General features: G+C 43.2%; 4 protein-coding genes and 1 long non-coding RNA gene across 16 annotated transcripts in view; 2 read left to right on the forward strand and 3 right to left on the reverse strand.

The window, feature by feature from the left end:
* The window catches only part of ZNF131 (zinc finger protein 131), a 30,848-nt gene extending 25,968 nt beyond the window's left edge, over positions 1 to 4,880 (forward strand). For all 5 annotated transcript variants that reach the window (XM_059417073.1, XM_059417072.1, XM_059417075.1 and 2 more), the window contains 2 exons: positions 2,224 to 2,354; positions 3,004 to 4,880. In XM_059417073.1, coding sequence (XP_059273056.1) covers positions 2,224 to 2,354; positions 3,004 to 3,690 — 818 coding nt within the window. In that variant the 3' untranslated portion in view covers positions 3,691 to 4,880. The remainder of the gene's footprint in view (positions 1 to 2,223; positions 2,355 to 3,003) is intronic.
* A 10,264-nt stretch (positions 4,881 to 15,144) lies between these two features.
* NIM1K (NIM1 serine/threonine protein kinase) lies at positions 15,145 to 81,084 on the forward strand. Of its 4 annotated transcripts, none has more exons than XR_009407391.1 (6): positions 15,145 to 15,238; positions 36,078 to 36,235; positions 60,804 to 61,843; positions 75,501 to 75,769; positions 77,845 to 79,754; positions 79,889 to 81,084. XR_009407391.1 is itself a non-coding variant. In XM_059417081.1 (4 exons), the coding sequence occupies exons 2-4, from the start codon at positions 61,552 to 61,554 to the stop codon at positions 78,592 to 78,594; spliced, it is 1,311 nt and encodes a 436-aa protein (XP_059273064.1). In that variant the 5' UTR covers positions 15,167 to 15,238; positions 60,804 to 61,551; the 3' UTR covers positions 78,595 to 79,800. The 4 variants fall into 4 exon arrangements, 2 of the variants coding, with proteins under 2 accessions (XP_059273064.1, XP_059273065.1); XR_009407392.1 differs by lacking the exon at positions 79,889 to 81,084 and having other exon boundaries at positions 77,845 to 78,929; positions 79,592 to 79,799; XM_059417081.1 differs by lacking the exons at positions 36,078 to 36,235; positions 79,889 to 81,084 and having other exon boundaries at positions 15,167 to 15,238; positions 77,845 to 79,800.
* Positions 66,137 to 73,251, reverse strand: LOC132027760 (uncharacterized). 3 transcript variants are annotated; one of them, XR_009407192.1, is made up of 4 exons: positions 73,108 to 73,251; positions 70,363 to 70,469; positions 69,214 to 69,493; positions 66,137 to 66,299 (listed from the first exon to the last, which is right to left on the reverse strand). It is a non-coding gene; the product is annotated as an uncharacterized LOC132027760 (long non-coding RNA). The 3 variants fall into 3 exon arrangements; XR_009407191.1 differs by having other exon boundaries at positions 69,214 to 69,625; XR_009407190.1 differs by having other exon boundaries at positions 69,214 to 69,652.
* A 1,648-nt stretch (positions 81,085 to 82,732) lies between the features above and the next one.
* Positions 82,733 to 102,409, reverse strand: HMGCS1 (3-hydroxy-3-methylglutaryl-CoA synthase 1). Of its 2 annotated transcripts, XM_059417080.1 has the most exons (11): positions 102,261 to 102,409; positions 96,793 to 96,853; positions 91,617 to 92,074; positions 91,180 to 91,305; positions 90,479 to 90,643; positions 88,762 to 88,927; positions 87,792 to 87,962; positions 87,011 to 87,117; positions 85,458 to 85,583; positions 85,072 to 85,235; positions 82,733 to 84,495 (listed from the first exon to the last, which is right to left on the reverse strand). In XM_059417080.1, the coding sequence occupies exons 3-11, from the start codon at positions 92,062 to 92,064 to the stop codon at positions 84,406 to 84,408; spliced, it is 1,563 nt and encodes a 520-aa protein (XP_059273063.1). In that variant the 5' UTR covers positions 92,065 to 92,074; positions 96,793 to 96,853; positions 102,261 to 102,409; the 3' UTR covers positions 82,733 to 84,405. The 2 variants fall into 2 exon arrangements, with proteins under 2 accessions (XP_059273063.1, XP_059273062.1); XM_059417079.1 differs by lacking the exon at positions 96,793 to 96,853 and having other exon boundaries at positions 102,261 to 102,345.
* A 26,139-nt stretch (positions 102,410 to 128,548) lies between these two features.
* CCL28 (C-C motif chemokine ligand 28) overlaps positions 128,549 to 143,224 on the reverse strand; it is a 27,728-nt gene continuing 13,052 nt past the window's right edge. For both annotated transcript variants that reach the window (XM_059417083.1, XM_059417084.1), the window contains 2 exons: positions 132,271 to 132,397; positions 128,549 to 129,270 (listed from right to left, as the gene is read on the reverse strand). In XM_059417083.1, coding sequence (XP_059273066.1) covers positions 129,078 to 129,270; positions 132,271 to 132,397 — 320 coding nt within the window. In that variant the 3' untranslated portion in view covers positions 128,549 to 129,077. The remainder of the gene's footprint in view (positions 129,271 to 132,270; positions 132,398 to 143,224) is intronic.

The raw sequence follows: 143,224 nt of genomic DNA on the forward strand, positions 1-143,224 counted from the left end.
TACACATTTCGATTGTTGCTAGTCTTTTGCTATTATAGACTATGCTGTAATAGGCATACTTGTGCTTATATCTTTCTGTATGTGTCCAGTAGCAGAATTGCCAAGTCAAAGAATATATACATTTTAAATTTTGGTATATGTCATGAAATTATCCTTTAAAGAAGCTATACCAACTTATATTTATAGCGAAAAATTATACACTATTAAAATCACAAAACTTAACTTTTTTATTGAGCAGTATCTCCCAATATTTGACAAGTTGAAAAGGAGTTTGTGGACCAACACTAATTCTAGACTCTAAGGTCTAATTTTTTTTCATCTCATGAACATTATACAAAGAATAAACTATAATTTTTTTTGGTCAGGGAAAAAGCACAGGGATGCCTGGGTGGCTCAGTCAGTTGAATGGCTGCCTTCAGCTCAGGTTGTAATCCCAGTGCCCTGGGATCATGTCCCGCATCAGGCTTCTTGCTTGTTGGGGAGCCTGCTTCTCCCTCTTTCTGTCGTTCCCCCTACTTGTGTGTGCACTCTCTCTCTGGCAAATAAAATCTTAAAGAAAAAACACAACTCAAAATTACTTAACTAGTGTGGAGGTCACAACTAGGACCTCATCACTGGGGCCTGTTCTCTGCAAGCATCATGCTCTCCCTTGAAACCTTCTTCACTTACTTGGAGTCTACTTCAGTTAGCCTGCTAGTCCTTCCACATCCCTCTCCACCTAGCTTATTGCCCCAATTTCTGCCTATCTTACCTTGTCCTCCTTGTATACAGCTTGAATCACTTTTTCTTGCATGCTAAGCATAATTCCCTTGGTTTTTCAACCCACTTGCTCTAAAAAACCCTTAAAAAAATCCTGGAATTATTGCAGTCATTTGACAATCTCACCTCCTCACTGAGGACTTCTGGAAAAAAATCATATCAGACCTTAAATTAGGCCTTTTGGTTCCTGATGTGTATTTTTCTGCCTCAGCAGATGACGTATATGTGTCATCTATCAAAACTGTCCATTCTCTTTACTTCCAAGCCTTTTTGGGAAGAACTTCTGTACTATTTTCATTGACTTGCTTCTCATTCCATGGTAATCTGGCTTCTAACCCCACCATCGTATCACTCAACACTGTTCTCACTTGAGTTAGTACAGTCCCTTGTTGTTGTCCTATCTGACATCTCTGTTCAGTTTGACACTGTTTACTGGCCTCATCTTCCTGAAGTTTCTTAATTTCCCTCAGTGTTCTTTCTTCTGCTTCTGGCTCTTCTGATTCTGTTACCTGCTGCTCATTTACCTGTGTTTTAACTTGGTATTTCATTGAGTTCTGTCCTTGATTCTTTTATCACACAACACATCCGAGGTTTTTATTACCACCTAAAGTAACTCCTAATCTGTGTATCAGTCCACCCTCTATTTGGATTCAGATTAGTCCATATATAGCTGTTACCAGACTATTCCACTTTGAGTACCTTCAAATCAACAGCGAAACGATAATCTTTCCTAACACGCTGCACTCCAAACCTACTTGGATTTCTGTGTTTTTTATTGTGGTTGGTATTCTAAGCCAGAGATCTGGGAGTCGTTACTGATATGTTTCCTCCTTACTCTTCACCCACCATCTTATTTTATAATTCTATGCTTCTGCCTAGAATAAACTTCCTCCTTCTCTTCTTCATTTCAGGCACAATACTCCTTCTTTTGTGCTGCTGCAGTACATTTTCCATTGCCCTTTTTTCTGAAACAGGCCTTCTCTGATACATCTCAGGTGCTCATTTCTATGTATTTACCTTCATAAAACACTATGGCCTGTGATACAGAGTTTTTAAAAAGGAGAATTTATTTATCTTCATCACCTAGCACAGGGTCTGGCACATAGTAAGTGCTCAAAAAACACTTGTGGGTGCATTTCCCAAAAAGAGAGATTGATCTTGGTTTTAACCTAAGGAAAGATATACAGCTTTTTAAAAACAGCAAAAACATGAAACAACTCAGATCCAAATTTTATTTCTTCCTCAAAGCACAAATACAATTATAACACAAATACAACAGTTATAAGCACAAATACAACTATTTTCACCTCTTGAAGAGTCTTTTGGATGTGGTGGAAACATCTGAATTACAAATTCAGATCTTCTTTCAAGAAGGTTCTATTAGAATTAACCAAAAAGAAAAAAAATTATTTGTTTTTTCTTTTTTTCTTCATTTGTCAATATAATTTTTTTCTATTGTAATAGGTGAAAAACCTTTTGAATGTCCAAATTGTCATGAACGATTTGCTAGAAATAGCACCCTCAAATGTCATCTGACTGCATGCCAGACTGGAGTAGGGGCAAAAAAGGGAAGAAAGAAGCTTTATGAATGTCAGGTATGTGTGGGTGTATTCTCTCCTTAGCAAAGGAATGGTCTTTGTTCTAAATCATTAAAAGTAAAGGGTATCAGAGTGTAGAGTAAAAGTATAGGACTGATAGTTTGGAAAGAATGAGAGTAAAGAGCATCACTGTCTTCACTTTAGAATGAAGATTGGGGTGTTGTTTTTTTTTACTCAACCCAAGATGACACCAATGTCAATAAAATTATGTCCTAAATAATAGATAATCTGAAACTGTGGTTATTCTTAACCATTGAGCAATTATTAGAATTTGGGAATGAGGCAGTGGGGGCTGACAAGCTGTGATCAGCTCTTCCATGATTAGTGTGTATATAACCCAAATAATGTAATTGTTCTTATTGTAATGATATTGTGGGAGAAATTATAGTATTGGTACTTTATAGTCATTGGATTTATATGACATTTAAGCAATGAAGGCAGTGTTAAAATGTTTCCCAAAGTGTATTTCAGTTGTTAGCTACATCAGCTAAAAGATCCAATAAAGAAAACAGTTATGAAATCTTAGACCACATTGTATCATATTTTTCAGAAAAATTCAAATTTTTCCTTAAAGAGAATAAATACATTCAGGTTTTCTTCAGCTTGAATATTAGTATTGTTAAAACCATATGTTTGGTTATTTCAGGTCTGTAACAGTGTGTTTAACAGCTGGGACCAGTTCAAAGATCATTTGGTAATACACACTGGAGATAAACCCAACCATTGTACTTTATGTGACCTGTGGTTTATGCAAGGAAATGAATTAAGGAGGCATCTCAGTGATACTCACAATATCTCAGAGCGTCTAGTAACTGAAGAAGTTCTTTCAGTAGAAACACGTGTGCAGACTGAACCTGTGACATCAATGACTATTATAGAACAAGTTGGGAAGGTGCATGTGTTACCATTGCTTCAGGTTCAGGTGGATTCAGCACAAGTGACTGTGGAACAGGTCCATCCTGATCTGCTCCAGGACAGCCAAGTGCATGATTCACATATGAGCGATCTTCCAGAGCAGGTCCAGGTGAGTTATCTAGAAGTGGGTCGAATTCAGACTGAAGAAGGTACTGAAGTACACGTGGAGGAGCTGCACGTCGAGCGGGTAAATCAGATGCCAGTAGAAGTACAGACTGAACTTCTAGAAGCCGACTTGGATCAAGTGACCCCTGAAATCATGAACCAGGAGGAGAGAGAGTCCACCCAAGCAGATTGTGCTGAGGCTGCCAGGGAAGATCACGAAGATGCTGATGGTTTAGAGACCAAATCAACAGTGGATTCCCAAGCTGAAAGGGCAGGGAATGAGAACAGAACACCTATGCCTGTTTTAGAATGAAATAACAAATGAATATATTTTTAAATTTATGTTTTGGGTTTTTGAACTGATGTTGGGCAGTGTGACTGTCCTTGGGCTAACAGACAAGTGGACCAAAGTTAAAGTCTTTCCTGTTGTGAACTGTTTCTGTTGAAGCAGATTTCCCCCCACTTAATGCCACAGAGGAGATATCTTTCCCATAAGTGAATGGGAAGCTTTGAGAAGTGTTATTTCTGGAAACTTAAATGGATTATATTCTTACTATATAGTTGGGTACGAATGTATCTATTTTCATTGTGATGAGGGTTCTCCCTTCTCTCTTTCCCAGGTCACGTCCTTTCTCAGATTTTTTCCATGTTGTAAAATCAAACGTAAAATCATTAGAATACAAATTTATGTATTCTAATGCATGTTAGAAAATTGAATATATAGGAAACACAAGGCTGCATGAAGAAAAGTACATTGTTACTGTGCAGTTAAATTTTTGGCTTCTGGCTTGCTTTAGTTTGAACAACCTTCTTGTCTTTACTGATAGTCACGGATGTCATCTGCAACAGGAACAGAGTCGTGGTGGCAAAATTTCTAGAATGTAAAAAACAAAAAAACCACACCCATGTGCCTTTTCAAAACCAACAAAACTTCTATAAAGTGTCTCTGGTTCTTTCAAAGTTTGTGTTGTAAGGAGCAATGTAGGTGATGCTGTAGTAGTTTTATGTTTTTGCTTATAATGGCAACTACCAATTCTTTTTCTTGGTAACTTAAGTTAGGTTGGGAAGTTTCATTTAATGGCAACTGAAGGGCCATTTCCAATTGGGAAAATTCATTTATATCTGTGGTAAACTTTTTTTTTTTTTTTTGATGAAAAGTTGCACTAATATTTTACCACCAGATGAAAAAAAGATGAGCATCATTTAAAAATTAATGTATTTAAAATAAAGTACAGAGAAAAACATGTATATAATATATCAGGCTTTGTTTTGAATGAATCTTTTCCCCCCGATCCTTAATGTAAAGATCTTGTGCTATAACTTTTAAAGCCATACAAATAAGAGTGCTAAACTGTGGACTTAAAAGTAGGTGTGTAAATATTTTTAATCAGTATTACTTGGAAAATAAAATATAACAACCACATAAAATAAACCAATATGCTATTTTCTTTACCTGTTTAATATTGGGAGATACTTACATTTTTAAAGTAAAGCTTAAAATTATGTGTTCATGACTCTTTTTTTTTTCCCCCTTTTGGTTACAAGTGTAGAGGTTGATTTGTGGTCAGAGATCTTACTTGTATTAACATTACTGATACTTGAACTAATATAATTCTCAATATGTACCTCTAATCCCTAAAAATCAATTCAAAAGAATGGAAGAAGGCAGAGGTTGGCATTTGCAGTTCTAACATAAAAGGACACAACAGCCAATGGAATTTTCTAAATATAGCCTATTTTTAATATACTTTTCGCACTTACTACTAGTATGGTAATTTACTACTAGTATGGTAATTTATTTTATTTTTTAGATTTTTATTTATTTATTTGACAGGCAGAGATCACAGACAGGCAGAGAGACAGACAGAGAGAGAAGGAGGAGAAGCAGGCTCCCTGCTGAGCAGAGAGCCAGATGTGGGGCTCGATCCCAGGACCCTGGGATCATGACCCAAGCCAAAGGCAGAGGCTTTAACCCACTGAGCCACCCACGCACCCCCTAGTATGGTAATTTAAAAGATCAACTCAGCTTATCCTCATTTGGTAATCCTAATATTAAATGGCATCACATTTATGAACTATCTGAAAGAGAATGGCTTCCCACAACTGGAGAGGTCACAGATTTAGAAATAAACAGGAATAGAAAGTTGAGTTTTTAAGATCAAAAAATTATATGCACATTTCTAGGTCTGTTCTGCTTGGCCGTTGGGTGTTTATATATATATTTTTTTCTTTGAAGTCAGAAAATACTGATGGTCGAGTTAAATTATATTACATGGAATTTTCAGTTTCCCATAAGATGTCCACGTCCCTGAGTTAATTGTAGTTTGAAAAGAAAAAAAATCCCTGACAGATAGTGGCTTTAAGTATGTAAATCGCTAGTTAGTATCTAGTGAATTTTGAATGCTGAAAATAGCTCATGATGTACCCTTTAAGCCAAGGTATGAAGTGAGGTTTATTTTTAAACATCATCTTTCAAGAGATCTGACCACAAGGTAGAGATCAGGGACAGAGGCACAACAAGGTGTTAACACTTGAGTTTTCAGATTTGGCAAGGCCTTTCAAAAGAGGTTTGAGGGACAGGTATGGTTTATTTTACTTTCCCGAAAAGGTACAAAGGCTGTACCTGAATGCCAGTAAATTTAATTGCAAGAGAGGAAAGCTACCTACTGGTGATAAACCTTATGTTGATTAGCACTTTGCAGTTTGCAAAAGACATTTTACATATAATAAAACAACTATGAGAAACCATGATGTATATTTAAGTACTGAACTGAATGTTTTATTCCTCCCATTTTATTCCTAGTGGGGTTTTTAGGTCCACCTACAGTGACAGCTGGGCCTCTTAAGAATGCCAGATACTGGTCATCACAGGAATCCCACATGCACTGCAGAATGGAGAGCCTCTTCGGTCTACCCTACTCCACTGTTCCTACAGACAGTAGTACTTTTATTCTCTAACACCACCTGGGTGTCCCATCAAGTTTCTTCTGACACCAGCCAGCATTAGCATAGACTCCATAAGTTAAGTGATCGGTACTGCAAGATAAGCCAAAAATGAGGTATCCAGGATGCCTGCACTTCTGCCCTGCCAACTACAGATGAGGGGTTCCCACCCTTGTCAGGTTCAATACACTAGAACACCTCCAAGATGAGGAAAGCACTACATTTATGAGTATAGTTTTATTACAAAGAATACAACCAGGGGCTCCTGGCTGGCTTAGTTGGTAGAGCATGCAACTCTTGATTTCTGGGTTTTAAATTCTAGCCCCATGTTGGGTGTAGGGATTACTTAAAAATCTCTGAAAAAAAACTCACCCAGGGGCGCCTGGGTGGCTCAGTGGGTTAAAGCTGCTGCCTTCGGCTCAGGTCATGGTCTCAGGGTCCTGGGATCAAGTCCCACATCGGGCTCTCTGCTCAGCAGGGAACCTGCTTCCCTCTCTTTCTCTCTCTCTCTCTCTCTGCCTGCCTCTCCATCTACTTGTGATCTCTCTCTGTCAAATAAATAAATAAAATCTTAAAAAAAAAAAAAAAAAACCCACCCAGGAAGAGTGAAATAGAAGAGCTGTCTTGGGGGAAAGGGGAGCTGTATGGGGAGGTGGGCAGAGCTTCCATGACCTCCTAATGCTCTATCTTCCTGCACATGGATGTGTTCACCAACCTGGAAGCTCTCTTAACCCCTTAACCTTGTTTACTAAAGTTTCATTACCTAGATGTGCTTGATTACATCATTGGTCATTGATTATCGAACTCCCTCTCCAGTATCTCCACACCTCTGGGGTGTGGCTGATCGTTCTAGCCCTTTGATCATGTGGTTGGTTCTGGTGACCAGTGTCAAGATCACCTCATGAGCAGAAACTCGGGTATGGGCAAAAAGCTTATGACAAGTGTCCTCAGGAAATTCTGAGGATTTTAAGAGCTCTGTGCCAAGAATAAGACTGAATACATATGCATATACATGTACATGTACATATATTTTTTAAGATTTTTATTTATTTGACAGGTAGAGATCACAAGTAGGGAGAGAGGCAGACAGAGAGGAAGGGAAGTAGGCCTCCCGCTGAGCAGAGAGCCAGATGGGGGGCTCGATCCCAGAACCCTGGGGTCGTGACCTGAGCTGAAGGCAGAGGCTTTAACCCACTGAGACACCCAGGTGCCCCTATATATGTATTTTTTATTATACCACACCTACAATCAGTTTCAAAAGAGAACTAAACTGAACCCTAATAGGAATACACTTAAAGCCCAGAAATCTTTTGAATATGTACAAAGAGAGTAGGTTCTTACAGTCTGACGAGTTTAAAAAGGCTGCCATCAGGGACTCTGGGTGGGTCAGTATGTTAGGCATCTGCATTTGGCTCAGGTCATGATCCCAGGGCCCTGGGATTGAGCCCTACATCGGGCTCCCCACATGGAGGAAAGCCTGCTTCTTCCTCTCCCTCTGCCACTCTGCCTGCTTGTGCATGCTCGAGCTTTCTCTGGCAATCAAAATATTTAAAAAAACACAAAGACTGCCATCCTCATACACTATTAAAATGGGAATATTTTAGTGGAAATAAAATTTTTCTTGTTTCTGTTACATTTAACTTGAAATTAAAGATTTCAATACTGCAAGAGTCTTTGAAGGTCTAGACTATTTACCCACTTTATAACTGGAATAAGCCAACAGTACTGACAGTCCTAAAAGTATATAAAGTCTACCAGGAAATCAAGTCCGTTTTAATTTAAGTCCATCTTAAATTAACATGGGTTTTTTAAAACCCATAATCAGATGGTCATTAACATGTTCACCTGGAAATAATGTTTTATAACAATGCCATGCAAAATTTTAAGGAAATGCCTGACCTTAAAAGTTGAGCTTGATTCTGTTGGACAAAACTTTTAATAGCTTCTCATTCATGAGGTTCGCACTGCACTGCTAGTTACATTAGGAGAGGGGGAAACAAGCTCAGTTGTTTTTCAGATACAATGTGCTGAGCTGTGCTATAGCTCTTACACAGTTTGTTATAAAAGAGTTAAATGAGAAGCAGCAGGAATTAAAACTTAAACCCTCACCACCACCTCCAATTAATAGGATCCCTTATAGTTGGAGGCCTAGAAGTGTAGTGCTTCAAAATGGTAAACAGAGGCTGTCATTACAAATGTACCCTGAGCTTATGGGGATATCTTAAAATTACTCTGCGTTGTATAAACGTTACTTCATTAATGCTGTCGACATGGTAAATAGGAAGGCAGGCTGTGAATTCAATATTTTTTTCTTCTTACCTTTCCTAAAACCTAATATCACATAATTATTCACCTGAAGCAATGGCCACCTTGATGGGCATTGTACCAAAATATGGCCTAGGATAGAAAAATGTCATGACATAATAGCATCATTTATGAACTGCTTATCATATGCTGAACATTTAACATTTTAATCATCTCAATGACCTCCTGAGGTAAATATAAATGGGGAAAGTAAGGGATGGCGGAGATGAGAAACTGCTGGTAAAGAATGGAGCCAGTATTTGAAACCAGGGAACTTGACTCCACAGACGACAATCTTGATCTCTGAAACAGTTAACTTTTGTATGAGATCTCTTTGTGGCTGATGACATTGGATTGCACAGAGCAAAAGCTGAGACATCTATTTTCTTTTTGGAATATGGGGTTGGGGGTTCAGGGAACAGGAGATCAGAAAAGCTGGCAAGATACATGCCGCAAATTGTCTTTTGATGTCTGCTTGCTATCGCCTTGCCCTGAGGCACGTGGGCTTGACAAAGGTTCTCCAACTTGGTGTGCATCAGGACTTTGTTAAAACGCACACTGCTAGACCCCCACACTCTGAGTTGCTGATTCAACTGGTCTGGATTAGGGTCCCCAAAATTGCCTGTCTAACGGTTCCCAGCTAATACTAACACCCTTAGTCCTGGAACCAGGGTCAATTAGGGAGCAACAGGCATGGATCACTTCAGGGAAGCACAGGCGAGCTGCGGGTGGAGTGGACCTTTCTGATGGTCTCTTTTTTATAGTGTAGCCAGGTGCTACTCTAAAAATATCTTGTTACTTATTGTTCATGTTGATCATTCAAGTAAAGGACCGGGCACCGGGCTAAGGCAGCTGTCTTAGGTTTTTTAATTTCAAGCAAGAACATTCTGTTTATTCTCAGTAAACAATTGTTCCTGTTTCTAAAATGAAAATGCTACAAAGACAAATGTTAGAGAATAGTAAGAAATTAAACACCAAAAAATCAGGGTTGCCTGGGTGGCTCAGGTTGTGATCCTGGAATCCTGGGAATGAGCCCCACATTGGGCTCCCTGCTCAACAGGGTGCCTGCTTCTCCCCCTCCCTCTGCTGCTGCTCCTGCTGCTTGTGCTCGCTCTCTCTCTCAAATAAATAAAATCTTTAAAAAAAAGCCAAATCAGAATGATTGACTAGGAATAGTTATGCTTCTTCTGAGTAACCCAAACATACTTTAGACACAAAATGTTAGTATCTGCTGAAAAGTAAATCCCAATATATGAATTCACTTAAGAGACTAACTGTGGTTTTGTGGTCTGGTAGACCGCCTATATTAGGACAGAAACTGTCCTGTGAAACGATAGTTATCTATTAGATACAGCTGTGAAATTTTGTGGAAGGAATATTATGGGTTCAGAACACTAGTCCCATTAAAATGGCGCCCATTAAAAACTAAAGATTCAAACAAAGGTAATGTGTCACGTTTTATTTTTATAAATTTTCATAAGAGATAATTTTTGCTTAAGTATCAGTGGGCCCACGGTTCTTAAGCTGTTCTGCATCGCCCAATTGTAAATGATACCCAAGTGCCAATTATGAGAACATATTACACTAATTGCTATACATGGCTGGCTACACAGTCAAGAAGAGTTTGGAGTACAGTTGTTACTATAGTGAGGATCTCAGGGACTCAGATTTTATAATGAAAATTTCTCAAGATCACAATTTGTTTTTTTCTCTCTTCACTGTTGTATTTTATCTTCAGGAAGAAAGTTCAATATTGAACATTAGAGTAAATGATGAGACGGGAAGATCTGAAGTGAATTGAAAGTATGAAGAATAGCAATAGAATTTAAGCTGACTGGCAGACAGAGAGCTAGTGGCCCCTTGGCTACTGAAATTTGCAACCTCTTTTTTTTTTTTTTAAGATGTTATTTATTTATTTGACACACAGAGAGAGAGAGATCACAAGTAGGCAGAGGTAGGCAGAGAGAGGGGGGAAGGAGGTTCCCCGCTGAGCAGAGAGCCCGATGCAGGACTAGATCCCAGGACCCTGAGATCATGAGCTGAGCCGAAGGCAGAGGGTTAACCCACTGAGCCACCCAGGTGCCCCTGCAACCTCTTTCTTCTTCATTTTGGTTATTGATGTTAAATCACACCTACTCAAGTAAAAGGTTCACATATTTTAGGAAATAAGAAAGTTAAAAAAAATCTAAGATCGATTAACCAGAAATAACTATTGTCAACATTACATAAATATATAAATATCTAGCTCGACACACACACACACACACACACACACACACACACACGAAAGAAGGAAGAGAATGGCGAGAAGAAGAAGGCGGCAGAAGAGGAGGAGGGCGAGAGATGTGGGGGGTACTTTTAAAAACAGCATTGCCATGATAGTTTTAATTCTTTCAGTTTAATTTTGCTTGAATTTAACAAATAAGCAGAATAAAATAGTAAGGCACAGACAAATCTCTCTTTACTGCAAGAAATATTAGTTCTCAAAAGATTCTTATAAAGCGAAGGACAAATATGTTAACAAATACTAATTGTGATACAGTTTTAAATTTGTCAGTTGACCCTTTGCTGTGAAAGGATGAACTTGGCATTCTCATATTTCCTCCTCCTGAATTCGTTATATTTGCACTGTCAAGGTTTATAAAGATCAGTGTTCAGTTTAAATAGTTCATTAATTACAGCTCAAGAGAATTAGTTAAATATAAGGTCGATTTGGACAAATTACCAGAATACAAAAGAAGTTAAAACAAAGGTAAAAATCTGGAAAACATGAGAAAAGACATGAGCTAGAATGAGACATACATAACCCATAAAAAATATCCAATTGGAATTTCTAAAAGAAAGGTAAAACACGAGATAGGGGTCATAGAGAATTTTTCTGAATTGTTGAAAGACATGAGTGATCAGACTTAGGAAGCACAGAGAAACCTAGCAGGATAAAGAAGATAGGTTCTTGGGATGCCTGGGTGGCTCAGTTGGTTAAGCCTCTGCCTTCGGCTCAGGTCATGATCCCGGGGTCCTGGGATCGAGCCCCACATCGGGCTCCTTGCTTGGCAGGTAGCCTGCTTCTCTGCCTGCCTCCCTGCCTGCTTGTGTGTACTCTCTCTCTCTGGCAAATAATAAGTTATTTTAAAAAAAGAATAAGACAAATTCTTTTGGAAAAAGATATGCCTTTTGAGTTGTAGATCCAACCTTACACCACTATGCAGCTTAGAAAACTTTTGCCCCACCTCCTCTTCCAAGATTTGCCAGATATCCCTATGGTAGGAAAAGAGGAAGGAAAAGTAGGGGTCGGAAAACCCTAGTCCAGGTTCACATCCCATAGGGACACAGTGTACCAGTAACAATGTCCAGAAGAAAAGTAAAATGCCCCTATATGCCCTAGAGTAGAACCTAACGTGGAACAATCTTTCAGAACATGAGATAGTAATAGTAACTATTATTATTAAGCACTTACTAGAAGAAGTACTGACCTGTTTGCAGTCCCAACTACTTAGATTGCAGAGAAAGTGTTCTTTAACAAATTTTCACTCCTACTAATGACCCCAACCCCATGGACTCTAGTTTAAGGCAGCCTAATTTAACCGTTTGCCAGAAACTTTATCTCATTAATTCTCACAATTCCCAGGGCACAAATGAAGAACCCGAGGTTAGACAATGATTGAAACCAAAAGAATTCATACAGCTAATCAGTGGCAGAGTTAGGAGGCGAGGTGTAACTTTATGTCTCAAGAGTTTAAACTCTCAGCCATTGCCAGTGTTTCTCCAAGCATAGAACCACTACCTCCTGTGTTAGAACCATGCAGGACTGTTCCTAAGACTGTATTTGACTTATTTTCTGCCAACACAATGGAGCAGGGGTTAGAAAACTGAGACGACCTACATTGACTAGGTCGGACTGTTTACTCAATTCTTCCGAAAATAGAATTCTGGCACATATGTCCATTGTAGAAAAAAGAAAAAAAGTGCTGGAAACTATTAAGAAGATCATTTAAATTACCTGTGATCCCACCAGATAACAAAAAACATTACTAATATCTAGTCTATTTCCTTCTATTCAAACATATCACGAATTTGTATCATTCTGCTTTGTAAATTTGCTTTCACTTAATATGTTGAAAATACTCTATACTATTCCAAACAAGAATTTTAACTTCTATATACTTCTATCTACTGCTACATTGTAATCAACTTATTGAATGGCCATTCTAGAAGAAAAATGACACTTTTTTCAAGAGGAAGAAATTGAATGAGAAGTCAGTCCTAAACATATATATATATTTATATATAATATAATGTTTATATTTATTTATATTATTTATATATAATTATTTATATATTATATATAAATATATATTCTATAATATATAAATATACTTCACTTAACATATTAAGTGAAAGCGTGTGTGTGTGTGTGTGTGTGTGTGTGTGTATGGATCCGAGGACTTCCAAGGGAAGGGAAAGCATGAAGGAAAAGTCCTGATTTGCAAGGGAATTGGCCCTAGCAGAATGGCTGCCAGAGAAATAGGGATACAGGAGGCTCCTGGAATGGAATCTGGCCAATGGACTTTGAAAGTGGTCTCTGATGATGAAGTTTTCCTTTTCTGGGATAGCCGGAAGTCTTCAGTCACCTTACAAGCCATTAGAATCTAGCATCTATAGTGCTCTATGGGGGCATGATGAGAGGGTCTACAGGAGAGGGTCTATGTTACGTTGTGAGTTTGAGGCTCTTGGCTTCTAGGCAGTTTCCTTATGAACTCCTATCCTATGTACAGCCATGTTATAGGGTTCAAGGAGCATTTTATATTTTTTAAACATGTAAAGTCTTACCCTGTATTTTATTGCTTTAGAAGGAAAACAAGGGGCACCTGGCTGGCTCAGTATGCTTGATCTCAGTGTTGTGGGTTCGAGCCCCACTTTGGGTGTAGAGATTACCTAAAAACAAAATCTTAAAAAAAACAAAAAACAAAAAACAAAACAAAACCAACTGATGGCACGTACTATTTTAAAGATTGCTCTTAAAAGAAAAAAAAAAAACAACAACCTTCTGTCTTTTTTGGAAAGGGCCTCCCTTTAAAGACAAACCTTTCTCTCAGAGAACTTCTATCCTACACAAGGAGATAACCACTCTCATCAACCAAGGAAGCAATCATTCCAAGTTGTTTTGGTTCCTTGGCAATCTCAATAACCAGTCCCTGGAGCTGTCCAAGGTTTTGTTTCTTGCTGTTCCTGTTCCTGGCCCCCTTCATCAAGAGGCAGCAGAGTCAGGAAGAGCAGCATCAGCCCTGGACGGCTGTGTGATCTCCAGCAGTCAAGTAACAATTCTGGGTCTCACTTTCCTCGTGGGTCAAAACAGGGGCGGCAACAAGAATACCTAACTTACAAGGTTGTTCTGCGGATTTAATCAGTTACTCTTGTGAAAGTATTTGTAATAGGGCCTGGCAAATTAAAAAAAGGAATCTTTGGCTCCCCTAATTTCTACCATACGTAGATTTTTAAACTAAAGTTATTTGTCTCCTTAGCACTTTTGCTTTTGTAAATATTACCCTGGCAATCAGGAATACAGAATATGGGAGCGCAAGGAGGTGGGAAGAGTGCTCACTGAGCTGTGACTTGGGGTGCTGCTCTTGGCTTTGCATTAATGGAGCTCTGTGACCCTTGTTAACTGGCTTCTCTGACCTCACTTTCCTCCTCTGTAAAATGAAGTACTTTAACTTCAGTAAATAATCTCTATGCCTTTACTATTCTGTGAATCGCATTCCCTGCTCAACACTCAGTTCAGTGACTTGGCTTCCCTGTTTGTAAACCCTGCCAAAAATATCTGCCACCTATCATCAGCCGGAATGTTACAGTCGGGGAGTAGGCGGGAGATTAGGGACTCACTGCCTAAGTGGTACCAATGGGACCGGACCTAGTGTCTGCGAGGGACCCAGGTAGAGGGTGGCATTAGCACTTCTTCCTGCAGAGACTAAACCCTGCCAGACTCACCCGAAAGAGCTGTCGCGGTGGTTTGCTGAAAACCCCCGTTCTGTTGGGGAGATTACTGGGTCGCGGTCTCCCAAGGACGCGGAAACCTTTGATCTAGAGGCTCGAGCGACTCGGTAGGAAGCGAGTTGACGAGGACTGTGTCAACCCTATTTTGGCTGTGTCGCCGCTTCCCATCCGTGCAGTAGGAGGGACTCTCTCTGCGAGAGGGCCAAACCCCTCTCCTCCAGTGTCGGCGGTGGGTGTCCCCGCGCCGCGCACCCCCTCCCTCCAGCCCCTCCTTCCCGGCTGCCATAGAAACCGGCCTACGAGGTCCCGGCCCGCGTCCCGGCGCCTGACCGGCCCCCCGGCCCCCTCCCCCGGGCCAGCCCTCGACTCCCGATTGGTCCTCCGGGAAACGCTGCGGGGCGCCTCTGTCCCCCGCCGCAGAGCCCGGGCCGGGGCCCGCGAGCGGGGTTTGCTGGGGCCGCTGTCGGTCAGGGCGGCCGCCCCTGACAGCTCCGGGAGCCTCCCGCGCGGCCGCGGCGCCCGCCACCCACGCACCCACCGCGCGGCGCGCGCTCCAGCGCCAACCGCCCGCAGCTCCTGGCCCCGCGCCGCCGGGCCCGTCAGCCGGGCTCGCCACGAAGGTAAGCGAGGGCCGCGGGGCTCGCAGGCGGCACCCCCGCCCCGCCCGCCTCTCCTCCGCCAGGTTGCCGACCCGCGGCGGGGGCTGGGGGCTGCGAACGGCGCCCGTGCCCCCCGCGAGCCGAGAGGGGAACGGAGACACGACTGCCGGCGGGGCGGGGGGCGAGCTGGGGTCAGGGGAAGGGTGGGCGCTCCGGGGGACGGCCCCTCTCGGGCAGTCGGCGCGCGCGAGCAGAGGGCGTTGCAGCGGGAGGCGCGGGTGCTCCGGCGCGTGCGGGCGGGTGCCTGCGCGGCGGGGGGCGCCCCGGGTGTGGGCGCGCGTGTGTCCCCCAGTCCCGGCGCCGTGCGGGCCCCCGTCGGTGTGCGCGCCCGCACCTGAGCCGGGGAGAAAGGCTTCGCGCCTTGCCCGGCGCACACCTGGCGCGGGAGCCCGAGCCCTAGGGCGCGAGCCCAGGTGTGGACAGCTCGTACCGAGCGCTGGGGGCTCGCAGTGAGGGCAGTGACAGCGAAGGGCTGTGGCCCGCCCCGCAGCACGATGCTCCCTAAAGAATCGTGCTTCTTTTGAAGACGGCACAAGTAAGGAAGAACCTCGTCGCCTCTTCCCGGATGTCCCTTCAGGAGTATTAGGAACTCCGGGATGACCAGGAACGGATGGCAACGGGGTCTTTAAAATGTCACTTCTGGCCAGCTTTTGTGTGCCGGACACAACATCTGGGCAGGTGGAGATAAAGGTGCTCTTCGGGCAGCAAAGATTCAGCGGTCCGCACTTTCTTCTTCCCTTCCCTCCCTCCCTCTTCCTTCCCCTCCTTGCCTCTCCTCCTCCCCCCCCCCCCCCCCCCCCCCCCCGTGTTCGTCCTCCGCAGTTAGGTAGACAAGAAGACTCTCTGTTAGACCCACCCTCCCCCACCCCATTCCTCATCCCGTTTCAAAACGGGAGCAAATGAGCCACATTCTGAGCTCTTACCCGTGCAATTCAGACAAGTTTGGAAATTAAACAAATTGCGTTTGCACTTGAGACCGCGGGAATCCAAAAGGGAAACAAAAACAGACCGAAAAATCTATTCCAAGTTAAGTCAAGATTTCAAGGGGGAATCTAAAAAGAATATTTGTTTATGCCAATATGGTGTGTGTGTGTGTGTGTGTGTGTGTGTGCGCGCGCGCGCGCGCGTGTTAATGTTTGAAAAATATGTATCACTCAAACTTGCATCATCAGTATTCAATGTGATTCACAGAAGCACTTAAAAAGATGGTTTCTGTTAGTGTTGCAAAAGCACTTCTAATTTTGGTTGCCATGGTAACCGAAGAAGTCGCCCGGCACCGTTGAGACGCTGCCTGGCTGGAACCAGGAACTGTTCTTGAGATCTCCTCACGTACCCCCCCCCCCCACCATGTCACCATGGTAATAATAATTGAGCTTATAAGATACTTGTTTCTTTTCATTAAAGTACTAAAAGCCTAGGCATGTTGTTTTTAAGTTTTATCTTTTCAGACTTTGCCATTTGAGAGACAGATCTTCCCTCTCAAGACAACTAAGTGTAAACACTGCCCTCCAGCCAATCAGCCTGCTGGGCCAGCTCCCTTGCCACAGCTCGCAGGGCTGAGGGGAGAAGGGTGAAGGAGGAGAGTGTTTGATGTTAAAGGAATCCTGGCCTGGCACCAGATCTCCTTCCCCATTTAGCATTTAAATCTGGAGTCCTAATTAGCTGTCTAATTAGGAGATGGGGGAATGTGGGTGGGGATCCCAGAAGGAGGTGAATGGAGGAAAAGCTAAGTCCTGTTCTCCATGGACTCCTGTTCTGTGTGCTGTTGAATTTGCCTCCTGGGTTTATTTTTGGCTTGACCACTGTTCAGTGGTAAGCCTGGAACACCCTTCAGAGAGGCCTCCTTCTGTGTTAGGAAAAAAATGTGGATTGGATATTTAGTTTAGTGGATTGATATTTGTGTGTTTTATTCTAGTAACTAAACTGCATTTAAAATAAAGGCAAGTTTGTATGAAATCTAAATTTCCTGGTCATAACTACAATAGGCCATAGAGATCTCTATGCTCTTGGTTTAAGCCTTAGGTTTAGTTAAGATGGTTCATCTGGGGACAGCAGTGGCATCATTCAGATAGTTTCATTAGCAAATGCTCGTGTCTTTTAAGAACTATAATTCTTTATACATCCACAATTCCTGAGCAATGTATCCTATAAAATCAATTTTGTACATTGATGGAACATGACTGGAAAATTTGAAAGCCTCCAGATTTAGAATTTTAAAAGAAAAAAATATTTCTTCCTAGTAGGTTAATGTTTTCAGTCAAATATATAGTTTCATTTTGAGAAATTTAAAAATTAAAATATAATGTGAAATCCAATTTCATTTTTTGAATCTTATTACAGTATTTCACTAAGGACTAAAAAGCCTTAATTCATTGGCTGATTTCTTTCAGTTGTTGAGAGGACCAGTTGTTTATAAAATTAGTCTCATTCTATTGTTGTCATTTCCTATTGTCATTCTAGAAAAAGTTTTCTAGAACTGAAGTTATATGTTTCAAGAGAAGAAAATATTCAAATTACTTATGAAGGTAATAGCCTACAATTTGATTAAATAGATTGCAGCTTCTAAAATTACTTTCTCCCAAGAACTTCAAAGATGAATAACTCAGCCAGTATTATACAGGATACTCAGGAATATTAACCAGTGTTACAGATGAGCAAGTTGCATTCAAAAGATTCAAGTCGTTTTAGCTAACCACATGGAAAACCGAGAGACAAAAATACAAGTCAGAGAAGACAGAGAAAAATTAGGATGGGAAGAGAGACAGAGTAGGAATGGTGAGAAGAATTCAAGAGTAGAGAGAAAAATAAAACTGTAGGGGAAAGGGAGTCCTCAGTGAGCAGAAAACACACAGATTAAGGGAAAGGGAGTCAAGGAGAAAAAGTCAGGTGCAAAGAGATTTGCACAGAAACAGACACAGGAAACCACGAGAGCAGGAAACTAAAAAGAATTCTTCATCTTCCAAGGAGAACAGAGAGCTTGATGCTTTTCCAGAAAACCCAGGTATCCCAGTTAGCAAACTTCTCTGACTTATGTCAAAGAACCCAAGGCAGGCCTGAGCCGTAGATCTGGCTGCCCGCTGGCCCATGGCCTCCTGTCGCACGCAGGCCAGGAGATGAAGCAGTTTTACTGTCTCCATACTGTCACCATACTGTCTTCCCAGTCCTTAAGTCACCAAGAAAACCTACATCTCCATTTGTTGGGGTCACTTAGTTGGGTTAGTTTGTAGACACAACTTGATTATGTAATTGTAATTTTTTACTGTAAATTACAAGTTTTGACTTTCAAAGATTGCATTAATATTTATCAAATAATGCATTCATCTAATTTTATGAATTAGAGCATTTTAAGATTCTATTTAAGATTCATTTAAGATTCTAACCAAATCATCGTTCCCCCTCTTTGGATACCGGGGTCATCTGTTGGGCTGCTCTGGCTCTTGGCTGTTTAATCACTTATCTCCCTATTTCTAAATAATTTGCATATGTAGCTGGTCTTGATTGATCAGTTTTAGACAGAATCTACATGCTTTATCTTATTATGGGGTGGATATAGCTCTCTCACTCCACCTTTTCCAACTTCCCTTTCTATGTTATTTTTGCAACATAGTTGGTGGAAAGAAATCAACCAGGTCACCATTGGCATCACCTTTTATTTGAAAATGGCAGGAATGAGAAAGCCCTTAGGAGCGTCTGGCTCAGGACAGCAGGGCTAAGTATTTCGTAGGACTTTAGCCAGATCAGCCAAAGTTGAGCTAGTGTCAGAAATAGTTGATCAAGGATGGCTCTTAGAGGAGGGAGGAATTGCTCTCACACATTAGCATCCACTGGTTGAGGAATTTAGATTTAACACAAGGGACTGGGTAGGAAAAGTCAGGGGGTAAGTCTAGTGGGAGGGTAAAAAGCTGAGCTGCCGGGGACAAGGCCTTTTTTGAATGACTTGGTTGCTGCTCTTTGGAATCACGCAAGCTGCCAGGCCATTTTGCATTTCATTTCCTACCATTTCCATTTGTTTTCTTACCACTTTCTGTCTTTTAAAAATGATCAGTGCTCTCATTCATACAGAGTCATTCCCTTAGCCTTACCAATAGTTTTTATATCCTGTGCATTTGCTTTATGGGACATGCGGGTTTTGAAATGTAAATTAAAACACAAAGACAACAAATTTGCTGTAGACTAATCAATGATGCGATGGCCACGTCTAAAATGATGAGCATCTTCCGGGACAGTTTTTGGTAATGCGCAAGGTAATTATTTCTCTAGAATGTAGTCTTGTTCAGCCCCTTGTTTTGCAGGTGAGGTAACAAATCCAGAGATACTAAGTGTAGGGTCATTTCTCCTGACTCCATGCTGCACATGGAGCTTAACGTGGGGCTTGAACTCCCACCAGGAGATCAAGGCCTGAGCTGAGATCGAGTCAGACACTGAACCAACCAGGCCACCCAGGAGCCCCTCTCTTGACTCCCTTTTAAACACTCATTCTTTCACCCTCTCTCTCCTTGACTATCTTGTCTTATATTCCTTTTCTTTTTTAAAACCTTTTTTCTTTATTATAAAGAAAGAATAGGTGCACCTGGGTGGCTCAGTTGGTTGAGCATCTGCCTTCGGCTTGGGTTGAGGTCCTGAGGTCCTGGGGTCCTGGGGTGGAGCCCTGCCTGCATAGAGCGCTGCTCAGTGGGAAGACTGCTTACCCCTCTCCCTCTGCTGCTCCCCCTAATTGTGCTCGCTCTCTCTGTCAAAGAAGTAAAGAAAGTCTTTAAAAAAAGGGAAGATTATACTTCTTTATTATGAACTATGTATTATAAAACAGTACATATTTTAGAGATAGCAGAAATAGTGGTTAAGTCTTATTTACTTTTTTAAAAGAATGTTTTAAAAAAATTGTGTTTATTTATTTATTTATTTGAGACACACACACACACACACACACACACACACAGACACACACACAGGAGAGCCCGCCTGAGCTGGGGGACGGGCGTGTTGGGGGGCAGGGAAGGAGCAGAGGGAGAGGGATGAGGAGACTCCCTTTTAAGCTCCCCCACCCCGAGTCTCACAGGGGGCTGGATCCCATGACCCTGAGATCATGACCTGAGCCAAAACCAAGAGTCAGACACTTTAAATGACTGAGCCACCCAGGGACCCCAAGTCTTATTTACTTTTTAAAAAGTGTTTTATAGTTAGCATACAGTGTTATATCGGTTTCAGGTGTACAATATAGTGATTCAACACTTCATACAACACCCGGTGCTCATTACTGTAAGTGCCCTCCTTAATCCCCATCACCTGTTTCACCCATCCCCCCACCCACTCCCTTCTGGTAACCAATCATTTGTTCTCTATAGTTAAGAGTCTGTTTCTTGGTTTGACTCTCTCTCTCTTCTTTCCCTTTGTTTGTTTTGTTTCTTAAATTCCACATATGAGTGAAATCACATGATATTTGTCTTTCTCTGACTTCTTTCACTTAGCATTATCCTGTCTAGCTCCATCCACTTTTTGCAAAGAGCAATATTTCAGTCTTTTTTATGGATGAGGAATATTCCATTGTGTATGATATAGTATTTCTTCTCTATCTGTTCATCTATTTAGGGACACTTGGGCTGCTTCTGGAATTTGGCTATTGTACATAATGCTGCCATAAACATAGAGGTGCATGTATCCCTCTGAATTAGTGCTTGTGTGTGTGTGTTTGGGGGGTTAATATCCAATAGTGTGATTCCTGATCATAGGGGTAGCTCTATTTTTAACTTTCTGAGGAACCTCTATACTGTTTTCCAGAGTGGCTGCACCAGTTTGCATTCCCACCAACAGTGCATTTTTCTCCACACCCTCTCCAACACTTGTTGTTTCTTGTGTTGTTGATTTTAGCCATTCTGACAGGTATGAGGTGATACCTCATTGTAGTTTTGACTTGCATTTCCCTGATGATGAGTGATGATGAGCATCTCTTCCTGTGTCTGTTAGCCATCTGGATATCTTCTTTGGAGAAATGTCTGTTCATGTCTCCTGCCCATTTATAAATTGGATTATTCGTTACCTGGGTGTTGAGTTGTGTAAGTTCTTTATATATTTTGAATACTAACCCTTTCTTGGGCCCCTCATTTGTAAATATCTTTTCCCATTCAGTACGTTACCTTTTAGTTTTTATTCTGATGTAGTCCCAATAGTTTATTTTTGCAGGTGGTTAAATCTTCATTCTGGAAATAGCTTGCCGCATTTGAATTCTGGCTTTGTGACTCACTTACTTATGTATGTAACCTTGGGCACGTAATTTGATCTCTGTGTCTCACTTTTCTTTGGCATAATAATAGCATCTACTTTCTAGGATTATTGTAAGAATTAAATGAGTTGGTTCAGGTAAAGCTCTTAGAATGGTGTCTGGCACACAGTAAATGTCATTGTTGCTAGCATTATTATACAAAATACAAAAACAAATGTTAAAATGAAAGAAATAATTATCTATAATTCTATTTCTAATCCTATCTTTAATCCCAGAGAGATTACCATTGTTAACATTTCAGAGTTTGGGGTTTGTTTTTGGTAGTTAAAAACAAACCAAAAAAAAAATGAGATATTGTACATACAATTTTATCTGTTGTTCTTTCCAGTTTATGTTTTGAGCTTTTGGATGTTGGATAGTCAATATTCTTCTATATGGCATATTTGTTTTCTGTATTGATCCTGAGACGGAGAATTACAAATTATGTTCTCAGTAAGTACTAATTGTCTGGGAAGCCAACCTTCTTCTGGACTTTCGGGGCTTGGGACAGATAGATGTAAAGAGAGGTCCTGACATCCTGAATTTGAGAAGCCCCCCTGCAACTAAGATAGATTCCTTTTTAAAGAATTTTATTTATTTATTTGACAGACAGAGATTACAAGTAGGCAGAGAGGCAGGCAGAGGGAGGGGGAAGCAGGCTCCCCGCTGAGCAGAGAGCCACAGATGCAAGATGGGAGATGCTGTGAGATGGGGTGGGGGGATGTCCATCCCAGGACCCTGGGATCATGACCTGAGCCGAAGGCAGAGGCTCAACCCACTGAGCACCCAGGTGCCCAGATATTACCTTTTCCAATGCATAAAAACATTCTGGAAAAGTCACCTGAAGTGTGGACACAGCAGAATGAAGGAATACTCATGTGGGAAGATGACAGAGGACTGTGGAGGTGACAGGGCCAAGAACCAGAACAGAAGTAGTGAGGGATGACTCAGTGGGGATCCTAGATGGGAGGTGTGAGTCTCTGTACTGCACAGCAAAGGCCAAAAGAAATGTAGGTCTGATGTTTTGGTCTACCCTTGCCACCTCAGAGATTAGGTGAGGCTGCTAAGCCAGTGAGAAAGCTTCTGTGTGTGGACCCCTTCCGAAGGCTGGCCTGCATTGATGTCCTCCTGGGAGACCTGCCAGTTTGGCTCTTCCACGGTCCATGAGAGTCACCTGCCTGCTTTACTCACACAGGACACTTTCAGGGTTTGGGAATTAAGCCTTGAGCTGCCCCAGTGAAGATTCATGCCTCCTAAGAGCATTTAGTGGCGCACTGCGGCAATTCATGTTAAGCTGGTTTGTGTTCCATCAAGTTGCACATGCCAGAGAATTGCTATCTCCCCAGGAAGCAGAGACGACCTTCAGAAGAAAGTGGGCTGGGTGGCCAGCTTTGGCTAGAGACATTTGTAGGTAATTTAGAAGGTACAGAGGAGTACTTCTGTCTAGCCTAAACTCAGGCTCCCTTAAGAATCACTCCATGTAGACTCATTCACATGAAGCCGCTCTGTGTGGTCTGGTGATCACTATCCACCAAGGACAGTAACAAAGATTTGCCCAAGCTCTAACACTGTTACATTGGTTAATATTTATAGAAAACAGGACATCGCTCTTTCAGAGGTTACCGCATAGCAATGGTAAGGAGACTCTCTGCTCTGCCATTCTTCCTCCTGCTCTCACATTTATCCCTTCACTGTCTTTAGGTGACCTCTACACCTTGACACAATGTCCACACAGGAGGAAAGAGAAAGGAGCTGTGTTAGTTACCTGGTGTAAGCCAGGAGTCTCCTTACTTAGCACTGTTGTATAATAACCTTTAAAAGTGTCATGCCTTGTTTTATCAGGAAACACAAGTTATCAGAAATCCCTTACCAAAGTCTCATTCTCCAGAACTGTGGCTCCTGGCCAGCGCTAGCTGTGGGAGAGAAAGAGAAAGTAGGTTTTCCAGCTTCTATAGCAGAAGGAGGCAAGGAAGGGAAGAAAGACTTAGTAAAGATGTTGAGTGAGTCAGCCTGTAATGTTTGCCACATTGTCACTTACTGGTAGGTTGCCCGTATGTCCCCATATGTGAGGGCCAGCCCTGGTTTACACCTTTTGTCCCAGTGTGATTATTTATTTTTTTTTAAAGATTTTATTTGTTGATTTGACAGACAGAGATCACAAGCAGACAGAGAGGCAGGCAGAGAGAGAGAGGGAAGCAGGCTCCCCGCTGAGCAGAGAGCCCGATGCGGGACTCGATTCCAGGACCCTGAGGTCATGACCTGAGCCAAAGGCAGTGGCTTAACCCACTGAGCCACCCAGGCGCCCCCAGTGTGATTATTAATAGCAGCCCCTTCTATTCTCAAAAGCATCCTGGTTTGAATGACAAATTCTATGTTCACTCTACTTATTGAGCACGTGTGATTTACTGTAGGCTCTTGTTAAATAGTAGTTATTAATAAAAGTGATAAACTGTAACCGTAAGATAAATAAGAAGCCAGGATTACATGTGGTGAGTGCCTGTGTGGTACAGGCAGCCAATGTGTAGGTTTTCCGGGAAAGAGAAATGAGTGAATCAGCAAATGAGGTGAGCTGCTTGGGTGGAGAGGAAGGACAGGGGGAGATGTGACACCATGGCATGAAAAATAAATGGATTGGGTGCAGTTGGAAAGATGGAAAAGTTTCTGTGCTAGGGTTTGCTTTGAAAAGACTACCAGGGGCTCTTGGGTGGCTCAGTTGGTTGAGCGCCCAGCTCTTGATTTCGGCTCAGGTTGTTGTCTCAGGGCTGTGAGATTGAACCCCGTGTTGGGCTCCATGCTCAGGGTGGATTCTGCTTGTCCCTCTCCCTCTGCTCCTCCCCCCACTTATGCTCACTGGCTCTCTCTATCTGTAAAATAAATAACATCTTAAAGAGAAAAAAGACTAACAACAAGTAGGTTTTAATGCTGCCTTTGTTGGAGTGAACACTTTGTAATATGGGATATAATACTGAGATATTGATTTGGTCTAAAGTATTTTGAAGACTTATGACACAAAATAAAAAGCCATTTATATATTAAGTCAAATATACTTTTCTTCCATCACAAAATTTATCAGAAATTTTGCATGTGTGAAGAAACATTAGTTTCTAGATTATTATCTTACGGAGCATGTAGTTGAGTATGACCTTGAGCTGTTTAGTAACAAAGTCCTTAATCAAGAGACTGTATTTGTAGCTTCCAATTTTTCTTTCTTTTTTTAAAAATTTTTTATTTTTTATAAACATTTATTTTTATCCCCAGGGATACAGGTCTGTGAATTGCCAGGTTCACACCCTTCACAGCACTCACCAAAGCACATACCCTCCCCAATGTCCATAACCCCACCCCCCTTCTCCCAATCCCCCTCCCCCCAGCAACCCTCAGTTTGTTTTGTGAGATTAAGAGTCACTTATGGGGGCACCTGGGTGGCTCAGTGGGTTAATCCTCTGCCTTCAGCTCAGGTCATGATCTCAGGGTCCTGGGATCGAGCCCCACATTGGGCTCTCTGCTCGGCAGGCGGCCTGCTTCCTCCTCTCTGCCTCCTCTCTGCCTGTGTCTCTGCTTACTTGTGATCTCTGTCTGTCAAATAAATAAATAAATAAATAAATAAATAAAAGAGTCACTTATGGTTTGTCTCCCTCCCAATCCCATCTTGTTTCATTTATTTTTCTCCAACCCACTTAAGCCCCCATGTTGCATCACCACTTCCTCATATCAGGGAGATCATATGATAGTTGTCTTTCTCCGCTTGACTTATTTCGCTAAGCATGATACGCTCTAGTTCCATCCATGTTGTCGCAAATGGCAAGATTTCATTTCTTTTGATGGCTGCATAGTATTCCATTGTGTATATATACCACCTCTTCTTGATCCATTCATCTGTTGATGGACATCTAGGTTCTTTCCATAGTTTGGCTATTGTGGACATTGCTGCTATAAACATTTGGGTGCACGTGCCCCTTCGGATCACTACGTTTGTATCTTTAGGGTAAATATCCAGTAGTGCAATTGCTGGGTCATAGGGCAATTCTATTTTCAACATTTTGAGGAACCTCCATGCTGTTTTCCAGAGTGGTTGCATCAGCTTGCATTTCCACCAACAGTGTAGGAGGGTTCCCCTTTCTCCGCATCCTCGCCAGCATCTGTCATTTCCCGACTTGTTGATTTTAGCCATTCTGACTGGTGTGAGGTGATATCTCATTGTGGTTTTGATTTGTATTTCCCTGATGCCGAGTGGTATGGAGCACTTTTTCATGTGTCTGTTGGCCATCTGGATGTCTTCTTTGCAGAAATGTCTGTTCATGTCTTCTGCCCGTTTCTTGATTGGATTATTTGTTCTTTGGGTGTTGAGTTTGCTAAGTTCTTTATAGATTTTGGACACTAGTCCTTTATCTGATATGTCGTTTGCAAGTACCTTCTCCCATTCTGTCAGTTGTCTTTTGATTTTCTTAACTGTTTCCTTTGCTGTGCAAAAGCTTTTGATCTTGATGAAATCCCAATAGTTCATTTTTGCCCTTGCTTCCCTTGCCTTTGGCGATGTTCCTAGGAAGATGTTGCTGCGGCTGATGTCGAAGAGGTTGCTGCCTGTGTTCTCCTCAAGGATTTTGATGGGTTCCCTTCTCACATTGAGGTCCTTCATCCATTTTGAGTCTATTTTTGTGTGTGCTGTGAGGAAATGGTCCAATTTCATTTTTCTGCATGTGGCTGTCCAATTTTCCCAACACCATTTATTGAAGAGGCTGTCTTTTTTCCATTGGATATTCTTTCCTGCTTTGTCGAAGATTAGTTGACCATAGAGTTGAGAGTCTATTTCTGGGCTCTCTATTCTGTTCCATTGATCTATGTGTCTGTTTTTGTGCCAGTACCATGCTGTCTTGATGATGACAGCTTTGTAATAGAGCTTGAAGTCCGGAATTGTGATGCCACCCACTTTGGCTTTCTTTTTCAATATTCCTTTGGCTTTCTTTTCTGGGTCCATATACATTTTAGAATTATTTGTTCCATTTCTTTGAAAAAGATGGATGGTACTTTGATAGGAATTGCATTAAATGTGTAGATTGCTTTAGGTAGCATAGACATTTTCACAATATTTATTCTTCCAATCCAGGAGCATGGAACATTTTTCCATTTCTTTGTGTCTTCCTCAATTTCTTTCATGAGTACTTTATAGTTTTCTGAGTATAGATTCTGTGCCTCTTTGGTTAGGTTTATTCCTAGGTATCATATGGTTTGGGGTGCAATTGTAAATGGGATTGACTCCTTAATTTCTCTTTCTTCTGTCTTGTTGGTGTAGAGAAATGCAACTGATTTCTGTGCATTGATTTTATATCCTGACACTTTACTGAATTCCTGTACAAGTTCTAGCAGTTTTGGAGTGGAGTCTTTTGGGTTTTCCACACGTAGTATCATATCATCTGCGAAGAGTGATAATTTGACTTCTTCTTTGCCGATTTGGATGCCTTTAATTTCCTTTTGTTGTCTGATTGCTGAGGCTAGGACTTCTAGTACTATGTTGAATAGCAGTGGTGATAATGGACATCCCTGCCGTGTTCCTGACCTTAGTGGAAAAGCTTTCAGTTTTTCTCCATTGAGAATGATATTTGTGGTGGGTTTTTCATAGATGGCTTTGATGATATTTGGGTATGTGCCCTCTATCCCTACACTTTGAAGAGTTTTGATCAGAAAGGGATGCTGTACTTTGTCAAATGCTTTTTCAGCATCTATTGAGAGTATCATATGGTTCTGGTTCTTTCTTTTATTGATGTGTTGTATCACATTGACTGATTTGCGGATGTTGAACCAACCTTGCAGCCCTGGAATAAATCCCACTTGGTCGTGGTGAATAATCCTTTTAATGTACTGTTGAATCCTATTGGCTAGTATTTTGGTGAGAATTTTTGCATCTGTGTTCATCAAGGATATTGGTCTATAGCTCTCTTGGTCTATAGCTCTCTCCTTGTCTGGTTTTGGGATCAAGGTGATGCTGGCCTCATACAATGGGTTTGGAAGTTTTCCTTCCATTTCTATTTTTTGGAACAGTTTCAGGAGAATAGGAATTAGTTCTTCTTTAAATGTTTGGTAGAATTCCCCCGGGAAGCCGTCTGGCCCTGGGCTTTTGTTTGTTTGGAGATTTTTAATGACTTTTTCAATCTCCTTACTGGTTATGGGTCTGTTCAGGCTTTCTATTTCTTCCTGGTTCAGTTGTGGTAGTTTATATGTTTCTAGGAATGCATCCATTTCTTCCAGATTGTCAAATTTGTTGGCGTAGAGTTGCTCATAGTATGTTCTTATAATAGTTTGTATTTCTTTGGTGTTAGTTGTGATCTCTCCTCTTTCATTCATGGTTTTATTTATTTGGGTCCTTTCTCTTTTCTTTTTGATAAGTTGGCCAGGGCTTTATCAATTTTATTAATTCTTTCAAAGAACCAACTCCTAGTTTCATTGATTTTTCTATTGTTTTTTTGGTTTCTCTTTCATTGATTTCTGCTCTGATCTTTATGATTTCTCTTCTCCTGCTGGGCTTAGGGTTTCTTTCTTGTTCTTTCTCCAGCTCCTTTAGGTGTAGGGTTAGGTAGTGTACCTGAGACCTTTCTTGTTTCTTGAGAAAGGCTTGTACCGCTATATATTTTCCTCTCAGGACTGCCTTTGTCGTGTCCCACAGATTTTGAACCGTTGTATTTTCATTATCATTTGTTTCCATGATTTTTTTCAATTCTTCTTTAATTTCCCGGTTGACCCATTCATTCTTTAGAAGGATGCTGTTTAGTCTCCATGTATTTGGGTTCTTTCCAAACTTCCTCTTGTGGTTGAGTTCTAGCTTCAGGGCATTGTGGTCTGAAAATATGCAGGGAATGATCCCAATCTTTTGATACCAGTTGAGTCCTGATTGAGGACCGAGGATGTGATCTATTCTGGAGAATGTTCCATGTGCACTAGAGAAGAATGTGTATTCTGTTGCTTTGGATGAAATGTTCTGAGTATATCTGTGATGTCCATCTGGTCCAGTGTGTCATTTAAGGCCTTTATTTCCTTGTTGATCTTTTGCTTGGATGATCTGTCCATTTCAGTGAGGGGAGTGTTAAAGTCGCCTACTATTATTATATTATTGTTGATGTGTTTCTTTGATTTTGTTATTAATTGGTTTATATAGTAGGCTGCTCCCACGTTGGGGGCATAGATATTTAAAATTGTTAGATCTTGTTGGGACAGACCCTTTGAGTATGATATAGTGTCCTTTCTCATCTCTTATTATAGTCTTTGGCTTAAAATCTAATTGATCTAAGGATTGCCACTCCTGCTTTCTTCTGATGTCCATTAGCATTGTAAATTCTTTTCCACCCCCTCACTTTAAATCGGGAGGTGTCTTCGGGCTTAAAATGAGTTTCTTGTAGGCAACATATAGATGGGTTTTGTTTTTTTTATCCATTCTGATACCCTGTGTCTTTTGATTGGGGCATTTAGCGCATTAACATTCAGGATAACTATTGAGAGATATGAATTTAGTGCCATTGTATTGCCTGTAAGGTGACTGTTACTGTATATTGTCTGTTCCTTTCTGATCAACCACTTGTAGGCTCTCTCTTTGCTTAGAGGACCTCTTTCAATATTTCCTGTAGAGCTGGTTTGGTGTTTGCAAATTCTTTCAGTTGTTGTTTGTCCTGGAAGCTTTTAATCTCTCCTTCTATTTTCAGTGATAACCTAGCTGGATATAGTATTCTTGGCTGCATGTTTTTCTCATTTAGTGCTCTGAAAATATCATGCCAGCTCTTTCTGGCCTGCCAGGTCTCTGTGGAAAAGTCAGCTGCCAATCTAATATTTTTACCATTGTATGTTACAGACTTCTTTTCCCGGGCTGCTTTCAGGATTTTCTCTTTGTCACTAAGACTTGTAAATTTTACTATTAGGTGACGGGGTGTGGGCCTATTCTTATTGATTTTGAGGGGCGTTCTCTGAACCTCCTGAATTTTGATGCTCGTTTCCTTTGCCATATTGGGGAAATTCTCCCCAATAATTCTCTCCAGTATATCTTCTGCTCCCCTCTCTCTCTTTTTTTTTTTTTTAAAGATTTTATTTATTTATTTGTCATAGAGAGAGAAGCGAGAGCAAGCACAGGCAGACAGAGTGGCAGGCAGAGGCAGAGGGAGAAGCAGGCTCCCCGCCAAGCAAGGAGCCCAATGTGGGACTCAATCCCAGGACACTGGGATCATGACCTGAGCCGAAGGCAGCCGCTTAACCAACTGAGCCACCCAGGCATCCCTCCCCTCTCTCTTTCTTCTTCTTCTGGAATCCCAATTATTCTAATGTTGTTTCATCTTATGGTGTCACTCATCTCTCGAATTCTCCCCTCGTGGTCCAGTAGCTGTTTGTCCCTCTTTTGCTCAGCTTCTTTATTCTCTGTCATTTGGTCTTCTATATCACTAATTCTTTCTTCTGCCTCATTTATCCTAGCAGTGAGAGCCTCCACTTTTGATTGCACCTCATTAATAGCTTTTTTGATTTCAACTTTGTTAGATTTTAGTTCTTTTATTTCTCCAGAAAGGGCTTTTATATCTCCCGAGAGGGTTTCTCTAATATCTTCCATGCCTTTTTCGAGCCCGGCTAGAACCTTGACAATTGTCATTCTGAACTCTAGATCTGACATATTACCAATGTCTGCATTGATTAGGTCCCTAGCCTTCGGTACTGCCTCTTGTTCTTTTTTTTTTTTTTTGTGGTGAATTTTTCCACCTTGTCATTTTGTCCAGATAAGAGTATATGAAGGAGCAAGTAAAATACTAAAAGGGTGGCAACAACCCCAGGAAAATATGCTTTAACCAAATCAGAAGAGATCCCAAATCGTGAGGGGGGTGAAAGGCGATAAAAAGAGGTTCAAAAAGAAAGATAGAAAAAAAAAGAATTAAAAAAAGAAAATGAATAAAGAAAAGTATAAAAAATAAAAAATATATATATTAGATAAACTTTCAGAAAGTGGTTGTTTTTCTGTTTCTAGAATTGCTGTTCTTCTTCTCTTCGATCTGCCGATGGATTTGCAGGTGTTTGCGATCTTTAGATAAGCTATCTAGCTGATCTCCTGCTAGCTGAAGTAGTCTCACCCTGCTACTTCTCCGCCATCTTGACTCCTCCCCCCTCGCTTCCAAATTTTCTGTTGAATTGATTTGAAATGAAAATATTTATTTAGCTGTTTATTTATTTTTTCCTTAGCTTGGTTTTAAAATCCTAACAATTTGTTTTACATAGTTGTTCATTCTGTTGGGCTGTGTTGTAGGCCGACTTAGTAGTGGGCTGACTTTATTTCCACTACGTGATATGGTGCCCATATGTCCCTATATGTGAGGGCCAGACCTGGTTTACACCTTTTGTCCCAGTGTGATTATTAATAGCAGCCTATTCTATTCTATTCTATTCTATTCTTCTACTATGTGGAAATAAACAAAGGGAAGAAATTTGGTTCTTGTCTTGTCCCTGGGCACTAATTAGCAAGTCTCCTTCCTCTCTGGATCTGTTTTTCGAATACAAAACGAGAGATGAAATAATCCTGTGGCTCCTCTACTTTGCGTCCCCCTAAGAGTCCATGAGTATGTTTGGGTATCAAGGGAAACCACGAAACAGCCACTCTGCTTGCAGCTTCAGATCCCCTTGATTTAAGGAGGTGGTGAGAAGTAAGACTGCAGAAGTGCCTGAATGCCCATCTACACAATCTGCCATTCACCTCTGGCAGAAGGAAGGCATTTCCTAAGCATCATGGAAGGTCAGTGGCACTTAGTGGTTTGGAGGGAAGAAAGACAAGGAAAGAGAAGACTTGTTTTATTCCAAGTCCTGAACTATCTTACAGCATTCAGTGACCTAACATGGTCCAAAGAGCGGTGAGGTTTAGCTCACCTGTTTCTGGGTTTGTGTCCTGAGAGGTTCTAATGGAACATCACGAGTCTAATCTAATTCTGTCACGGTCCACTGGTGGTGGTCCAACACCAGCCCTCCCACTCCCAGTCTGCTGCTACAGGTATCCCCTGCTTTTCAGAGTCCATAGGACACCATCCCGCTTTTACAAAAGATCTACATTGGTATCTGTTTTCACCAACCAAGTGAACACCCAAGAGGATTTTGGCTTTTATGAAAAGAGGCAAAAAGTGGACATGCATTCAGCATTGGTTTTGCAGTGAGCCATTCTAGAGGCCGTGCCCCCTGAGCAGAGGCCCCTCCTGGCTCCTTCCCTGGGAACTACACTCAGCATCTTATCTTCCCCATTCCTAAAAGGTGGTTTCTTTTTATGAAATTTTCCTTAGGTAGATTTCGATTTTCGCAACTTTTCCCTTGTCAGATTTAGAATCAACTGCTTAGCACCTCCTACTTTAGCTAACTGATGGAAATGTTGAAAAGGATTCCTCCCTGTGCCATTGCCCGGACAACTCATTGCCTTGTCCAAGACTGCTCAAAGCACTGGGCTTCTGTGGCTATTCTCATCCTCTCATAGGTAGCAGTTCAGTTGTGCTCATACCTCTTTTAGAAGGCACAGAGATGTTTGCTGTACCAGTGTATGTTGTGAAATTGCAACAGGTCTGCTTGTATGTGGGTGGCATGGAAATACAAGACTAAGTATACCACTTGAAGCATTTCCACACACTGAAACAAAGATTGGTTGAGATTCCAGCTGAAATCCTTAAATTTATAGATTCTCTTGGGAGAGAGTTTATGTCTTTATGATAGTGAGTATTCCCTTAGTAAACATGATAAGTTTTTCCATTTATTAGATCTTCTTTTATGTTTTCCAATAAGCTTTCACAACTTTCATAATTTATGTCTCAACTCCTTTGTTGGATTTATGCTTAGGTATCTCATGAATATTTTTGCTACTCATGTCAATGAAATATTTCTTATTATTTCCTTATTATTACCAGATTATTATTGGTGAATGCAATGTTATTGAATTGCACTAATCTTGTTTCCAGCACACTGTTAAACCTACTTAGTTCTAACGGTTTATGAGGCTCTGGCATTTTCTATGCTTAAAATCTGTGTCCTCAGGGGTGCCTGAGTGGCTCAGTCAGTTAAGCATCTGCCTTTGGCTCAGGTCACAATCTCGGGGTTTTGGGATTAAGTACTTTATTGGGCTCCCTGCTCAGTGGGGAGTCTGCTTCTGCCTCTCTCTCTGTTCCCTGCTCATGATCTCTCTCTCTCTCTCTCACACACACACTCTCTCTCTCTCTCAAATAAAAAGAAAAAAAGGAATATTCCTTTCTGATTCTCCTGCCTGCTTTGGCTACTGTCATGCCCAAGCTTGGACATTGTGGTGGCTACCAGTGCCTTAGAGATTTTGTTCCACTGCAGAATCCACCAAACGCAGCAGCGAGTGGAATCAGGCAGGCTTGGCAGCCACGCCAGCCTTACAACTTTGAGTTTGGACAAATTCCTTAACCTCTGTTAAATTTTAATTATTCCATCAGTGCAATGGCTATTTTAATATCTGTCTTATAGAGTTTGTTATAATGATTAAATCAGTAAGAGAGCACAGTGTCTGGTATATTTCAAATGCTTAATGAAAGTAGCTTTTAGTATTTTTGTCACTGTTCGAATGAATAAAATGCTAACAATAATATCCTAACACCAACTAAAAATATGGCTTCTTTCAAATGTCCTACAAAAGGTGTTATTAGTTTGTAGATTTTAAGTTTATGTTATAGTGACTTTCATATATTCTTTCTTAATTCCTTTTAATGAATATTTATTTATTTATAAGATTTTATTTATTTATTTATTTATTTGGGGGGGAGAGAGAGAGATCACAAGTAGGCAGAGAGAGAGGGGGAAGCAGGCTCCCTGCTGAGCAGAGAGCCCGATGCAGGGCTCGATCCCAGGACCCTGAGATCATGACCTGAGCTGAAGGCAGAGGCTTAACCCACTGAGCCACCCAGGCACCCCTTAACAAGTATTTGTTTGGTGCCTCCCATATCCTAGGACTAGAGGCTGGGGAGTACTGAAGGTATGTGAGAAATAAGTAATAGAGATCAATCTAGAGAGACCAAACACAATTACAATATGAACTGATAGAACATATGATGTGAAATATCAAGATGGCATATAAGATAAGATATGAGAATATGAGAATATCTTATTAAGACAAGATATGAGAATATCTTATCTTATATGAGAACTCAAGATATGAGTTCAGGGGAACTACTGAGGAAGAAGCAACTAACTGTCTAGCTAAGTAGAAGAAAATAAGAAGGTAATATTTCGGTAGGGTCTTAAAGGCTGAAAAAGGTAAGGAGCAAATGTGTTCCAGGCCAAACAAGCTGCGTATATAAAACTACCCAGGCATGAAAAGATAGGTTATGACAGGAAAGGTAAAACTTTAGGAATAAATTGCATAATTAATTCAGAATTAAGTCAGAACTTCCCTTCAGGGCTGGATATGTAGCTCTGAGCCTTTGAGCTTGGGGAAGGGACACTCAAGTATCCAGTAAGCACTGACCGTCTAGTGTCCTAGAGGGAGGGTTTAATTCACTGTTAATTAGTGTTGGTTTTGGCTCCCCTGGAGAAGTGTAAACATAAAGAAGGGAAGGAGTCAGGAGAAAGGCAAAGGCAAGCGCCTGGATGTGTAGATTTGCAGAACCGTTTCAGAGGAATTGAGAAGTGCAGGGAAGGTCTTGAAAATAGCGCGGGGATTATTCTGCATGCTTTAAAATAAAGCAAATTCTGCTGGAGGCTGCTAACATCTCACAGCCTAAAAACAAAAACAAAGGGATATGGAGCCTTTTTTAGTCTTACTGTGAACATTTTAACCTCACTAACCTTCCAAAGGGAAGTTATAATTGAGTTGTTTTTATTGTCTGTGGGCTGGAGCAGATGCTGCTGTGTAAACATTCTGATGCTTCCAATTCAAACAGCCTTCTTAGGAATGTCTACCCACATTTGAGGTGTGCTTCACTGGGAACCTTAGAGTGTTGTAGAAAAGCAACAGGGCATCTCACCAAACCCCACGACGTTTCAAAAATTTTCCAGCCAGAGGTGTTCTGGTTAGGGACGCTTGTAACAAACAAACCAGTCCTTGTTTCAGGAGAGAACACTTGAGCTTTGGGGGTTTGTTTTTAAAATTTGCCTTTATTTTTTTCTTTATCATAGAACAGTTGTTAGTAATGGTGGGGGTGTTTTTCCACCAGAAAAGGATATGAAAGAAATATCTATTCCTGTATCTCCTGGGATCCATACTACCTTTTAAAATATCTGTACATGGGGCGCCTGGGTGGCTCAGTGGGTTAAGCCGCTGCCTTCAGCTCGGGTCATGATCTCGGGGTCCTGGGATCGAGTCCCGTATCGGGCTCTCTGCTCAGCAGGGAGCCTGCTTCCTTCTCTCCCTCTCTGCCTGCCTCTCCGACTACTTGTGATTTCTCTCTGTCAAATAAATAAATAAAATCTTTAAAAAAAAAAAAAATATCTGTACAACTCAGATCAATTTAGGCAGCATTTACGAACTCTTCCTGGATACTTGAGTGTCCAGAATAATGAAGTTAGTAAGACTGAGAGGACCTGCCCCATAGAAACCCGCATTCCAGTGGGGAGGATAAATGTGTACACAAGTAACACAAACAGTAGGCAGAATTTGAAGATGTTCAAGGAAAACACAGAGTTCATGCGGGAAACACCAGAGGAGGAGCTGACCTCTGCTTGAAGTACCAGGAAGAGAAAAGAAGAGAATTTCAGCTAAATTTGAACAAGTAGAATCTTAACCATTAGATGATTGAAGTAAGAAAAACAATGAAATGAATCTTTGTAAAATAGGAATTTAAAATAACCATTATGCTTAAAAACAAGATAAATCTGTTTTAATTTGTTTATTCATTCATCTGTGCCATAAACAAGTACTGACTACCTACGATGTGCCAGGCATCATTTAGAGAGAGAGGTGAATAGAACATCCTTCGTTCCTGCCCTCAGTACCCTCACTGTCGACACAGATCGACAGATGTGCACACAAGAGACAGATGTCCACAGAGAGATGCATGAACTACTCTAGGGTTCCTTGGACTTAAAGGAGGCAAGGAAGACTTCACAGTGGATAGAGTTTGGGAGGGCCAATGGGGAATGGGTTGACGAGAACAGTCCTTGTAGGAGAAGTGCCAAGTACAAAGGCATACAGGCATGAAGCAGCATGGGATGCTCATGGGACCTGAAGTCGGGTGCTATGGCTCAGATTCAGGGCTCCATGGAGGGGAGGAAAAGTGCTCCTTGACCTTCTTAGAGTCCTTGGCTGGGTCTGAAAATTAAACTGACAAAGATTAACAGGAGAAAAACATATACATGTATTCAATAGTTTTTGTGACGTGGGAGCCTGTATAAGCAATCTTGTAACACACAAACCAGCCCGTGTTTCAGGAGAGAACACTTGAGTTTTGGGGCTTTGTTTTTAAAATTTGCCTTTATTTTTATAAGCAGTCAGACTTGAATACTTTATGCTATTTGATGAGGCATGGATTGTCACAGAGTAATATGATCAACTAAGGAGTACCCTCGCCCCCCACCTTATCTCGAGTTTGTTCTCCACGGTTTCAGTTATCTGAGGTCACAAGGGGGCCCAGAAGTCGAGGATTCTTCTTCTGACTTATTGTTAGAAGGCCATCAGCAGCCCAGCACCCCACCACCACGCCTGCCTCCTTCGCCTCGCCTCATCTCACATCGGCATTTTATCATCTCACAGCGTCACGAGAAGGGTGAGTGCGATCCAATAAGACGTTTTGATAGACCACATTCGCATAACTTTTATTACAGTGTATTATTATAATTGTTCTATTTTGTTGTGAGTTATTGCTAGTAATCTCTTACTGTGCTTAATTTATAAACTAAACTTCGCCATACTTATGCATGTATAGAAGAAAACATAGTGCATACAGGGCTCAGCACCATCTGCGGTTTCAGACATCCACTGGGGGTCTTGGGACATATCCCCCAAGGATAAGGGGGGACGACCATAGGAGGTAAATTTGGTAAATTGGGGGAAGCTTAGCAAGGCCCATTTGTTAGGATTCTAAACTTTTTTTTTTTTTTTTTTAAAGATTTTATTTATTTATTTGACAGAGAGAAATCACAAGTAGATGGAGAGGCAGGCAGAGAGAGAGAGAGGGAAGCAGGCTCCCTACTGAGCAGAGAGCCCGATGCGGGACTCGATCCCAGGACCGTGAGATCATGACCTGAGCCGAAGGCAGCGGCTTAACCCACTGAGCCACCCAGGTGCCCATTTGTTAGGATTCTAATTGGTGCCCCTTGTCTTCAGAAATAAGGATGCCCCTTTCCTCCATGTATAGGGAGGGGACCTCTCTCCTGAGGGTTTTATAACATGTTTCAGGGAAGAAGGGCAAGGGGAGAAGGAAGTCAGACTGACTCTCTTGCTTAAAATATTCAATTTATCAAGGTGTCACGGGGCGACACGCCCCGAACCCTATCAGGGCACATGGGGGAAGGCGAGTGGGAGCAGGGGAGGATGAGAAATGAGGGGAGGCGTGAAATCAAGAGCAAGAGGTTGGAGAGCTTTCTAGACCATGCAACGGAGACCGAGTTCTGTCCAGTATCCAATGTAACGAAGTTAGTTTACGCGGAGCAGTAACACCTGCATTTTGGAAAGGTCTTGCCGCGGGTTTCCTGGAGGACAGAGCTGAGCGGGTAAAGACAGGAAGCTAGGCGGCTGTTTAGCCAAGTAGGTCCAGCACGGGATTAAGCCCGCTAGAGACTCCTGCCCCCGTCGGTCCAAGAGGCAATTTAGAATTTAAGCAAAGAGAACCATAAGGTAGCTAATAAAACACAGATTCTGATTTCTCCTAGATGCCTTGAAAAACATATATCGAATATGAAAAATATTTTAAGACTTTTATTGCCTCCTCCCTGTTGGTGCTTAAAGCATGTGCATGTCTGCCTATCGTGGGACCCGGCCCCGCTCGGTGGAGGCAGCAGCAGGGTGAGGGTGATGGGTGAAGGGCGAGGTGAAGGCACGAGAGAAACTTGGGATGGCGCTTAGGTTTCGGACGTGGCTGACAGGAGACTGGCCGCGTCCTGCCTTTGGATTGCTAGACGCTTCATTCCCATCATTCCTGACGTCTGGCAGAGGCCTCCTCCGAGGCAGGCACGCCTCCCGCATCTCTTCTCCTTGCATAGCCCCTCCGTGTTTTGCACTTGCAATGCCCTCCTCTGGCGGCCCCAAGCAAACCCCTCAGGAACTTTCAAATCCTCAGGACCAGATTCAGCCTCTGCCATAAGCACCATTTGAGTGCAGGTCTGGCATGAGGCTCCGGACACAGCTTGGCTCAGGACACAAGGGCTCCGCAGGGGCTCCCAGTCCCCTCCCCCATCTCTTGGGGTCCCCTGGCTAGTGCTCCTCCGTGCTAAGTCACCTGGTCCCCTTACTCACTGAGACTGCAGCTCAGTGACAAAAAAGAGAAGATACAGCGTCTTTATCCCAGGGTCAAGCATAATTAGCCCACTCCCACCCAGCCCCCAAGTCTGTCTGGAAGAAAGCCCCAGGCAACAGCCAAATGTATCTCTGAGCTTGTTCCTGAGAATGCTGAAGTGTCAAGGACTGCAAAGACCATTTTCCTTATGACTCTGGGCCTAGTGTTCACTACACCATTTTCTTCAGGATTCCCGAAGCCCCAGCCCCCAAAGAAAGACAGGAAAGACAAAACAATATTTACAGACACAGTCTCAAATGGAGGTTTAGCTCCTTCTCCGTGTTCTTCCAGGCCCAGGGCAAGAGTCAGGCCCTAGTAGTGCCGTTGATTTTCATGACCAGTGATTGAGCGTCTACTTCTGCTTGGCAGTACATTCTGTAGTCAGTTGGTAACTGTGTCACCATTTCAGCTGCTTGATTTAATGTGGTGCCAGCTTTCGTTTCTAAGTCATCTTATTTCTGGATTCAAAACTTCAGAAAATCTCAGCTTTGAGGCCCTGGACTAGACCATCTCAGTCAGGGGAGCCAGTGTATCATATGGGTACGAGTCACTCTTACATACGTGGTCATCAGAAACCGGCCCCGATCCCCAGGAACTGGTAGCGATAAATGTGTATTTCTAGCCATTAAGCCAAGAAAACCTGTTGTAATCATAGTCAAAATAGCCTCAACAACAAAGGCACATACAGGAGGAGAGGAAAACACGGTAGAGCTCTCTGAATTGCCCCCTTTCACCCCAGGTTCATTTCCCTCCTGCCTGTCAACAGTTAGGAACTCATGCGTCCAGAACTTCTCCTGCACTTTGCTGCTGTCTTTCCTTACACACGCATAGATCCCTGCTTAAGTGAATAGGGCCTATTTTCAGGAAGCTCTCGGAAATGTACACATTTTGTGGACCCTGAGGCTGTTCCCCTACAATCCCTTATCCTTACAAAGACAAGCAATTCATAAAATGCAAGCTTAAGTAGTACAGGGTAGGGAGAGGGGAATGCAGCCTGAGAATCACAGTGGAAACCTTGATGCGTCCTTCTGAACCTTTTTGTAAAAAAACATCTTATTTATTTATTTGACAGACAGAGATCACAAGTAGGCAGAGAGGCAGGCAGAGAGAGAAGAGGAAGCAGGCTCCCTACAGAGCAGAGAGCCCGACATGGGACTCGATCCCAGGACGCTGGGATCATGACCTGAGCTGAAGACAGAGGCTTTTAACCACTGAGCCACCCAGGTGCCCCCACCCTTCTGAATCTTTTCATGTTTAATCCTCGACCTTTTTGCAATTTTATGCACTGAAACATTATCTAGTCTCCAGAGCTCAAGCTTTGTTTCCGAGCTGCCCAGTGGGATGGGAGGTCCTCGTTATCTACTTTGGCCTCCTTGGGGAAATGGTTTCAGCCAGAAATGCTGGGTCAGTTAGCCAGAGCTGTGGAACAGTATGTAATTCTCAGAACTGGCTCTGAAAGCCTCTAGGCTCCCTGGTGGGCAACACTTAAATTTCCTCCTCAGCACTGTGTAATCACATCTTCAGGCCCAGGATGGTGCCTGCTCTGGGGAACAAAGTGTCACTAATTTACATGTGCCTTTGTCTTCCTCAGTCACGAAGGTCCTGTGAGTGGACACCTGTGCCAGGCAGTTCTTGGAGCAATAAAGGCACAGCCAGACAAGGCCCTGCTTCTCCTTTTAGAGAGCCGTTTCTTTTGCTTTTCCAAGCCAGGTAGGCCTGCGTGAGCTTTGACGTCACCATTCACATTCTGCAATGGATTTACGTCATTATTTACCAGGCTTTCCTACAGGTGAAAGGCCAGTTTGGTTTTGAGGATTTTTCTTTTCACGTGAAGTCCAGAGTGACTGCCTGATTTATGAATTTCCTGCCTCTGCCATAAGCACCATTTGAGTGCAGGTCTGGCATGAGGCTCCGGTTTTTCTGTTTCCCATCCAGATGAATATTTTTTTGTTTTTTAAGAAATCAACTTAGGGGTGCCTGGGTGGCTCAGTGGGTTATGCCTCTGCCTTCGGCTCAGGTCATGATCTCAGGGTCCTGGGATCGAGCCCCACATCGGACTCTCTGCTCAGCAGGGAGCCTGCTTCCTCCTCTCTCTCTCTGCCTGCCTCTCTGCCTACTTGTGATCTCTCTCTGTCTGTTAAATAAATAAATAAAATCTTAAAAAAAAAAAAAGAAAGAAATCAACTTAATCTTTGATCCTAGAATACTTACAGTTATAAACCTCTAAAGACATGTGAATGCCCTCCGTAATCATTTTCTTTCCTGAGAGCATTTAAAAATGTAGAGAGGCTGTATTTTCTGTGGACTAAACTGCTCTTTTCTGAAGACCTTAGGAGTGGTTTTCTGTGAGGTGAGGCGAGGGGGTGTCCTTTATGGAAACCAGGCAGGGCGTTTGTTCCTGTATCTGCTCCCCGCTGGTGCTAAGCCAACCTCCTACGAATTTTGTGTTGTTCTTCACGACAACAGAGGAGAAGCTGCAGCAGCTGAGATCAGATGTAGTGGCCACGGAGATGAAAGGGCTGCTTTTTCCCTCTGGAATGCAAGACTGGAGTTTAAATGTGAGCGATGTCTTGAGATCAATGCGTTTGGTATCTTTTAGTAATCAGTAAAGAAATGTTTCCGAGATTGGGTAGAAAGATAAGGAAACATTTGCTTATGAATGAAGGCTTTTTGGAGGAGGTGAGCAAGGACAAAGTATTTTGGGGAACCATGGACAAGTCATGTAATCTCTCTGCACCTTTGTCCCCTCATCCCTAAAAACGAGGAGGTGGGTGAAGAGGAGCACCAAGGGATCTTCCATTTCTGACCTTTCAGGATTGCACAATTCCTTGTTGGAGCCATTTTGGACGGTCTGGGCAAAGACCATGAGGGAAGGAAGGGGAGAAGGCTGTAGGAATGTAAGCAGGAGCAGAAGTGGCAGTCAGAGATGTGACTAGCTGAAAAGAGAACGTGAATGGTCTAGAAGCTGAAGGTTTTTTAATGCAAAAGCATGGTCAAGGCTATTACAGAAAAGATTTGGAAGCAGCTGGCTGGGTAGTTTGCACGAAGTGGGTATTTTCTAGTGTAAAATCTTAATTTCTTTATTATAAATGTATTTAAAAGTAGACATTTAAAATATACAATTTAATGGCTTTTCATATATTCACGGAGCTGTGCATACCTCACTGCAATCTTAGAATATTTTCATTGCCCTAAAAAGAAACCCTACTCAGCTTAGCAGCACTCCCAGCCCCTCCCCAAACCTCAGCCAGCCACAGATCAATCCACTTTCTGTTTTTATTAGATTTGCATAGTCTGAACGGTAAATCAGATCATACAATATATGGTCCTTTGTGACAGGTTTCTTTCACTTAGCATATGTTTTCAAGGTTTGTCCTTGTGCAGTATGTATCAGTACTTCATTTCTTTTTATCGATGAATGATATTGTATTGTCCGTGTATACCATTATTTCTCCCCCATCAGTTGATGGATACTTAGGTTGTTTTTACTTTTTAGCTATTATGAATTATGTTGCTGTGAACACTTGTATAAAAGTTTTTGCATAGACATAGGTTTTCATTCTTGTAGGTATAGATCTAGGAGTGAAATTGCTGAGTTATATGATAACTATATTCAGCCTTTATCTATCTATCTATCATTTTTAAATTTATGGTACCAAAAGCAGATTTTATTAAAGCATGGGGACAGGACCCGTAGGCAGAAAGAGCTGCTGCTATTCAGCTGTTTTAAAGACTGACCAATTTTTTTTTTCAAAGTGCTGAACCATTTTACACCCATCAGCAGTGTACCAGGGTTCCTGTTACTCTCTGTCTTTTTAATTCTAGTCATCCTACTGGGTGTGAAGTGGTGTCTTGTGGTTTTGTGCTCCCTGATGCCTAATGATGGTGAGCATCTTTTTGCGTGTTTATTGGCCATTTATATATCTTCCTTGGATAAATGTCTATTCAGAGCCTTTGCCCATTTTCAATTGGACTATTTATCTTTTTATCATTGAGCTTTATTTACAGATTCTAGATATAAGTCCTTACCAGATACATGATTTGCAAAACTTTTTCCCATTCTGTATGTTGTCTTTTCACTTTCTTGATGGTGTCCTTTGAAGCATAAAAGTTTGAGATTAATGATGCCAGATTGTCTGTTTTTGTTGTTGCTTATACTTTTGGTATCACAGCTAATGAATCCTTGCTTAACCCAATGTTGTGAAGATTTATTATGGCCATGTTTTCTTCTAAGAGCTTTATAGATTTAGCTCTTACAATTGGGTCTTTGATGCATTTTGAGTCAATTTTTGTTTATGGTGTGAAGTAGGAGGCTAACTTCCTTCTTCTGCATGTAGAGAGACTTTTATTTTTAATTATATATTTCTAGTTATTTTCTGAGTGGTTGCTCTAGGACTTAAAATATATTTTTTAACTTATCAGAACCAGTTTAAATTTATACTAACATAATTGCAGTGTGATTTAGAAATTTTACTCCTTTATAGGTCCATTCCCAACTCCCCTTTGTTTTGCTATTATTGTTATATATATTACATCTATATGTGTTAAAAATACAACATATGGTTATAATTATTACTTTTTATAATTTTTAATGTCCTTTAAAGAAACAGAGAAGGACAGACAGCAAGTATAGATAGACCTGGGTATTATTAGGAGACCTTTAGGTACAGAATTGATCTCTGTTTTGCTCATTGTCATATCCCCTACACGGGAATAGTGTTTATCACATAGTAGGTGCTCACCTAATATATAAATCAATAAATAATGCTCTCCATACAGAGAGAGAGCATCCCCAAAAGATGGGGAAGTAAATAATGAAGAGATTAAGAGAATAATATTGCATGATTTTGCTGGTAGTGTGGGAGAGGTAATAATCACAATAAAAAAGTAAGAAGACAATGTCTTTCTCATTCAGTGTCATGTATCTGATGCCTAGCCCAGTGTTGACATTTGGTAGATACTCAGGAAAGGTGGAATGAATAAATGAAGCATCCCATGGATAGTGCAGATCTTGGGGGAGGAGGCAAGAGAGTTTTAGTCTTAGACGTTCCTGTGCTCTCCAAATGGACACATTCTCTGCCTCTTCTCAGTGACCATGGCTCTGCACTGGTGATTCTCCTGGGGTTCTCACCTTGTGTCCCACATCCCCACTAGACTGTCAATTCCCTTTGTGTGTTCTCATCAGGGTGTCCAGTCACTGAACAAAAAGAAGTACAAACCCATTGGTTAGGACTTAGCAAAAGGAAGACAGGATCAATTTATCATTAACCAAGTTGGAAGGGTGGAACGTGGCCCCTAAGAAGAGGAAGAAGAAAACTATTGGTAATAGACTGAGACAACTGAGAGAAGCCCGTGATAGTCTAGACTTATTTCTTTCTTTCATTCCCCCACAACACCTAAAGAAAACCTGCTTTCTACTAGTCTAGAGATATGTATAACAAAGTGTTAGACTTTCCTTATACCAAATATTAAATTGGAGGCATAAAGAAATTTGCTTCATTGTAGTAAGAACATTCTGGAAATAATTATATAGTCCTTTACAGTGGCTAAGATGTCCGAGATTGGCATGTCCCTGCCTGGGCTTGAATCCCAGCTGGGTGGAGTCACCTGATGACCTCCCTATGCTTTCCTATATAATTGAGGTATTAGTACTTGCCTTCCAGACTGCTGGATTCGATTGTTAGTACACATAAAGCACCTAGGACCACGTCTACCACATAACATATAATATATAAGAGCTAACTACTATTATCGACATAACAATTATTATTAAAGACCACAATAGTTAATTGAGGTCATCTAGTAAACTTCAATACAATTTTAGAGTTCCCATTGTCCATAGTACCTAGCTACCTAGAAATCTTCTTAGTAGCAGCCATTTATGTACATAAGATTTACTTATTTAAAGGCTGGAGCTGTTAAAAAGGAACAGCCCTCTTCTTATCTATGTTTGTTTCATTTTGTTAAATGATTACTATAGCAAAGAGCTGTTTTCTACCTTTGAAAGCCAGCTCCATTCCAGAAGTTGCCAGAAGAGAAGGGAGCCTTCTGAATGGATAATTCAGAGGGCTGGGAAGAAGTTGCTCCCCCCTCCCCCAAATTAGGTCAATATGAATGAATTCCCATCTGAGATTTCAAAGTGGTGGCAGATCAATGGGCTCAGGAATCAAAGGCATCCAAAGGTGATATTTCTCTGTTTTCTGAAGGGTTATTTCCGTCCTTGCCAGCGTCAGCTTTTTCTGTTTGGGTACCTTCTCTCCCTTTTTGCAGGGGTCTTTTAGGCTTGGGCTCTGGCTTTGGAGGAGTAGGCTTAGCAGATAACCTTACAGATCTTCTCTGTGGCTCATCCTTCATCAATGAGGTAAATGTACCGCCATTCAGAATACTAATTAAAGACTGTTCCTAGTTGGCTTTATCAGGTAAAAGAGCAGCATCATGAAAGACTCTTTTTGGTTTAAAAAAAAAAAAAAACTTCAGAAAGGTTGAATGATTATTTCCATCACTGTATGCAGAACCTCCCTTCTCTCCCCATCTAGGCATTCCATAACTCACTATTGCTTGGACCCCAAAGGACAATTCAGGAGTACAATTAAGATTTGTCTGACTGTAGAACAGCAGGTTCCCTTCAGTCAACTGCTTTCTTAGTAGAAGCACAGAACTTACTTCAAACATTGAACGTGAGTACCTGATGTTCTTTTCTCAGCAGCAGATTGCCTCTGCTAAGTCATGCATGTGCAGTGATGTTCAGAACTTTGGGTTCCTGAATAACACATCACGTGGAGAAGAAGGTGATGGCACATTATAGGTGCATAATAAGTGTTTGTTAAATGGATGAGTGATGGTGGTGAAGGTAAGCTGGAAATAAATTGGTCATAATCGGAGTCTCATCTAGATAATTTTATCCTGAATGATCACAGACAAGTCATTTAATTGGATCATTCCATGCCTCGGTTTCCAGGACTTTGAAAGAGTATTGATTAATATATGTAGCTTAAAATAAAATTGTAGATTAAAATATTAATTAAAAAGTTGGTGCTCTTAGGAGAAAAGAGAACTATGTTAATTCAACTTGTGACATTGAAGATTCCCACTGTCCAGCTCACCTGGTTACAGGAGGCAGCGGGGAACTGGTCTGAACACCAGGTTGTGCAGTTGCTCAGCCCAGCTATACACTATTGTCAGGAGAAGGAAAACTCACACTTTTTGGCCTGAGATTCCTTCCAGGGAGTGATGCTAACAAGTAAAACAACACGATGGATATGCAACTACACAATTATTTTTATCCTCAGGGACTATGCAGAGAAAGAGGAAGAAAAAATAAAGTTAAAAGGAAAAAATAACATGTAGAAGTAGGGTGATCAAACAAAAACACTCCGAGAGTGAAAAAACAGCTAATAGTGATTACATTGGGAAATGTTTGGACAATTTTTGGCAAACCAGAATTTCTGGTTGGCCTGGGTCTATGGCATGCCCAGAAGCATACTCCAGCAAGTAGGATCAGTTTAACCCCTTTTACCTAATTTTTTCCCTTCCTGACCCCATCTTTTGTGATAAAACTCCTCCCAGCTCCTCTAGGCAAAACACTGTTTGTTCCACCTCCATTTGCTAGTTTTAGCCTGTACAGTTCTCCTTATAAAATCGTTAGCATCACTCTGAGGCAATGAGGAATGAGGTATATGCCTTCTGTTCCATTTGGTGAAATTCCACCTGTACTTTTAGCTAATTTACTTTTGTGAATGTTCTATAATTATCTACTCCCTATCTTGTCTGATTCACTATAAATCCTCATAACCTGTAGACAATCTATTGAGTTTGCTGACTTGACATATTTTATTTCTACTAACAAACCTTGATACTTTTCTTTCCTCCAGTATAATAGTGTTTCCCTCTGGCTAGCAGTGTCCCTTCAACAGCCGCAGGAGGTTGACTTCTCAGCTGGCTGTGCCTGTTGGAATAGCTGTGTGTTGTGATAGGAAGGAGGCAGGTCTTTTATACATTTGTTCAACAAATATTTTATTGAGCATTTTGTGTCAGATACTGTTTAGACCCCTAGATTTGTAGTGTATTCTGGGATTTGTCTATTGGTTTTCTTTCTTTCTTTCTTTCTTTTAAGATTTTATATATTTATTTGGCAGACAGAGATCACAAATAGGCAGAGAGGCAGGCAGAGAGAGAGAGGGAAGCAGGCTCCCCGCTAAGCAGAGATACCCATGTGGGGCTCGATCCCAGGACCCTGGGATCATGACCTGAGCCGAAGGCAGAGGCTTTAACCCATTGAGCCACCCAGGAGCCCTGTCTATTGGTTTTCTTAATGGTATCTTTCTATACCCAGAAGTTTTTAGTTCTGAAGAAGTCAAATTCAAATTTTTTCTCTTTTATGGTTTGTGCTTTTTGTATCTAGTCCAAACACTTGCCCTACTTCAGGGTCCTGGATTTATTGTCTTATGTATACTTCCAAAAACTTTATGGTCCTAGTTTTTTTTTTGTTGTTTGTTTGTTTAGTTCAGTGATCCATCTCAAACTCATTTCTGGGGATGGTGTAGGATACAGGTCATGGATGCATTGGCACAGATATCCAGTGGACTCAGCACCTCTTGTTAAAAAGAGAAGTGTTCCCTCCCTCTATTGAATTGACTCAGAGCCTTGGTGGAAAAACAATTTACCATATATATATATAGATCAATTTCTAGACTCTATTTTGATGTACTGGTCTATCCTTACTCACCATCTTGATTATTGTAGCTCTCATAAATATAGTCTAAAAAAGTCAAACACAATCACTACCCTTATGGGTTTACAATCTGAGAAGATAAACAGTCTGATGTAGAAGTCATAATTGTACAAAAAGGTGGAGAAAATTACAGTGCTAGCCACAGATGCTGAAGTACAAAAGAGAACTCCCTTGGGTTTACAGTGTGGTGGGTAGGGAAGCTTCCTCAAAGAGATGACGCTTACAGTGGAGGTTAAGGATCCGTAGGAGTTTGCAGAAGGTGGGGGGAGGGCATGCTGGCCTCTAGGAGGAGTGAGGGGGTCGGTGTGGCTGAAGTGCAGTGAGTGGAAGGCAGAGACTGAAGGAGATGATGCCACAGGGGAGACCACCTTGGGCAGAGCCTGCACGGCCATTTTAAGGGTCTTAGCTTTTATTCTGATGGAGAAGAGAAGCCATCAAAAGGTTTTGAGTAGGAGCACCTGCTGGCTCAGTGGGTTAAGCCTCTGCCTTCAGCTTGGGTCATGATCTCAGGGTGCTGGGATCGAGCCCCACATCAGGCGCTCTGCTTGGCAGGAACATCTTAACATGGTCTGACATCTTTTAGGAGAACCTTCCTAGATGTTCTGTTTGAGACAGACCATATTGGGGGATGGCACGGACAAGTAAAGACAGAAGCGCTGAGACCAGTTATAAAGACGGTTACCACAATCTCGTTAAACCTGACTGTGGTTTGGACTTAGTGGTAATAATGGGATGGTTGTGATGTGGGTAAAATGGGATAAAATGATTGTGTTGTGGACATATTTTGAAGGTAGAGCCAATAGTATTTACTGACAGATTGAACACAAGATATAAGGTAGTAAGAAGAATCGGGGTTTGGACTTTAAATGGAAGGATGTGTTGTCATCTACCAAGGTGCAAGAGAAGTACATTTAGAGAAGAAAATCAGAAGTTTGTTTTTTCTACTTTAGAGTAAATATGAGAGATTTCTCCTTCAAATACAAGCAATTTCCTCTGCAGAGGAAGTAATTAGAGGGCACGGTAGAGATAGTCCTATTGTGTTGTCAAGCCCAATGTGAGCAGAACTGTTCTGGGCGATGGAGAAATGGTAGGAGGAAGACACAGTGCCCTGCACTTGGACTCTGTTCCCAAGGGAAGTTTGTGAGAAATCTTGACTCATATGAAGTGGAAAAATCATGAAGTCGAGGACCAGATAAGGAGATGGAGGTCTTAAGTGCCTCCAGGATAGTAGCAGCGCAGTGAGTATTAGTCAAAGACTACTTCTAGCAGGAAATGGGAAGGGAGACATCCTCACAGGATGGGAAAACTTAGAGGAAAAAGGGCAAAATTATGGGAATAACCGGGACCCACTCAGGACACAGATATTCTTGGCCTGGCTTGAAGAGTGGTTGGAAGGATTTTTTTAATTGGTTAAAAAATTAGTTCTTTGTACATAGTAGACATCTGATAAAGGCCAACCAATAACATTTATCATTTTGGGGGAGGAGACGGAGATACTACTGTACGTAAAACTCCCCTGAGTTCAGTCCTATCCTATGTCAACACCTACTCCCCTGATGCTTTTTGCTCTTTCTCCTTTCCTGGGTAATCTTGTCATAATTCTACTGGAAAACATTCAAGTTGGCCATTCTAAGTTGTTTGTGAGGGGAAAGGAGTTGAGCTACAGTATTTTAGCATGTCCATGTCGGCTTATGGATTTTTAATAATCTAATTTGTGTGAATATTATAAAAGTCCAGAAGGGGGCAATATGACACTTGGACTTCAAGAGGGGTTTTTTTTCACAGATGCTTTGGAATTCATCCTATATTGTTAAAATCAAGAATCTTTGGTCAGGGCATGATTCCGCAGACCTCATGGGGTCCATCACTTTCACTTGCCAGTAAAGAAACTGAAACCGAGAGGGGAAGGGACTTGCTTAATGTCACACAGACATTTAGTGGGAAGGTCTAGACCCTAAACTTGTTTTTTTTTTTTTAAAGATTTTATTTTTGTTGTTTTGTATTTGATGGGTGGGGGAAGAGAGAGAAAGAGAGCACAAACAAAAGCAGGGGAACAACAGGACGGAGAGGGAGAAGCAGGTTCCCTGCTGGGCAAGGAACCTGATGTGGGGCTCAATCCCAGGACCCCGAGACAGACATTAAACCGACTGAGCCACCCAGGTGCCCTGACCCTAACCTCTTTTTAACCCTAAGTCTTTTCCCTTATAGCTTGTATACAGCTATAAAGCAAAACAAATTTTATCCTGTTAAATACAAACAAAACTTCTACCAGTGAAATTTAGATTAACAATATCACTTGAAAAGTGTGGATGGTATTGTTCTGTTGAGATTAATTTGTTCCTCATAAGTACTGTAAGTAATTATAGTGCATTTAAAAATGGTGACATAGTCATTCGTATCACACCTTAGTTTCTTTCATACAACCAAGCTTCAATAAATATTTGTGAATTTTCTTTGTAAGAAGGTATAAACATTTTGGAATATCAGAAAACCATTGTCTGCACCACCCACTCCCTGTTTCTACCCCTGCCGGGTTGTCGTCCACTAGTTCAATCTGTATTCTTCCAGACCTTTTCCAGTGGATACACAAATGGACACATGTATACATATGCACGTGTCCAAACACCCAAGAGTGACTCTCAAATTTCTATATGTATGGGTCTTGGAATAGTGATCTTAACAGAAAAGGGGTCAGCCTGTGTGTTCTTTTGCATGGAAGCTTATATTAATTTAATCTGGTAGAAGGATTTGGGGTGCTGGGAGAGCAAAAGCCTACGTGAACCACGTGTCGGTTCAGTCTCCACAAGCATCACGTATGGAATCATTTGTCTTTGGCCAGTGGTTTGGAATGCTGTGTCTATTACATGGGAAATTTCCATAATCCATGAGATCTTTTTTTAAAATTCTCCATTCTGTTATTTCAGATTGTTCTTGTACACTGACACAGGCGCACTTTTCCATATTTGATAACTTCTGTTCCTTCGTCACCACCCTTACTTACTTCTACCACTGGGTAAATACTTAAGGATTCTCAGTGTGAAGGGATCACTGAGGTATGGGAGGCTCCTAATAAAGGTTTCAAATCCCCCTGAACTGTCGGAGCTGTTGTTCTGGAACACTGTTCTCCCTCTCCCTGACCCTCACCCTGCCGTGTCCTGTCATGCTAGCTTTCTTGAGCTCTGCTCAGATAGCAAAGGACAGTGTTTCCTCTCTTCTCCTGGGGCCATTGCTCAAACATTATTCCCTGCTTCCTAGTGAATATACTATACCAGAGTTGAAGAAAGTTCTGAGGCAGCAAAAGAGCAGTTTCTGCTTTGACGTGCAAATATTTTTAGACCCATAAAAATAAGCTATGAGCTGCAAATAGGCATGAATGTTCCCACACTGTGTTTCCTAAATTCATTATTTCTGAGGAGATAAAGACTACATTTTGTTTTCTCAGGGCCACCTGCTTGTGAGTCAATCCAGGATTCTATCCTGTATTTTAATGCTATTCCTTAGCTATCCTGGACCTTATGTCCCTTCTTGTTTGTTTAGAGGCCGGCAAAGTCCCTCAGAGGAAATGGGAAGATTTGTGTTTTGGAAATGAATTATGTGAGAGATCAAAATCTTTACAGGGAAGGACACTTGGGCTGCTTCCATAATTTGGCTGTTATAAATAAGGTTGCAGTAAACAACCCTAGTGGGTTTTTGTTGTTGTTGTTTGTTTGTTTTGTATTTTTGGATAAATACCCACTAGTGCAATTTCTGGATTATGGGGTAGTTCTATTTTTAGCTTTTTTGAGGAACCTCCATACTGTTTCCCACAGTGGCGGCCCCAGTTTGCATTCCCACCAGCAGTGCACAAGGGTTCCTTTTCTCCACATCTTCCACTTAACTGTTTCTTGTGCTGTTGATGTGTCGTGTTGTGTTGTGATGTCTCATTGTGGTTTTGATTTACATTTCCCTGATGAGTGATGTCAAGCATCTTTTCATGGGTCTGTTGGCAAAAGCAATTTTCTTAACTTTTGTCAGGCTTAGTTTTGTGTTTTGTTTTTATTTTGATCTATGACAAGGGGATGACAACACCCCCCCCCCCCCACAGGACTGTCATGTCACATCATTCATCCGTCTCTTTGTCACTGTTGTGAAATACCTAACATTTTAAAATTACAAATATATTTTTGATCTAGTAATTTTTGACAATCTTTTAAAAAAAATAGTTCTAGAAAACTTTAAGCAGATACAAAAGTGGTACAAAGAATGTTATGAACTTCCATATTCTCATCACCCAGCTTTGTATGTGATCAATTCGTGGCCAATCTTGTTTCATTTAAGTTTCCATCATTTCCCCCAGTCCTGGTCATTTTGAAACACACCCCAAATATATCATTTCATCTAACAATCTTTTTTTCTGAAACTTTGTTTTTTTTTAATTGATACACAGAGTTACATTAGTTTCAGCTATACAACATAGTGATTCAAAAGTCTATACCTTATGTTATGCTCAACATGAGTGTAGCTACCATCTGTCATATCTTTACAATACCATTGACTATATTCCCTATGCTGTACCTTTTGTCCCTGTGACTCAATCATTCTGCAACTGTAAGCCTGTATCTCCTGCTCCCTTTCACCAATTTTAGCCATTCCCCTACCTATCTTCCTTCTGGCAACCATCAATTTGTTCTTCATATTTGTGGGTCTGTTTCTGCTTTTTGTTTGTTTATTTGTTTTGAGTTTTTTTTGGATTTCACATATAAGTGAAATTGTAAGTTTTTTGTCTTTCTCTGTCAGACTTATTTCACTTTGCATTATGCCCTCTAGGTCCATTGGTGGTGTTACAAATGGCAAGATCTCATTCTTTTTTTATGGTTTAGTGATTTTTATGGCTTAATAATTATATAAATACACCACATCTTTATCTATTCATTCATCAACGGTCACTTGGGTTGCTTCCATATCTTGGCTACTGTAAATAACACCACAATAGACATTGGAGATGCATATATCTTTTTGAATTAGTGTTTTTGTTTCCTTTGAGTAAAATCCTAGTAGTGAATTACTGGATCATATGGTATTTCTGTTTTTAGAGGAAACTCCATATTGTTTTCCACACTGGCTGCATCAATTTACACTCCTACCAACAGTGCACGAGAGTTCCTTTTTCTTTACCTCCTTGCCAATATTTTTGTCCTTTTGATTTTAGCCATTGTGACAGGTGTAAAGTGATATCTCATTGTGGTTTTCATTGGCATTTCCCTGATGATTAATGATGCTGGGCATCTTTTCATTGTGTCTGTCTGCCATCTGTATGTCTTCTTTGGAAAAGTGTCTATTCAGGTTTCCTGCATATTTTAAATCAGATTGTTTGTCTGTTTTTGTGTTCGATTGTATAAGTTCTTTATATATTTTGGATATTAACCCCTTACCATTTATATTATTTGTAAATATCTTCTCCCATTCAGTAGGTTGACTTTTTGTTTTGTTGATGGGTTTCTTTCACTGTACAAAAACTTTTTGTTTTGGTGTAGTTTCAACAGTTTATTTTTGCTTTTGTTTCCCTTGCGTCAGGAGACATAGAAGAATGTTGCTAAGGCCGATGTCAAAGAAAGTACTTCCTACCTTTTCTTCTAGGAGTTTCATGGTTTCAGGTCTCTCATTTAGGTCTTTAATACATTTTGATTTTATTTTTGTATATGGTGTAGGAAAGTAGTCCAGTTTCTCATCTAAAGATCATTTTTAAAATTTAGTGTTAGATCCCATTTAAAACTTCAAAACTTTTTAAACATTTTATACTGTATAGTTGATTTCATTTCCTTTTAAATGTTTTATATGATTAACAAAATGCTTCTAAAATACTAATAATTCTTATAAATATGATTTAAACATATAAACAGGGTGAACCTTATATTTTCTTAAATACATTCCTATGCTATTTATGAACAATAAATTTTCAACTCAAAACCACAAATCTAAATCAATTATTCAATTCTTCATTTAAAATTAGAATCACCAGGATGCCTGGGTGGCTCAGTTGGTTGGAGGACTGCCTTCGGCTCAGGTCATGATCCCAGAGTCTCAGGTTCGAGTCCCACATTGGGCTCCCAGCTCCACAGGGAGTCTGCTTCTCCCTCTGACCTTCTCCTCGCTCATGCTCTCTCTCATGGTCTCTCTCTCAAATAAATAAAATCTTTAAAAAAAAATAAAAATAAAATTAGAATCACCAAACTTTTTGTTATTTATTCTGCTAAATTTTCTTTACATTATAAGTACCTAAAATACCATCCCATACATCATCAAAACAAAAGTATTAATACTATGGGATTTGAGTCGCTTAAACATTTCTGGTTTGGACGATAAATCTTCCCAAGGTTAAAAGATACTTGATTGCTAAGTACTGTGTCATTCTAGATGTCACAGAAATAGGCATCTCCCAGCTAGACTGTCACCTCTGTGGATTAAACTCAACTAAATCCATTTTCTGTTTCATTCTATACTGAATAGTTTTACTAATTTTTTTTCTTGGAACCCAAATTCCTACAGATAGTCAATGGACAGTTGAATATTTCATAGTTTTGTCTAACTTTGTGGGCAGAGTTGTAAGAAAAATGCCAATGACATGGAGAGTCTGAGTGGCTCAGCTTGTTAAGCATCTGCCTTCAGCTCAGGTCATGATTCCAAGATCCTAGGATCCAGCCCCACATTGTGGTCTCTGCTCAGCAGGAGCCTGCTTCTCCCTCTCCCTGCCATCCCCTTGCTTGTACACACTCTCTTCTGTGTCAAATAAATAAATCAAATCTAAAAAGAAAAATACCAATGACAAAAAGATAGTCTGTGAGGATGAATTAGATAGTTAAATAAGCTTTATGAACACTGAATTAAACAAGCAAATGAGCAAAACACTGTGTGTGTGTGTGTGTGTGTGTGTGTGTGTGTGTGTGTGATCTACCACAATACTGTAAGGTACTAAATGCAGATCCCTGAGTGGTATCACATGTGCCACTCTCAGTTGACCTTGACTGTGGACCTTTGGATGACCCTCCCCTTTTCTTCTGGTGATGTTCCTAGAAAAGCTAGAGCAGACTGCACACTGGCAACCTGAATGCCAAATCTGGCCTGATATTTCAGTTTTCCTTGGCCACAGGGTATTTTTTAAAAATATTTAATCCACCATTTAAAATTTGAGAGAGTTCATCAAAACTTTCTTGATTTCCAGCTGCTTTTAAATAAAAGGCAAGGTGAAAATAAGCCTGCATTCTAGCAGGGCTGCTCTGGCTGAAACTGAGTGTGGCCTTTTTCATCATGCTTGGGATGGGCATTGAGCAAGGTTCGGGCATTTCTCCAAGGCCCATAGAACACCTGCATGGCCCTCTAGGTATTTGAATCTGTCACCTTGATGGTTGAGGCTGACCTTGATGGCTAAGGGGACCTCAAGTGTGGTAGAACTCCGTGTGGGATGAGCTGGTGTGTAAGTTCATCAGACTGGGTGGACTGGGCATGGATGGTGGATGTTAAGTGGAATGGGGGACACCTGCGCTGAGTAGCCAGTGAAGGAGCCTGTAAGGTCAGGCAAGGCGAGATGTAGTGTTAAGAACAACACTGCTCTTCTTCACTAGGGCACACTCAGTTTATGCTGATTTTCCGTTTGCTTCAAAATTTCCCAGTGGTCCCCTCCCCATGAAGATCTGGACATGTGTTTTGAGAAATAAAGAGCTAAGCCCAAAAGCTAAGGCAGTGCAAATTATTTTTAAGTGGTAAAAAATACTTTTAAATGAAGCCTATTTCCTAAAGATCCTCTCTAAGGGTGCACCATGCCTGAGAAAGGATTCAGTGGGATTGTCTATCACTGCGTCCTGTTGCCACACAGAGAAAACCCAGCTTTTCCTCTAAGCAAACCAGTGCCTGCCCTTGCCAACCAATGAAAAGGTTGTCTGAAAGCCTGGCTCAGAAGTTCTGTAATTTAAACTCAGACAAAGAGAACATAAGCCAGTTGGTTTTCTTTGATATACTCTTCCCAGTGGGTTGCAAGTCAAGAGAAGGAATTACTAAGTAAGCTCTGTTTTCTTTAATCTTATTTAATGCATTGCTATTCAGCAACAGTAAGCTAATAATTAAGGACCAATCCACCTCCTCCAGAAGCTTTGATCTATAGTGATGTGACTCCATGTTTTTGGCTGGTTGGGTTCCTAAGCGCTCATTTATGTCTATAAAAATTGGTCAAAATCAAAAGGGTAAAGGTAAAGCCCCCAACAAATGCATCTGAGAAAAGGGTGATGTCATATCCATCATTTGCATATTTTTAGCATGATGTAACTTGATGTTTTGGAACCCTCCTAGAAGGTAATCTAAATATAAGCTATTTATAGCAACCCCACAACACAACCTATAATCAGGATTCCTATTTCCAAACATCTAAGAATAGTCTTTAGGGGAAAAAATTACATAAAATAAAAACAGTACTAATTATACACATACCTAAATGGGGTTTATCTTTCCAATAGATTTTTTTTTCTTCTCCTTTTTTATTCTACTGGAATATTTGAGAATCTGGAGTTTTCCCTTACTCATTACTGTTTTTGAAATTGCTGAAATTTGTTGGCAATTCAAGTACAAGAGGAACCATATGTCTTTACTGGGGACACAATAATGTAACTCTAGAAATTCTAATAATTAGATGTTAGACTTCCTGAGTTGATTACCTAATTTTCTTCTTTTTTCTCTATTGCTCATGTCTTCTAGTTTTGTTTTTGTTTTACAAATCTTAAATCGAATTATTTAATTTCACTTTTGAAAAGAACTCTTTTTGGTTCTCGGAGGGCTTATGTTTGTTTCTTTTAGCATTTTGTCCTGTTTTTTTATAGATGCAATATCTTTTTTTTGGTCTTCTGCTTCCTGCATCACTCTCTGTTTCTTTCAAGTTCCTTTGGGTTGTTGTTGTTTTGGTTAAGGATGGTTTCTTTCTTTGATTTTGGAGCCTTTCCTCAGGTGTCCGGTGCTTCTCGACTTGACATTCATTCAAAGCAGAAGGCACTAAAATCTGATGGGAAGCCCACTGCAGAAAGAGCCAGACATCTGGAGGACTGCACAGTAGGTGGTCGGATGGCTTTGGTGTTGAAGAATCTGCAAATACTGGTTTCAGGAGATCTTTCCTCTTGAGGGATCTGGTTTATCCAAAAGAGGAATCCAGGGCACCTGACTGGCTTAGTCAGTAGAACATGTGACTTCTGATTCCAGAGTCATGAGTTTGAGCCCCATGCTGGAGATAGAGTTTACTTAATACAAAGAGAGAGAGAGAGAAAATGAGAGAGGAATTCCCTGCCTGGAAGATTATACAGGTGTTTCCCTCCATTCTAGAAACTCAGAGTGCGAGGGTAAGAAGAGAAGGGAATGGGGGATCCCACAACCCAGAGTCTGATTGAACCTTTTGTCCTAGGCCTTGCACTCTGGGCTGGGCTGTGGATGGGCGGAGAAAATAACAAGCTGTCTTTGAGAGATGACCGGGGGTCTTACTGCTCCACATTTCAAACAGTTCCTGTTGTGTTTTGGTCTGCTTCATTCCTCCAAACATAGAGGCACTTGGTCTCTCAGAGTTGGAAGTCTTTCGAGCATTCCGAAAGGTGAATCTTGGCAGCATGCCAATGAAGTAGACGTCATACTTTTTGTGACTGTCTTTGCCAAGTCACTCACTGCTCCTCACTTTGCTTTTGGACCCCAGAGAACCATGTGGACATCTCACGTTGGCTGCTCTCCTGTCTCTTATTTTCTCTGTGAGTTTATGCCCCTTTTCTTCCTATTCCTGCTGTGGGTTTTTGGAAGGAAGTAGAAATAAATGAAAGTACAAAAATATTCCGTATTTAATCAGAATTCCCAATTGTGTTTTGACTTTAAAAACAATCCATTGGATATTAGAGAATTAGGCTTGTAATTTCTCTGCATAACCAAAATAAAACAAACTTATTGGGTATGATGACAACACATTACATATTTTTAATTGTTTTCCTTTTTAAGTCTAGGTACATGCATATGGGGAAAATGTAAATAAGAGAAAAGAGTAAATAGTGAAAAGTACACCTTTCTCTCACTTCGGCCCCCAGTCCAGTCCTTTTCCCCAGGCGCAGTAATTATTGCCAGGTCCTTAGGGGTGCCCTCCTCTCTCTTATGCTCCTGACATCACATTTATATACACTCTTCTGATCTCTTAACAGTTCCTGTTGGATATTGTAACTCATTCTTTTCCGTAAGTGCATAGTAATCCGGACTGTCATTTATTTAACCAGTTCCCTATTGATGGCCACAAAAACAGTGTCTAGTTTTTGCTGCAAAAACAATGCAGTCGTGAATCTCAGTCTAGCAATCCTTATACTAGAAATAGGTATATTTCTGTGCAGCGTGCATAAGTTAACTCTAGAAGTAGAATCATTGAGGCAAAGGGCACGTACACTCGCACTTCCCTAGTTAATGCCAGGTTGCCCTCCAAGCACTTGTACCCGTTTATACTCTCCATAGCAATGAATGAGGATCCCTGTTTCCCAAACCTTCTTTTGCCAAAAAACGTTTCTGTAGGGATACCCTGGGGCTCAGTTGATTAAGTGTCTGCCCTCGGTTCAGGTCACGATCCCGGGATCCTGGGATTGAGCTATGAGTTGGGCTCCCTGCTCAGGGAAAGCATGCTCTTCCCTCTCTCCCTCTGCCACTGCCACTCCCCCTGCTTGTGCTCTCTCTCTCTGTCAGATAAATAAAACCTTTTAAAAAATGTTTTCATAGTTTCCAAATTTATTGGTTTTTTTTTTTTTAATCTAATTTTCGTGTAGTTTTAGGAGCATTTCTTTGGTTGTAAGTGAAGCTGAGCATCTTTATCCATGTTACAGACCCATTTGGATTTTCTGTGAAATGTCTGCTCATGTTCTTTACCAATTTTTTGGAGATATTGGTATTTTCCTAATCAATTTGTAAAAATTATTTATCTGAAAATCAGACCTTTGTCCATCATATATATTGGCAAGCTTTTCCAGTTTATCGTTTAATTTGTTTTATTTGCAGTGCCTGGGTGGCTTAGTCAGTTAAATGTCCTACTCTTGATCTCAGCCCAGGTCTTGATCTCAGGGCCATGAGTTCAAGTCCCTCACTGGGCTCCACACTGGGTGTGGAGCCTACTTAAAAAAGTAATAATAATTTGCTTTATTTCTTTATGACACCTTTCGGTAAACAAAGTTATCAATGTATGTAGTCAAATTTAATGTTTTCTTTTCTGGCCTTCTCTGAGATCATAAAAAAATTTGGGGGGGTGGGGCGCCTGAATGGCTCAGTCAGTTAAGCATCGCCTTCAGCTCAGGTCATGATCCCAGGAGCCTGGGATCGAGCTCCGTCTGCATCAGGGTTCCTGCTCAGTGTGGAGCCTGCTTATCCCCTCCCTCTGCCATTCCCCCTGCTTATGCTCTCTGGCTCTCTCTCTGTCCAATAAATAAAATCTCTAAAAAAATTGTTTTTAATTTTTTCTAGGATTTTCTGGTTTAATTTGTTTTACATTTATGCAGTGACCTATTTGTAATTTATCTGGGAGTAGGATGAGTTAAGGGCTCAACTTTTTTCAAGTTGGCTTGCTGCCTGTTTCAACAAGTCGCCATTCATCCTCAATACAAACCCATCGCAACATTTTCAAAATTGTAAAAACTTCTTTATCTGATCTAAACAGAAGGTTAACTATCTTCCTAGCTATAAAGGCAAGACAATTGGTTTCAAGGCCATCATGCAAGAAATTTAAGTTGTAGGTAAAAAGTATGTAATGCGAGATAAAGCCTGACGCCTGACAATTGTGCTTGACTCTCTATGTCGAATTAGGAGGAGAGAAGAGGAATTCCTGGGGGCGCCTGAAGTTAATCAGGGTATCCAGTCTAAAGCCCAACTGTAAATCCCAGGCCTGAACAGAGTTGAAGAAACAGAGCCCAAATCAGGAGCACAGGGCAGGGCGGTGCGGTTGGGGGCAGGTTCCAGGAAAGCAGAGAAGACCTGACCAAGAGTGGGGAGTCAAAGAACAGGTTCCAGGAGGCATGAGTGAGGCGTGGGTGACTGGGGAGAGCTGATCCTTTGGAAGGAGCAAGAATGGGGGAGTTTTGCTTTTCTAAGCAGCCCCCTAACAATTCCCTGTGGGATGGTGGAATTCTGACTAAGCTTTCACCTACCCAAGAAGGTGAGGCCAGGAATCCCAACAGCCAGCAGAAGGGACCTCTGGCCTTGGAAATATGGACTGAAATAAGATTTCTGAGATACTCCAGTAAGTGTTGGGACAGCGGAATTCACTTATAACTAAAAATATTTACCTCTACTAAATCATACCCAAACGTAATGGTCAATAAATTACCAATAAATTGGTAAGTTAATTTGTCTTTCTTCAACGGACATTTATCAGATAAGTGTCAGGGAATGGGCTGAGCTTTGGGAGCTAGAATAAGGCACAGGTCCTTGCCATGCAGGTACTCATAGGCTGGGGCTCAGGTAGGCGAGCGGCAGAGACAGCATGGCCGTGAGGTGCTCTCAGAGATGCCCAGGAAGGACTCAGACCCAAGAAGTTCTTCACAGAGCCTGCTGGAGCACGAGGATGTTAAAGTACTGGTTCCTGTCTAAAATCCTTGCTCTCTCTATTCAGGTAAAGCCGCAGACTTATAATGTCAGAATTATAATGAGTGTCACTCCGCTTCTCATCTGTGTGGAAACTGTCCACCGGGGATCTGAGGAGATCTAGGGCCACTTGATCTTCCTAGAGATTCTTAATCCAAGGATGGGTTTCAGAGGGTCTGGTAACCCCTTAAAATTGGATGCAAATTATATGCTCATGCTTTTAACTTCTAAGGGACAGGGTCATAGATTCTGTGAGAATTTCAAAGGAGCATGTGACCCCAGAAAGCTTAAGAACCAATGAGTAGATTTTCCTCAAGTTAATTAAGGATCTTTTATCTTGAGAACATCTTTTAAGACATCCTAATCAAACTCTAACCTAGAGATGTGTGTGTGGTTGCTAATACCTGGTCCCTTTTAAAATTTTCTTCCTTACCCTTCTTCTAGCTTTCCCAAACCCTGTCCCAAAAAAGGAATGGAGCTGGGTGGCAGTTTACTCTTTCCTGTCTTTATCTTTATTTGGCAACCCCCTATTAAACCACAATAATAATATAAGAAACTCTGTACTTAATTGTAATAATGTGATATCATCAAACAGAATTCAAAATTTACATTTCCATGGCAATCTCATGTTTTCTTGGGTTTTTAGTTCCATGCTCCAGTCCAAAAATCCAGTTCAACCCACTTTCTTTATGTAGGACATGCTGAGGGAGACAGGGGGGAAGCAAGACATACAGATGAGTTACACCCTGTGCCCACTTCATGGAGATAAGACATTTTGGAAAATGCACAGAGTGTGGTGGGAAAGAGATGATTTCTTCCTGGAAGATGCAGGAGAGTCATGACGATGTTCCTGCTGGACAGGATTTCTTCACTGAGGATGCCATAAGCTTCTATCTTCCAGCAACACTACCCCCCGTTTCTGCACCTTCAGAATGAGTTCTCAGGCCTGGAGGCTAAAACCTGGTCAGAAATCCCCAGAAAATAAGGCTGGGAGAAAAATCAGCCTTTGTCATAAAATGGCAAGTAAAGAGAGTGGGAGCAACCAATCTAGGAAAATCTATACAAAAACATACAGGGTAACAGGAAATATAACACACACATTGTTATTTAAATCAGTGTAAGAATTTTTGAAAACTGTATTAATAGGAAATGTTTATCATCATTAGTGCTATATCATTATTTTAAAAGTCTGGCTTTAAAGCAATTCAAGGCAACATGCATATTTTCCTAAATGTCAAGAAACAGAAAAATAGTTTTGCTAAAAATATTTACAGGCTGTGAAGTCTTTTCTAAAATGTAGCTTGAGGGAGTGTGTGTATATGTGTGTGTGTGTACATTTTCTTCTTAGTAAATCATACATAATCAAACATTTACTACCGAGAGTCATAACTGAAATTTGTGTAGTGGTTTTTTTTTTTTAGATCAATGTTTATAAGGCAGTTTCATGTTCATTATAAATCCTGTACAGTACATTAGCATAGGCAAGTAAATTTTCTTATTCTCTGTTTTCAGGATGAATCAGCACCTGCCAAATTTTTGAGACAGCTCGCGGCTTAGAGGAAGGCTCATCTAAATAAAGGCCGGCTAAAGTGACGTCGCAGGGACTTAATCCTTCTCAGGCAGCCCGGCAGCCCGGCAGCCCGTGTGACCAGAAGGCAGATTTGCAAGTTTCTTCTTTCCTGGGGTTCAGATCATTGGGCCCCGGGGGGGGGGGGGGGCCCTGCAACTCTCCAGCAGGAGAAGTGCAAAATGAAGGGGGTCGGAGCTGAAGGCCAGCAGCAGGGACCTGGGGGCCTCCGAGGGGCCCTTACACACCAGAGTGGAAGATTCTCAGGCCGTCCAAGGAAATAGCAAACTGGAGCCTTTGTCTCGGGTGCGGGCACCTACCACAGAGCATCAGACCGCATGGGCCGCTGGACGGTTCCTGGAGCCCAGACAGGAAAGCGGTGATGGTGCACGGGTGTGTGCCCGCCGGACCGCGAGCGCTGGGCCGTGCACCGTGAAGGAAGCGGTGGGATGTCCGCAGTGAGGGGGGCAGCTCTCGGCTTGGCGGGGCAGGCTCTGCCGGCCTGTCCGCCTCTGCCCTCGTCTCCCTGAAGCCTCAAAGGGGACTGCGTGCTCTGCAGGCCGGCGGTCACCGACGCGAGGCTCTGACCGGCCCCAACTCCCCTCGCCCACCGCCTTGGCCCTGGCGCCGCTCCTCACCTGCCTTCCACCGGAGCCTCTCGGCCGAGACGGAGATGCGAGCCTGTGGTGGACGATGGCCGCGGTGTACGCGCATGGAGGCGGCCTGGTGACCCCCCACTACGCCCGGTGGGATCGGCGGGAGAGCGTGGAAAGCGGCTGCCCGACGGAGTGCGGCAAGGGCGAGGAGCACGGGCAGCCCCGCCGGCTGACGCCCTTTGAGAAGCTGACGCAGGACCTGTCCCAAGATGAGAAGGTGCTGAGGGAGATCACGCTGGGGAAACGGATTGGCTTCTACCGGATCCGAGGGGAGATCGGCAGCGGGAACTTTTCCCAAGTCAAGCTCGGGATTCACTCCCTAACCAAAGGTAGGATCTGCCCTTCCAGGATCCTCTCCCCTGGCACCGGGAGCTCGTCTGGGGCAGGGGGCTCGGAGGCCAGGGCCAGGGCAGCGGGTGAAGTGACATCCCCGAGGCCCTGAGCGTCGCAAGCCTTGTCCCCTCACACCTTCCTTTATTACCTTCTGTTGATTTTCACAGGAACACTGTGAGGTCAGTATTTTTATTTCCATTTACAGATAGGGAAACTGAGATCAAAAGAAGTTAAATATTGTTTTGGCAGTTCAATCTTGAAAGATTTTGACTCTAAAAACTCTTTCACCATACCGCATGGATGAACTCATTTCATGTGAGGGGACTCTGTCCTCTCCAGGCAGGCCTTGGAGCACTGGGGTGGGTGTGGCTTGGTGCCCGGAAAGTTCATCTTCCAAATCCTTATTTATAACCTGTGTGTGTGTGTGTGTGTGTGTGTGTGTGTGTGTGTGACAGGATGACACAGGAGACCTCCCAGGTCACCACTGTCCGTGAGCAGGACGGTTCAGGCGCCCCTCCTTCCCCAAGGCTGCTTCTATTATATCTGGAGGAAAGGCTCTGGATCTCAGGACCCTCTCTGCTCCCATCTACTGCATACCCCTCACTGTTGTTTGGCTCCTTGCTCTCTACCAAAGCCTCCTGATGGCCTGGCTCTGGACACTCTGGACCCCAGACCAGCAGCGCCTGCCACTCTGGCCTCAGGGAGGAACTATGCAGAGAGCCCAGCAGCCCTTTGCTGGCCGAGCCCAGTGCCCAGTGGGCACTTCTCCGTGTCACCTGAAACTTAGCTGAAGCCTGGAGATGCTCATAAGGGAGTTGGAAGGCAGGAAAAGTACACTTGCAACTTGGTATGATTTACCAACTTCCTAAAGCCCACGGACTCCACACTGTCCCCGCGAGTTCTGTACCGACATTTTCTCACCTTGGCCCCAGCCTACTACCGTATCTCCAGGCGCCTCTTCTCTTATATTAGAGTTGTCTTTGGTTTTTTTTTTTTCTCTGACCCCCAATCCCATCCCTATATTTGGCCCCTACGTAAAAACACCCGCATATACATACACATGCGTGTGCACATGTGTTCCCACGTCATGGGGGCTCCAAGTCTCCTTCCATCTTGCTCGGAGACCAAGTGTCTGGGTCCCCACGTCCTCACGTCTCGGCTACTCTCCCGACTTGCCCTGGTAAATGCCAGTACTTCTGGGAGCCTGTGCTTCCTCAGGTACAGAATGCAGCCGGGGACCGTCCGACTTGACCCGCAGAAGCAGATCTAGTGCTGTAACGAGAATCTGACTGGGACCCGTGGTCTAGAGCAAGAATGAGAGACGAGGCTAAGGCATGGGGAGAGAGAGGCCAGAAATTGAGGCAGAAGACATGATCAGGAAGGGGAGAGGAGAAGGTGGGTGAAGGCAAACCGGGAGAGGAGCGTGTCCAGTGCAGCAGACAGGCCGTGAGGCAGGAGTCTGAGCGAAGGCCGCCGGCTGTGGCCAGCTTGGAGCCATTTCCCGAGTGTGGGTTCAGGTGTTGGATTCCAGTGGCGAGGAGACATTGTGGGGGCAGTGGAGGGACTAGGCACCTCAGAACCGGGCAAATTTGTTTTAGATCCCGCTTCAGTCCCTTACTAGGCACTTCCTCTTTGGTCCCTAGTTGCCTCAGCCATAAAATAGAGAGAATGATTCTTAGAATTGCTGGGAAAATCAGAAACAACATCTATAAAGTACATGGCACATAGTAGCTATCATGGGTACAACTCAATATTTTTATTCAAATAAACTTATTTCAAAAAGAAATGTAATATTATTTATATAATGAAAAACCAATGTCACTTGTTCTGAGTAGAAGGTAATGGTAAAAATAGGTACTATGCAAACAAATGTAAAAGTTCTATTATTTATGTATTTTCCCGGTTTTATTGAGACATAATTGACATATAACACTGGGCAGGCTAAGATATACATAGTAGTGATTTTATATCTGTATATGTTGCAAAATGATTCTTGCAATGAAGTTGCTTCAAACATCTGTCACCTCACAGAGTTAGGATTTTTTTGTGTATGGTGAGAACTTTGACCATTGACTCTCACTCATCAGCAACTTTCAAGAAGTTTTCAGGGAAAATCGCCAAGTAGTAGAAAGTAAACCACGCCAATAGCCAATCTGAGACTTTCTATTTGTGTTACTCAGGAGAATTATAGACTAACTCTAACAGGAATGGTGTTTTTAGGCAGTGATTCGGGGCTGGCTAAGGCGGGTCCCCTGCACGAAAATCATTCCGCGCCCCACAAGTGTTACAGGCTCCCCTCCGGGAAGCACTGACCTCCTCTGGTCCCCCTGTTTTGCGGAAGTAGCCCGAGTCTGTCTTGCAGCCTCCTTCCTGCCAGTCCGTCTCCCTGCTCAGTGCCTCAGTGCAGCTGCGTCTGTAAGTAGCAGAAGGGCACGCACGAAATACTGTGGGAAGTTACTAGCTTGCAATCTGTGAGACTTGGGTGGGATTCCCATTCTTTTTTTTTTTTTAATAAAGATTTTTATTTATTTATTTGACAGACAGAGATCACAAGTAGACAGAGAGGCAGGCAGAGAGAGAGGAAGGGAAGCAGCTTCCCCACTGAGCAGAGAGCCCGATGCGGGGACTCGATCCCAGGACGCTGGGATCCTGATCTGAGCCGAAGGCAGAGGCTTTAACCCACTGAGCCACCCAGGGCGCCCCTCCCATTTTTTTTTTATCTCTCACTGCATAACATTGAACAAGTGACTGTATCATTCTGTGCCTCAGTGTCTTCATGAGTAAAACTTAAACATGTGCCATATTGAATACCTACCCTGTGCCTTAGACAGAGCACCCGGTAAGTATTCATTAAATGCTAATATTAGTCTGATTTCAGAAAAGTCTAGGTTCTTTGGGCCTGCTGAGTCACTCATCCCTGGGTTCATGGAACAGAAGCGCACTCACATTCGCGCACGTGGAAAGCGGGGCATCGTGAACCGGGGAGCCCCGTGCGCCCACAGCGGAGAAGCAGAGCAAGTTGCAAGCTCTTACTCCCTCCACCCCTCCTTTCTCCGGGGCCTCACGGTTTTTCATTTCTACTTCCCTTGATGAAAATGTTCCATCTTCAGACTTCGTTCCAGAGCGGCTTTCTCCGTGTAGCACTCAGAAGACTCCTGGCCAGGAATGGCTGTTGCTGACCGCCCCCCCCCCCCCCACCCGTCTGCACGGTCTCCCGGCGTTACTACCCATCTCCGTACTGCTCGCCTCGTCCTGGGCCAGCTCACAGCTGACCCGGAATGCCCTTGCTCCCCAGCCAACGGACACCAGGCCGCTGCTGAGTGCAAGGTCACGCCCTCATCAAGTCAGCTGCAGCCTCTAGGTGGCGAGTCCCATGACCCCATGACCATGTCAGCAGAGTCTGAGGTCCTGACTGGTGTGGGGGGGGGGAGTAGCAGAGAGCGCAGCAAATCGAGGGACACATCCACCATGGGGGGCAATAAGCGGCGGAGGCGAGAAATCAGCACGAGCCAGGAGCCAGAAAGTGTGAGCCTGGAGACAGGCTGCTGGGTGAGGAAGGCCGAAGAGACAAGCAGCAGAAATGGGATTTAGGTAACCATTGCCTGCTCGGATGCCACAGGCTTCTCCGTGGCTGCCTTGCGAAACTGAGTTGTGGCTCCTTGAGTTCCAGAGAACATGGCCTTTTCCTGCTGTGCAAGCTGGGCGCGTCAGTGGCCTCCCCCACATGTGCTCCGCACTGCCGAGCTGCCCCAGCGAGCCCGCGGGTCAGAGGTTCGCCGTCACCCTCCGGCTGTGGGGCATATGTGCGAAAGAGGGGAGGAAGGCCCAAAGCCCAGGCAGTGGGAAAATTGACTTAACGAGACAGTTTAAGCAACAGATAATGTAAAGTCCGGTCACTGAGCAACTGAAAAATGACTCCTGGGCCTCCCCTGTAGGCCCATCTTGTAAAGGCCTGGTCCTAGAGCTGCACCCACCTCTCTTCTGCGGTTCTGTCTTCGGTGAGGCCCCTAGTTAGGAAGCAGCTGGAAGGTGACAATGAAAGCAGCTGAGAAGGGAGTTGGGATGGGGAGCCCATATGTCAAGGGGTGTGAGGGCTCAGGCAAGAGAAAGGGGGCTCAGGTACTGGGAGATGGCCTGAGAGAAGGAGGGGGACATTTGGCCACCTTGGGCTGCCTGGAATGGAAAGACAGGTGCCCCATGCCTCCAAAATCTTCATTTCTTTTTTTTTTTTTTTTTAAGATTTTATTTATTTTATTTATTTTTCAGAGAAAGAGAGAATGAGAGTGAGCACAGGAAGACAGGGTGGCAGGCAGGGTCAGAGGGAGAAGCAGGCTCCCCGCCGAGCAAGGAGCCCGATGTGGGACTCCATCCCAGGACGCTGGGATCATGACCTGAGCCGAAGGCAGCTGCTTAACCAACTGAGCCACCGAGGCATCCCCAAAATCTTCATTTCTGAAAGAGGAGAGATGGAAGTGGCTTAGTGAGCAGCTTAGAAAGCCACGCTGGGAATTTCAAACAGCTGTCCCACTGCCCGGCCCCATCAGACCATGTCACATGGACAGTGATTGTATGAATGTGGTCCTCATACAAAGCCAGCTGGCCCAGAATTGTCATCAGGTTTTCTAGGAAGTGTGGGCAACCTAGATGAGACAGGGGAGGGGGTCTCAGGAAAGCAGAGGGTTTGGGTGCTGGGAGCAGCTCCTAGGATGGAGGTTTTTATTGTTGTTGTTGTTGTTTTAAAGATTTTATTTATTTATTTGACAGAGAGATTGAGAGAGAGAGAGAGAGATCACAAGTAGGCAGAGAGGCAGGCAGAGAGAGAGGGGGAAGCAATCTCCCCACCGAACAGAGAGCCCAATGCAGGACTCGATCTCAGGACCTTGAGATCATGACCTCAGCCGAAGGCAGAGGCTTAACCCACTGAGCCACCCAGGTGCCCCCCTAGGATGGTAGTTTTTAAGGGTCCCAGCTGTTCTGGATGGATCTCTAGGAAGAAAGCTCCAGGAGAGGCCCCTGTTGGCTGGAGTTTATTTTTATAGCTAACACTCAGATTTCCCTGGGCCTGGCAAGCCGATAGGGCAGCTAGGAGTCCCCTTTTAAGCTGATTAGAAATTTCTCAAAAGAGATGATGCACTCGGCTTCTGAATATTTTATGTTCCATCTGTTGTCACAAACAAAAGTACATGAGGCCACGGGTGCCCGTCCCTTTCTCTGTCGCTGCCCTTCCTGACCTCCTCTTCCCTGGTCTTTCTGTTCAGTCTGGTCTCCCATTTCTAGAACCCTTCCTTCCTCTCAATTGACTTATTCATCTGTTCATTCATACCCCCCCAACCCTTCCTTTTTAAAAATATAATAAACTCTCCTGGGCCCACAATTTGTTTTGGGCCTTAGGGAGATGAGTAAGATAGAGTTCTAGCCTGTTGGGAACTCGAGGTAGGTCATGGAGACTGGCTGTAATTGTAGGAGCTGCCACAGGGTAAAGCCAAAGGGTGTGCTCCGTGCACCCGAGGGCAGCCGGAGAGGGTCCTGAGCAGGACGGGCTCGCAGTAGGCCTTGAGGTTTATGAAGGGTAAGGACCTATGCGCCAGGGAGGGGAGCCATTGGAGGTTTAAAAGGAATAAAGAGCAAGACCCACAGGGTGAGGCCGGCAGGGACTAGACCCTGGAGAGTCTTGCACATTTGGGGTTTGTCATTTAGGTATGGGGAAGCCACTGAGGAACTGTAAGCAAGAAATTCATACAGGTGGTTAATAGGATTAGTTTTCAGTGAGGAAAGCAAATTGGAGTGTGACAAAAGTCAGAAGTCAGAAAAAATATTAGTCTGATGGTTCAGATGAATGACGATGTCCATCTCAACTAAAGAAGTGACAGAGGAGCACCACGGTGACTCAGCTGGTGGAACGTCTGACTCTTGCTTTCAGTTCAGGTTATGATCTTGGGGTCGTGGGATTGAGCCCTGTGTTGGGCTCAGCACATGGTCAGCAGGGAGTCTGCCTGAGAGTCTCTCCCCCTCTGGCCCTCCCCCGATCTCTCTCACTCTCTCTCTAAAATAAGTAAATATTTAAAAAAAAAAAAAAAAGGATTTGTCCACATCACAAAAAATTTTAAAAACAAAGCAAAGAAGTGACAGAAAGGATGGAGGGAAAAGGAAGCACTTGAGAAATATTTCAGGATACCGGAACACCCTGTGGTGAGTCGCATGGGTGAGAGCAGGAAAAGAGAAAAGGTTCTGAAGGTGACCCCCAGGTTTCCAGCTTTAATGACTCAGCAGTGAGGAGTGACTATAGGAGAAGAAACGGGATTTGAGAGTAAAAATTTGGAGGCACTGACATGGAGTCCAACAGCCAGCTTCTAGCTCCAAAGAAAGTATGAATAGGAAATAAAGATTTGGGGCTTAACAAATTCAGGGAATAGTGAAAATCTTGGGTCTTCCACTTATAGGCTCCTTGGTGTCATTGAAGCATTTTGAGTTTCTCCCCAGTAGTTATAAATAATAACTATTCAACAAGTATTTGGTGAATTAAATTAGTGTAGAACGTCTCATAAAAACCCAGCAGAGAAGAGATTTTCGAGGAAGCAATGCATAGCAGTGTCCTCTGGTAGGTCCTCTCTGTGGTCCCTTCTTGGCAGACAGGACTAGAGATTAACGCAGTCTTGAGTCAAGCTTCATAGAGAAGGCCCACAGCCTTAAAAGATGTAATATCGCCTCTTGAACAACCTTCATTAAAACAGCAAGTAAAGCTTGTTTTCTCATTTTAAAAATGGTTACTTAGTGGCTTTGGTGAACCCATCCTAAAAATAAGTCTAATAATAGAAATACTGGAACCCAAAAATGCTCCTTATAGTGTTATCTCTAGTGCAAAGGACTGGAAATCACTGATGTGATCCAACAATATAAGAATGGTCAGGTAAATGAAGGCATATACACTGGATGGAAGGTGATATGGCCATTAAAAATCAGGACTATGAAGAGTCCATGAGAACATGGAAGGTGCCTGGAACAAAGAAAATGGTAAATGATAAAGCTCAGTGCCAAACTGCGTTTACTCTGTGATAATATTCCTCACCTGGTTCTTGTGGGGCTGGTGAGAGCATTCATTCAACAAATAGTTGTTGAGCTCCTACTCTGTAACAGGTCCTCTTCTAGGGACTGGGGGTACAATGATGAACAAATCAGACAACAACCTCTGTCCTAAGGAGCTTATATTCCAATGGGGAGAGACAGACAAAGGTAAGCCAGGAAAGTACTCACTCTGTTCCATAGTGACAAGTGATAAGAGGGAAATCGAGGGGGAGGATAGGGAACAGTGAGGCCACATTTTAGGTAAGTTGGCCAGGACAGCCTTACTGAGGGGGCAATCACTGACCTGAAAGAAATACGGTCTCTGGCCATTGATGTGGGGGAGGGCGTTGTCAGCCGGAGGGGACAGCACGCCTGAGGAGGCAGGACGCCTGTGGTACTCTGGGAATGGCCAGGGGAATGAGGCCAGGCGGCAGCAGTGACCAGGTCGTGTGGGGTCATCATGTCGTAGGAAGGACTCTGGCTTTTCCTCTGAGTGAAACCAGAGCCCTCTGAGGGAGCAGAGACCTGATGCGATCTGGCTTATGCTTTAATAGGATCACCCTGGCTGCTCGGTTGAAAATAGACTGCAAGGGGTCAAAGTAGAAAGAGAGGGATCAGTGAGGAGCGTAGGGCCGTCATCCAGACAAGAGGGAACGGTGGCTCGGAGCAGGAAGGTAGCAGTGGGGTGCGGAGAAGCGGCTGGATTCCGGCTGTGTCTAGAAGGTGGAGACAGACAACAGGATCTGCTGACGAATTCAAAGCGGAATGTTAAAGAGGACTCAGATACTCAAAGACTTGTGGTTTGGGCAAGTGTAAGACTAGAGTGTCCACTTGCTGACACTGGGAGGGCCAGGTTTGGGGCAGGGGGAGATGGGGAGCACAGTACTGAACATGTTCTGTTGTGCATGCTTGTTGCACATCTATTACATACATACGGCAGAGGGTGCCTCCTCCCTCCCCCATGTCTCCTAACACCTTACCACATCAGTGTGTGCAAGCCTGCCCCCGCCCCTCCACGAGCCAATCTCTCCATCTCCTAGCCTCTGGGCTCTCTCCTGCTGGAACCTGCTCTTCCCACATGCACGGGAGGCCAGAAATAAACAGGAATTTATATCCCCCTGAGCAGCTGACAACCAATCACTGGCAGTAGTTGATTTATAAATACCCCAGCTCTTCTCGTGGTATTTAGGCATGTAGCTCTTAGTAGGGTGACTACTAACTTGCCTAGTAACACACCATTTACTGGCCATCTTTCCTTTCCATCTCCGTTCCTCGTTCTTCTACCTGTATTTCCCAGGTTACCTCCTTTGTCCACCTGAATCCCTGCCTCAGGCTCTGCTTCAGGCAGAACCCAAACTAAGATGACTAAGTGGAGAGATCATATAGGCAGATGTGCTTATACATCTGGAATCACTAAGGAGATGATTGCAGGGAAGGAGTCCAAGGACGGCACCTTCGGGTAGCCGACATTCAGAGGCTTCGGAGATGAAAGGACACCGCAGTGAGACTTGGAAGCAGGAGAAGCAGGAGATACCATGTGATGTCACTGATAGGTGGAATCTAAAAACAAAACAAACAGATTCTTAACTACAGAGACCACGGGATGCCTGGGTAGCTCAGTCGGTTGAGCATCAGACTCTGGATTTGGCTCAGGGTAATGATCTCAGGGCTGTGAGGTCGAGTCCCGCGTTGGGGTCCACGGCCAGCAGGGAGTCTATTTGAGATTCTCTCCCTCTCCCCCCTCCCCCACTTGCACACAAGCTCTCTCTCTCTCTCTCCAAAATAAATAAATCAGTCTTTACAAATTAATTAATTAATGAAATAATGCAGAGAACAAACTGGTGGTTGTCAGAGCAAGGGGGTGGGGGAATGGGCAAAAGAGGCAAAGAGGATTAAGAGGTACAGACTTCCGGTTATACAATAAGCCACGGAGAGGAAAAGCACAGCACGGGCATGTGGGGAGTGAGGTTGTAATCACGTCGTACGGTGACTCCTTATGGCAGTGAGCGCTAGGTCATGTGTGGGACTCGAACCACTACGGATCCACCTAATTAATAAAACATCATACTCATATTTATAACGTAAACCAATATAACATCATATTCAACTACACGTCAGTAATAAAAAGACAAAAGAGAGCTAGGAGAAATGTCAGAAGTGTGTGTTGCCCTAGAAACCAAGTGATAAAAAAGTGTTTCAAGGGGGAGGTATAAAGCCTAAAAACTGACCATCTGTTTTAGCAACTTGGGGGTCACTGGTGACCCTGAGTGGTCTCCAGAGTAGGGTCTGCATTCCCCAGGGGATGCCCAACATGAGTCACTGGATGACGAAAGACAATATTAGAATTGCCATTTATGTTTGTCGTTCTATCTTTTTAATATCTATGCTTATATGTATTTAAAATGTGTGTATTAGTACATGCATATAATTTCTAAATATATATACTAGAGTAGTGCTCAAAAGTGTTTTACTGATAAAGCCAATCAGAAGCTATATAGACCAATACCCTAAGGTATCAGGTTCTTCCTGGTTCGAGATCTCTCCTACACGTCCCTACCATTAGAACCTCCTCTTACCACTTCTCCTCTACTTTCCTCTAGCTAACAGATTCCAGAGAAAGGCCTACGAGTCCTCACTGACCCCAGACTAGGGCCACAGCCGGCTGCTTTATGCTCACATCACCTCTCACACCGGTCCCCTGTTACCCTGCTGTGCGGGCCACCTTCCACCTCCTCCCCAGACCCACTGTCCACCCTCATTCTGCTCTCTGCCCCAGGCTGCGTCAAGTCTCCTTCGTTCTCTGGGTGCCCGTTGGCTTTGGTCTCTTGCAGGGGACCAAAGGAAGGAGAGGGAGGTTTGATCTCTGTTCACCCAGACTCTCACGGTAAGGTTGGCTCAGCTTGGCTGAGTGTCTGGAAGGAAGTTCTCAGCTCTTCTCATGGCAAACTTTTCTACACAGCACTCTGTGTTCTGATATCTATTTTCTCCCCTTTTCCCTTTGGTCCCACAGACAGATTTTGCTGGTCCACTCTAGGTCTAAAAATGGGAATTTGTTGCTGATACTTAGCAATTGGAACATTTGCATAAAATGATGTCTGGCTTCTCTTGAAAAAATTCAGATTTGACAACACTGAGTCTCCATTCTAAATAGGGACAACTGTCTGGAGTGGCGTTTGCACTGGGGCATGTACTCCTCAGCACTCCATAGTCCCCACTAATCCCTATTGCCTTCCAATAAGTGTACCACCCTATCTCCACCCTGGCCCCCTCGAGATACTGGAGTTTGCGAGTCCTAGTTTAAGGAATGTGTTGCCCACTACATGGGACCTGTGTCAGACTCTCTACTAGATTTGGAAAAAGAGAGGGTTACTTTCTTCTCTCTCTCTCTTTCTCTCTCTCTCTCTCTCTCCCTCCAGTGCCTGCACCAAGAGGGTCCTCTCTGTGGGACTGCTATAATCACCACCTAAACCACCAGGCTGCTCTTAGGTCTTCTATCCATTTCCCACAGTGCAGCCAGAGTGTTCATTCTGACCTGGAAATCAGATGATCATACTCTCTCTCCCTGAAACCTGCAGACTGTCTGCCACTGTCCACCAGATAGTCTGCCTTTCTTGAAAAAGCCTCCAAGGTCCTGGGTTTTCCACTGCTGCTGACCACACAAGACTGGTTTGGGCCCACTCCCCTCATTCTCTGTGTCCAGGATAGCGGGCTCCCCTCACGTCCTCAAACACACACGTCATCCCCCGCCCAGGCCTGGCCCACCTCTTGGCCACAGCTCAAAGGTCCTTTCCCGGAAAGGCGTACTCCTCCCTCACTTGGGCTGCACTTGTCATAGGGGCTTTTTTCAGTCTTTGTCCCTCACTGGACTAGGAACAGTGTCTTCTTCATTGCCTGGTGCACGCGGGTGCTCCGCTGTGCTCACTGACCGCCCGTCGGGGGAGTGGACGTGGAGACCTCACTCTTCCTGGAAGGGCAGTTTCTGCCATTTGATGACCATTCCCAGGACCCAGGCCTCTACAGTGGGTTCTACGATCATCCCTTCATGGTATGAAGCATGGCAAGCATCTGATTTAACACACAGTGGAGGAAGCGGGTGGGGAGGAGCATGAGGCCCCGGGGTGCCCAGGGCATGGAGTGTAAAGAAGCTCCACTTTCCACCCCCCGCCCCCTGGCCCCCACAGTCCCTCTCCTGCCTTACTCCAGTCCAGACGCTGGGACGCCAGCCTTGCCAACAGCCACTCAAACGTTGAACAGAAATAAGACTAGGCTTGTGCTCCAGGGAGGCTTGTGCTCCAGAGAGGTTTGTGACAGCAGCCTGACCGCTCCATGACCTGGTCATGGGTGCCCGCAGTGTGGGAGGCCGGCTGTGGCCGCCGGCCAAGCTACAGAGGGGACGCGCGCTCGCTCTCGCAGACGTCGGGGTCAGGATCAAGGGAGAGTGGGGCGGGCTCTTCTGCAGGCCGTCTGCCAGATTCAAGGATGGTGCTCTTTATTCCAGCCCCTACAACAGCAGCTCAGCTATCCGCTACCCAAACCTAAAGCTCCTGTTTCTGGGCAGCAGCTCGAGTGAATCTTACTCCTAAAAACTGAAGGGTAGAAAAGCCGCGAGCCAGGCTCCAGTGGCATGCCCCTCCAGGCTCGCTGGTGGGAGTCCGTCCCTGGGACTCGCTGCCTGCGGAGGTTATGCAAACCACGAGGGTTTCTTCTCCCTTACGGCTCTTCACCTTCTTCCCCAGTATCGCCTCCACCAGAGTGAGTGGGGTCGCATCAGACGCCAGTGGACCCTGCCCCCTTCCATTCCAGAAGCCCTAGTGAACCTACTTTCAGCACCAGCAGGGCTCCGATTTCAAGCCAGCTGCATCGGTTTTCATGCCCACAACCACTGTGCCAAAGTTCTTCAAAACACTTGTTTTGCAAGTGGGTCAAAGGGAGCCCTGCAATCCTGTTTTCTCTCTTACTTTCCTGGAACCTTCTTTCCTTACCTAATACAAAGTCCGGTCCAATTCGAACCAAAAAATGAATTGTTTTACTTTGGGGTACTTTCATCATTTTCAAACATTGACCACTTCTATTACATGATTTATGTTAATCGTATAAATTAATTGTAGGAAAATTAGAGAATATAGATACATAAAATTTCTTTTTTAAAAAACCACCCATGATCCCATTATTAATAACTGTTCTAAACATTTTGGTGCATTACTTGCCAGATCTTTTCGTATTTTGAATTTGTATAAGTGTATATGTGTGCAAATGTGTATTTGTATTTTTTCTCACTTGTTCTCTATTGAACATCTCTTCATTTTAATAAGGATCCACATCATGTGGCTAGCTGCTCGGTTACTGTTACAGAGACAGATGAACCAGACATCATTTTAACCCTCTCTCTGGCTGGATGCCGTTCCTGACATCACGGAAGTCTCCTTCCACATCTAGTCTTGTACACGTGTCAGACGATTATGATTTCTTTAAGATTAAATGCCAAAGGTCGGGGCACCTGGGTGGCTCAGAGGGTTAAGCCTCTGACTTCAGCTCAGGTCATGATCTCAGGGCCCTGGGATCGAGCCCCACGTTGGGTTCTCTGCTCAGCGGGGAGCCTGCTTCCCCATCTCTATCTGCCTGCCTCTCTGCCTACTCTGTCAAATAAATAAAATCTTTAAAAAAAAAAAAAGATTAATTGCCAAAGGTGAAATGGCTAGGTCAAAATGTGCAGCCATTCTGAGGACTGTCAATACGTAATAGCAAATTACAGTCTGGAACGACCCGACTGGCAACCCATCCCACATCCTGGCTCGTGCCCTCCTGGGGCTCTGCACATACTGGGCGCCGGTGTGGACTGCACAGTGATGTTACGTGCTTGGCATGAACAAAGTCAGATAAAATGTAGCCACGAGAGAAGGAGTAGGAGGGACACACAGAGAAGGAATCAACATGTAGAGGCTAGTGTGCTGAGATCATCATACAAAGAACACACAGACATCGGAATGTCCTGGAAGAGGCTGGTTCCGAGGCTAGCCCACAAGGCTCATCAGGCCTTACTTGCGTAAAGAACAGGGAAGCAGTGGCGAGCCAGGTAGAGGAAATGTTCCAGATGGGGGACAGGTCCCAGACTGCGATTTGCCATCCCTTTTCAGAAACAAGCAGAGGTTGTGTAATGGTTGAACTACAGTTCTGTGTGGGGCAGGAGTATATGTGGACAGGGGTGATGCCTGGCGAGGCAGAGGACCTAGATTGGGTCTGATCAGGAGGGCCTGTCTGGGCTAAGCAAAAATCTTTCACTTTATCCAGGAAATTAGATAAATATCATCAAACTGAAACTTCCTTGGAAGACAGAAGTTGGCATCAAAATCTGTGTGTGGAAAAAAAAAAAAATCTGTGTGTGGAAGACTCACCCTGACCCAAGGGACGAGGACTGATGTCAACTCGAGAACGGCTGTCATCACCACTGAAGAGCTCTGTGAGCTTGGGAACAGCCGTTCACCCTCTGTGTCTAGTGAAATAAAGTAGCCAATCAAGCTCCCTCCCCATTCAAAAAATCTCTATGCACCTATGAACACTGGCACATCCTTTGACTTTTTTTTTTTCTCCCAGAAAAGGTGGCCATTAAGATCCTGGACAAGACCAAGCTAGACCAGAAAACCCAAAGGCTACTATCCCGTGAAATTTCCAGCATGGAAAAACTGCACCATCCCAACATCATCCGTCTGTACGAAGTTGTGGAGACCCTATCCAAGCTCCACTTGGTCATGGAGTATGCAGGGGGTGGGGAACTCTTTGGAAAAATTAGCACCGAAGGGAAGCTCTCAGAGCCGGAAAGCAAGCTCATCTTCTCCCAGATTGTGTCTGCTGTGAAGCACATGGTGAGTGGGGGTGAGGAGAGGAGTCTCGCTCCCATACTCCCCGCATCGGAGCATGGGCTTTGGTTCACCACCATCCGGGCGTCCCAGGAGGCTTTAGTCCCATGAGGGATGGCAGGCGTCCCATCTGTGAGAGTCCAAAGTCTGGATGAGATCACACTCGCCTCTGAAGCAACACCCAGGGATCTCCAGTTACACGGCAGCCTCCTGGCTTCTGGGGCAGTTGGCAGGAGTCACTCCCAGTAACAAGAGGACCCTCATCAGGCCCTGGCCACCGCCATTTCTCCACACCTGTCCTCCACTGCCAGAGAGCCAGCTCCTCTCTGCTGCTTGGCCCTGTCTTCATGACTGTGTGTAGGACGCTCTGTCCCCTCTAACCATGTCACATTCCAAATCCCATCCACCCTCATGTCTCTGCTCAGCTTTCCCTCTCTCTGGAATATTCTTCAATCTCCCATCAGCTTATGCAGATCATTCCTGCCTTTGGTGAGTTCCTCCAGCTCTGGCTGCCTCCATGCTCTTCCGATTTTTAACATTTGGTGATGCTATTCTTACCTTAGTTCCCTGATTATTTCTTTAGGTAAATCTGGACTCCTAAACCACACCCTCCAGTTCCTCCAAGAGCTGGTTCTCACTTGCCCTCTCCGCCATTGGCCGTATTGTGCGCACACAGAGGAGCTGGAGGCACGGGCCTGACCACCACCTCCATGGATCCGTTAGTCCACAAGTCTGAGCTGTCCTCTTTACCCAGAGGGTAGAAAAGAAACATTTGTCTGGGGACTGTGTGAGCTGAGAACCTGTTTCTAGTTCATTCCTCTGACTGGGCTCTGTGGGGTGAGGCTAGGACCAGAGACTTCCTGAACCAATCACTAGAGGGAAATTAGTGACCTGGAGCCCCAAGATAGGCATCAGGAGAGAGAAGGGGAGGGGAAAAACGAGCAAGAGAGAAGAGCCCGACTGTAACGGCGGTGGGTGTTTCAGACTCATGGTGCCACAGGTGGCATTCAAGTGGCCCTGTGCTGCCGTGAACTTTCCCAGGCCAGGGAGTGGGCAGGACACACATCAAACAATAGAACAGATGGGAAGAGTCTTCTTCATCCTCCGTAGAAAGGAAATTGGGTGGGAGAGCTAAAGAGAATCAGGCTGAGTCCCCTGTAGCTCTGTGCCCTGACATTTCTCCCAGCTGCCTGGTCTCTGAAGGGAGGAAGAGAGGATCAAGGATGTAGATCCGGGTTCCACTGAGTGTGTTGACCCCGTGCCAGGACCTTGCTGAGCGCCTCAGATGCAGCACTTGTGCAGGCGGCTGTCGCTGTCTCACTTTACAGAGAAAAAAAACATATTACACAGCCGGTATTGTTGAACCCAGAATTATCCAAGCCACCAGGCTCCAAAGCCTGGATTCTTTCCCCAGGAAGCCCAGCAAAGTAACATTAAACCATCTCCCAAGAGCCCTGGGGACTAAGGACGTCAGGGGTCCCAAGTTGTCTGGATCCAGAACGTGAGAGTGGGGGTGGGGCATGTGCTTGCCACCCACGGCAGGACCTGCTGCTAGAACCTTGCCAAATATAGCCTTTCTTTCTTTCTACTGAATTCTATAAAGACAAAGGAGCCCCCTTGGTCCCCCACAAAGAAGCAAGGGTTCTGAACCATCTTGGTGTTGGCTCTCCTCAAGAGACAGCTCAGCCAGGAAAAAAAAAAAAAAGATTTATGGCCTCAAATAGGAAAGATTAGTTTCACTGTGTTTCAGAACATGCAGTTTTGAAAGATCTGGGTTCATTTCTGGCACTAATTCCCAAGTCCCATGTGCGGGACAGACTCCTGCCATTGTCCCATGGAAGAACAGAAGCTTTGGTCTGTTCGAGGGGGTGTCATGTTTGCTAAGGGTCAGGACCGGGCAGCCGGCTGGGGTCGGGGGGCGGTTCACAGGTCTGAGTTAAGTTGACATCCGTGGAGCTGCTGGTATTACCCCCATCATCACCTCACCACAGTGAAACATCAGAGCCACTGACGCCTTTATTATTTTCGTGTTGGTATTCTACCTTGAAAACGATGACTTCTCCCCATGTCTCCTTCCACAGCACGAGAACCAAATTATTCATAGAGACCTGAAGGCAGAAAACGTATTTTATGCCAATAATACCTGCGTGAAGGTGGGTGACTTTGGATTCAGCACCGTAAGTAAAAAAGGCGAAATGCTCAACACCTTCTGCGGGTCGCCCCCCTACGCCGCGCCCGAGCTTTTCCGGGACGAGCATTACGTGGGCGTTTACGTGGACATCTGGGCGCTGGGGGTGCTGCTGTACTTCATGGTGACGGGCACCATGCCCTTCCGGGCAGAGACCGTGGCCAAGCTGAAGAAGAGCATCCTGGAGGGCGCGTACAGTGTGCCCCCGCACGTGTCGGCGCCCTGCCTCCGCCTCATCCGCGGGGTCCTCCAGCCCGTGCCCGCCGACAGGCACGGCATCGACTCCATCATGAGCAACGAGTGGATGCAGGGGGTGCCGTACCCCACCCCTCTGGAGCCTTTCCAGCTGGACCCCAAACATCTGTCTGAAACCGGCACCCTCAAAGAAGAAGAAAATGAGGTCAAAAGCGCTCTAGAACATTTGGGTATTACGGAAGAGCACATCCGCAACAACCAAGGGAGAGACGCCCGGAGCTCCATCACGGGCGTCTACCGGATCGTCCTGCACAGAGTGCAAAGGAAGAAGGCTTTGGAAAGCGTCCCGATAATGCTGCTGCCGGACCCTAAAGAAAGGGACCTAAAGAAAGGGTCCCGTGTCTATAGAGGCATAAGACACACATCTAAATTTTGTTCAATTTTATAAATTGCGTTAAACTCCTGGTCATTATCCAAGAGCATTGTTGCTGCTTTTAAATTTTTTCATGGACAACTTGGGTGGAGACATTTTTGTAATTTTTAAATAAATTTAAATTTAAGATATGCATTTCTCCCCCTTCCAACCAAGTCTAGATTTGCTCTCTTGTTCTTAACCTCGAGCAGTCATTCATTTGTTTAATCAAGAAATATTTACCCAGAGCCTCCTATGGGCCAGGCACTCTTCCAGGTGTGGAGGAAAGAGCGAGCAGTGGGACGGGCTGGGCCCTTGCTCCCCTGTGCAGGATGTTCCAGAGCTGGACAAAGGCACTGACGGAAAACCATGTAAGTACAGCGCGAGATAGTGACAGCCGCTCCTGCCAGCCCCACGTTAGGGGCCTTGTCGTCAGCGTGTTTGGGTGCATCTACACTGTTTTTCCTAACTTAGGCCACAGTGTCCCAGTCTGCTCCTATTCAGGCTCTGACTTTGATCCAGAACTGTCAGGACAGTGTTTCATCCCATCTGCAGCTCAGCCAACCGCCCGGTTAGACCCCAGGCCTCTTTCTGGTACTTTTCCCTGGGCTGCGGGAGGTCAGGCTCTCCTCAACCCCAGCCCCAGTGGGCCTTGAGGTGGGAGTTGGCTCACCTAGGCCTGTATTTTTACCCCAGGCTTCCCAAGCAGTTAATAAAAACTAGCCAAGCGCACAGTCTTTCTCACGGGCCCCTGCTGGTCAAGCGCCACGGGTACTGGGAGAGCCCGCCAGCCCTCGTCCGCCTGCACCGAGACAGGAGTCTGGGTGGCCATCATGCTGTTCCCACACGCCGGGGCCAGTCAGCGTCTGCTCAGCAACAGCCCCTTATGTCCTGTTGTTAACAAATTACTACGAGTGTCGCTGCTTAAGCAACGTGAATTACTATCTGACAGTTCTGAGGTAGAAACAAGTCCACATCAGGTCTCCCCGGTGCTAAGACCAAGGTGGCATCAGGGCTGGGTTCCTTTTTGCAGGATCTAGAGAAGAATCCATTTCCTCGCTGTGTGTGCTTCTAGAGGCTGCCCACGTTCCTTGGCTCATGATCGCCCTCCTCCTTCTGCAAAGCCAGCAGTGTTGCATCTCTCTGGCCCTCGATCTACAGTCATATCTCCCTCTGATCACATTTGCTTTTGCCAAGTAAGGTAACATAGTCACAAGTTCCAGAGGTAGTCATCTTCAAGGATGGCGGGGCTGGGGGCAGGGGGGCTGGTGTCGAATGGCTACAACATTTTGCCGACTACAGATGGCAGTGGTGCTGATTGCTTTGACAGGTGAGTAAACCAGCTCCAATCTATCCTGAGGATCTGCACTGTAGAGCTGTTCTGGGTACCGACTGTCTTCGCCTGGATTCTAAAAAAATGCCTGAGACAAAAGCTTACATGCAACTGACCTATTTGGGAAATGATCCCAGGATGCAGAAGCTGTGCAGGAGTTACACAGAAAAGAGGGAAGCCATGGGCAACGGGTAGTCGATCTCCAAGAGGAACCTTCTGGAATGCTGCTCAGAACTGTCTACCCAAGGGATGAAAGGAGGAAACACTTAACCGCCAGCCAAATGTCCACCATTGGTTAAGGGTGCTTCCATGGGAACTGTACCAAGTGAATTCTGTGGGAATCTTGCAGTGAAGGTACAGCGGAAGGTATATAGCAGGAATCCAAAGGAAGGTGCTGGGTATTCTCTGAGATCCTGGTGGAAGACTGAATGGAAACAGTTGCTAGACCTGTGGCTGGAGCTGAGGGCAGGCCAGAGAGCATCTGATATGGGGCCCAGGGGTTTGGATACATAAACCAAAGGCTCTAAAGGCTAAATGAACGAACTGGGCACATGTGAGGAATGGAGAAGACAGGGTAGATGAAAACACTGTAAACCTTGGGGAGTGTGGTACTGACTTGAAGTAGGCAGAGAACAGATACCCTAGGCAGTTGCAAGCCTATTTGAATAATAAATTTGACACACAGGACAAAATGTGCTCACTGCAGAGTAAGGCGGTCCAGTCAGCCTTCAAGGAGGAAGCAGCTCTCGAGATGAGGCCCCAAAGTTCAACAAAGTTTGCTAAGATGGGTTGGAAGTGCTAGTTTAACAGCATCTGGAAGGCAAGGAGGCACGGGATGCTTTTGCAAAATTAGTCTAACAAAACTGTTATTCTCTTTTTAATTATAGGTGCATATGCAATGATGAAATAGGACAAAGATGAATTCCTTGTTTTTTTACTTCTAAATATTTAAAATGAAACCTTGTTTCTTATTAAAAGCTGAAGCCCTGATGATCTATAAATTTCCTGAGGATTGGTATCCATAATTTTCAGCATCAAATTACTACCTTTATAATAATTTTTTGTGGGGGAGAGGAATCATAGGTCAACTAACTATTCACTGACCACCAATCAGGGAAAAAAAATGAAGAACTCAGGGTTTAACTAAAAGTAGTTGCTAGATTTCTTCCCATTCAGCTGATGATGTACTGTAAGTTGGCTAATTGAACATAGTAATAAATAATAAAAAAAAAAAGTAGTGGCTAGAAATTTTAAAGAAAGTGTTCATTTTTATGTCAAGATTACCTAGCCCTAAATTATTTAAAGATCTTGTTACGTTCCGTGCTTTACTGACCCCTTTAGTGTTTCTCTCTACAACATTTCAAGGAGACATGACATGAAGTGTTTCAATTGAGTCACAGGAGTATCAAAAGCAGCTGTTTGCATCTGTCTGAGTATTATCTCCTGTGAATCTTAAACTTATTCATTAGTATTCATAAAAACAAAAGCCAAAATGTTAAAAAAAAATTAAGTGCCCAAATAGAGCACAAATTCCAACAAACATTAATTAGCATGGAAGAATTTGCAAAAATGACCTTACAGAAAGAACACTAGCCCGTTTTCTAAATGACCCAGAGGGACAGACTCTCCTAGAAAATAAATTATCACTAAGTATTGAATCTACACATGACATGATGGTATGAGCTGAACTGGGTTAGAAGATAATCAGGGTTAATTCCGAATTCATACAATCCTGAGAGTGGATAGGGCTCTTAGAGGTAACTAGTCCAGTGTTCCCGCCACTGCAAAAACTCTAAAACCCCTGGGAGCACCAGCAACATGGGGCTCTTAGGGGCACCCAGGTGGCTCGGCTGGGTGAGTGTCCAATGCTTGATTTCGGCTCAGGTCAACATCTCATGCGGTCATGGGATCGAGCCCCAGTCAGGCTCTACGCTCAGTTGGGTTCTGCTTGAGAGTCTCCCTCTCCCTCTCCCCTGCTCATGCTCGCTCTCCCTTTCAAATAAATCAATCTTAAAACATGTGGCTCTTAGGTTGGAGGCTCTTGCTGATAATAAGCCATTCTATATGGACTCTTAAATTTGCTTTTAATCTTTAATTGGTAACTCTTAATCTTAGGTTGCTTTTAGGAAAACATAGTAATTCTCTTCATAAATATTTATGGCAAAGTTTATTTTTTCTTTTTTTAAAGATTTTACTTATTTGACAGAGAGAGATCCCAAATAGGCAGAGAGGCAGGCAGAGAGAGAGGAGGAAGCAGAGAGCCCGACGTGGGACTTGATCCCAGGACCCCGAGATCATGACCCGGGCCGAAGGCAGAGACTTAACCCACTGAGCCACCCAGGTGCCCCTATGGCGAAGTTTATATATGCTTACTACCTGATTTGGGAGCTAATGTCTGTGTCTGAAGTGTAAGAATAATAAATTCTCAGTATAAATTCTTCTATACTAGATGAATAGCTCCTTGAAGGCAAAACCATATGTCTTAAAGCTCTTTTAATCCAGAGTGCCTTGCTTATATCAGGTTTTCAAATGTTTGCAGAATGATGAGTGAATACGGGTGCCTGGGTGGCTCAGTCAGTTAAGCGGCTGCCTTCAGCTCAGGTCCTGATCCCAGGGTCCTGGGACAGAGCCCACTCTCAGCGTAGAGCATGCTTCTCCCTCTCCCACTTCCCCTGCTTGTGCTCTGTCAAAGAAATAAAATTTTACCCCCAAAAAGATAAATGAGTGAATGAATGAACAGAAATGAAACAAACACCCATATTTACAAAATATCAGCTATTAGCTGATTTCTTGCCTAAACTGTTAGTTTAGGAGGGAAAAAGAATACACAAATATCTGAAATATTTCTCTAAAACTTTATTCAAAGTTATTCACCTCACTGTTAATAAGGTGTACAGTTAACGCTCTGTGCCAATATTACTAGGCTTGCCCATTGCCGGCAATGGACTTTGAGAAAAACCCATTTCCCGACACCCAAAAGTTAAATTATTCTTTTCAAAACATACCAAACTCCCAATACTTGTGAAAGTATTACATGCACCATTTCCCCATTAATCTTTAAATGTGAACTTACATTATTAATCTACATCAGTGGATGTTAAAATGAAGTCATTTTAACAAATCATGACTGTACAAATCAAAATACCACTAGTTAATATTAGACAAGAGTATTTTACAAACACTACATTACGTATTACTTGCAATCTGAAACATTACAGTTCGTATTCGTGTAAGTTTATTTTAGATAACTGAAACTTCACAGAATTTAACAGCAAATAAAGTCTAAAAAATTTAGTTCTGTACATTAGTTCCAACTATCTCTATTTTACAATCTATAAGGCTCATGTCATAGTTCAGCACCAAGAAGATCTACAAAACTGTCTAACCAGTCTGCTTATTCATCCCATGTGATAGTTTTTTGTTGTTGTTGTTGTTAAGGTGAAAGTCTGAAAAAATGCTTTATAAATCCTACTTCAGACCTCAAAATGGAATACTTTTTTTGGCTAGTCATACAAAACTTGGGTTGTACTTTTTAATGTTCACTGAAAAGATACTCAAGGAAAGAGAATACTTACACCATTAATTTCGGCTGTCAGTCTGTAAGTTGAATGTGTAACACTGAAGCATCAGAGGTAACCTAATGATGCCCTGCGCCCCATCCTTCCATTTTGTTTTAAAATTTTCAAAAGGCAGCCAGAAAAATGCCTTATTTATTTTTCAAAATAAGGTGCAAAGAAGGATTGCAACAACTTCCTCATACACGGCTCCACTGACACTCCACCTTGGACCAGGGATTCCGAAGCAGACCAGAGCGACATCCGGAGCTTCCCAACGTGCCCCGTGGTTTGAGCAGACGTCTGCTCGATGCCAGCGTCTCTCTGTTCCCAGAGGTCATTGCGAGAACTCGTCACCGCTGGCCTGGATTGGTAGCGGCATTTCAGTTTCCAGACCCAGTGTTACCATCCCACCCCTTCTCCCTCTTCAGGGTTTCTAAATGACAGAAAAAGAGCATGTGCGTCTTGCCATTTTTAAGCAGGGTTTGTGCATAACACATTCGAAGACTACATTCCCAAAACTAGAAAGTTCTTTTCAAAAACCGCAGGTACTTTCAGTAAGCTTGTTTGTTCAAAGTACAAAATTCTTATGTTTAAAAAAATTAAAATTGGAGACCAGTACCTCTGCTTTCCCCGCCTGAAGCACACGATTCACCATACCACACTGAAAAACTAAGCTTCATGCACACAAATGGCCAGAGAGGTATGTTTCCAGAGCCCTTAACCGTTCCTGGACACCGAGCTCTGGCTAGACCACAAGCGGAAGCATGGCAGTGGATTGAGCAAAGAGACTCTCCCAAGAACACGACAGTTCTCCAGGCTCCGTGTCAGTCACATAAAAAGTTACGCAACATGTAATCCTTTAAAATTGTCCCCAGACATCCCACGTTCCCAGAACTGTTCCCATTCACCCCCCCCCGCCCCGCCCCGCCCCGCAGTCTTCGAGCTCAGAGCAGCGTCTCAGTGCTCCCCGTTACTAATGACAGCTGCTTCGGCCTCTGCTGCTGCTGCAGGGAGTCTCGGCACTTTCTTGGCAGGACTTGGAATATGCTAAAATCAAAGGGAAAAGAGGCGTTTTTCTTTTGTTTTAAAGAGTCATGGTGCTGAGTTCTAATAAAAAAAAAAACTGAGAAAGGACAATTGTGGAGAGGTTTATGTTAAATGTACATTCTCTAGAGTTTTCCATGGAAGGAACTAACTAGCTGTTCTTTATAGTGAAGTTACACAAACACACAACACGGGAGAGAAAGAGCGGCCACCGCGAGCCACCATACAAAGTACACACGGCATTCCAACTGGCACTCTGGCTTTCCCCGCTCTGACTCGTGGCTGACTAGCCACCTAACTGGTGTAAGAGCGAGAAGCAAGACGATGCACTGATCCACTCTGTGCTGAGCCGATAAACCCCACGTTTTAAAAATGCTAGTAATTTAAGCACCAAGCACTGTATACAATTAGCAAATGGCACAGTGGGAAGCCAGTGCTGGAGCCCTTGCTCTGAGGGACTCTGCTTTATCCACATTCCTTTACGTGGCTAAGAGGCAGGTCTCCTGAGCCCTGAGACCTGGGAATGGAAACTTCTCACCCTGACAGAGGCCGAGAGAAAAAACTACAAGCTTTACCCACCTCCGTGGCTGTGCTTGAGTGGACAAGTCCAACTCCCTCGCCCAGGGTGTCCTCACTGGGGGCCGGGCGCCGGGCGTAGGTCCTCCTGTACTTCTCGTCCACTCTGACAAGGTACCAGGTTCCTTCGAAGAGGGAATCTACGGAACTCTGGGGAATATAGTTCACTAAAGGAAAGGACGTGAAACGTTAGTTATGATTTGCAAGTTCGCCGGTAAAACCAGAGATAGTAAGTTGCCCATTTCCCCACAATTCTCACTGACATCGGATTAGAACTGAGTCAAGCCTGGACACCCTTATCTTTAAGTAATGTGTTTCAGGTTATTAGCGCCCCCTGGTAGGCTTCTGGGTGGGTACCAAGATGTTCGAACACAATTTAATATTTTTACCCAAGTGATGAGTGTCCTCTCTGAGCTTCATATTTTCAGCAAAGACATCTGGTGCCACGCAAGTTCTTGAGTCAAGTCTTGATTTAAGATCACACAAACTTGCTGTTATTTTATCGAGAGCAGACCCTAAAACAGTAAATCCCAAAATTAAAAGACGACAGTAGGGGCACCTGGGTGGCCCAGTTAAGTGTCAAGTAACTTAGGTTCAGGTCATGATCTCAGGGTAGTGAGACTGAGTCCCACATCAGGCTCTGCGCTGGGTGTGGATCCGGCTTCAGATTCTCCCTCCTCTCTCTGTCCCTCCCCACACCCCTTCAGGTTCTCTCTAAAAGAAAAATAGACAGGGGTGCCTGGGTGGCTCAGTCATTAAGCATCTGCCTTCAGCTCAGGTCAAGATCCCAGGGTCCTGAGATTGAGCCCTGCATCAGGCTCCGTATTCAGCAGGAATCCTGCTTCTCCCTCTCCCACTTGCTCTGCCTATGTTCCCTCTCTCACTGTGTCTGTCTCTCTGTCAAATGGATAAATAAAATCTTATTATTTTTTTTAAAGCTTTTTAAAAAATTTATTTGACATAGAGAGAGAACACAAGGCAGGGGGAGTGGAAGAAGCAGGCTTCCTGCTGAGCCAGGAGCCTGATGTGGGGCTTGATTCCAGGACTCTAGGATCATAACCTGAGCTAAAAGCAGATGCTTAACAACTGAAGCACCCAGATGTCTCCGATAAATAAAATCTTGGGGGGAAAAAAAAAAGACAAAAAGACAAAAGTAGCATGCCCTGAAACATGAACAAGATGCTGCCAAAAGGAAAAACAACTCTTCATTTCTTATAGAACTACCGGATACTGTTTAGTTAAGAGAAAAAATGGTATCTGTTTGAAGCAGCTTCCTGTGATCTCTGACTAGACATTTGTTCAGTAGCAAATGAGGAAACATGGGATTTGAAACTATAAATAACTTGTCCATGGTCAATCCATGACACAGTATTTGAGTAATGCCAAGTCTTTCATCAGTTTTTCTCCATGTTTCTGCTCCTTCCTGCTCAGGAATATAAGCCAGGACCATAAATGTATAAAAATAAGGTATCTTGTATAAAACCAAACCAACAAGGAAAGCTTTGGTGTTACTCAGTCATGTGACGAGACTCAGCAGCTGCTGCATTCGACGGACACAGTCCCTTTCCCTACCTGCATCACCTCCCTGGTTATAAATGCTTTATGAATGAAAGAAAATGAGAGAAAAAAAGATAAAAATTAAAGTAACTTGATGAAGAAGTCAAACATAACGCCATACAAAGATTTTTTAAGCTCCCTATACATCTTTTTTCTGACTTGGAAAAAAAGGAAAGAAGAGATCCTAATGCAGACATTACCCTGCCATTTACTCAGTCACAGCAGATTCTCAGAGAGTAAGAATCTGGCTGTGGTGAAAGTGAAGAAGACACAAAAGGAACACTCTGCGGGACAGATTCCAGCGCCCCCGAGAAGCCCGCTGAATCAGCCTCAGCCCCTAGCACACAGGCTCCCGACAAGCTGCGCGGGCAGCGTGGGCTTTTACCTGGTGTGGCATCTTGCGTAACTTTAAGGGAGTACAGGGTGGCAGCCAAACCAGAACCGTAAGAGAACACGCCGATCCTCTTTCCCGCCAGCTGCTGAGGCGAGTGCCTGTGTAGGGAGAAGAAAAGCTATTGAAAAGTCTCACCAAGGGGGGCCTGGGTCGCTCACTCGGTAAAGTAGCTGCCTTCAGCCCAGATCAGGGTCCTGGGATCGAGCCCCATGTGGGGCTCCCTGCTCAGTGGGGAGCCTGCCCCTCCCCCAGTTGGAGCCCACTCTCTCTCTCTCAGATAAATAATTAAATTTTACAAATAAATAAATAAAAGTAAAAACCAATAAAAAGTCTCACTGATCCAAAACTAGAATGTGTGGGAAGACCGAAGCTGGGAGTAGAAATTCATCCCATAGCCTGAGGAAGCTGACCTAAAGCTTTGCAATATGCAGACTGAAAACAAGAGCTTCTGTCTCTTTGGGCATGATGGGGCTTATGAGAGTTATTACGACACAGAATAAGTGACTTTGTCAACTAGGGACTGACGCTCAAGTGCAGGTCAAGAATGAGATGACTGCAGAGAGCAGCCAGGAGGGCCGGTATGAACGTTCGAGCTCAGGAGTAACTGTAGCCTCGTCCCACTCATACTTTAAGCAAACGGACGGTAGGCTAGAGAACCTGGAAAGAAAATGTTAATCTGTGACCTGCCACCAACATGCGGGCCACCAGGCTTGGTATTCCAAATCTAGCAGCCCCAAATGAGAGGAGTTAGGCAGCGGAACTAGGTACTTACTGCGCTAGGACAGAAGCAAGGGAGCCATACACGGACGAGGTGTACATATTTCCATTTTGATTTGACACGAGCAAAGATGCCTTTGTTTTCTGATTAAAGAGTTCGGAACTAGCTTTCATAAATGCTTTTTCCACATCTCTATCAAAGTAGGTATCTTCTAATTTAACATCCCTGAAAGATTTAGAAAAAAGACCATCTTACAATGTTCACAGACTGTTTTTATTATATTACTTAATGTCACTAATATTCTAATCTGTGCATACGATCTGGTTTCCCTATTTATTAAAAGCCAAGCAGCAATAAGCTAATTGCCATGGAAGATGTAATAGTTGCACACATATGGTCCTTTCTGTCAAAGCTTTTTATCATCAGGTTAAGACAACTTAATTCTCATGGGTCAATAAACTCACGAAAGCTCTGTCATCATCCAACAGAACATACACTACTACTACAAGTCCACCATCATGTCTATTTAGTTACAAAAGTCAGGATGTTGCAGGAGCTGAGTCTTAAAAAGTTGAAAAGAATTTTACTAAATGTAGAAGGGACAGAATGAGTTTCACAGGCCTGGTGCGTTAGGGAGCCTTACACGCCGGGAAATGTGGAAGGAGCAGGAAAGAGGACTTGAGCTTGGTGGCTACAGGATGGGCACAGGGGCTCCAGAGGCAGGGAGAGATTTCAGAGGCTGTCATAGTAAACACAGGGACTCATGAGGCTCTGCTATCATGGTGACAACAGGAATAGATCTAACAGGAGGAAATCAGAAAATATGAGTAGAGATGACTAAAGAATTCATGGGGATCCTCTCTGGGACTCAGTTTCTTCACTGATGATATAAAGGGCTTAGACTAGATACTTTTAAGATCCTTTTAACTTTAAAATGTTCACAACTATTAAAAGAGTGGTTTAACAGACAGATAAAATACTCACACACAGAAGAAAAAAAAAAATCCCAATAAACTTCTCTTACCCAAAGGCTTCCAGGCCACTATAGATACTATTTTTATCTCTGTTCTGGTCATTAAGGAAGTCATTCAGCAACATCCGAGCTAGAGATTTCTGAACCAGCTTACAGTAGGGTGAGTGGAAGATCATGAAACCAAAATCATTCAAGGTAAAATCTTTATCATTTCCCTCTGAAAAAGAAACCCAAAGAAATGATGAAATTCATTTAAAACACTAACTTTTGCAGTCTGATTTTAGACCGAGGCTAGGATGTTCTTCTAGCTTTAAATAGCAACCAAAAATGTACTGTATAATGAAATAACTCTAGGACTTAAAACGCGTTATCAAAAAGACATCCAGGAATAGAACAACATCCCCGCCCCACATCACTGCTTTCAAACTTCAGTCTTTTTTTTTTTTTTTTAAGATTTTATTTATTTATTTGACAGAAAGAGATCACAAGTAGACAGAGAAGAAGGCAGAGAGAGAGAGGGAAGCAGGTTCCCTGCTGAGCAGAGAACCTAACACGGGACTCGATCCCAGGACCCTGAGATCATGACCTGAGCCGAAGGCAGCGGCTTAACCCACTGAGCCACCCAGGCGCCCTCAAACTTCAGTCTTAAGAGTCTGTAATTAATTTAGTGGGTTGGGGCCAGATACGTTTTTTTTTTTTTAACTTTAGGGTATTTTTTAAATGAAATAGAATAGGATAGAAAATAGCGAACTGCATAACTTGTGGCATTAGAAGTAATTTAATGATTTTTGGGGGTGAGTTTAGCACACACAGACAAGGTAGAGTGTACTTCTCACTGTGGGGCCTAATAATGTAAGAAAAATCACTGCCCTGTTCAATACTGACAAACAGTATGACACTTTACACAACAGCAACAATGCTTCTCCAGGGCCACTATGAATCTTATTACATTATTCAATACTTTAACCCTCTCCTACAACCTCTATAAAGCAAAGTTGGTCTATGGAAAAAGCCTAACTGGGGCATCTAGGTGGCTCAGTGAGTTAAGCCTCTGCCTTCAGTTCAGGTGATGGACTCAGGGACCTGGGATCGAGCCCTGCATCGGGAATCTCTGCTCAGCAGGGAGCCTGCTACCCACCCCCAACCCTTTGCCTGCCTCTCTGCTTACCTGTGATCTCTTTTTTTGTCAAATAAATAAATAAAATCTTTAGCAAACAAACAAACAAACAAAAAATCCTAATTTATATGATTCTGTGTGTTTTAATGGCACTAATTCAAATGCTGTCCTTTTGAGTATCTCAAGAAATTTTCCAGGATTAAAGACAGAGATTAATGGATACACTGGAAAAGTAAGTATGAATTCCCAGGTCAATTGCAAACAGCCTGTGGGAGAAAGAGGGTCACTTCAGTAATTTATTTTCACTAGGGTCAACTATGGATCACAGCTGCAAACTAAAGCCTTGTGAAAGTTTCTCTCTCAAAAGATGAAAAAAATTCAAGTTTCTTACTTTTACTCTAGTTTTGATTTTTTTTTACCAGGGTAGGTTTAAATAAGCGTTTTTACATAGATAGACCTCATTTCCAAAGCTTCCCTGCATCCTTAAATTACACATGCCCCAAATCTGTGGGGAAATGCAGACTGGTGGGTGAGGTAGAAATAGTTCGAGGACACTAATGAAGGATGCCCACAAAGCAGCATCTCACTGGAGAGAGCCCACCACACTGCCCTCAACAGATACCCAAACCAAGGCTCATGGATGAAACCCACCCTTCTGCCACTGGGCACGGATCTTTTTGCGGTAGACAGAATAGCAGCGGTCTAGTGCACTGAGGTAGCACTGTATGGAGAGTTTCCCATCCACTATAGGATATTCCGAAAGCATATCAGGTTTGTAAAAATCATAGGCGTGTTGCATATGTGTCCCACGAAGTCCTATTAGAACAAAAAAGGAAGATGATATGTATTTTTTCTGCTCCTTGATGACTGTATGGTAGTCAGCAGAATGCATTATCTAGGGACCTTCCTAAACTATCTAGTCAACTCTTGCCACCTGCAGCATGGAAATCACAAGGTGAAACTGACATGTAATTGAAATGAAACATAACAGTGTCCACAGACAGGCCTAAGATTCCTTTGATATACAACATCTTATATAAGTCTCCTATCTGCAACTGAGAGATCACAAGGGCTCTACTGAACTGAAAACAAAGTAAATTTGTGACTAATGAATGACTGTGGGCAAGTTACTCTTTATTACTCAAACCCATTTTACTGCTCTGTAAAATGAGAATGACATTACGTACCTCATAAAATTGCTATAAAGACCAACTATGCTAACACATATAAAGCACTGAGCAGGCAGTACCTGCATTTAATGAACACTTAGTAAGTACTAGCTTCTATTTATATTTTCAACCTCCTCAACATACATTGCTAATAAAAAAAGAAATGCTCTCCCACTCACTCACCTCGGTCAAAAATTAAAGGAGCATTTGGCCCAATTAGCAGAGCAACAGCTCCCACTCCACCTGTAGGTCTAGCATTTCCTGTGGCATACACAGCAATATCTCCCGCAACTACCAGGGCATACCGTCCTGAAAAAGATTTTTGTTAATAACACAAGAAGGTGATCACCACTGTAAGTATCATATGTATACACTGAAGTCTTCTATTTTCCTAAAATATGCTTTCCCTTCTTTGTCAAAGCGAAAAAAATTCTAAATTTTTATAATTTTGTCCTATGTGATAAAGATAACCAGTTTATATATCAGTAAGTTGAAAGAGCTATATTTCTGACCATATTAAAACAAGCATAACTGGTAGGTCTGCGTGAGGCATTCACCAAAAGGTCATTTGGGCCTACATATCCTCAAGGAGCGTCTCTTCAGAGTAACATGTAACATACCATCCCAAGAGCTGGACTCAATCCAATTAACAGCATTGAAGACAGCAGCTGTGCCTCCGTAGCATGCATTCGTTGTATCTATTCCTTCAATATCTGTATTGCCAGACTCCTCAAAGAGCTGCATCAAATTAGTCTTCACGGACTTTGATTTGTCGATGATTGTCTCTGTTCCAACTTCTAAACGCCCAATGCAATCGTACGAAAGGCTATGTCTCTCCATAAGATTCTGAACCACAGTCAGGCAAAGAGAGTTGATATCTTCTCTGTCTGTGCAGAAGCCCATCTTGGCCTGGCCCAAGCCAATAGTATACTTTCCAGCATCTACACCATCGTATTTTTCCAACTCTGCTTGATCAACATATTGAGAAGGAAAATAGATCTCAAGGGCAACAATTCCCACATCTTTTGGCCAGCAGGCTTCTGCATTCAAAGGAAGTGACCCAGGCATGGTGAAAGAGCTTTAGAAAGAAATAAGAAGAAACTGTTTTAGGTTACAAATTCCAGATTGTCAAACTTAAGAAATCAACACTAGAAGTTCAACTACCACCTGAAATGTTAATTTAGTTTCTAAAGTTTAGCATATTTTATTTAGGGCAATTTTATTTTTACATTTTTCTTAATCGAAGTGTAGTTGACACATTACATTAGTCTCTGGTGTACAGCATATTTTATTTGCATTATGCTATGCTCATGGTAGCTACCATCTTTCATCATATGCTATTGCAATACCACTGACTGTATTAGAGGCAATTTTAATATGTGAAAGTAGCGATTACAGTATGAATGGAATACTGCCACTTAAAATTATTGTCTTTTAAAAAGATTTGCACTTTACTTAAAACTAGCCCTCTTCAGGGGTGCCTGGCTGGCTCAGCCAGTGGAACATGTGACCCTTTACCTCAGGGTTTTGAGTTCAAGTCCCACACTCGGGGGAGAGAGTACTTTAAAATCTTTAAAACAAACAAACAAACAAAAAACCCACCTAGGTCTCTTTAGATTTAAGACGGGATTATTAAAAGTAAAGAAAACTCAAATAAGATTCTTCTATTGTAAAACACTGTAAGATAAAATACAATGACAATTTAGTAATATGGTCCACAAATCAGACTTCAGGTACCTGATCTATTTCTGGCCATCCAAGGAAGTTTAAATCAGTCAGTCAGTCAGTCATCATAAATATATGTCACACTCTAATGATCTACACAATCTCAGCAAGTAGAAAATCCACACTATAGAAGTCTACCAAGTAAATCTCCACAAGTCCCCTGTTATCATAAAGAAGACCCCGTCCCTCACCCAAAACCCAAATGATGGAAATTTTAAGCAAAAATAAGTTCCAGGACTCATCACAGGGTCATATGCCAATATTCAATACTTTCTACAGCTAGTCTATAGAAAATAAATGACCATAGAACCACAAGGTATCACTTAGCTTCTAAATCAGGGAAAAAGCCAAATTTGAAAACTGGTAATCCACATATTAATTGTGTGGCATCTAGAAAATATCTCTTAAAGCCACCTGTTTCTTTTTTAAAAGGGCACTAAAAAAAGGACTGCTGCCACGCTGTCAATACTTTCAGTGGTGTCTAGATTTACTTACTAACAGTAAAATAAATGTGCTACCCACTCAAGAACACTGCTATGTGCATATGGGCAAGTCACATAACCTATCAGAGCCGTCTCCATTTCTTTAGAGACAGTATTCATCAGAAAAAGAGAAGACATTCTAGATACTTCCAACAGTGGAGAATTTAATATAGGGAAATGCTTAGAAGCTCGGTGGGACCAGAGGAGTCAAGGGGGAATGTGGTTATTTGGATCCCACGAGCTCACACTCCTACTGAAGCTGCCGGATCTACCAGTACCAGCACCTCTGCTGCTGAGCTCAGGATCGGACCTGCCCCTCCGACCCCATCCCTCACTCCCCCCACCCCAGCCCTTCCTGCTGCCTCCACTGACATAAGCCGGCCTCGCCTTCCCATCTTCTCTCTCCCTTGCGTACTTCCACGGGCAGTCTACTCAGAACCCAGCCGAAATATACAGGGTGTGAAGAACGACACAGCCTATTCATTTTAGAGAAAGAATGTTTTCCCCATTTAAACTTCAACAACTCAATTTCCTTTTTAGGCATCACATTAATTGGAAGGGGCTCCTTACGTAGCAGAATTTCAGGTCTTCATTTGCCTAATGAATTGGCTCATAAGAGTTACCTGGGTCCTACTGGTTCACCAATGTTCTTTAGCATTTACCAACTACTACTTTGACTCCTAAAAATGAAAAGTCCAATCCTATGTTTATGTCATTTGTCCTCTACCACTCTGCAAACTCTGGTATAGTATTAGGTATAATGAAATTATAGACTACTGCCTTGGTGAGTTAATTACTGAAATCTTAAGAACATCTAAAGCAGAGAGGTATCCTTAGATCATGTCATCTACGCTTAGCCCACAGGTCATCAGGTGTAAGTGTCCTGGGATGCCTGAGTGGCTCAGTTAGGCATCTGCCTTCCAGCTCAGGTCAAGAGCCCACGGTCCTGGGATAGAGTCCCACATCAGGCTCCTTGCTCAGCAGGGAGCCTGCTTCTCCCCCTGCCTCCCTCTGCTTGTGCTCTCTCCCTCTCTCTGACAAATAAATATATTTTTTTAAAGTTGTAAGTATATTGGGGTGCCTGGGTGGCTCACTGAGTTAAAGCCTCTGCCTTCAGCTCAGGTCATGATCCCAGGGTCCTAGGATCAAGACCCGCATCAGGCTCTCTGCTTGGCAGGGAGCCTGCTTCCCCTCTCTTTCTGCCTGCCTCTCTGCCTACTTGTGATCTCTGTCTGTCAAATAAATAAATAAAATCTTAAAAAAAAAAAAAAAGTTGTAAGTATAGTAAAACCTAAAAAATAAGCACCTAGAAATATAATCATAAAATCTAAGTTAAAGGTCCCAAGGGATACCACTGAATCTTCCTTCTAAACATAAGAATCTTTTTTATATGTTTTTTCATTTATTCAAACAATGACAACATGTTACATGCCAAACATTTGGGATAAGTTTTTTTTCCCCTTTTTATTTTTATTCTTTTCAATTTTTTCAGTGTTCCAAGATTCATTGTGGGATAAGTTTCATAGAAGATAAGCTTTCCCCTTTCAAATATTCACCCTCTCCATGTGTTATTAGGTGATACAAACACCTAATAATAACCAAGGAAAACAACAGAGACATCACATTATGCTATGAGAACTACCTAACCCAGCCTGGAGGCAAGGGAAGGAGTAGGAAGAGAGGCTTCTCAGTTACTGGAGCTGCCCTGAATCTTCAGAATGAGTAAGGAGTAGTCAGTAAAGCTCTGCAGAAGCAAACAGTGGTAGATTTTCAACAGGGTGGACAACATCGAAAAAGGCAGGGTACAAAGATGTAGGAAAAGCTGGGCTAACTTCCTGAAGTCCTGAAGTGAAACGTGAGGCCTAGTGAGTAGAGCAGGCAAGCAGTAGGTCAGGAGAACTAGACCAGAGACGGGTCATCAAAGCTCTGGTATGCTCCTAAATGTTACCAGGCAGATTCTGAGTTTACAGTAAAACAAGATTAAGTCCTCTGCACAATCCACAAAAAAGAGCTCGACAGGGGGCACCTGGGTGGGTTGAGCCTCTGCCTCCGGCTCAGGTCATGATCTCAGGGTCCTGGGATTGAGCCCCGAATTGGGCTCTCTGCTCAGCAGGGAGCCTGCTTTCCCCTCTCTCTCTCTGCCTTCCTTTCTGTCTACTTGTGATCTCTCTCAGTCAAATAAATAAATAAAATAAAATAGAAAAAGAAAAAGAAAGGAAAAGAGCTCTACAACTCATGTTAAAAACCAAAGACCAGTCTTTATCCTTATAAGAAGAACCCCTCCCATATGCTACCCTCTAAGTCACCAAACCAGAGGCAATAGTATTACCCACTTTCCCAGCCTTTCCCACAAGGTTACCACTTGGGATTCTTCCCACTCTTCAAACTGCTCTAAATACACTGAGGACAGTGTGGTCTTCCGTCCCTCACCCAGAGGCCTGAAATGCTTCTGGAAATAAAATGTACATACAATCTTCTGAACAGTTTATTAAAGGCCACAATGAAAGGCTTTGATTCCAGAATTAATCCATATTTACCATAATCTGACTAGCTCTGATCAGTTCTTATATTATTGTACCTAAGAAACAAGGCATAACTTTTATGCTTAAACTTCTGAGAGGTTAAGTAAGTGCCTTATTTCATTTGGGGGAAGAAAACGTAGTTTAACCCACACTCAACAGGTTGGAAGTGAATCATGACTCTGAGCTTGGTGTGGAAAAAATTTTTACATTTTCTAATTCAGTCAATATTGCTCATTCTCTGAGGAGTTTTGCAGCCAAGATGTCCTCATTATATTCCTAATAAAAAGCTGTGCAATTTGAAATAGTTGGCTTTTGGTTAAAATTAAGGTGGAGTAAGATTAAGTTGGAAAAGAATGGAAAATTAATACACGGAAGTAATTGTTTCCATGGCATTTCGAACAACAAAAAGTTTGATAGTTTCTGATCTGTAATTTTTACTTTTAACTACCCTAGTAAGTGTATGCTCTTACCCCATCCTCTCAAATGCTCTCTGAAGTAGGCCAGATACACTTAGAAAAAGAAAAAGGCCAGCTGAAGATCTGAGATGTTCACACTACAGTGTGAATGCCATACACAATGGGGCATTCTAGTTATTCACTAAATAGCAAAAAAAAAAAAAAAAAAAATTCTAAATCAAATACAGTTTAAAAACCTGACAGCTTAAAAAGTTACCTGCATATATTTTCAACTTTTTGCTGATAAAAAGGTACTTCACTATTTTTAAGAGGCTTGTATCCACAATTAAAAAAAAACAAAAACAAAAACTAGGCAGGATAATGGGGACTCTATATTTATAATAAAATGTGTAAATTTTCTTTTTAAATTTTATCTTTAAAAATGTCAAAAAATTAGTTTCTAGATTTCAAACATCAGTCTAATAATCACAAAACTGGCCAGTCTCCCAAAGCATTATGGCATTAACTAATATTTAAAGATACATAACTTTGTTAATAGGTTTTAAGAATGTGCGGGGCACACAAGTGGCCATTTGCCCTGGGATAAAAATTAAATTTCCCCCTTCCATGAGAGAGGAAGGCGTTCCTTAGCAGCATGACAGGATGCCGTACCTGTGTGAGGAATAAAGAACTGCAGTCTCCAGGTCTGTCACTGTGTTTCCTCCTTCAGGCACTAGGAATTTCAAATAAGAACTTCTTTTAAAGTCATCAATCACCACACAAATTCAAATAATGACTCCAATTCAAAGTAAGTTAAAGTAAACAATTCCTTGTCCAATTACACTGCATAGAACAGAATTTGACTCTGCCTAGAAAAATGATACTTAAAGCTTATAAAACTCCCCCCACCCCACCCCGCTTATTTCAGGAGTTACAGTGGTAGGTTCAGTCCTGGTAACGAACTGCCAGACGAAGCTCCTGTCACTGATTCTGGCTTGAAACCAAATGCATCGCCAGGAGAGCTGTTAGTTGTCTTTACTAAATTTGAATTATAATGAATTGAACGAAAGGAATATAAGTAAGTTGGACTGGACGAGCAAGTTCCAGAGTAATGAGACTCCCACATTCCAGAGTTTGCTCTGGGGGCGCCTGAGGGGTCCAGTTGGTGAAGCGTCTGCCTTTGGCTTGGGCATTGATCCTGGGGTCCTCAGACCCCGCTGCTTCTCCCTCGGCTCCCTCCCCCCTACTCGTGCTCTCTCAAATAAATAAAATCTTAAAACAAAACAAAACAAAAAAAAAGAGCTTGCTCTACCCTTAGGAGCTTCTGGCTTTAGCAATGTATGCCCCTCTGAGCTTCAGTTTTCTCATCTATCACACGCAGCTAATACCTACCCTCCCAGATGGTTGAGAAGATAAAATATGTGAGTAACACTTCGTAATATAAAGCACCAATACACCATTACCCTGGTTCTTAGTATTTTTTAAACAAAATATTAATCTCTGTAATAAGATCTAATTACCTTCGTTTACTTAATCTTCTGTTCCTACTTTTCAACTGCATCGACCTCCACCCTCCCCAACCTTTTCCAAGTGATTTTTCCCTACAGTGACTGTATTAAAAAGATAAGCACATGATATCAAGATAAAAGAGCATTAAGCTTTAGTATCATTTAAATTATGTGGAAATAAAAAGGGAAGGGGACACTGGAGCATTTTTTTGTGTCCATCTGGTCTGGAGGATTGTTCCTTGAGACAGCAGTTTTTATGTTTAATGAAAACATGATTACCTTTGCTCTCCACTTAATTATTGGCAAATTTAGCATCTGCCTTTGCCGGATTAACCGGAGACTACATGATTCCCCCTCCATGCTGAGACTAAATAACTTAAATAACTTAGTAATATCTCTTCTTGAAACCATGTACGTATATGCATTTGACGCTACTTTCATCAATAAAATTTCTCCTGAACTGCCAATATTCCCTCTTTCAATTTTGATTATTTCAACTGGAGGGAGCTTTAGGTGGGGAGAGCTGGGCAGAGAGAAGAGGAGGGTAAAGACAGGATGGGCAAGAGAGGAGAAGCAAGAGGAGGAGAAAGGGAGAGGAGGGCATTAGAGCAAAGAAGAAAGAAACAGAAGAGAAACCAAGGTTCACAGAGGACAGCTGTGTTAGCGAAGCTCTCCGGAGAAGGACAGGCCTGGAGACCAGGAATGCAAACGGAGGCGGTAAGCGCCACTCGCGGGAACAGTCCATTAGAAAGGGACCGGGCTTTCCCTCCTGGTCTGCAGCAGCTAGGAGGGCTCTCTATCCTGACTGAAACTGCTCTGCCAAAGTCTCCAGCCGGTCATCAGCTTATTTCTAACAGAAGGTCTTTTCAGAGAGTCAGATGGAGGCCGGCCACCGGGTCAGGAAGCAGTTAGGGAACCGCAAGCGGCTGGGCAGGTTAGCACAAAGCACGTCTGAGCGCCGGGAGCCGCAGCACAGGGGCCCTGAGCTTGGCAAAGATAAAAACTGAAGACTGCGGAGCCTGCTAGGGCTGCCAGATTCATGCAATGATGCTTCCTCCTGGGGTTTGCTCAGAGTTCTGAATTCCTTCTTCTGGATCCTTCCTCAGCCTTGATTCAAACAAGTCATCAGAGAAATGCGCCCAGCAGCCATGTAGGTACATGGACCACCAGAAGCAGCTGCCTGCCCATCTTTTTCACTACACCAGGAGAGAAATCGGGACATCCTTTTTCATAAGAAAGGGCTGGCAACCTTTTCTCCCTAGGCACAAGCAAGCAAAACTGCTAGTAAGGCTTTGCCCATGCCTGTACCCTCCTTGGCTCTAGTTCTCTCTGGAAAAAACGCACATGCCTGCCTCTCCCCAGAGCTCCTGGTCTGCTTAGGAATTCTACTCCTATTTCGAGGCCCTGTTCTAAGCTACCTCTTCCAAGGTTTCCTCAAGTTTCCAATGAGGGCCCCGCACTTCTACAGCAGGTCTATGTCATCCACACGAAGTCCTCATAGTCTACTGTCAACGTGAAACTAGTCAGGACGCCTGGATGGCTCAATTGGTTCAGTGTCTGCCTTAAACTCAGGTCATAATCCTAGGGTTCTGGGATTGAGTCCCACAGGGAGCCTGCTTCTCCCTCTCCCTCTGCCTGCCACTCCCCCTACTTGTGCTCTCTCTCTCTCTCTGACAAATAAATAAATAAAATCTTAACATAAATAAATAAGTAAAAACAGTGCTAGTTAGGGGCAGTATTCCTAGCCACACTTGATTCCTAGACTCTTGCTGGGAGAAGGGCTGTATTTTGATTCTTCTGAAATCTCTTTGAGATCTTGAAGAAATGGTCATTCAACTGCCATTTTCTGAGGGGCTGAATTTGGAGTTATCACAGAAGACAAACCTTTTAGATTTGAGTACCTGTCAGCAGCCCTCGTTAGTAAGTTCTTTTTGCTATCACTTTTTTAAATGAGCGCTGCACCAAAGAGTGCCCAGAAAGTGTTTAAGAAAATTGGCTTTCTACTGAAAAATGTAAGGGATCCAAATGGAATAAGACAACATTTGGTTGTTCTTATCATCATTCCCATATGCACACATCCCTAATCACAAAACTGGCAAAGATGAAGACTGAAAAATTAGCTCTTCTTCTACTGCTCTAACCACACTCAATTGAAAGCAAGTGAGCATTGCCACATATTGAAAGCCTCAGAATGAATAGATTATTAAGAGTTGAGTCCTACTATCCTCTCATTAGATTGGGTAACATGTTTTCAACCTTTTGAATCTGTACCACCATCCTGAGAGACATAAACATATCACACAGGGTGCCTGGGTGGCTCAGTTGGTTAAACGTCCAACTGGTTTCAGCTCAGGCCATGATCTCAGGGTTGTGAGATCAAGCCCTGTAAGAGGGCTCAGTGGTTGGTGGGGAGTCCACTTGAGATTCTCTTTCCCTCTCCTTCTGCCCCTCCTCCCCCTCTCTCTCTGAAATAAATCTTAAAAAATAAATCTTTTAAAAAAAATATCACACTCTTCTATGATATTTGGTTTGTTAGTACCCAACATAAAATTTAAGACTGTTCTTTTCCATATGAAACTACAGATTCTGATGCATAGCCCATCAAATTCCTCAAACTAGAGCCTCAACTGTATCTTCCCTCATTCAGTTCCACTGCTTTACAGTTTTAAATAATTCTGGGTCACTGAGGAAATACACGTTACATCAATATCAGGGTTTTGCACTTCCTTCCAGAAAAGCTATCTAAAATCTCAATCAAAAAATCTTCAAGTCTGAGATGCCTGGGTGGCTCAGTAGGTTGTGCATCTGCCTTTGGCTCGGGTCATGATCCCACAGTCCCTGGATCAAGCCCCACATCAGGCTCCCTGCTCAGCAGAGAGCCTGCTTCTTCCTCTGCCCATCACCCTGCTCATACTTTCTCCCTCTCTCTGAAATTAATGAAATCTTAAAAAAATCTTAAGGTCCATCTCACAGTTAAGAAAACCAAGATGTAAAAGCACTCTGGAGGAATATGTAAGAAGAAAACAAAATCAAAGGCAAGGCTCCGAAATAGCCAGCAGATGACGTGGCCTTCTATGGTCCCAAACAAAATATCCTGTAATTTCTCCCCATTGGAAACACCTTCCTAAGAACTGGGGTTACTGATTAAACTAGAACTGAATAAAGGGCAAACCTACAAATTTAGGAGAAAGAGACCTACAAAGGTTAAACACCAAGAAAACAAAGTCTTTCTTCTTTCCCATAAAATACGCTATCCCTGGCCTCCTTACCCTTACAAAAAATAACTGAAATTTTAAAAAGAAAGTTTTGCTCCAAGAAAGAACACAAACCGCTTAGAGGTCTCAAGATACAAAGAACTATTTGAACAGATCCATGTGAAGGACTTTCAATTTGCCCTCTAACAATCTGTACAATGGATGTCCAAACGCCATCTCCAAAGGAAAAAAACCTGCTAACTATACAAACACTTCCATTTGTCTTACTTTTGTCATTTATCCTGCCATTGTTGCTCTAATTCATCAGTGTGACAGAGCAAATGTTACTCAGCAGAAGCCAGAGCACATCATCCCACCGCAGCAGGCTGACAAGAACATCAGCAGCTGGAAGGAGCTGTGGCAGAGGTGGGCAGTGAAAGAAGCCTGTGATGGCCTAAGGCCAAGGCCACGGGGCAAACAACAAGCAGAGACAACCTGTAGTCCAAATCCCTCCTCCAGCGTAGGTCAGAGTAATTGTTTTCTCTACCCCTGGTTAAAGAAGAACACACGTTTTTCAAAGACACCCTATACTTGGCTTAACCCAAAACCCACTGTGTGTGAAGGCCCTGTGGGGGCCTGTCCACTACGTCATATCAGGTCAGGCTGACCCTGAAGCTCTTAGCAGGAAGGAGGGGTAAGGGACTTCAGAACACCAAGAAAACCCGTTTTTTCTTTAATATGGGCATAAAAAATATAGAGGCGGGAAGGTGGGAGGCAGAAATCTGTGAGAGGCGAAGCAAGCCGACTGAAGCAGTCAACAGCCCAAGTATTCGGCCAGCTTAAATCACGGGTCTGATGCTTTCTTGCACCTGAGCTGGGGAAGAAAAGTTATGCTCGCCCACTTCCCTTTCCCCCACCGCGGCCACTCTCTAGATGTGGCAGTAAGAGGACACACCCCCTGCCAACCTACAAGTCTCCACCTAATTAGATGCGATCTTCGCCATCCTTCGGCGCCCACCCTTAACCCAAAGCACTGGGAACGCCTGGGCAGCCTAGCTCCTTCCTCGTCCCCTCCTGAGGCGCCTCCCCAGCCCCGGTCGCCTCAAGGGGATCACAGCCACGTCCCCGGCACCTCCTGCGCCTGGCTGTGTCTTTAGAACCCTGGCCCTCAACGCCCTTTCGCCTTCTCCCCTCCCCAGCCCCTCGTCAAACCCGCCGTAGTCGGCCCCGGGCCCCTGGCGGGGGAGGCCAGGCACGGCCCTGCTCGCGGGGCCCCCATCCTCCCCGGCCAGGTCCGTGCCTCCCCCCCACCCCGGACCGAGCTGGAGCTCCTCTGGGCCTAGTCAAGGACACCGCCTCCGCCTGGTATTCACCCCGCCCGGTATTCACCCCGCCCGGCACCGCAGCAGCCCAGCTCGCCCCCTGCCCGGGCACTCACCCAAATGTGACCGGGCGGTGGCCGCAGGAAAAAAGAGATGGGGCCACGGAGGGGCAAGACGCGGTGCCTCCCCGCCGTCCCCAGCTTTATAGCTGCCGACCCACCCGACTCCGGCACAGCCGGGAGTCGGTGGGAGGCCGGACAGTGGTTCCAGCAGCCAATCGCGGCCCGCAGAGTTACCCGGCAGCGCCCGCCCCCTGGTCCGGCTTCCACCAATCGAAGAAAAGTGGAGGCGGGCTCTTGCTAGGGTTTACCCTCGTGGCTGGAAGGGCGGGGGAAGGGGCGGGGACAAAGTTGGAGGGCCGAGGAAGTGGGGTGAGAGAGTGACGTACGGTGGCCCGAGAGCCGGCCTGCCAATTACGGAGCGGCGAGAGACGGCGAGAGCCAACGGGAACGGAGTGAGAGCTTCTCCCACCAATTGGAGTTTAGTGAGAGGACACGGGAGCCAATGAGGTCTCCGCGTCCCACCACTGGGGAGAGATGGTCAAGTGTGGGAGGCAAGTTGGTCCCCACTCGCGAGTCTGTCAGGTTGCTTAGCAACAGGACTTCATCTGTGAGATTTCTACATTACTTTATTTGAATTCAATCTCAATGGTTTCGATTTTCCAGAGCGGCCGAAGGCGCCAGCATCACAGTACCGGATGTCATTCAGTTTGTAAATTGTGTAAATATTCCAAACACCCGATTTGTAAATACCTAATACCCCCATTCAAAACTACCTTGATTTTTAAAGAGACTGCTATTGGGACAATTTTTCCTAAGGAAACTGGAAACAAGATAGTTTGGGGTTAGAGACACCAGTGAGGACCGTAAGGGGCCCTGCCGGAGCAGGGAAATTGATGCAGGTTCTAGGAGTTTTACTAGCTCATGCACTCTGAGGGAAGGGGCTCCATCTGGCCCCACTGTATCTTCTGAGCTAGGTATGTGGTAGGTGACAAATAAAAGATTGTTGAAAGAAGGAGGGGGCCCCGTGGTCGTCGGTACAGCAAACCCATAGAATATAAACTGCCCAGCTCCCCCAGATATTAGGAGCAAGCTGGAGAACATCACTGGAACACTGTTTGTGAGAATCCAAAGGAGGGCAATTATGGCTTTAAATTAGACTCTACCTCCTCTCCTCCTCAGTCTGAGAAACCATAAAACTTAGCTTTGATGGGGACCACGAGAGATTCAGAGTTGTTTGTATCTCTCTCCCTCTGTTTCATTGAGACCCAGGAATGCTGTTGATAAGAGCCCATTGATGACTCTGTGCATCACACAACTACCATTATAGGAAATTTATTATCCACTATAGATACTAACCTAGTAAGAGACATTCTCAGCAATGAAGTGGCAAAATACATTGGCAATGGAACCACTGTGGAGTGGTGGTGTAAGTTAGCCATGGGAACGAACCCCTCCGTGGTTATCACTCTGCAGTACTACTGCCCATTTCATGCTCTCATAAAGTAACTGGGTGATAAAGAGAGAGAAAAATTGCCTGGTTGTGATCGTCAGCAATTGTGTGGGGGAAATTAAATACTCTTGACTTATTAGAATATACTGAAAAGCAGTAAGGACAAACACAAGAAAGAAGATACAGTTTTGTCCTTAGAAAGGGATAGCCAATAGTTCCAGCTGCAGAAGTTCATAGTGGGAAATGACTAACCAGATAGCTGTGAGGGTGGTCACCTTGCATAACAGGAAAAGTCCCACAAGGCACAGACTGTCTTTTTGATCAAATTAATCTCAGTTGAGCAAAGTGAGCATGGTTCTGGGAAGCTAAGCAATGAACAATGAAATGGGTTAATAATTAGACTGAATTTTTAAAAACAAGCCTCTGAGATTCTGTGGAATCTGATAGCAGATAATACAAGGCTGCAAAAATACTAGGTATGGCCCATGCAAATGAAAACAAAATATACATATACTTATTTTCAAAGGGCTTGCAAGTTTTTTGAGCCACAATTTTACACAAGCACAGTGAAGTCCATGTCCTACTAGAATGTGCATATTAAGATCTATGTTTTATTATAGTTTCTAAATTTAATGCTAAGTCATGTTGGTCATGCAGTATAGATGCTATACATCAAAGGCAAAATACAGTTTATTGTTCTGTCCTACTTTGAAAAGAACAAGTTTATTCAGAGGCAGGAAGACGTAATAATAGCACTTAGTATTATAAATTCATCCATTGAACATTTGCCTTTTACTTACTCTGTTGCAGGAATTGTGCTAGACTCCTGCTGTCCAATGACAAGCATTAGCTACATGCGGCTCCTGAGTACTCAAAAGATGGCTAGTGCAAAGGGAGATAAGACAGAAGGGTAAAATACACACCACATTTTAAACACTTAGTACAAAAACAGGAAATATCACCTTCATGATCTTTATATTGATATATGTTATAATGATAATATTTTGATTATATTGGGTTAAATAAAATATAATACTAAAATTAATTTCATCTGTTTCTTTTTAGTTTTAGTGTAGCTGTTAAGAAATGTAAATTTTTTAAAAGTCTGTTCATTTCAGAGAGAGAGAGATTGAACACAAGTTGGAGGGAGGAGCAGAGGGAGGGGGAGAAGCAGACTCCTCACTGAGCAGGGAGCCCTATGTGGGGCTCCATCCCAGGACCCCAAGATCATAACCTGAGCCAAAGGCAGATGCTTAACCGACTGAGCCACCCAGGTGCCCTGAAATGTAAAATTTTATATGGGCTTCCATCTGTGGCTCCCATTTGTGCTGGACAGTGAGAAGATCCATTGAAAGACTCTTTCCTCAAAGAGTTCATAGTGTAAAGAATGGGGAAGAGAAAAGTAAAAATAGCAAAAGGCTGGGTTTCTGGCCTTTACCTCGCTAGGTGAAGAGTAGGCGAGGGTGGGATAGGAGATGAAAGGATTTGCTACTAGAACAGCATATGATGTTTTCCCTTACGATTTGGAGGAGAAGGAGTGAGTTCAATCGAATGTTCTTCCCAGAGTCTGCTCTTGAGGTTAATCTACTTCTTACTTGTCAACAATTTATAATAAGAGTTTCCTGAGTATCTACTGTTTTTCAGAGATGATAGTATGTGTCTTTTATACACTATTCCTCCAGTTTTGCTACTGGGGGAACGGAGGTAAAGAGAGGTTAGGGAACTTGTTTCAAGTTACTCAATTACGAAGTAGAAAAGATGAATTCAAATCCGGGTCTTGTGATGTCAAAACCCATGTTTCTTCTACTATTCTCTATACAAAAGCACAGTTGTGTTCAAAGAAGGTAGACTGGAGGGGGTGGTAGATGTTGAGTAAAGGAATGTTAAGTAACTTCTCCCAAGAGGCCTCAGAGAACATTTACTATCCTGAGGACTCTCACCACACAACAGTTTGGTGCCTGCTCACCGGCTCCGCAGACTTCTTTTATCAGTTTACTAAGAACAAGTCCATCTCTGAGGGGTGCGCTACACTCACTGAGTTTAGAATGCATAAAATCAGAATTCCACTTTACTATTCATAGTACAAAAGGGACCACAACCCTTAAGTCTACATGACTCACCCTCTAGGTTAACCAACATGGGAAGTCATGTCACCCTCAGAACATTGACCGATAAACATGGAATCGGGAAGAAAATTAGAAACACAGTTCTTTCAAGCTCTTCTTCTCATCAGGTTACGACAACATTATGCATCCATTTTTCTTTTTTTCTTTCTTTTTTTTTTTTTAATTTTATTTATTTATTTGACAGAGAGAAATCACAAGTACACTGAGAGGCAGACAGAGAGAGAGAGAGAGAAGGAAGCAGGCTCCCTGCTGAGCAGAGAGCCCGATGCGGGACTCGATCCCAGGACCCTGAGATCATAACCTGAGCCGAAGGCAGCGGCTTAACCCACTGAGCCACCCAGGCGCCCTACATCCATTTTTCAATAGGATGGTCTTCCCAATAGGAGTGAAGATATGCCAAGGCCATAATACTACCAATGAATGTCACCCATGCCACTTTGAGACAGACTGGCTTTGCCATTGACTCAAGAATACTTGAAATCCACTCCTAATCTCTTGTATTCTGTGACCCATCATTAATTGGACACAGCTTGTGTTTGTATCTATCTCCTTTTTTGTGAGTCCATGGCTGACCATCTCTACTTCCCCTGTCTGTTCTCTAAACAAGTCAGTACAATCAATCAGGTTAAAGTCTAGTCTTAACTGCCTGAGTAACATGTGGTTTCTTTAAAGTGACTTTCTATCTCTGCTTCAGTGTGTGACAACTTTTTAAAGGTTATTCTTCAGCAGATGACCCTGTTTCAAAGTCCTTTGGGGACACCTCACCAAAGACCCCACATGCTGAAAGCACACTTGACCCTCATACTCCCTCACAGTAGCGTATGGAAGAAATGTATTAAGACAGTGCCCAGCCCACATATAGCCTGGGTAAGGCAATGTGGTTACAAGTGCGTTACCCTAGATTTGGAGCACGAACTCAGGCATGAACACTGAGGTCCAAAGCTGAGAAGTAAAGAGGTACTACATACTTCACACTGTAAAAGAACCATACTGAGATCGACCAGATCGACAACCTACAAAGGGTTGTCGAACTGGTGAAAGAAAACCTTTCCACCATCAACTACCACCTGCTCTACCTCCATAATGGAAAAGAAGATGGGGTGGTGAGGGTAGGAAGAGAGAGAGGTCAAGAGACATCAGTCCAGAGAGGAATTCAGGATTCTAGGGAGAGGACAATTTCTTCTCACCCCCTAGAAGAGGTGGTTCTCTCTCTATTACTCCCAGATTAAATCAAAATTTGAGGTTGTTCACAGGAAGAGGAGACTGGCATTGCCTTCCCTCCCCCTATCCCCCACATGATTGCTGAGCTGTAGGGCCTAAAGTCCTGTCCCACTCCCGCCTAAGGAACACTTTGGGGGAAGAAGGAAGAATTCTTGGAAGAATTTATATATATCCCAGGGGAGGGAAGGAACACATTAAATATAAAAATTAGTGTCTGTTATTGGTCCATAGATTTTTGAAAGAAAACATGTTGGAACAGTCGCATGAGGAAGTGCCTGGGAAGAAAACAGGACCAACCCTATCCTGACACCACAATAGGTGTCAGGGTGTATGAAAGAGAGCCTCAGAGGTTCCCACAGCTCCGTGTAAAAACATTGTAGTATACAAGGAGCAAGAGCTATGTGGCCACTGTGTACCAGTCTTGCCATGGTTTTGCTCCTCTAACCCCATGGCTTTGGTTGGCTTTAGTCCCATCATAAGATGGTTGCAACAGGTCTAAGCATGTCCTCACCCAACAATATCCAAAGGCTGGAGGAAGGAAAAAAAGGGGATCCTTCCCCAAATCCCTTTGGAAGAGCAAAGACAACTTTTCCAGAAGCCTCCCTAGACTTCTTCTCATATTTCATTAGGCAGAATTGCACACATCTTAAATCAATCATGATGGGACGATCCCATTATCTTTACTTGGTTTCAGCCTTCCCAGAAAGAATTTCTGGATCCTGGGGAACCTGGAAGGCTCTGTTGATTGAGTGTCCAACTCTTGATTTTGGCTCAGGTCATCTTCTCGGGGTCACGACACTGAGCCTTGCATCAGGCATGAAGCCTGCTTGAGATAATCTCTCTCTCCCTCTTTCTCTGCTTCTCCTCCCTGCTCACATGCTCTCCCTTTCTCTCTCTCTAAAACAATTTTAAAAATAAAATAAAATAAAAAAGAATTTCTGGATTCTATTTACAAGGAATATGGAGCAAAGGACTAAAAGATAGGCAGGAACCGAGTCTTCCCTGGGGAAGAGTCCCCAGCCAGGGAGCTGAACTACAGTCACTTTCCTATATGTGGCTTCTGGGGGTCTGGGGGCTGCTTGGTGGCTGAGTAATCACAGAACTCTTCCTACCAGGCGTGGGATTTTATGGCAAGACACTCCCTTTAAACCCTGACTGGTTGCAGGTTGATTTAAATTGGAGATTCCATTTACTGATGTATCAGTCAATGCTCTTTTGGTTGCAAAGAACAGAAACTAACATAAACAAGCTTAATCGATTTGTTCACATAATGAAAAATCCAGGAGCTTGATTTTATTTCAAGGATAACTGGATCCAAGAGGTCAGTTGATGTCTTTACTATCATAGTGCTCTCCAACTTTGAAGAGTCATTTCCTCAGTGTTGGCATTTTTCTCAGAAAGGCACCTTTCTTGCTCAAGATTCCCATTCCACAGGGTTAACAGGTGGAAACCGAACAAGCCAAGTCCTCATTCCCGTAGAGCTTTCTTTCTAGTGGGGTGGTCTAAGGAAAAACACACTCCTATGTGTTTCCTCTCCTCTTCAGTACTCAAACTCTCCTTCACTTCTGACCCCAGACATGTGGGTTTCCCACACATTAAGTAGTTCTTTGACAGCCACTAGACATCCTGCAATTTAACTCAATTCTGACACTGTCTACCTGGAGATAGCATCTGATCTGACAGGTTCAAAGCTCCGTCTCAGGAGTCTATCCCCCTCTCAAACCATTTGAGATCCCAGTCACAAGTCCTGCTTATTGCCTGTGCTGCTGACCCACCACCGATGCGTCAGAGATGCCTACGGCACCTGCTCAGGTTTCATTAATAGAGCAACTCACAAAACTCAGGAAACCGGTTTACTGACTGATGATTATCGGCTTATTACAAGGGATTTTAAGGATAACAAAAAATGGCCAAATGAAGAGATCCGCAGGGCAAGATCCAGAAGTGTCTCAGGTATAAGAGCTTCTGTCCCCATGGTGTTTGGAGCGCGCCCTCCTCCCAGCACTGGGTGGGTTCTTGTTCTCCACCCAAGAAGCTCTCCAAACCCTGTCCTTTTAGGGGTTGACGGAAGCTTCATTTCTTAGGCATGATTGATTGAATTCAATCTCCACCCCCTCTCCCCTGTCTGGGGGTCTGGGAGGCAGGTCAGGTAGGGGAACTGAAAGTTCCAGTCCTCTAAACACAACGTTGGTTGCCCTGACAGCCAGCCAGCAGCACCCTTAGGAGCTTTCCAAAATTTACCTCATCAACATAAACTCAGGGGTGGTTGAGAGGGGTTTGATAGGAATGATACCTTCACCACTCTCAGCACTTAGGATATTCCAAGGGCTTTAGGCGCTCTGTGCCAGAAATGGGACACAGATCCCAAACAGGTTTTTAATTATAAAGCACAATATTAAAGGTAGGAAGGAGCCAGAGAAATACGTAAGAAAATTTATAAATTAATTAAATTAATTCATAAATAAGCTGAAATGTTTCCTGCAAATAAAGCAGGAGAATAGGATAGAATATTATTGGCTGGGAAGAGGATCGTGACACAGGAGGTGGTGAGGAAAACAGTCATTTCTTGTGACAGTGGAGCTGCAAAATGATCAGAAGGACCAGCCCGATGCAGCTTTGGGTGTTCCCAGGACAGTAAGTACGAAGGTTCTGAGACATACATAAACCTCTCCGGTTTGAAGAAAAAAACAAAAGACAAGTGTGACTCAGCTGAGTTTGAGGAACTAATAGGTGTCAGCCGGACTTGGAGATGGAGAGGGGGAATAATTGTCATTTATTTTAGACAAAGAGAATAGTAGCAAGTAGAGGAACCATACCTTTAACCAGAAGTACACTCAATGTCAACCAAGTTTATGATGCTTATTATGATAGACTCAGAATGCCAGTTCCAACTACAGTGGCCTGAAAAAGTACAGGCAAATAAAACACATAATCAAGAATATAGAATGCCAATTCACATATGTGTTTAAAGATATATTTTCGAAAATAACTCTGATGCATGCAGACACGTCCTGTCCAGGATTGATGGGTTTACGTGGGGAGAGTGCAGGGAGCTCCAACTCTCAGTGTTTCCAATGGAGCAAACGAAATACTACTATGCAAAAGTTGTTTTAAAATAGTAGCTGTTTGGGGGGTCTGGACGGCTCAGTCAGTTAAGCATCCAGCTTTTGGTTTCTGCTCAGGTCACGGTCTCATGGGTCATAAGATCACACCCCGAGTCAAGCTGTGCTCCTTGCTCAGTGGGGAGTCTGCATGAAAGGTTCACCTTGCCCTCTGCCCTTTCCCGCCCCTTACTTGTGTGGGCACATGCACATTCTCTCTCTCTCAAATAAATCATTAAAAAAAAAATAATAACTGGTTATATTCCAGAATACCCTTATTCTCAAAACAAGAGTCCTGGGGCGCCTGCGTGGTTCAGTGGGTTAAAGCCTCTGCCTTCGGTTCAGGTCACGATCCCAGGATCTTGGGATCGAGCCCCACATGGGGCTCTCTACTCAGTGAGCCTGCTTCCTCCTCAGTTCTCTCTCTCTGCCTGCCTCTCTGCCTGCTTGTGATCTGTCTGTCAAATAAATAAATAATTTAAAAACCTTTTCAAAAATATTGGCTTGAGGCTCAATTTCTGAACAGAGAAAAGGATATTAAATTACTGTATCCACATACTGAATGCTTCCAGTTTAAAAAGTAGAAAAAATATGATGCAATGATCATGAGAATTTCAGTATTTCTTGTTTTCTAGATTGGGACCAGTAAATTTCAATTGGGACCAAGAAATTTCAGTATTTCTTGTTTTCTTGATTTTCCTAGTTGGGACCAAGATTTATTGTTGTAGTAACATTTTGTTTTGTGGTTTTCTTTCTTTTTTTTTTTTTAATGTAAATATTTATTTATTTTAGAGAGAGTGGGTGGACGACCCTGAGATCTGGACCTGAGCCGAAATCAAGAGGCAGATGCTTAACAGACTGAGCCATCCAGGCAGCCCTGGGCTTTAATTCCTGATAGGCTGACCTTTGTGTTTGATGTCTCCAGCTGATAATGAAAGCACTATAGAATATGAAACTGTGGGGTTCGCTATGGCCTATTTTAATACCCGAAAACATTTGGTTATTTGCTCTACTGCTACAAATTGTTGTAGTGCACATTTGTTGCTTTTTCTCTTCCCTTCTTAGCGTGTGGACCTCTTTCCCATATTTAGGGAACTCCCCATGAATTCTTTTCCTCCCACAATCAGATGAGAACAGCAGATAGTTACTTTCCCAGATCACCTAACCAGGAGAAAGCATGGGACCTGGATTAAAGCCTGTCAGATGCACCCACCTGGGTCTTTGAACCTGAGGTTAGTGCCAAGAAGCAAGACAAGGAGAGAAGTCTCTCTGATAGTGGCCGCATCATCCATTTTCTGGGGGCCGAAGCCTGTAAGTGTGTTCAAGAGCAGTAATGCAAGCCACAGGCCTTGCACGTGTGCAGGGGGCATGTCAGGCCCCTTCTGATCAGCAAGCCTCTTTGGTTTCCATCCATTTTCCAATCCTGTTTTCTTAGCCTTCCCTGAAGGTCTCCAAGTTGCACCGTATCATTGCAATCAGTCCCTTGTCTGTTTAAACCCGGGCAGAGCTAGTGTCTGTTATGACGGTTAACTTTCTATGGTTGTACTTTGATGAACTGATTGTACTTTGCTGAATTTATGTTTAAAAAAAAAAAAAAACAAAAAACCTTTGGGGGCGCCTGGGTGGCTCAGTGGGTTAAGCCTCTGCCTTCAGCTCAGGTCATGATCTCCGGGTCCTGGGATCGAGCCCCACAGAGGGAGGCTGCTTCCCTCTCTCTCTCTGCCTGTCTCTCTGCCTACTTGTGCTTTCTGTCTGTCAAATAAATAAATAAAATCTTTAAAAAAAGAAAAACAAAAAACCTCTGAAGTATTGTTATTAGGAGATTATGAATGTGGGAGCTTAACTGATAGGTGTTTTAATCCAGCTGTGTCTGTGTCTTTTTTAAACATTGGTCCTTGTGAAACCCAGAAAGATAACACAAAAATGGCGTAGCCCTTGCTGAGGTGGAGGGATGGCATGTGGAGGGGATGTCTGTCTCATGCTCCTGGGCTCTCCATCCTCATCTACTCTCCCCTCCCCGATAGGAAAGAGGGACTTACCTAAATAGAAGCTTTGGAAGATCACTGCTTGCCAACAAAATTTTGTCCCTGTTGTCCCTTTTTTGGGCTTTCTATTTTTATGGATGTATGACTTGTGAGAAAACCCACATGTGATCATGTTAGTCAGTTTTCGCTAGGAAGCAAATGTCAGCGTATGCTTCATTCATGTCTTTACTTGCAAGTCTCCATCCTGGCTTTGGGGGCTCCTCAGCTAAGGGAGCAAGCTCACCAACTCTCAGCCTCAACCATTGCTATGGGTCCGTGCTACCCCCAACTTCATGGAGCACCTGGAAATCATGGGGGTCCCACCACAGCCCCACCTGAGCTGAAGTAAGGTGGTCAAAGCCCACCTCTGTCCAAAGGAATTCTCCTCACTAAATTGTCTTTGAGTGCCCCTCTTCCAACTCATTCCATCCATCAGCGTTCAACCCGAGAAACACCCATTAGGATATATATTAAGAAATGTATTGCAAACACTGACTTACATGATCGTGGAGGCAAATCCAGAGGGCAGGCCATCCAGAAGGGCAGGCTGGAAATCTCTGGCAGCAGCCAATGCTGTATCCCACAAGTGAAACTTCTTTTTCTTCCAGGAAACCTCAGCTCTGCTCTTAAAGCTTTTCATCTTGAGTTGACTCAATCAGGCCCGCATGGCTTACCTAGATATTCTCGCTGGAAATCAAATGACTTTGGATTGGATTTTTTTCCCCAGAGACTTCTTTTTTAATATGAGAGAGAGAGAGAGAGAGCATGAGCAGGAAGGGCAGAAGGAGAGGGAAAGAGAATCTCAAGCGGACTCCAAGCCTCTGCGTAGGGTTTGATCTCACCACCCTGGGATCATGGTCTAAGCCAAAACCAAGAGTCGGATGCTTAATCGTCTGCACCCCGCAGGCGTCCCTGACTTTGGATTTTAATTATACCTACAAAAGACCTTCTCAGCGACACCTAGATTTGTGTTTGATTGCGTGACTGGGGACTGTAGTCTCGTTCTATTGACACACAAAACTGACCATGACACCCTTATTACGAGGTGGGTATTTTTAGAATTATGAAACTAGTGTTTGAGCCTTTCCTCTGAAAATCTGCAACTTATTCTAGCCCTCCCTTTGGAATTTTGTATCTATTATACCAATTTGATTTCCTCAAGGAGTCTCTTGCTGCTCAGCATAGGAGAATATTCCAGACAAATGAGCCTCCTATCTGTAGTTTCCTGACCCTCCCAGCCGCCCCCTCATCTTGTTGCATACCTCGTCCCTCATCATGCCACTGGCTATGGTGTTCTCATTCCACTGAAGCCCGGTGTCCTCATAGAACACCTGCGTTCCCACGCCGGAAGGAAAGTGTGGCTCTGACCTTACCGCTCTGTAGTGAAAAACATCAAGCCCGGGAAAGCCCCACCTCTTCACTCCCAGTGGTACAAATTGGGCATCCCTTATTCCTTACAATTAAATACTACTGAAAGCCCTCCATGGTACTCTTCTAGTCCATTGAAGAATCTTCTTCCCAAACTTGGTGATTTGTTTTTCCTCAAACGCAGTCTATCCTTTTCCACATTTATGACGTGGCTTGTGCTCTTTGGTCCCAATGTCTTGCCGGGTCCCCACCTCCACCCCCAACTCCATCTACCAAGATCAGCCATCCTTCCAAGTCTACCGCAAATGAAACCCCCTCCATGAATCCTCCTTGATAGCCTCAGTTGGATGTAATGTCCCCTTCCTCACACCCTTATACTACTTCTGGCACATACATTATTCTGGCTTATGGTCTATCTATTCCACATATGGGTGTTATTTCCTACCCATCCCTAGACTGGAAGCTCCCTGGGAGCAGATACAGTTTCTGGCTCGTGTTTCTTTTGCCTCCAGCATCTAGCTAAGTGCTTTGCCCAAGATAGCTAATTAATAACCATTTTCTGATATGAATGCAGTTGATCTGGGTCATTATTTCTCTAACAAGTTCGTGTAATGAGCTGCACATATCATGTCTGAATGAGGAAACCTGATTTTGAGCTTTACCCTGTTTATTTTTTTCTGGCCCTCATTTTTTTAATGATGTTATTTATTTATTTGACAGACAGAAATCACACAAGTGGGCAGAGAGGCAGGCAGAGAGAGAGGAAGAAGCAGGCTCCCTGCTGAGCAGAGAGCCTGGTGCAAGGTTCGATCCCAAGACCCCGAGATCATGACCTGAGTCGAAGGCAGAGGCTTTAACCCATTGAGCCATCGGGGCGTCCTCTGGCCTTCATCTTTAAAATAAGAGTTGTAGGCCATCAGAGTTCCTGCTATGATGTTCTTAATTTCTAAGATTTTTTTTAGTGCTTACGATGAGAATGCTGGGTTGTTTTCACAGTTCCTCAAAGAAACAATCTTTGCTGAAAGGAAACAAGATACAGTCTTTAAGGTGACAAAGTTTGAGTGGCTGAGACAGTGGTAGGTTGGCCGCCCTGACCTGGTCTGGCTGGCCCTGCCCAGGGTGGCGCGCTACCCACACCCACAAATCACAGAACAGGAAAACTGATCACGTGTACTAGGATGACAACAGGTGACACGGGAGCAGATGAAGAGCAGGAAGAGAAATCAAATACACTATTTCAAAGAGAGGTGAGTGAACTGGAATGTCCAAGCCTTAAGGAAAGAGAAGGAAGGAAGGAAGGAAGGAAGGAAGGAAGGGAAATCAAAGCAAAAAAATTTTTAAAAAGTCTTTGGGGGGAAAGAAAATCTACATTTCTAATTGTTAAAAATATTCTTTAAATTTAGACAAGTTTTAGGTTTCCAGAAAAGTGCAAATATTGTACAGAGTTCTCCTATACCCAACACCCAGATTCCTAGGGGTGGTAATGCTCTGATTTTATTTTTTCTCATCCTCCAGATTTATCTTTTTTTCTTATAGCCTCCTTGTCACCCTGGCCCCATGACTTTTTGTCTTCTCCTCCCTGTGACAGATAATCCCTCTCAAAAAGTTTTCCTTTCTCTCTACCTCCCTTCCACCAGAAGTGTTGTATATTAGTCAGCTAGCACTGTGTAACAAAATCACCCCAGACTTCAGTGATTTATGACAGCAGTCCTTTATCTGTTTATGTGTCCACAGGCTAACCAGCAGTTAGCTGATTTAGAAAGGGGTCAGCAGGGGTGCCTGGGTGGCTCAGTGGGTTAAAGCCTCTGCCTTCGGCTCAGGTCATGATCCCAGGGTCCTGGGATCGAGCCCCGCATCGGGCTCTTTGCTCGGCGGAGAGCCTGCTTCCTCCTCTCTCTCTGCCTGCCTCTCTGCCTACTTGTGATTTCTGTCTGTCAAATAAATAAATAAAAATTTAAAAAAAAAAAAGAAAAAGAAAGGGGTCAGCAGAGAAGCACCATTCAAGCTGTAGGTCTGGCCAGTTCATATCTTTTCTCTGTGTGTTTTCATTCTGCGACCCAGACTGGAGGAAGAAGCTACCCAGCGTGGAGGATTCTTCTCCAATAACAGAGTGTAAAAGGTGCAGCCTTACCATGCAAGCATTTTTTACATCTGCTACTTTGCCAAAGTAAATCATGGGGTCAAGTCCAAAGTCAAAGGGAAGGGCAACACATTCTGCTTTTGTGGCAGGAACTGCAAAGTCACATGTGGCTAAAGGGAAGGACAAAGAATTGGGGCCAATAATTCAATATATCAGGGATGATCATGGTAGACGTCAACTTCAGTGATCTGACACCACTCCTTCCTGATAACAAAGGAAAACCAATACCATTTATGACATTGATCTTCAGCTATGGCCTTGGGGAAGCAGGCTTGGTGAAAGTGAAAGCAGAGGGAAAACAAATAAAAAGAAAAGTATTACAGGCTCCCTTATCTCAAAGAACCATTGCTGTACTCTATCCTTTGCTATTGTGTTCTCTGTCTCTAACTCTTCCCTTCTAGGTCTTCTGGGATGTTCTTGATAAAGAAAGAATAAGGGGAGGATAGAGGGTGATATTTTCTCAAACTTCTTTCCAGCCCACTGCAAATTAAGGAAACAGAAGCTGTTTTCTTGCTGTGGAATAAGTAAAGGTACATACCTAAAAGGTAGGTACATACCTAAAAGGTAGGTACATTATGTACATTAGGTATGTACCTAATGTACATACCTAAAAGGTATGGATGCATTATTTTGATGCTCAATGGAGAGATCATGTGATTCTACCAAACTTATGGTCAGGTTTTACTTTTATTCTGTGTGACAACGCCTCCCCCCCCCCCCCCGCCCCGGCCCCAAGGGTATTATCCCAGCTGAGCTCAGGGACAGACGATTTGTGCTCTGGCCTTCTTCCTGCTGCCCTTTGCTGCCTCAGCTACCAATGACCCACATGAAGCTGCTCCTCTGAGGGTCACAGACATGCTCTGCTCTGTTGGTGACTGCCCCCAGAGTCACCACCCGGGTCTTGTGAGGACAATGCTCTCCCCTTAGCTACTCTTTCTGAAGCACAAGGCAGACCCTTCCCAACTCTGCGCAGTAGAACTGAGGCCAGGTTGTAACTGTCTCACAGGAACTCAAGTGTTAGGAATCAGAGGGCAAGAGTCAAGCTGGGGAGAACACCCTCACCTCAGACATCTTTCTTCCCTTAAACAAGCCAGAATCCAATTTTACTCAGAACACAACTAATAATTACTAGGCACCTCTTAGGTGTCAAGCACTGTGTTTTATAATAAATCCTCAAGACAATATTTTTTATTTTTTTAATGACTTAGAACAACACAATGTGGTTACCTTAAAGATCTGGAAATTCAGAGGCCTGAGACGAGTGTCACTGGCTTAACATTAAGGTGTGTCCAAGGCTGTGTTTCTTCTGGAGACTCTGGAAGAGGATCAGTTTCTTTGCCTTTTTCCAGCTCCCAAAGGCTGCCACGTGCATGGGCTTCGGTCCTACCCTGCCCCATCTCCACGCTCTCAACCAGCAAGAGGGGGTCAGATTTGGTCACTGCAAGTCACCATTCTTCTCAGAGACAGGCCATTCTTCCTTCGGGAGTCACATCTCCTTCTCTGGCTGCACCATCTTTTTGAGCTAGGTTTTCCTATCTCCCCTTACAGATAAACAATCCAACATTCTGGAGAAGGACTGCAAGCAAGGTCTGATCAAAACAATCCAGCACTGTCTCTACCATATAATGCACCACAAAAAAAAAAAAAAAAAAAGGAAATCAAAGATCAACATTAGCTCTTAAAAAAATAATACTCCTTTTAAAATTTAATTCAACTTACAGTAATAAATTGAATACTGACATCGTTTTTAAGTATTTCATAGTATTTCAGGAAGGTTTAGTTGACAAAAGACAGAATCACATACAGTTTGTAAGTTCCATGTGCATGTTATAAACAGGAATTTTTAACTCCATAAAAACTCATGCAAGACTATTACAACTTGCATTTTATTGGAACAATGTACATAATGGTTATTGTGAGTATATTAGTCCCAGACAGTATATTTGCTGTGTCTTCATGGCCTCTGATTTCTCAGCCTAAAATATGGGAAAATTGGCCTGATTTGGGGATTTGGTTTGGGGAGCTAGACATGCTGGGATAAATATTTTTACCCCTATAGAGTAACTTGAGCCCATTTTGGAATGAGGAGTTATTTCTAAGGTAAGGAAATTAGTGTGGCTGTGTGAAGGGCAAACCCAGTTGAAACAAGCCTTGTTTGGGCATGTCCTCTCAGGGAATCAGAAGGTCTGAGAGCCACAGGATTCTAATATCTGAAATGCTATCTTATGCAACCAGTGAGACTGGCTCCACCGGCTTAGAATGTAAATACATTCAGATTTCTTTTATTTTTCCAATCAATGGATTGCAAGTTAATTTACCTTTATTCATCACAACGAGAGTATTTCCTTCTCAAGACCTCTCTCTGTCTCTCTTCCATCTGAACAGTCTGAGAAGTCAGTGCAAAGCAGAGCATTCCTGCTTCCCAAAGACCAGATAGAGAGATCGCAGTCTCCCAGCACAGCTGCTGCACTGGCTCCCACATGTTATTACTGCATCCCAGAGCCTGTAGCCTTTATTAGCAACTTGATGGGTCGAGTATCCACGGAGGACTGTCTGAGTACCAGACACTGGCTAAGCACCAGCAGTGTAGCTGGGGACACGCTAGACATGGCTTCTGTCCTCACGAACCTTTCCCAGTACTGCGGAGTCCGAAGGATGACTGGCCCAGACGCAGAGGGCAGCTTCCGGAAATGCTCTGTGCTTTGCTTGGTTCCACAGTGACGGCTCTCCTGGGTCACAACCAGGCTCAGACGCTCCAACTGGAGCGGCGGGGTCTTGAGAGCTGGAGCTCGCAACCACACATGGAGGTAGAAGGAATCCACCTCCCTGCCCAGACACCGAGGCTCTGTTATCAAGCCTGAGTCATCAGTGGGGAAGAATCCTGTCCTTCAGCTGAGGCTTTTTTGTTTTTGTTTTTGTTTTTTTTTTAGTAACAGTTGGCGCCGTGCCTGCCAGTGGGTTTGGGCAGGTCACTCTGAGAGATTTGCTGAACTCCCGTTTCGGCAGTTCAGGTGAGAACGTGAATCCTTTTCCTCACATGCTCTGACCTCCTTGGGCCCATCGCATGCTTCTGATGAGGGAGCACGAAGGAGGCTGACTGAGGACAGAGCAAAAGCTGGCACCTTGCACCCCCTCTCCACCCGCTCCCCTCCGTAATATGTGTAGCACAGGCACCCCTGACTGCCATGAAACGATAAATAGTTAACTTGCAGAGATCACAATCCTGCAGGACAGGCAGGAATCTCCCTTGCTCTACAGATGTCCTAGAGATCTACAAACAGGGAGGTTACCTTATCAATAGCACAAATTTCCAGAGGCAAATAACTCTCAGGTCCTGAAGCCCTAATGTCTCCCTCCCCACCATAAACTGGAGGAGGCTGAGGTAGAAGGGAATGTAAATGACAGCCGGATCATAGCACCCCACCGAGAATCTCCCTTCCCTTCACACCCCCCCACAACGACAAGGTATACAACCTGCCATCCCTCAAAACCCGGGGCAGCAGCTCTTCCTGCCCACGGGTCCTGTCCCCGTGCTTTAATAAACCACCATTTTGCACCAAAGATGTCTCAAGAATTCTTTCTCGGTCATCGGCTCCGGACCTCAGCCCACTGAACCTCACCTAGGTTCTAGAACTTCATCACTTCTTCCCCAGAATGTTGCTTCCATCAGTGGAAGAAACCGCTGCTAAGCCATAAAGGGAGAACGCGAGATCTTACTGTGCCCTTTGCCCTCACCCACTGATCTTATATCTATGTGGCAAGTGGAATCCACTTGGGAAGCCCTTCACAGAACAAGTGAGAGCAGCGAATCACCACTGCATGGTGACTTCCTGTTTCTGCCTAGAAAAAAAAAGGCTGAGATCATTGAAACCGTAATAGCACTGCATTCTCCAGAGAATTCTTACTTATAGCCTGTATTTGCTAATAAACGTTGAGTTTATTTTCAACTGAGATATAATCGACATATAATGTTGCATGAGTTTCAGGTGTACAAGATAATAATTTGATAGATGTGTATATTGCAAAATGATCACATTACATTTAGTTAATATCCACCACCGCATGTGTTAGGATTTTTTCTCTTGTGATGAGAATCGTTAAGATCTGCTTTTTTTTTTTTTAAGGCTATTTTCCTTTCCTTTTTTTATTTTTAAAGATTTTATTTGTGTATTTGTCAGAGAGAGAGAGAGAGCACAAGCAGGCAGAGTGGCAGCAGAGGCAGAGGGAGAAGCAGGCTCCCCGCTGAGCAAGGAGCCCGATGTGGGACTCGATCCCAGGATTCTGGGATCATGACCTGAGCGGAAGGCAGCCTTGTAACTGACGGAGCCACCCAGGCATCCCAAGATCTGCTTTCTTAGCAACTTTCAAATGTACAATATGGTATTAACTATAGTAATCATGCTGTATGTCATATCACCATGACTTATCTATTTCATAACTAGAATTTCATACCTTTGTCTCCCTTCACCCATTTCACTTATCCCTCACCCCCTGCCTCTGGCAACCACCCGTCTGTTCTCTGAATATACAAGTTCAGGGTTTTTTAGATTCCATAAACAAGATCAAGTGTGATTTTTTTTTAAGATTTTACTTATTTATTTGACAGAGAGAGATCACAAGTAGGCAGAGGTAGGCAGAGAAAAAGGGAAGCAGCTCCCTGCTGAGCAGAGCCTGATGTGGGGCTTGATCCCAGGACCCTGGGATCATGACCTGAGCCAAAGGCAGAGGCTTAACCCACTGAGCCACCCAGGTGCCACAAGTGTGATTATTTTTTAATTAGAACAAAACAGAACAAAGTGATGCCTTGGGGTTGGGGAGGGAAGGGAAGAAAGAACGGACAGTAATTTTCCATGGAAGCAAAATGTCTGGGTGTGTGTATGTGTATGACGTAGGAAGTTATATATAAATACAAAATATTTTATATATTTATGACATTGCATGTTTTCTTTATGAAATTTTGATTTCCTGTCTGTTAACCCATAAAGTCTAGAAATTGGCATTTTTGATGTCTCCCATACAGATCTTCAAATCACTAACCAAAACTGACAATGGAGTGAATTGAAGTTAAGCAAAAAGCTGGACCTGCCAGCCTGTTGCTTGCCAGTGTTTGTGATACTGATTCATTTGGGTTGAGTCCCATTTCTTCATGAATATGCTTGTGAGATGCATCCATATTGTTGCATGAATTATAGATTGTCAAAAAAAAAAGAAAAAGAAAAAGAAATCTTGCCATGTACAATGATGTGAATAGAACTAGAGGGTATTACACTAAGTGAAATAAGTCAACCAGAGAAAGACAATTATCATATGAGCTCTCTGGTAGGAGGAATTTGAGAGGCAGTGTTGTGGGGAGGGTGGGGTGAGGATTGTGGGGAGTAGGGAGGGAAAAATGAAACAAGATGCTTCTGGGGAGGGAGACAAACCATTAAGAGACTCAATCTCAGGAAACAAACTGAGAGTTGCTGGGGGGCGAGGGGAGAGGGATAGGGTGACTGGGTGTTGGACATTGGGGAGGGTATGCGCTATGGTGAGTACTGTGAATTGTGTAAGACTGATGTTTCACAGACCTGTACCCCTGAAGCAAATAATACATTGTATGTTAATAAAATTTTTTTTAATTAAAAAAAGTTATAGATTGTCCTTCTCATTGATAGATAGTATTTCATTTTATGAATGTAACGTTCTAAATCTATCCTCCTGTTGTTGATGGACACTTAGGTAGTTTCCCATTTTCTGGTTGCTGTGAACATTCTTTTTTTTTTTTTTTTAAGATTTTATTTACTTATTTTTGTGAGTGAGACAGAGAGAGAAAGAGTACACAAGTGGGGGGGGGGGGACAAAGGGAGAAGCAGACTCCACGCTGAGCAGGGAGCCTGATGTGGGACTCGATCCCAGGAACCTGGGAACATGACCTGAGCCAAGGGCAGACGGTTAACTGACTGAGCCACCCAGCACTCTGTGAGCATTCTTTTACATGTGTTTTGGTGAACATAGTCACTAAACTGGATATTACTTATATTACTAAAGTGTAGTATTTGGGGACATAGCATAGGTATATAATTTTATTAGATACTTCTAGACAGCTTTCCCAAGTGATTTTATTAATTATACCCCCTTCAGTGCATAGAAGAGTTCTCATTGCTCCACATCCTTGTCAACACTTGATATTTTCATCTTTTTAATTTAACCCCTTCTGGTAGGTCCAGGAAGAAAGAGAAAGAAAGAAAGGAAGGAAGGAAGGAAGGAAACTTGAGAACATTGGAGCCCTGTCCCACTGGGCTTGTTTAATGTACTTTCCCAGGCCAGGTCTTGGTGGAATTTAACTGTTAGTACCCTTCTCACTCTTCAGTACAGGCTGGTTACAGGAGGCATGAATGTTCTATGGTGTCTTGTTTTCATCATAACTGACCACATGAGAGGTCACTTGCCTATGTAAATTTTATTGGTAAATGTTTACTAAGTGCCTACTAAGTGCTAAATCCTGGATGAAGGAAGAAGATATTTACTCATTCTGTGATTTATGCAGAGGTAGAATGGCAACAAGATGGAAAAGCTACAATCTGCCAATTAACCAAATTATCTGTCAGCGATTTATGAGAAAGAGTATAATCACAGCATTTAGGGTAGAATGTGATGAACCCCAGGTTTTAATGTGTTTTTAACACGTTAAAAAACACGTGTTTTTAAAAATGTTATTATCGGGGTACCTGGCTGGCTCAGTAGGTAGAGCAGACAAGTCTTGATCTCAGGGTTTTAAGTTGGAGTCCCATGCTGGGTATAGAGATTACTTAAAATAAAACAAAATCTTTTAAAAAAGTGTTATGGTTGTCAAAAGAGCATCAAAATGGTTATATAAATTGTGGAATATATGCCATAGTAGTATTTGTTCTATGATAATATAAAAATCCAGCTCTCAACCAGTTTTAGGTCATCTTTACCCACTTTCCCACATGTGATGGTCAAGCTTCCTGGTGTGGTGAGTGGAAGCATTCTAGATTGTATTCTAGCCAACCCAGTTTGGATGGGAATACTTAGTGGACGTTTAATGGTGCTACCTAAAATCCATGTTTCTACAAAATGGAAGATCCTTTTCAACTTAGATTAGATTTAAAGCTACAGTAGTCTTCCCATCAAAAGGGGTAAATAAAAAACTTATCCACCACCTCAGGCTGACCAGTACACAGAGGCAGACTTTTATCTCAGAAAGAGAAAAGTAGGGCCTCTGCTGATAGAAAGACCATTGCCAAATTTTAGGTATTTGGAGATAGACCTATTGAAGACATTTTGCATTATTGAAGGGCACTGCTCTCTCCAGCAAAGGAACCAATAGGTATCCTCTTATTTGAAAAACTTAAAACTTTGAACAGTTTCTAATGCACAGATGCAGAATTCTCTGCAATTAGGAGGAGGAACCCTGATATCTCCAGTGAGTGAGTGACAAAAACAAGAAGAGCAGATATAAATAATCTGGAAGCCTGGCCATCCCAGGAAAGAAGTAAGATATCTTTTAGATATAATATAGAATAATATAGAAATATTATACAATAAAGAATAATAGAGAAAGTAGTTGTATTTCATCAGACTCCAGTTGCCTGAATAGTGAATTATATACACAACTCATTGTTAGAGAAGGGTATTACACTCTAACGCACCATATGGCCCAGCAGAGAACAAAACTTACATAGTCAGGATGGTTCGAATGCTATTTAGTGATTACGTTCATTTTCTAATGCTGTGTAAGTATCACATACTTAACTACTTCAAACAACACTTACTCATTTGCTTACAGTCTGTAAGTCAGAAGACCAGACATGGCATGACTGGGTTCTCTGCTTAGGGTCTCACAGGCTGAAACCGAGGTATTGGCTGGGCTGCATTCCCAGTCTCCGTGACAGAATCTGCTTCAAGCACATCCTTGTTCCTGGTTAAACTCGGTTCCTTGTGGGTGTAGGACTGAGGTCTGCGTTTCCTTGGTAACTAACTGTCAGCTGGAGGCTGCTCTCATCTGACTTGGATTGGGGAGCAAGAATTTCTGTCCCCTGGGTGCCTGGGTGGCTCAGTGGGTTGGGCCTCTGCCTTCAGCTCAGGTCATGATCTCAGGGTGCTGGAATCGAGTCCTGCATTGGGCTCTCTGCTCATCGGAGAGCCTGCTTCCCCCTCTCTCTCTGCCTGCCTCTCTGACTACTTGTGATTTCTCTCTCTGTGTGTCAAATAAATAAAATCTTAAAAAAAAAAAAAAAAAAGAATTCCTGTCCCCTCAAAGGTCATTCTAGCTGGGCTAAGAATCAAATAGACATGAGACAGATTAGCAGGAGAAGATCAAAATTTATTAAGCGTATGTAAGGGGAATCCACATAGACATGGAAATTCGAAAGACAGGCAAAATGAGGTATATATGTCATTCTGAACTAAGGAGAAGGGGTTAGGTGTCTGGGGTTTCAAAAGAGAGGAATGCATTTCACAGGGTGATAAGAAGAGCAAGGTTTGGGAATTAAGCCATTTTCCCTACCATACAGATGGGTCACTCGGATAAAATTTCTCTCGCTGTTAATAACACTTCTTTTGGGAAAGACACCCCCCCCTCCCCAGTTTAGATTCTTTCTATGACGTTAAGGGAGGGGCGAAAATTTCTCTTGAGCCCTCAGGGTTTCAAGTGCTTTCAGTTCAAAAAATCCACATGCCAACATGGCACATTGGGAGTGGGGGCAGCAGGGGATGGGGGGCTCTCATGAACCCCTTCACTTGCCCCCTCCCATCTTCAAAGTCAGCAATGGCATGTAGAATCCTTATGTTTTGAATTTCTCTCCATTGCCCTGTTTCCCACCTCTAGACCCAGCCTTAGCAAGCTCCTGTGATTAAGTCACACCCATGCAGATAATCTCCCTCTCTTAAAGTCACCTGATCTGTGATCTTAATTACATCTGAAAGATACCTTCCCTGCAACACGTAGATTAGTGTTTGGTAGGTAGAAGGTAGGTAGAAGGCATGTGTCCACCGGGTAGGAAACTGGTGTGCTGTGTGTGTGTGTGTGTGTGTGTGTGTGTGTGTGTGTGTAGGCAGTCAACTTTAGAATTCTTCCAGTTATGTTGGTTTTCAGTTTTTGAATCAATCTGAGATTCTAGACCAGCGATTCTGAACTGGGGTAGAGACTGATTTTTGCTCTCCTCTCCTAGGGAACATTTGGTAACATCTGGAGAACTGCTCATCCACCTACCATTATAGGTGTAAGATGTAAGAGAGTCCCCAAAATAAGTATCTAGCCCAAGATGTCAGTAGTGCCAGGGTTGAGAAACCCCATCTTAAAGAAAGCATCAAGGAAAATTCTCCTCCTCCTTCCCCTCCAACTCCCCCTGCCCTTCCCTCTTCCCCTCCTCTACAGAATTATCCTTATCACCCTCAGCCACATAGGCTAATGGATGGTATATGGTGGATGTATTATTCAAAGTTACAAAGATAAAGAAAAAGAATAGTCATAAAACTCAAGATGGGGAGGGAAAGAAGGAAAGGGAAATTGGGAGGAGTAAGGAGAGAGTAGACATTGTCTAAAATTGATAAAGAAATAAAAAATACTTTCAGCATTTTGTTTAAAATGGTGGAGGTAACCATTGATGGGTTACCCCCAAATATGGCATGTTGAAATATTGACTATTTTAAGCCGAAGGACTTTGAGAAAATGGGACAAGCAAGAAGGTCACTCTGACCTTCTCCCCATCTTTTTCGTTGAAGCAGGTCATAAATCCCTCTGATATGAGATGAAAACTTAGATTAAATAAATGTATATATTTTTCCTCTGTTTGTGCCATTGTCAACTTAAATTTTCAAACCCATTTAGGGACCCTAAGAGGCCTGAGGAACACTTTCCTTCCCCTGTAACACCAGAAATAAAACCTTTAAAGAGATTTAAAAGGGTTGTATCCAAGAAGTAGGTCTGGGAATAGGGAGGATACAGTGAGAGAATGTTTTTAATGACAAATTCGGCTGCACTTTTGATTTTTTGATTTTTTTACTAAGCACTTGTTACTTTATAAAAATACAACCTTAAAAAAACCCAGGTGATCCATTTGTATAGGAAAAGGTAACAGTACTGGTGAAAAAATAATGTTTTAGTAAGAGTGATAGCCTATAAAATATGATTTTTAAAAAAGAGGCTGCTTGTGGGACACCTGGGTGGCTCAGCTGGTTAAGCAGCTGCCTTCGGCTCAGGTCGTGAACCCAGCGTCCTGGGATCGACTCCCACATCGGGCTCCTTGCTCGGCAGGGAGCCTGCTTCTCCCTCTGTCTCTGCCTGCCATTCTGTCTGCCTGTGCTCGCTCTCTCTCCCTCTCTCTCTTTGATAAATAAATAAAATCTTAAAAAAAAAAAAGAGGCTGCTTGCCCAGGTACATGGTCCTCATACAGAGTTCCACTTACTCACATTGCAGAAAAATTGCATTTTAAAAGTATAGTATAGAAACCTACTGTCTTTTTAGGTTGCCCCCAAAATTCTGTAGGATTATGGGTCTTCCTTGGAAACAGAGACAAAATTTAAAATAATCCAAGTTCTAGGTATAGAGTCTTAGAGACCGATTTTTAAAAATTTTTTCTTGACTATATTCCCTATGCTGTACTTTCCATCTCCATACCTTTCTTATTTTATAACTGGAGATTTTATCTCTTAACCAATGTTTTTATTTTATCTTCTCAGTCATGTTAATTATTATTATTATTATACTATTATATTATTAACTTATAATTAACATAATTATTATGGCTTATTTAAAAATCTGTGATTTGTTTTCAAATTACTCTATTTTTTTTTAATTTAATGCTGCTTTCTCCAGGTTTTGAAACCTGTCATTTTGAAACCTTGTCATTTGTCTTAATTTGCAAGATTAAGAAGGAATACTTAGTGTTCTAGTCTGAACACTAAAACCCATGTGTTGAAATCTAACCCCCCCGAAGGGTATGGTATTAGTAAGTGGGGCCTTTGGGAGGTGCTTAGGTCCTGAGGCTGGAACCCTCAGGAATCATGCCTGATTAAAGTCCAGACAGGCACCTCCCTCCACCCCTGCCTCTATCATTTCCACCTCGTAAGGACACAGGGAGAAGTCAGCAGTCCGCAACCCTGCAATAGGACTTTCCCCAGACATGGAGGAATCAGCTGATGCCATCATCCAGGATTCCCAGCCTCCAGAAACATGAGGAACGAATATTTGTTGTTTATAAGTTCCCCAGACTCTGGCATGTTCTTACAGGGCAAGACATCTAGGAACCATTTTTGTTAGGATCGCCTGAATTATATTAAAATGCATGATGGCTTGAATGGAAGAATGCTGTATTTTTTTTTTTAATAAAATATGTCTTTATGTTGAAAAGAAAAACATGGTGAGAGAGATTTTGCAAAATAAAGGTTACAAATAGAGTGTAATTTCCTCCACTGCCTAGGAGTGTGAAACTCAAGTGTAAAACTCAAATGTCAAGTCAGGTTGGGGCCTGTTTCACTCTCTGTTGTGGTGGCTGTTGTCACTGTCAGTGCCTGAATGCCAGCAGCAGCAGGTTTCAGTACTAGCCAGCCTTCCGTAGAACCTAGAACCTTTGGCGGGCATCCCCTAGCCCTTCATGATGCACCAGGTGCAGAGATCTTGATCTGAACTCCTCTCCCTCTGCCCCAGCTCCACGGGCACACCTTTTAGGCCCAGAGCTAGGGCTGCCAGAACTGGGAAAGGTCTGGGGACCTGGATACAAAGCTTGTCTTTGCCACTTCATGGGCAGGTCATCTTACCTCTATGAGCTTCAGATTTCCTCATCCATAAAGTAGAAATATCAGCACAAAGTTCACAGGACTGTTGATGAGAATAAAAAATCACATGCTGGGGCGCCTGGGTGGCTCAGTAGGTTAAAGCCTCTGCCTTCCGCTCAGGTCATGATCCCAGGGTCCTGGGATCGAGCCCCACATCGAGCCCTGCATCGGTCTCTCTGCTCAGCGGGGAGCCTGCTTCCCGCCCCTCCCCCCCCCCAGTCTGCCTCTCTGCCTACATGTGATTTCTGTCAAATACATAAATAAAATCTTTTTTAAAAATCACTTTAAAAAAAATCACATGCTAACTTACTGTCCATGAGGGGGACTAAATAAAGGCCATTCAATGATATTTTAACCTACTGGAGGCTTAGCTCTTCCATGTGACCTTAGGTCTTACTCTGCATCTGGAAGCTTCTGTGGACCACAAGGAGGCCAAAAGACAAGCCACACAACAGGATCCACCCACAAGGTGTGGGAAAGATGGGCCAGGAGTTAAGAATGTAAGGTCCTTGTTAGGAGAGTGTAAGCTCATCCCACACGGCATCCAACTCTGGATCCCTCCCTCGTACACTAAGAACTCACTGTTGGAGCCAGAGGGCTCCCTGAGCAAAGCAGACTTTTTTTTTTTCCTAGCATCAGAGTTTCTTGATCCAGCAACGGTAGTTACTCAAACTAGACGTGATATTAAAGTGATATGCACAATGAATTCTGGAACACTGAAAAGAAATAAAAAAGAAAAAAAATAAAGTGATATACAGCTAAGGCTTTTCTATGCAGAAAATAGACACCAGTGTTTACAAACTCTAAGTAATACAGTAAGAAATACACAAATTCACATAGCGTTCTTATCAAAACTGCTCCACCTGAAAGCAGTCATTAGGAAACAGGCAAATCCAGAATGTGGGACAGATTCTGCCCCAGACTCTCTTTTTATAAAAAGTCTGTGCCGTGGGAAGAAAGAAAAGAAAAAAAGCAGGAGATTTTCTTAGAATAAAAGTTGCTAATGTAATGTAACAATTAATTGCAGTATGTGAACCTTGATTGATTAAAAAACTATACAAAAATTATACTCTGGAAATAGTTGGGGAAAATTAAATGTAAAATATATATATATTTTGTATATATATGTTTATTTATAAAACCGATAGTGTGATTATATACAAAAGGTCTTTATTCTTGGGGAATGTTGAGTTGTAACATAAAAAAAATTATCACAACATCTGCAACTTATTGTCAAATGGTTTAGCAAAAAAATGTATTTATATATAAAATGTTTTATACACACATGCACTCAAAGAGAGAAAATAAATGTGGCAAAATGTTAACAATCATTAATCTATGTGAAAGGTACATAAGTGTTCATTGTCAAAAATCGTTCAACTTCTCTGTAGGTTTGCAAACCTTCATTATGAAAAAGTTGGAGAGATTAGATCTGTATGCTGCTCTTAAAATAGGATATAAAGAGAAGTACTATCTTTTCATTTCATTTTCAGGTGAGCATATTATTGGCTACGTTTGCATCCTGCATAATTGTTCTTTTAAAACGTATAGTTTGTTTTGCCCTGTTGACTCCCAATAAGGAACTTTCACGAGAGAAATTTACAAGCAACCATGGCCAAGTCCAGTTGAGGAACTGTCTGTGTAGGTTCATCTGCAAACACCTTAATAAGGAGTTTTATGGCCGTGGATTTCTGGTTTCCCCTGATGGGCTCCTTTACTTTTCCTCTGGCCAGCGTGTTTCTTCTTGTGGCAGATGTTGCCTTTGGCGTTTTTCTTGGCTGCTTGTTCTTTTAACCACTGCTTAATAACAGGACTGTGCGGGCTGACACAGATTCTTCTGCGCCTGACATGAAGGCTGCCATGGAGGGAAGATAAACAAAGTCACTGAAGGAAAGGCCAAGTAAAAACTTAGTGACTCAGACACAATTCCCAATGAGAGACACGAGACTGGAATTCTTAAGCCGCGGAGCCCACGAGGTTGAATCCTCACTTCCCTGTGGCCGGAGGTTCCTCAGACACAGCACGAGAAGGAGGAGGAACGGCGCCTGGGTGGCTCAGTCAGTTAAGCATCTGCCTTCAGCTCAGGTCATGATCTCGGGGTCCTGGGCTGAGCCCCAAGTCAGGGTCCCTGCTTGGGACCCTGTGGAGCCTGCTTCTCCCTCTCCCTCTGCCTCTGCCTGCCCCCCTGCTTGTGCTCTCTCACTCTCTGTCAAATAAATAAATAAAATCTTAAAAAAAAAAAAGTGGGAGGGAGGAAGGAAGGAATGAGGGAAAGGAGAGAAACCAAGGGAAAATAATGGTATTTCCTGACCCAGAGCTTCGCCCAACAAACCCAACTCACACCTCACAGCCCATCTCATACATCTCTCCTCCACGCAGTTTTCCTAGATTGTCTCAGCTAAATGCCCTGTTTTCCCTTTGAGGCTCTCAGCATGACCTCTCCTCTGGGACTTAGCTTATGCTGTCTTTTGTATGACTTTTTGTTTCAAACCTCCTTGTCCTGGGGTGTGATGCTCCTTGAAGGAGGAATAGTCTGGAATTGTCTTGAAAAAAGCCCTTGTTCAGAGTAGGAATTCTGTAATTAGTTATAGACATGAAGTGAAAATTGTTCAAAATAAAAACAGTCTGGTTTTGTTTTTACCAAAACAGTCATCTAAAATATTCTAGGTGTTTGGTAACATTTTAATATACTATGGATTCAAACCCCTTCTCAAATGTTTTCATGTTTTAAATTTTCTTTCACCTTGGGGTGAGAAAACCATAAAGCAGCACCCACAATTTCTAGGAACTGGAAGAATTTCTTGTTACAAAAGATACTGTGACTTTTAATTTGCCCCCAGGTGCCATCCCGCTCTTACTAAATGTCACGATGCTGCTGGCTCTCCACAGACATTCGGTATCCGGATAAAACAAAGCCCCTGCCTGTTACTGGGGAAAAAAACCAGAAGGATACAGAGTAGGTTGCCATTTTTTCCAGATGACCCAAGAGGAATCATTCGCTAATGTGGGGACTCTTGGAATGAAGGGAAAACCTGGGGAAGACCTCAGTGAACTTAGGCATAATAAAGCCAGCAGGTGGAATGTTAATTTGAAAGAAGTAAGGCTTCTTGAGAGGAGGACAATGCATTCTCTGAGTGTATTACGCTGAGAAGTCTCCCAAAGGGAAGCTGGTTGGTTTGCCAATGGCTGCTAGAGGAGAGCACCCAGCCATAGTGCTTAGAGGAGGAGGAAACAAAAAGGAGTTGAAGCTCCTATCATTCCCAAAGGCCAGCAAGAACCTGAGCAGACACCCAGTGGAGAAACGCTCCACTGACATTCAGTTAAGCAGAGTTCACAGCCCCGACCTGAAGCAACTCTATCAATGAACATCTTACAAACTCTTCCTCTGAAATTTTAAGAATCTTGTCTTGGAGCCGTGTTTCTCAAAGTTGGGTGATAGCTGGATTCCTCTGAGAGGGAACAAAATATATCTTAGATCTCAGAGAACGGTCTGCAAGACTCAGTGAACACAGTCCTGGAGACTCTAGGAGGGCAGAATCCCTTAGGTTACCGCTTCATCCCCCAGCGCAAGTCAAGGATAGAACGGTGCTTGGTACAGAAACGTTAATCAATAACTATTTGTTGAACTCACTGAATAAATAAAGAGGCTTCTCAGTGACTCGGGAACTCAGGCATAAGCACTGGGCTTATCTGTAGCCCCAAGAAGGGGATACCCAGGGGCTCATTAGCATCTCCCCAGTGGCATTAAAACCAGCACACCAGGGAGATGCCAGATACACTGTCCCCATGATCTGAAGGTGCCAGATACAATGAAGTTTGGGGAGAGCGTTTTATGGTGGGTCCCATCATCACTTCTGAGAGATCTCTGAAGTATATGGAGCTCTGAACAAGACCTGGTTCACAGCCCATCTCTGCCACTCTCTAGCTGTGCGTCACCAGATTAACTATATACTCATTGGGCACAGCTTTATCTTGTGTGACATGGAGATAATTTATGCCTTTCCTCACAGCATTGTTGTCAGAATCCAGATTTGCTACGTACCAATGAATTTCAGATTTTAAAGTTTCTATGGGGACATGAAGAACACAGAAATCTAAAGGTTTTTTTTCTTTAAAGGTTTTGTTTATTTGAGAGAGAGCATGAGCTGGGGGAGAGGCAGAGGGAGAAGTAGACTCCCTGCTGAGCAGGGAGCCCAGTGTGGGACTTGGTCCCAGGACCCCCAGGATCACAATCTGAGTCAAAGGCAGATGCTCAACCAACTGTGCCACCCAGGTGCTCCAGAAATCGAAAGTGTTTGATAACCGAGCCAGAGGTAAGCTTGGAAAAGGTTCACCAGAAGACAACAGCCCAGAATCAAGAGTGAAGATGGGCATTTGGGTTTGATTGCGTGTGACAGATACAGACATCTATTTCTGTTTGAACCTTGTATATATTCTTGATGAATTACGGGAGTAAAAAATGACAGCAACCCATAAACTTGCCTGGAAAAAGCTACAGGTAAAGCCATAAAATAGAACAGAGACACCTTCCTTCTGTTTTGCTTTTTCACTCAGAATGTCCCTAGTTTTGTTTTGGAAAGTCACACACACCGTCCAATAACTGAAAGTACTGATCCTGAATTACAGCACAGCAGTGGGGACCGCGGAGGCGAGGCTGGGGCTCTGGACACATCAGTCCTGGGAGACTGTGCTCACCCCGGGGAGCCTGAGGCAAGAATGGTGGAATATTTACTGTCCTCTCCCTCGTCTAAATGATTCTTTTTATGTTGCATATCAGGCAAAGCCTTGCCAACCTACCGCTCATGGGCCAAGAAACGAACCCCAGGTTTAGCCCTCCTGGCTGAAGAGCACTCACATGACAGCGGCCAAGTCACAGTCCCCATCAGCTCTCTGGATGCGACACAGATTCACCCTCTCCAGAAGCCTTCGCGAGATATGATGTGAAACCTCAGTGCAACAGCTGGAGGCAATGGGAAGTATGGCTAGAAGAAAAGAAGGAAAATGTTACATTTCACAGTTCATAGGACAAGAGCCTAGACACTCCAGAAACAAATAATCTGGGGCTCCTGGGTGGCTCAGTTGGTGAAGCAACTGCTTTTGGCTCAGGTCATGATCTTGGGGTCCTGGGATCGAGCCCCAAGCTGGGCTCCCTGCTCAGCTAGGAGTCTGCTTGTTCCTCTCCCTCTGCTCCTCCCCAGCTTATGTTATCTCTCAAATAAATAAAATCTTTTTAAAAACCCCAATAATCCAATTTAAAAATGGGCAGAAGACAAGAACAGACATTTCTCCGAAGACATCTAGGTGGCCAACAGATACATGCAAAGATGCTCAACATTACTCATCATCAGGGAAATACTAATCAAAACCGCAATGAGATATCCCCTTACACCTGTTCAGAATGGCTAAAATCAACAACACAAGAAAAAACAGGTGTTGGTGAGGATGTGGAGAAAAAGGAACTCTTTTGCCCTGTTGGTGGGAATGAAAACTGGGGCAGCCACTGTGGAAAACAACTCAAAAAGTAAAAAATAGAACTCCCTTATGATCCAGTAATCACTCTGCAGGGTAACAAAAACACTTATTCAAAGGGATTCATGCACACCTATGTTTGTAGCAGCATTATTTACAATAGCCAAACGATGGAAGCTGCCCAAGTGTCCATCAGTAGACGAATGGATAAAGAAGATGTGTATTCCACACACAGTGGAATATTACTCAGTTATCAAAAAGAATGAAATACCACAGGATTTCACTCATATGTGGAATTTAAGAAACAAAACAAATGGAAAAGAAAGAAAAGGGAAGGAAAGAAAAGAAAAGAAAAAGAAAGGGACAGAAAGGAAGAAGGAAGGAAGGAAGGAAGGCAAGCCAAGAAACAGACTCTTGACTATAGAGAACAAACCAATGGTTACCAGAGGGGAGGTGGGTGGGGGACAGGTTAACAGGTGATGGGGATGAAGGAGGGTACTTGTGATGAGCACTGGGTGTTGTATGGAAGTGCTGAATCACTTATTATACACAGTGGAACTATACTGGAATTTAAAAACAAAAACAACAATAAAACTAATGGCCTCTCTTCCTTTTTCACTTTACATTTAAATTCAACTAATTAACATACAGTAAGTATATTATTAGTTACAGAGGTAGAGGTCACTGATTCATCAGTTGTATAGAACACCCAGGGCTCATTATATCATGTCTGGCTCTCAGATTCCAGAGAAACAGAATGTCAATTCACTCAAGCAAGGGGAAGACACTTACTGACGGTTTTGTGAATGCAAACCTGGGACAGGACATGTTCCTTCCTTCCAGAACTTACATTGTATTTGGGGAAGATAAAACATTAAGTATAGGCAAAGACACAAAACCAGGGAAGAGATGAAAAATAGCTCCAGACAACAATGCTAGTAGATTGAAGACTGACTTGATTAGAGATGAAAGAAGTGAGTGCCCCCCCCCCCCCAGTTGAGAAGAGAAGAACCACATGGGCCCCTGGAGCAGGTTTAGGTTTCCTACCAAGGAAGGACTTGGATGACTCTTTAAGGATTTGGACGGGTGGAGAAAAATGAAGACAACTTGTCAAGACTAAAGGAAGTATGTGGTCAAGAATTCTGAGACAGGAATGCCCAAATGCATTGAGGGCATGGAGAAAAATCAACCACTTCATCTGAATTGAGTAGTTAGGAAGGTGAGTGATGGAAGATATGGTTCAAAAGATAGACAGAGATCACACTACTGAGGCCCTGAATGTATGTCTAAGGAGGACACATTTGGAACTAAATGTTTAGGATACAATCCTCCTGGCCCACTCCACTGTACTTCTGGAATTCTGTCCTTCCAAAAGGCTCCCACAAGTCTTAAAGACAGGTACATAGCTGTTCACTAGAGCAAAACATTAGAGCCCACCTAAATGTTTACCAATAGAATAGTAGATCCAAATGGGAAAAAGGATGACATATTTATGTATATATACACTAAAGTAAATGAATGTGGAATTTAAGAAACATAATTTATTGTTTAATTATAAGAAACACAATTTACTGTTAAGTGAGAAAAGCAATTTTCACTCCAAGAAATGTAAATGATCCCACTTGTATAAAAAGAATGTGTCAGATACACAGAGGGAAAAATTACGGAAATATATACACCCAAATTTATAAGCAAGGACTATTTCTAGAGAGGGGGCAAATTTTCAACAAGCATGCAATATTTTTGAGTAGGGAAGTCAGGGTTGGCATCAGAGGACATGAAGTTGGACTCAATTTTAAAAGACGAGTAAAAATTCACCTGATTGAGAGGAAATGGAACATTCCAAAGAGAAGAAACGGCATGTCCAGAACACCAGGGTATAAGAGAAAGAATGCTCAGTTGTCTATTTAGGGTCTGAGTCAAACTCCTAGAAGAACCTGGTGTCTTAGAGCAGGCAAGTATTTTCTGGCAAGATTCCTGTCAACAATGAGGCAAAAACCTCCGTGCTGACTTCGGGTCTTCTCCAGAGCCTTGGAAAAATGCCTTGAGTCTCAGAGAAAATGCCCGAGTCTCAGAGCCTCAAGAAGGATCTGTAAAAAATTAGCTGGAGCTCTTTCCCTCCAAAAAGAAAGACTTTTACCTTCTTCTCCTGTGCCATCATGGGTCCTGAATAGCCCAATGCTGCCATATTTAGAATAGAATCTCAGCTTGAGATATAGATCAGTATCAACTTAGCATCAGCTCAATACATGTATTTTTAATTCTTGGGAAATTAAAATATATATAAAATCCCCATACACACACACACACACACACAAATAAAATATATATATAATCCCCCTATATATTAATTGTATTTACATAAATCCATTTACCAAAAAAAGAGTGTCTTCAATAACTTTTATTTTTTAAATTCCTTTAAAGATTTATTTATTTGAAAGAGAGAGAAAGAGAGCACATACACACAAGCAGACAGAGGGGCAGAGGGAAAAGGAGAGGGGAATCAGATTCTGCACTGAGCTCAGAGTCCGACTCAGCGCTTGGCTTGATTCCCAGAGCCTGAGATCATGACCTGTGCCAAAAACCAAGAGACCAGCATTCAACTACTGAGTCACCCAGGTGCCCCTAGATTATTTTTATTTTTATTTTTATTTTTTTAAGATTTTATTTCTTTGAGAGAGAGAGAAAGAGCGTGCACACGCACAAGCCAGGGGGAGGAGAAGCAGGGAGAGAAGCAGACCTCTTGCTGAGCAGGGAGCCTCATGGGGGGACTTGATCCCAGGACCCAGGGATCATGACCTAAGCCAAAACAGATGTGTAACCAACTGAGTCACCCAGGTGCCGCTCAATAACCCTTAAACCGCTAATTTAAATTAATATAGTTGAAACGTATGCGTGTAAGTGATTAAGAGTGTTAATGGTCCTGCTCAGTCTCAATTCTGTTTTCATTTAGCTGTCATGCAAGTCTGCAGGAGCCCAAACAAGGGAAATGTTACCCTTCCCACTGCAAGCCATGTCATGCCTCAAGGATCCACCTCTTTGCTCTCAATCTAGACCCAGTAAGGAGCTTTTCATTTTGTTATGCATGTGACGAATGAGAGGAACACCCAAGTACTGAACAACCAGATTCACTGGACTAGGAAAAGCAAACATGTACTGAGTGTCCACGTTGTGCCAAGTCCTGAATCCTGCATTAAAAGAAACATTGAAATAAACAAGGCATAGTTTCTGTCCTTGTGATAGTTTAGAGTCCAGTGGGAGGCAGGGAGGTAAACAAATAATCACAACACAGCAAAACACGTTAACAGACTGATGGTCAAAGTGGAACGGGCTTACAGGGGGAAAGAAGCCAGATTCGAAAAGCCACATAACTGTATGATTCCATTTATAGGAAATGTCAGGATGGGCAAATCCACACAGAAAGTAGATTAGTTATTGCCAGGGTGGGGGTAGGCGGAATTGGGGAGTGACTGCTAACTGGAGAGTAGTGATGGTCGTACAAATCTCTGAATATACTAAAAACCACTGAATTACACACTTTAAAATGGTGAATTTTGTGGTATGTGAATTGTATTTCCATTTTTTAAGTGCTATCAGAGAACAGAACACTGGTTGTCCTTACATATATTAATGCGTTCATTTCCTAAGACCAATTACTTCTTTAGCAATGCTGTGCTGCCTTTTCTCCAAATCAAACTATTTTAATATCCCAAGTTTTGGGTTTATTCCTGTATCCATCCATTCACTCATCATCTTACTATGTAAGGATTACTATGTGAATTCTTACAGAGTGAGCGCTTGCGCGCGCTCTCTCTCTCTATATATATATTCTTATAAATTCGTACATAGTGAATCACTATGCTAGACCCTGGGAGTAGAGAGATGAAGAGTTTCCAGCCTCAGAGAGCTAATATTCAGATCACTGCTATTAGTTTTGACCCAAGCAGCTGTAAAATATGAAATGGACTTTCAGAAGCATTGTGGGAATTAAGAATCATAGGCAAGCCCGTGTGGTTCGGAATTTGAGTTATCTGAGTGGTGACATCAATTCAAGGAATAGTTTTAAGCCAGAAAAGCACCCAGGACCTTTATGCACTTACTAAACTGGATTACATTTCTTATTTATCAAGGTAGGACGGTCACACCTGGAGATCACATAAACTACACTGGATTAACTATGGAAAGATAAGAGGCAGGCCAGATTTACTGCGTGTTGGCAGAACTGACTGGTGCCCTCCAGAGGCAGTCGGAAATATAAAACACCAAGAGAGATGGAATCCTTTGAAGAATGTTCAGAAGGCCAGGCAACTAAGACCCTTATCAGGGGAGTTCAGGCCAGGGCAATGTTAAGATTCTTCTGGAGAACACAGCCCCCTACAGGTTTTTGTATTCGGCCTCCTGCCAGAATATTTCCATTTCAAAGAGTGGATAGGAATTTCCTCTATCTCGATGATCTGGAATTTCCAGATAGGAGAGATTTAGAAATGACAGTAAGGTTGAAAAAAGAGATAGGGTGACCTTTCTTCCACATTTAAATAGCTTTAATTCAATTGATACAGTTACTCGGTTGGGAAAGCAAGCTGAGAAGAGATTAGAAAGCTAAGCCTTCCCAAAACACCACGCTGGTCCACTGCTGCATAAAGCAAAAAATCCCATGGTAAAGAACCTGCTTTTGTTCCCAAACCGGACTTTACACAGACCTGTCTCAGGGAGTAGGGGTTCCCTGAGGGAAACATGGGAAGAAAATTTTTGCAAGAAAGAAGAAAGAAAGAAGTCTTGCCGAGTGGGCTCAATAAAACCACAGGGTCCAGAAGCATGAATGAGCAATGGTCTCGGGTTTACTGTGAGGCTTGTTCCACTCCCCTCCACCTCCTTTCCTGACTGCCCCAGACATGCCCCTTTGCTTTGGAAAGGTCACTCTACAATGTGTTGGCCCCACCTGGGAATCTCTCTGGAAAAGTGACTTACAAGAACAGCAGATACACTTCCCTGCTGGCCTGAGGTCATTCCTCTGGGGAAAGGGGACAACCGCCAGGGGGGAGAGCAGTGGGTCAGCAGCAGCTGTCCAACAGGGGCAGCATAAACCTGCAGGTAGGGGCACCGGTTATTCGAGAACTCAGCCTCCCGAACGTATTGTTACAGGATTTCCTTTTCCTTCACTGCCCACAGTTCTTGGTCACGCTGCTTCGAAGAATGAAGAGGTAGACCAGATGAAGAGCGGTGGGCAGCAAAGCAGTTCATTGAGTGATCGTACAAAGCTCCCCAAGAGAGAGGAGACCCGAGAGGGTTGCCACCAGAGTTTCTAAGTTTAGGGGTTCTTACGGGCTTGTTGGTGGGCTGTTGTAATCTGATTTACCCTCCACACACGTGCCATCTAATCAGCTCTTTGTCATCTCTCTATCACATGGGAAAGGGGGGAAGGCTCCTTCCAGGGTAGTGTAAAATCCTTTTCAGAGTGGTTTCCTCTTAGGGTGGGGGCCCCTTGTCCCTGCCTATCTGCCTTCTAACTATCCTTCATCACGATCAGACCACCACCTCAGACTCCTAGAGGGAAAGGACCCTTCTCTATGACCCACAATTTGAGAATTATCAAGAATATCTGTATTGGGGATCCTGGGAAAACACCTATAATGACTGACTAGGGAAGGCCAGGACTCAGAACATCATAATTTCTATTCACTGGCCAGCGAAGCCCAGACCATACAGTCTCCATGGGTAGCATCTGATTGTGTGTATTCAGTGAACTGAAGTCAATGTTTGAATTTTTTTTTTCCTTTTTTAAAGAGAGGGAGCATGAGCGAGGTGGGTGGGAGCAGAGGGAGAGGGAGAGAGGACATCTTAAGCCCATTCCATGCTCAGTGCAGAGCCAGATGCAGGGCTCCATCTTACCACCTTGAGATTATGACCTGAGCCAAAATCAAGAATCAAATGTTTAACTGACTGAGCCACCCATGCACCCCTGTATCATCTTTCAAATATCTTGTAGACTGTCCCGATCTTTGCCCCGTTACTAAAGACAATCTGCAACTGTCACTACATAAGAAGTGAGAAAACAAAGTAGGAGGAAAACACTTCTGACAGAAGGCAGAATGTGGCAAGGGTTCTATGAGAAAGAATGAGTGTCTGGAACATTAAGAGGCAGAAGAGATAAATTATAGCAGGGATCCACGTAGGTCTTCATCAAAGAGGTGGAATTTGAGCTGGGAACCTGGAAGATGGAGAGTTTGAATAGGGCCATAAATGTGGATGAGAATGGATACAAAGGCACAAAAGTGGGAAAAGACAGAATTTACGCACATTTTGTGGGGATTATAGAATATTATGAGTCTGAGTTGTAAGAGGAAGATACAAAAAGTGGGTTGGGACCACAATACCTTATACCTTCTGCCAAAAACACAAGCTCAGTAACATCTATGGAAATATTTCTAACATCATGATTTACTTAAACAATTTTCTGTAGAAATCTAAGTGTGGGGCGCCTGGGTGGCTCAGTGGGTTAAGCCTCTGCCTTCGGCTCAGGTCATGGTCTCAGGGTCCTGGGATCGAGCCCCACATCAGGCTCTCTGCTCAGCGGGGAGCCTGCTTCCCCCTCTCTCTCTCTGCCTCTCTGCCTGCTTGTGATCTCCCTCTGTGACAAATAAATAAAATTTAAAAAAAAAAAAGAAATCTAAGTGTGCAGGGATAACTAATAACACTTCTGCTATTTTCCTTTGCTTGCAAAATAACACCTAAGAAAGTATAAAGGATGATACAACACCTATATACGCACCATCCAAATTTTACCAATTTTAATCCTTTTCCACATTTGCTTTCAGTCTTACTGATGAGGGAGCAGGAGGCTGGCTGAGAACAGAGCAGGGGCTGGCACCTTGCACCCCCTCTCTCCCACTCCCCTTGGTAATATGTGTGACATTTCACAGGCACCCCTGACTGCCCTAAAAGAAGAGCAAATGGTTAACTTGCAGAGATCATAGTCCTGCAAGGCAGGAGTCTCTCTTGGTTTACAAATGTCCTTGAGATTTACAACAAAGAAGTTACCTTATCAATAGCCCAATTTCCAAAGATACATAACTCAGTTTCTCAAGCCCTAACGTCACCCTCTCCTCCATAAAAAAACCGAAGGAGACGGAGGTAGAAGGAAAAGTAAATAAAGTTAAATTTCTTTTAAGACCTAAATCTCTCTAACAAGGACGTTTGATAGCAGGAATGTAACATTCCACCAGGAGACTCCCAATTGTCTTTATGTTTAGTGCCTCATTAGAGGGAAAGTGGCCTTGGCTTGATAGTAACCAGGCCTTCAATATCCTGATAGTCTTCTTTACCCCAATAGCCCTTCTGAACACCCCTTTGTCCTCACCTACCCAACTCCTGTGTATATAACCAGCCACTCCTCACAGGCCCTGGGCAGCTGCATCTCTGCCTGCCCACGGGTCCTGTCCCCGTGCTCTAATAAACCACCATTTTGCACCAAAGATGTCTTAAGAATTCTTTCTTTAGTCGTCAGCTCCGAACCTCATCCCACCGAACCTGACTTAGGTTCTGGAACTTCATCATTACCTTTAAGAAATATGTTTTCAATACTTTCCTGTTACTGTTAACAAGCACGGCTGCAATAAATACCCTTATGATGATACGAGGTTACATTTGTTGAATGCTTACTCTGGACCATCCACTGCCATATGCGAAGTCATTCATGCACAGCAACTCCATGCTGAAAGTACTCTATTTATCCCCACCTCATAGATGTGTTATTAATAAGAAGAAATATTACATAACTTTCTCCAGATTAAAGGGCAGGACAAGAAATGGTGGGGCTGGGATTGGAAGGCCAGAGACCACTTTTTTAAAACTACTAAGCTCGGCTTTGCTTGGTCTTCTATGTCTCCCCCAGAACTGTATGAGAAATTCTCTAAGGCAGTGGTTTTCAAAATTAAATGCACATCAGAATCATTTGGAGGACTTTTTAAACCCAATTGCTATGGGGCATCTGAGTGGCTCAGTCGGTTAAACATCTGCCTCCAGCTCAGGTCTTGATCCCAGGGTCCCTCTCAGTGGGGAGTCTGCTCTCCCCTGCTTGCACGCATGTGCTGTCAAATAAATAAAATCTTTTAAAAAAATAAAATAAACCCAATTGCCGTCAATCCTTCCCCAACTTTAGGTTTCTGATTCCATCCCCATCTGGGATGAGGCCTGAAAATGTGCACATCTAACAACTCCCTAGGTGATGCTGATTCTGCCAGTTCTGGACCATACTTGGAGAACCACTGCTCTAAAAGAACAGACCTATGCATGGCATCGCTAGGTTGTAGGAAATACTTGCTTTGGCAGCACATATACTAAAATCAGAAGGCTGGAGAGAGGAAATGTGCACCTTCTGTATGTGATATGGGCAAACTGCTCTCAAAGTGATGATACCCATTTACACTCCCACCGGCAGTGGATTCAAGTTCCATTTCTGTACATTCTCCGCAACACTTCATAATATCACTTTAAAATTTTGCTGATCTGGGGGGATTGAAATGATATTGCAATGTGGCCTAAATTTACCATTTCTATATGAGTGAATGGCTATTAAATTAACTCTTTAAATTGCTAAATCCTATTCTACCAGCTTTTTTGTTTTTTACAGTTTGTTCCCCCCTCAACTACTTATTTAAAAGAATTCATAAAATATCTTGGATTCCAATCTTTTTCTATTAGAAACTGTTTTTTTCCACTTGGTAGCTCATCTCTTAATTATGTTTAAAGTTTTTCTTTACAGTTCGCTATTGTATCATATTTAGCAAATCCTTGTCTAGCCAGAAGTCATAAAAATAACATTTTGTTTTAAAAGCTTTGCTTTTTAGCAACGGAGTTTGTCCGTTCTCGCCACAGAGCCCAACTCACCAGGCCTCAGGTTCCATGCTGAGGCTTGAGGCTGAAGTTCCACCCAGGATGAATCCTTCCTTAACTAAAGTTGCCTCCTGGACAATCTCCCCCGCAGACGTATCTTAGGGTGACCAGTTGAGGACCTGGGACCTGGCATCAGATCCCATCATCAAATCTCAACAGGCTTCCCTCAGGTGCCCTATACGTCCTTTTGGAGTGTTTACCTCCATATAGAGTCTTCATTGTTTTGGTTTATAGATCTATTTCCTTTGCTTGAATCTACATTCCTTGATTGAAAGGACAGTGCTTTATCCATCTTCATATCCTTGGTGTCCAGGACATAACTGGTGTTCAGTTAGTATTTTGAAATTAAAAAAAAAAAAAGCTTTGTCTTTTATACCCAGAGTTTATGCTGTTTATGGTGTTAGCCAGAAAAGGAACTGTCTGGATAAGGATAACCAAAATCTCAGAACCATAAAGGCAAATAAAAATTATTTCTCCATTTATAAAGGACAAAGAGACCATTTTCCCCTTCCCTTCTCTCTTAGGAATGCTTCCTTAGAGACATTGTGAAAATCTGAGTCCTTACCCTAACCTTTGCAACAGAGGCAAATTTCCCTAAGGATTAAACCCAGTCTCCAGTTGTTATACTACAGCTATATTCTAAGGTCACTGCCAAAGAACCTCTAGATATGTAAAAACATCCCTCTGGAATTAGCTCAGGGTCTCTCACAGGATGTACGGGGACTGCCAAAGTTGCAAACCTCTGTTTTTCTGAAGAGATGTTATTCTTGCTTCTTGTTTCCTGTATAATATATGTGCAATTCTGTCCTAACTTCAGAGTCACTTTCAAAGGGCTTGTAAATCTGCTAATGCTCACTCAATAATATAGTGTTCTCTTGTCTATATCAATAGAGGGATCTTCTTTTGGCCGGATAGCTTCCTTTTCTCAGTGGAACTGCCCAGTCTCATGGATACCATAGACACCTCTTAAGTCTTCATGGTCCCGTATATGCTTAGGGCTGTTTCTAGACTTCCTCTGGATTCATTGCTCTATTCACCACTATCTCAACTGAAATGACTTTTTAATCAATCCTAATACCCAACACAATTAAATCTCCATACCCAACTTGTTCTTCAAAACTGTCTTGACTGTTCTTGCCCCTTTACTATTCTTTTTCTTTTTTTTAAAGATTTTATTTATTTATTTGACAGAGAACACAAGTAGGCAGAGAGGCAGGCAGAGAGAGAGAGAGAAGCAGGCTCTGCACTGAGCAGAGAGCCCGATGCGGGCCTCGATTCCAGGACCCCAGGATCATGACCTGGGCCGAAGGCAGAGGCTTTAACCCGCTGAGCCACCCAGGCGCCCCGCCCCTTTACTATTCTTATATTAGAATCTGCTTGTTAAGTTCTACAAAAATCTTTGAAATTTTGGTTAGAATTGTGCTGAATTTATTATTTTGGAAGACCGA

The sequence above is a fragment of the Mustela nigripes genome, chromosome 12, assembly GCF_022355385.1.
Source record: "Mustela nigripes isolate SB6536 chromosome 12, MUSNIG.SB6536, whole genome shotgun sequence".
NCBI lineage: Eukaryota > Metazoa > Chordata > Mammalia > Carnivora > Mustelidae > Mustela > Mustela nigripes.

Excerpts from the sequence above, each read along its gene's own strand:
- NIM1K (XM_059417081.1), top strand. The coding sequence starts at position 61,552 with ATGGCCGCGGTGTACGCGCATGGAGGCGGCCTGGTGACCCCCCACTAC. Across the intron at positions 61,844-75,500 it reads GATTCACTCCCTAACCAAAG|AAAAGGTGGCCATTAAGATC; the intron begins GTAGGATCTGCC and ends TTTTTCTCCCAG. Across the intron at positions 75,770-77,844 it reads TGTCTGCTGTGAAGCACATG|CACGAGAACCAAATTATTCA; the intron begins GTGAGTGGGGGT and ends CTCCTTCCACAG.
- HMGCS1 (XM_059417080.1), bottom strand. The coding sequence starts at position 92,064 with ATGCCTGGGTCACTTCCTTTGAATGCAGAAGCCTGCTGGCCAAAAGAT. Across the intron at positions 87,963-88,761 it reads AGTGGCCTGGAAGCCTTTGG|GGATGTTAAATTAGAAGATA; the intron begins GTAAGAGAAGTT and ends TAAATCTTTCAG. Across the intron at positions 85,236-85,457 it reads AGAGGACACTCATCACTTGG|TGAACTATATTCCCCAGAGT; the intron begins GTAAAAATATTA and ends CCTTTCCTTTAG.